The sequence below is a fragment of the Anguilla rostrata genome, chromosome 18 (assembly GCF_018555375.3).
Source record: "Anguilla rostrata isolate EN2019 chromosome 18, ASM1855537v3, whole genome shotgun sequence".
Classification (NCBI taxonomy): domain Eukaryota; kingdom Metazoa; phylum Chordata; class Actinopteri; order Anguilliformes; family Anguillidae; genus Anguilla; species Anguilla rostrata.
In genome coordinates, this window is record NC_057950.1 from 27,808,671 (window position 1) to 27,935,426 (window position 126,756).

At 53.6% G+C, this 126,756-nt stretch overlaps 15 non-coding genes and 7 pseudogenes across 15 annotated transcripts; 1 reads left to right on the top strand and 21 right to left on the bottom strand.

Annotated features, from left to right (window-relative positions):
- The first annotated feature begins 6,840 nt into the window (after positions 1-6,840).
- On the top strand, positions 6,841-7,045 carry LOC135245402 (U2 spliceosomal RNA; annotated as a pseudogene).
- A 7,512-nt stretch (positions 7,046-14,557) lies between these two features.
- Positions 14,558-14,726, bottom strand: LOC135245405 (U2 spliceosomal RNA; annotated as a pseudogene).
- A 5,342-nt stretch (positions 14,727-20,068) lies between these two features.
- Positions 20,069-20,185, bottom strand: LOC135245413 (U5 spliceosomal RNA). Its single transcript, XR_010327230.1, has one exon. It is a non-coding gene; the product is annotated as a U5 spliceosomal RNA (small nuclear RNA).
- A 6,266-nt stretch (positions 20,186-26,451) lies between these two features.
- On the bottom strand, positions 26,452-26,568 carry LOC135245414 (U5 spliceosomal RNA). Its single transcript, XR_010327231.1, has one exon. It is a non-coding gene; the product is annotated as a U5 spliceosomal RNA (small nuclear RNA).
- A 376-nt stretch (positions 26,569-26,944) lies between these two features.
- LOC135245409 (U2 spliceosomal RNA) lies at positions 26,945-27,139 on the bottom strand. Its single transcript, XR_010327228.1, has one exon. It is a non-coding gene; the product is annotated as a U2 spliceosomal RNA (small nuclear RNA).
- A 17,362-nt stretch (positions 27,140-44,501) lies between these two features.
- Positions 44,502-44,618, bottom strand: LOC135245415 (U5 spliceosomal RNA). Its single transcript, XR_010327232.1, has one exon. It is a non-coding gene; the product is annotated as a U5 spliceosomal RNA (small nuclear RNA).
- A 375-nt stretch (positions 44,619-44,993) lies between these two features.
- On the bottom strand, positions 44,994-45,165 carry LOC135245408 (U2 spliceosomal RNA; annotated as a pseudogene).
- Positions 45,166-51,032: 5,867 nt separating this feature from the next.
- Positions 51,033-51,149, bottom strand: LOC135245376 (U5 spliceosomal RNA). The gene has a single exon (XR_010327208.1). It is a non-coding gene; the product is annotated as a U5 spliceosomal RNA (small nuclear RNA).
- A 378-nt stretch (positions 51,150-51,527) lies between these two features.
- On the bottom strand, positions 51,528-51,708 carry LOC135245399 (U2 spliceosomal RNA; annotated as a pseudogene).
- An 18,526-nt stretch (positions 51,709-70,234) lies between these two features.
- LOC135245379 (U5 spliceosomal RNA) lies at positions 70,235-70,351 on the bottom strand. The gene has a single exon (XR_010327211.1). It is a non-coding gene; the product is annotated as a U5 spliceosomal RNA (small nuclear RNA).
- Positions 70,352-70,735: 384 nt separating this feature from the next.
- Positions 70,736-70,924, bottom strand: LOC135245391 (U2 spliceosomal RNA). The gene has a single exon (XR_010327219.1). It is a non-coding gene; the product is annotated as a U2 spliceosomal RNA (small nuclear RNA).
- Positions 70,925-76,857: 5,933 nt separating this feature from the next.
- On the bottom strand, positions 76,858-76,974 carry LOC135245416 (U5 spliceosomal RNA). The gene has a single exon (XR_010327233.1). It is a non-coding gene; the product is annotated as a U5 spliceosomal RNA (small nuclear RNA).
- Positions 76,975-77,381: 407 nt separating this feature from the next.
- On the bottom strand, positions 77,382-77,560 carry LOC135245392 (U2 spliceosomal RNA; annotated as a pseudogene).
- A 5,794-nt stretch (positions 77,561-83,354) lies between these two features.
- LOC135245417 (U5 spliceosomal RNA) lies at positions 83,355-83,471 on the bottom strand. The gene has a single exon (XR_010327234.1). It is a non-coding gene; the product is annotated as a U5 spliceosomal RNA (small nuclear RNA).
- Positions 83,472-83,894: 423 nt separating this feature from the next.
- LOC135245390 (U2 spliceosomal RNA) lies at positions 83,895-84,078 on the bottom strand. The gene has a single exon (XR_010327218.1). It is a non-coding gene; the product is annotated as a U2 spliceosomal RNA (small nuclear RNA).
- A 5,833-nt stretch (positions 84,079-89,911) lies between these two features.
- Positions 89,912-90,028, bottom strand: LOC135245418 (U5 spliceosomal RNA). Its single transcript, XR_010327235.1, has one exon. It is a non-coding gene; the product is annotated as a U5 spliceosomal RNA (small nuclear RNA).
- Positions 90,029-90,408: 380 nt separating this feature from the next.
- LOC135245400 (U2 spliceosomal RNA) lies at positions 90,409-90,591 on the bottom strand. The gene has a single exon (XR_010327223.1). It is a non-coding gene; the product is annotated as a U2 spliceosomal RNA (small nuclear RNA).
- A 5,601-nt stretch (positions 90,592-96,192) lies between these two features.
- Positions 96,193-96,309, bottom strand: LOC135245419 (U5 spliceosomal RNA). Its single transcript, XR_010327236.1, has one exon. It is a non-coding gene; the product is annotated as a U5 spliceosomal RNA (small nuclear RNA).
- A 386-nt stretch (positions 96,310-96,695) lies between these two features.
- LOC135245395 (U2 spliceosomal RNA) lies at positions 96,696-96,892 on the bottom strand. The gene has a single exon (XR_010327221.1). It is a non-coding gene; the product is annotated as a U2 spliceosomal RNA (small nuclear RNA).
- A 15,571-nt stretch (positions 96,893-112,463) lies between these two features.
- LOC135245420 (U5 spliceosomal RNA) lies at positions 112,464-112,580 on the bottom strand. The gene has a single exon (XR_010327237.1). It is a non-coding gene; the product is annotated as a U5 spliceosomal RNA (small nuclear RNA).
- A 385-nt stretch (positions 112,581-112,965) lies between these two features.
- On the bottom strand, positions 112,966-113,144 carry LOC135245393 (U2 spliceosomal RNA; annotated as a pseudogene).
- A 5,665-nt stretch (positions 113,145-118,809) lies between these two features.
- LOC135245382 (U5 spliceosomal RNA) lies at positions 118,810-118,881 on the bottom strand (annotated as a pseudogene).
- Between the last annotated feature and the right edge of the window lie 7,875 nt (positions 118,882-126,756).

Here is a 126,756-nt window from a genome sequence, read left to right on the forward strand (position 1 = left end):
CGCCATTGGTCCGGGGCCCCCTCAACGCTTCCCCCGGGACCTCTGGCCGTCACCTCAGCTCCACCCACAAAGCCCCACGTCCCCTGCCACGGTAGCTACCTACATGCTAAAGGCTCTTATCGCTGTTTAATTGCACGAGCACTCGCAGAACAGCTATGTAATTGCCTAGCTAAGCAAGCAAGGAGACAGTCCATACTCTATAATACATGTACCTGACAGGTTGCTGGCGAGGTCCTCCCTGATGGCTGAGAGCGTCCTCTACGGTCCCCGAGAGGGACTTTTCTATTCTCAAGAGAGCTTGTTGATGACTTGTTGCCACGTGTCCCTGGTTTGTGACTTGTCAGGTACATGTGTTATAGAGTATGGACTGTCTCCTTGCTTGCTTAGCTAGGCAATTACATAGCTGTTCTGCGAGTGCTCGTGCAATTAAACAGCGATAAGAGCCTTTAGCATGTAGGTAGCTACCGTGGCAGGGGACGTGGGGCTTTGTGAGTGGAGCTGAGGTGACGGCCAGAGGTCCCGGGGGAAGCGTTGAGGGGGCCCCGGACCAATGGCGAGCGGGGACTGGGTCCGGCCGGACCCCGCGATCGGATTCCCGGCCCCCTGGGTGGCGGCGGCCAGCTGTGGCCAATTTTCAGGCCATTGCTTCTCGGCCTTTCGGCTAAGATCAAGTTTGGAGAAGGCGATGACGACGCAGGAGGGTGGATTGCCGGCCTATCGGGTGCGGCTGAGGATTACAATACGGTTTGAAGCAGAGGAAGGATCAGAAAGACGTAAGTGCATTCATTTGCAATTTTTTGTTACGATTGTTTTGAAAGATTTGTTGCACGTAGACCCAGGCACTGTTTTTTGTTTACAAAACTTTGGGAATAGGGGATTCTATGATGTGACCTTGTATTCAGCAGTAAGCCGGGCATGCAGATTTTTCCTGTACAACATCCGCAGAATCCGCCCCTTTCTCACCACCTACTCAACCCAGCTCCTGGTCCAAGCAATGGTTCTATCCCGCCTGGATTACTGCAACTCTCTTCTGGCTGGACTACCGACATCTGCCACCAGACCCCTGCAACTCATTCAGAATGCTGCGGCTCGTCTGGTCTTCAACCTCCCCAGACACTCCCACGTAACTCCCCTGCTCACTACCCTCCACTGGCTGCCTGTTATAGCTCGCATCAAATTTAAAACATTGGTCCTAGCATACCAGGCAGTCAAGGGATCAGCCCCAGCATACCTCCACAAGATATTCAAACCCTACATGCCAGCCAGATCCCTCCGTTCTGCTACCTCAGGACGCCTAGCACCTCCCCCTCTTCGCACCTGCACTTCCAGAACACGTCTCCTGTCTGTTCTGGCCCCACGATGGTGGAATGACCTCCCTGTGGAGGTCAGAACAGCTGAGACACTGACCCATTTCAAACGACGACTGAAGACTCACCTCTTCAGGCTGCACCTCTCCCCATCCCTCCCTACCTCCCTGTAAATGACTGTAAGCTTAGGGTTGTAACTAGGCAGCTGTTTCGTAGGTGACTTAGGTGCATTAACTGTCTTAACTACTGCTTGTATTTTTTCCATAGACTGCGTTGTTGCCGTTCTCGTTGTTTAGTGTTAATCAGTTTAACCTTCAGGGTCCAAGTTGAACTATGCGGTTGTTCCCTGCACTTGGACCGGTACTTCTCTCTAGGGGTTTCGTCATACTTGTTCCTGGTTATGGTTATACACTTTGTTGTACGTTGCTCTGGATAAGAGCGTCTGCCAAATGCCTGTAATGTAATGTAATGTATTCGGAGGCTGCCTGTTACAATTTACATGCCAATTACATGGCAATTAAAAGTGCACCTGAGATGGAAGGGATAAGGGTGGAGTTGCTTTTTGCTAAGGCATTAAGACCGGTAACCGTGCACATGTATAACCCTTTTGTTCCTGAAGAAGATGTGGTTTGTTTTTTGAGGAAATACTGCTCTGAGGTGCGGGATGGGACGAAAATAAAAGTTTGGTTTTTGGAATGGCAAACGCCGCTTTATGGTGCGGTTCAAGCAGGATTCCCAGAGCGTGGGAGGTTTCTCTCACCCTCCTGGTTCCTTCTCTATTGGCCCCAACGGGATATCTCGTTTACCCGGGACAGCCCCTGTACTGCCGCAGGTGCGGCTCATTTGGACACATTAAGGAGGTGTGTTCAACAAACAGGTGTAGGCACTGTTTGTCTCCGGAGCACGAGACAAAGGACTGCGTGGCGCCAAAGTCATGCAATCTTTGTGGAAGTGGGGAGCACCTTTTTAGAAACTGCCCGGAGAGGAAGACGTCATACGCCGAGATGTTGAAGGCAGGGCCTGCAGGATTGGGCAGAGCAGGAAGACCGACTAAGCCAGCAGCGGCCCCTAGTGCGGCGGAGGAGGCATCGACCGGGGCAGCAGCTGCCACAGATGCCCCAGCCCAGAGGAGGGAGGAGGAACCTGTGCGGGATGTAGCTCCAGCTGAGGACCTACAGCAGGGCACGGTGGATGCGGCAGAGCGGGCGGCTGAGCGGGCGGCTGAGCGGGCGGGGAGTCCTGACAACCAGGCCGATGGAGTGGAGGCAGGGGCGACAGGTCAGGCGTCTGGAGGGACGGAGATGCGGGACACAGCGCTGGAGGGTGGCCCTGAGGCGGTTCCTGTTCTGGCCCTGTACCCTGGGTTGGAAGAGTGCCCAGCGGAGGCCCCTGCAGGGAGACCAGGTGCAGTCCCGGGCGACGGCATGAAGTCGGACCCTGTCGGGGCTGAGGACACGGTGCGGGAGGGAGGAGCAGAGGCCACTGTTGAGAGTCCAGGGAGGGTGGCTAGGGCAGGGTTTTTCCAGGTGTTCGGGCCGGTGACCACGCCACCCCAGGTGACAGATTCCACCGAGCCAGGAGACATGGAGGCGGGGAAGGTGATGGAAGGAGATGACGGGGCGACCGCAGGTGGAGAGGCGGGGGCGATGCAGGGAGGATCTTTCGACCTTTTTGCCCGGGAGGCAGCAGGGGGTAAGGAGGTGGGCCTGTCTCCTATGGCAGAGGAGGTCGGGCTGCTTACGACCGTGGACCTGGAAACACCTGCACTGTGGGGCGACAGCCCCTTCACAGATGAAGAGGAGATGGAGTGGGTCCGACCAGCTGGGAGGAAGAGGAACAGGTCAGGGGCAAAGGAAGGTTCGCAGGTCCAAAAGGCAGCGTGCCAACTGGCGTTGGCAAACAGGTATGCAATGCTGGGGGGGGAGGGCGAGCAGTCAGGCTCAGACCTCGATATGGAGGTGGGCTCGGCGTCGGGACTCATAGAGGGGTGGGATGTAGAGGGGCTAAAGAAGGCTATGGGGAAGTCCCCAGAACAAAAAATGGGCGTGGAGGAGGGGGAAGAGAAGAACTCTGCTCGCTAGTGACCCACCATTACTGATGGAGATCTCCGTCATGACTTTGAATGTGCGAGGACTGAGAGGCCCTGTAAAGCGAAGGACTGTATATGACTTTATAGCCCCAGTCAGATGTGATATATGTATTATACAGGAGGCACATATGAGGGACGAGGGGGATATAAGAGTGTTCACGAGGGAGTGGGGGAGGGGGGGCGCGGTGTGGAGTGTGGGGGGTGTTCACTCCACGGGGTGGGAATATTATTTGGGGACAGGCAGGTAAGGGTAGAGAGGGTATTTACTGTAGTGCAGGGGAGGGTAATGGGGGTTGATGCCACAGCGGGGAATACGAAGTTGAGGGTGGTGGGAGTGTATGGGCCACAAACCTCAGCAGAGAGAAAGGACACAGTGGAGAGAATGGTGCCTCATCTAGCCACTAACAGGCAACTAATTGTGGGGGGGGATTTTAACGTTGAATTGGGCAGAGCGGGAGATGCTAGTGCCAAGAGCCTCAGAAGTCTCCTGGCTAAACTGGACCTGGTGGACGGGGGGAAGGTTGTGTCACCCCGTCTAGAAGGACCCACGTGGCTGGACTATGTGTTCTTTTCCAGGCCCCTGTGTGTGCTGGCAGGGAGGGTCATCCCCGCATTTTTCTCCGACCATGACGGGCTGCTCTTCCGGGTGAAATCCAACGCGCCCGTCTTTGGACCAGGCTACTGGAGGTTGAATGTGAGCGTGCTGCAGGAGGAGGAGTATAGGGGCAGCTTCGACACATTCTTCAGGGGGCTGGTAAGCCTGAAACTGCTGTATGGAGGGCTGACGGAGTGGTGGGAGGCAGCAAAGGTGAGAATACGTGTGTTCAGTGTGCGGTACTGCAGGAGGAGGGCGAGGGAGGCGGAGAAAGGCGTGAAGGACCTGCAGCGCCAGCTAGAGCGGGAACATGGAGTGGGCAACCAGGGGGGTGCCATAGACCAGGTGGGCTGCGACACGCTCAAGGGCAAGCTCAGGGAGATTTATGAAGGTAGGGCGCGCGCTTACATCAGGCGTTCAAGGCATGAGTTTGTAGAGGAAAACGAAAAGTACTCTGCAAGCTTTTTTAGCTCTGCAAGAGCCAGAAAGGCAAGACAAGTTTTTACGGGAATTAGGGACAGGGCTGGGAAAATAGCAACGGAACCAGGGGAGATGACCAGGGTGGCAACTGAATTTTTTAAGGACGTGTTTAAGGAAAGACAGGTAAGTGAGGAGAAAGGAAGGAAGTTTGTAGAAATGTTAAAACAGAGTTGGTGGAGGGCCTGGAGGCCCCACTCACTTTTGGTGAGCTAGAGGGGGGCACTTAGGAGGATGGGAAAGAGAAAGGCCCCAGGAATAGATGGGTTGCCAGCAGAATTTTACTGCACCTTTTGGCACATACTAGGACCAGTTGTCCTGGGAGTGTTACAAGATGTGCTGGTCACTGGTAGATTGGGGGAGACAATGGCCAAAGGGGTCATCTCCCTAATACATAAAAAGGGTGAGCAAAGTGAGCTGGCCAACTGGCGCCCGCTCACAATGCTCACTGTTGAGTACAAGCTGCTGGCGAAGGTGTTAGCGGACCGCATGCGGGTGGTACTCCCGCATGTGGTCAACGCCGACCAAACGTGTGGCGTGGCAGGGAGGTCTACTAGGTTGTCAGGGACGCCATAGCCTGGGCAACAGAGAGGGACTTGCCCCTGATGGTGGTGGCACTGGATCAGGCCAAGGCCTTTGATAGAGTAAGCTGGGGGTTTTTGTTCAAAGTGCTAGAGAGGCTGGGGTTCGGGGAAGTATTTATAGGGTGGCTGCGCACGCTGAATAGGGGAGTAGGGAGTGTGGTGGCGGTGAATGGGAATCTGGGTGATTTGTTTAAATTAAGTTCGGGGGTGAGACAGGGGTGTCCACTTTCACCTTTGTTGTATATAGAGCCACTGGCAGCGGCCATTAGGGTGGACGTAGGGGTGAGGGGTTTTTTGGTTCCGGGCAGCGGGGTGCACGGGTGAAATTATCGCAATACGCAGATGACACGACACTTTTGCTAGAAAGAGATGAATGTTTAGTGAGAGCACTGGAGGTGTTTAGGCATTTTGGTGAAGGATCAGGGGCAGAGATTAACGTAAGGAAATCGGCAGTTAAATACTTTGGTAGATGGAGGGAGAGGAGAGACGTACCGGGGGGGCTAGCCTTATGTGAATGGCCCCTGAAAATCCTGGGAGTAAAGTTTCAGGAAGTGGGCAGCGCCACTGTCAATTGGGCTGAGCGCGTTAAAAAAGTAAAGCAGAAGCTCACACTGTGGAAGGGCAGGACGCTCACCTGCACTGGTAAGGTCCTGGTGGTGAAGGTAGACCTGATGCCAGCCCTCAACTACCTGGCATACATATACCCGCTGCCAGCTGTGATGAGAAGGCCCCTCACGCGGATGGTGTTCAATTTTGTATGGGGCGGTATATACGAGTACGTCGCTAGAACGCGCATGGTAGCTGGCATTGGAGAAGGGGGAAGGGATGTGCCACACGTGCCATTAAAGCTAGACTGCATTTTCACATCGCACATACTGAGTCAGCTGGCAGGGCCAGTAGCACACGTGTCATGGCACTTCTTGAAGCTGTTCTTTTCCTACCAGGCAAGACATTTAATGGCATGGTCTAATGTAGGGCCCAGGGTGGAGCAGCAGCCGTGGCACTGCAAACATGCAAAGACATGGCTGAGAGCCCACCCTGAGGCATTGTCATGGAGGGCAGAGCAGGGGGTGAAAGCGCCCTACGAGGAGACCAGGAAGAGAGTGATAGGGGGTGCGGTGCCAGGGGATGCCCCAAATGTGTGGGTCGAGATACAGGCAAAGGGCCTCGACAACGGTCTGAGGGACCTTAATTGGTTGTGCCTTCACAAAAGGCTACCGGTACGGGAGGTACTGTACCGGCATGGGCTGACCAGGTCCCCGGCATGCCCGAGAGCTTCGTGCACGGAAGAGGAAACAATCAGGCACGTTTTTTGGGGGTGCCCGTTTGCTGGGGTAGTGTGGGCAAGAGCGGCGGGCACAATAGGCAAGGTGGAGCGAGGTTTTAACCTCACATGGGCCAGAATAGAGAGAGGTATCGGGAGGGTGGTGGGAGACAGGAGGACCAGAAACCTGATTTGGCTGGTAGTCAGTTTATTTAAAAGAGGGTTGTGGGAGGCTAGGCAGGGGCTGGTGAAGGCCCGGGAAAGACTGGGGAGTGGAAGGGGTGGTAAGAAGGGTGGAGGGAGACTTGAGGGAAAGAATCAGGTGGGATGCAAAGAAATGGGGACAGCATGCTGCTAGAGAGCGGTGGAAGGGGGGTATAGGCCTGCTCTGATCAACGGTAAGGAATTAGTAAAGTTAGAATTGTATGGTGAAGGCCAGTTTTCGTTTGGTTTTTGGTTTGTTTTGGCTGTTAGTGCCGCAAAATAAAAGGCATGTATGCCCCGGGTGTTTGTGATGTGGAGATATGTCTTGTGTAAGCATGTAAATAAAAACGTCTAAAAATCAAAAAAAAAAAATCTGTTCTTAGCAGTTTAATATCTGATACGTCCCCTAAATGGGGACTACCTATTAAACGGATTTTTGAGACTGGGAGTCAGAGAAGGAGCTTGCTCCGTCCGCTCCACGCATCGACCCGGTATTGCAGTACGTCCGGGAACGGTGCGCCTCTATTTTTGGGTGCAAAGGAAGGGCGAATGCTGCTGTTGCTGCTGCTTTTTTCTTCTTCTTTTTCATGGAGTAGACAAGCAACTGAGTCCTTGTGGGTTTTTTTTTTTTTTTAAATAAAAGAAATAGTTTTATCGTGTGTCTTTCTTTCTATCTTTCTTTCTATCATTCTTTGTCAGCTAGCTGGGTGAGTGAAGTTGGTTAAGTAAGTCAGCTAGCAAGCCGGTTTGCAGCGGTCCGTGGCTCGCTTGCACTCTGCCAGTCGGGCGGTTATTGCGTCTCCTCTCCCTCTTCCGCGGATAACGCGCGGTGGCGCCGGCCGGCGGACAGCTCCGGGCCTGCGGCTCCGGGCCGGGAGGGCCTACGGCGGCTGGTGACGGCGAGAGGCCACGTGTGCTCGGGTTTCTCTTCATTGTTCACGAGTCTACTGCCCTCTACTGGCTATCTAGTTGAGGACAGTGGGCTCGTGGATTTTGGGTGTAATTTGTGCGGACGTGCCTCTCTCTTTCTCTCTCTCTCTCTCTCTCCTTCCACCTTCTTCTCTCTCGGAACGTCTGGTGTAGTGGCGCAGTACCAGTGGCTTTTACCACGGCTGTGTCCATTGCATCAGACCAGTGGACCAGGCCGGACCTTACAGCGTTGGGGCTAGGCAGGTACCAGTGGCTTGACCGCGGCCTGCTGAATCCCCAACGCCGAAGCCAGGACAGCGCCAGGAGGCCCCCCTGCCAGAAGACTCCCGCCATCCGGGGACCACACCACTGCTGCAGAACACTCATCGCCGGAGACCAGAGGGGAGTGCAGCGCTGCCCGGAGAGAAGGCCCGTAGCGGCTCGCTCTCCGGGCCATTCCAGCTTGGCCGAGTCTTCGCTCTTGCTTCTTGGCTACCCTCTCTTGCTCTCCAGGCCGCAGCAGGACAACCAGGTGGACCCGGAGGACGAGGCCGAGGAGCAGGCAGATAGGGGGACCAGAAGACCTCCCCCCAACGACAGCGGCGGCGCCCGGATCCAGCCAGACCATCCACCAGGATCCAAGCTTGGCGCCAACTGCCGGAAGGGAGGTCCCACTGCACTTTGAGGAGCTGACTTTCGATCAGCTCCCTCATTGCTGGCGACATAGCTCAGGAGGTAAGACCGATTGTCTGGCAGTCGGAGGGTTGCCGGTTCAAACCCCGCCCTGGGCATGTCGAAGTGTCCTTGAGCAAGACACCTAACCCCTAACTGCTCTGGCGAATGAGAGGCATCAATTGTAAAGCACTTTGGATAAAAGCGCTATATAAATGCAGTCCATTTACCATTTACCATTGCTGCAAGTCTTGGTCCCCCTGGGACGGACCAGCAACCGCTTAGCGCTGTACCTGTGCTTCTTTCCTTCCACCTACTTAGGTCCGGCCTGAGAGAGAGGGAGGATGGCTACGGGAGTCCGACGCCACAACGCCGTCCGGATGATCTTCCAGAACAGCGGAGAAGGGGGCAGCGGTGCTAGTGGCCCCCCCAGGTGGCACAAGGGGCGAAGGGCGCAGCCGTAGGGGGCGCCGCTGAGCCAGCAGCTACTGGGGGGGCAAGCAAGGCCGCTGACCCAAACATCAACAGGAGAGTGACAGGTTTGACCCGCCTAGAATTTAGCCGGGCAGTGCTCCAGCGAGCCATGGGCTTTGTGCCTGGCGACCTGAACTGCCTGGTAATGCATTTTTGAGAAGTTTTAGGACCTCCCCCCAGAGGCTCCACTTATAGCGCGTACAGGAGGGGTGACAGTGGGCACCCCTGCCTGACCCCCCCCTCCTGCCTCAAAAAACCCCCCAAGTACTCGTTTATAATCACCCTGCTTCCCACACCGCTGTACATTAACCCTAACCACTTTAAAAAACCCCCACCAAACCCGCACCGAGCCAAAACACTAAACAAGAACCCGTGATTCACCCTATCAAAAGCTTTCTCCATATCCAGGCTAGCCACCACCAGAGACAAGCTCCGATCCCCCACCCAAAACAAAACATCCCGTACCAGCTGTAAATTAAAAATCGTTGACCTCCCCTCCACTCCGCACATCTGGTCCTCCCTCACTAGGTGAGGCATGGCCAGACCCAGCCGTGCTGCCAAAGCTCTTGCCAGCAGCTTATAATCAACACACAGGAGGGTGATGGGACGCCAGTTGCGGAGATCCCCCGGATCTCCCTTTTTATGCAACCGGGTCACCACCCCCTCCTTCATTGACGGCGCTAGCTCCCCCTGCCAAAACACCTCCTGCACAACCTCTAGAAGGTCATCCTCCAGCACGTCCCAGATCTCAGAATAGAACTCCTTAGGGAGACCATCCAACCCTGGCACCTTGCCTTCCTTCATGCCCCCAAGCGCACCTCGGAGCTCCTCCTTACTAATGGGGAGTTCCAGGGCTGTCTGCACCCCCTCCGGCACCCCCTCTGCCACCATACCTAGGAAACGCGCGCTCGCCTCACCATCCACAGGCCATTCTTTAAAGAGTTCTGCATAAAAGTCAGAAGCTACGGCCACCATCTCCTCTGCCTTCGTCCGTACCCTCCCGTCCCTTCCCCTCACCCCGCTCACCAACTTTTTCACCTGTGCCACCCTCACCATCTGAAAGAAATATGATGAACATTTCTCATCCACCTCATGCTTTTGTGCCCTACACTTCAACACCCGTGTCCGCTCCTCAAACCACCCCTTCAGGTACGCCCACCGCTGTTCATCAAAAACCCCCCCTAGTTCCAATGTACATAGACCGCTTCCAACTGCCCCTGTAGCTGCCTATATCTCCTCACCTCCCTCCTCCTCTTCCCCCTGCAATATTCCCTTGCCAAATCCTTCACCCTTACCTTGAACCCCTCCCACCACTCTACAACTGTAGAAAAGAAGAGCTTCATTACATATTACATTACATTATAGATTCTTAGCAGACGCTCTTATCCAGAGCGACTTACAACAAGTGCATTACAAAACTCAGAGACAAGCGCTTTACAACATTCCTGCAAGAGAGCTACAATAGGTATAACTTTGCAAAAAGTGTGAATTGTACCCCTTTTTTTTTTATTTTTATTTTTTTAAATATATATAAATTCCCACCCCCTACCCACCTAGTTGTAGATGAACCTAGTTACATGAAAATAACATGACGCGTGGTTACTCAGTTGAGGTTTAATGAATGTTAGGGGGTAGTGGGGGTGATGAGGTGAGATGTAGCTTGAAGAGGTGAGTCTTCAGTCTACGTTTGAAGACGGCCAGGGTCTCTGCTGTTCTGACTTGCACAGGAAGGTCATTCCACCACCGTGGGGCTAGAACAGACAGGAGGCGTGACCGGGTGCTGGTGCGAGCCGGGGCAGGGACCAGGCGACATGTGGCAGCAGAACGGAGAGGTCTAGCTGGGGTGTAGGGTCTGATGAGTTGACGTAGATAGGGAGGGGCTGACCCCCTGGCTGCTTTGAAGGCAAGCACTAATGTTTTAAATTTGATGCGAGCCATCACGGGGAGCCAGTGGAGGGTGGTGAGCAGGGGGGTAACGTGGGAATGTCTGGGGAGGTTGAAGACCAGACGCGCTGCTGCGTTCTGGATGAGTTGCAGGGGTCTGATAGATGATGCTGGGAGGCCAGCAAGCAGGGAGTTACAGTAGTCCAGGCGGGACAGGACCACTGCCTGGACGAGGAGTTGGGTCGAGTAAGTTGTGAGGAAGGGAAGGATCCTCCGGATGTTATACAGGAAGAACCTGCATGAACGTGTCACTGCTGAAATGTGCTCGGTGAGGGACAGTCTGTTGTCCATCACCACGCCAAGGTTTCTAGTTGAGGGTGATGGTGTGAGGATGGTATTACCTAGGGAGATAGAGAGATCAGAGAGAGGGGAGTTAAGAGCCGGAATATAAATGAGCTCTGTCTTACCTGGATTGAGCTTGAGATGGTGGCGGACCATCCAGCTCTGAATATCACTCAGGCAGGCAGTGATGCGGGCTGAGACCTGTGTGTCAGAGGGTGGGAAGGAGAGAAACAGTTGTGTGTCATCAGCATAGCAATGGTAAGACATACCATGAGCTGTGATGACAGGGCCAAGGGACTGGGTGTAGAGAGAGAAGAGGAGAGGACCAAGGACCGAGCCCTGTGGGACTCCGGTGGTGAGGGGGTGTGGCGCAGATACTTTACCAGCCCAGGCTACCTGGAAGGAGCGATCTGAGAGGTAAGACTCAATCCAATTGAGGACTGTGCCACAGATCCCCATTGCAGATAGGGAGGACAGGAGGGTGGGGTGGTCGACTGTGTCGAAGGCTGCCGATAGGTCCAGAAGTAATAAGACGGAGGAGAGGGAGGCTGCTCGGGCTGTGTGGAGAGCTTCGTTGACAGAGAGGAGTGCGGTCTCTGTCGAGTGGCCTGGTCTGAATCCAGACTGATGGGGATCGAGGAGCTCATTCTGTGAAAGAAACACAGAGAGTTGATTTGATGCAGCACGTTCAATGGTTTTTGACAGAAATGGAAGGAGAGATACCGGTCTGTAGTTCCCAATGATGGAGGGGTCTAGTGTAGTCTTTTTCAGGAGGGGGGAGATGAGGGCCTTCTTGAAGGTTGACGGGAAGCAGCCGGATGTCAGGGAGGAGTTAACCAGGGAGGTGATGAATGGGAGAATCTCGGGTGAGATTGCCTGGAGGAGTGGTGAGGGAATGGGGTCAAGGGCACAGGTTGTGGGGCGATGGGAAAGTAGGAGTTGTGAAACCTCAGAATCGGTGAGGGGAGAGAAGTCGGAGAAACAAGGGGAAATGGTGAGGGAGGGGGAGAGTACAGGTTGAGGGGTGGGGAGTTGGGAGCCAGTGACCGTAAGCAGAGGAGTGGAGAGACAAGGGGAGGGGAGCATAGGGTGAGGTGGAGTGCAGAAGGAGTTGCGGATGACTGCAAAGTCGTCAGCAGTGAGCGAGGACTGAGGGCGTGCAGATGGCTGGCTGAGGAGAGAGGAAAAAACAGAAAACAGTTGCCGAGGGTTAGAACGGTAGTTATGGATTTTGGTTTGATAGTAGTTTACCTTGGCAGCAGTCACCGTGGAGGAGAACGCTGCAAGGAGGGATTGGTAGGCAGAGAGGTCTGAAGCATCTCTGGATGTCCTCCACTTCCTCTCTGCTGCACGGAGTCCAACCCTGGAGGTGCGTATGGCATTGGACATCCACGGGCGGGGAGGAGATGGACGTGTTGGCCTAGAGACAGTGGGGCAGAGGGAGTCAAGAGCAGATGTAAGGGAGGAAAGTAGGGAGGTGGATGCAGAATCAGTGGGGAGGGTAGTGAAGGATTCGAGAGGAGGGAGGGCAGCAGTGACAGATGAAGCAAGAGAGGAGGTTGAGAGGGAGCAGAGATTGCGGCGGACAGATACAGTGGGTGTGGGGGAGAAGGTGGGTGAGAGGGAGCAAGGGGGAGGGAGAAGGAAACGAAGTGGTGGTCAGAGGTGTGCAGAGGGGTTACAGTGATATCGGTGCAAGGGCTATTCCTCAGAAAAACCAGGTCGAGGAGGTTGCCCGCCTTGTGGGTAGGGGGAGATGACTGTAGGGAGAGGTCAAAGGAGTGGAGGAGATGTAGGACAGCTGAAGACTGAGATGTTTCCAGGTGGAGGTTGAAATCTCCAAGCAGGATCAGTGGGGTGCCGTCCTCAGGGAAAGAGCTGAGTAGGATATCCAGCTCATCGATGAAGTTTCCCAGTGGACCTGGGGGGCGATAAATGACAACAATGTATAGATTAGTTGGACAGGTGATTGAAACAGAATGGTATTCAAAACTGAATCGGGGTAGGTCAAAGAGAGGTAGGGCTGAGTATTTCCAGGAGGGAGAGATTAGAAGACCAGTGCCACCACCACGGCCTGATGGTCGGTGAGTGTGGGAGAATGAAAAGAAAGAGGAGAGGGCAGCAGGGGTTGCAGTGTTCTCTGGGGTGATCCATGTCTCAGTGAGGGCAAGGAAATCAAGGGAGAGCAGGGAGGTATAGGCTGAGATGAAATCAGCCTTCTTTGAAGCAGACTGGCAGTTCCAAAGTCCTCCAGCAACTGTGCAGTTATTGCAGGGAGACAGCTGGGGGTAGGAGAGGTTAGCTGGGTTCCGCCGCTTAGGGGGGCCACGTCTTTGGAACCGGGTGCTGTAGGGCAGAGAGCAGACAGAGATGGGAAGAGCTTGCATAAAACTGACGAGGAGCGACGCTAGCGTCGCTCAGAAACACTATTTGAAGTGCCGCGTAATTTACTCAATAATGTAGCGATAAGCGGCTCTAAACGGATCAAATACAAGCAATTTACAATACCTTGAACCAAAACAGCTGCGCAGATAAAACGGGGATGAAACAAAGTTACCGATCAAAGACTTACGCGATACTAATTACTACCAATATTGCACAGCTGACAATCAATCAAGACTAGGAGTTTAACCGGTAAAAACAGCTGGCTACAAATCACTAATATGACGACGCAACAAGCAAAGACGACTAATTTAAAGAAACTAAGGCAAATTAAGGCCACAAGACACAACTAACAAGCAAAACAATACTTAGACTAGCTACTCAGAGGGACGGAAGTGAAGCTCTAGTCACGCCGAGGAGAATGCACTTTCTGAAGAAGTTCTAGAAAGCAGCAGTTTTAAACTAGCGTCGCTCAGAAACACTATTTGAAGTGCCGCGTAATTTACTCAATAATGTAGCGATAAGCGGCTCTAAACGGATCAAATACAAGCAATTTACAATACCTTGAACCAAAACAGCTGCGCAGATAAAACGGGGATGAAACAAAGTTACCGATCAAAGACTTAGGCAGGCCTTCAGGCAGCTTCAGGCAGGCCCACCCTCTATACAGGGCCCGGAAGCGTTCTTGAAATGCGCTTTCCTTCACGATCTGTACATTCAACCTCCAAAACCCCCTCCCAAACCTGGGCACATCCACATCCAACCCCACAACCACCCGACACTGATCAGAAAAAAATAAAGGTACAGTATCTACCGATTTCACCTTCTGTCCCCCCCTAATGAAAACCATATCCAACCTGCTCCGGGCTCCCCTTGAGTTTCCCCAGGTGAAGCCTGGCTCCACCGGGCACAACACCCTAAACGCATCCACCAACGCAAACCTTTTCACACAAAGATTTGTGTGTGATGAAGAGAAACCCGAGCACACGTGGCCTCTCGCCATCACCAGCCGCCGTAGGCCCTCCCGGCCCGGAGCCGCAGGCCCGGAGTTGTCCGCCGGCGCCCCCGCGCGTTATCCGCGGAAGAGGGAGAGGAGACGCAATAACCGCCAGACTGGGCGCAAGCGAGCCACGGACCGCTGCAAACCGGCTCGCTAGCTGACTTACTTAACCAACTTCACTTACCCAGCTAGCTGACGAAGAATGATAGAAAGAAAGAACGAAAGAAAGACACGATAAAACTATTTCTTTCATTTAAAAAAAAAAAAAAAAAAACCCCACAAGGACTCAGTTGCTTGTCTACTCCATGAAGAAGAAGAAGAAAAAGAAGCAGAAGCAGCAGCAGCAGCATTCGCCCTTCCTTTGCACCCAAAAATAGAGGCGCACCGTTCCCGGACGTACTGCAATACCGGGTCGATGCCTGGAGCGGACGGAGCAAGCTCCTTCTCTGATTCCCAGTCTCAAAAATCCGTTTAATATGTAGTCCTCAGATAGGGGACGTATCAGATATTAAACTGATAAGAGCAGATTTAAAAAAAATTTTTTTTTTATTGAAGCACTTCACATAAATACATACATTCCACATTACATCGACATACTCATGATACATACACATAGCATCCATACCCCATCCACATTGCCCACTTACTACTTTCACCTTACATACATGTTGCGAATCCTACACATTCAAAACTACGCCTCTCATACTGTACACTATTATACCATACCAATTACCCAGTACACTCAAAACGTATCCTTACACCCCAAACAAAATTACATTCAACACTTGCATTAATGCAAGCATATTATGCACTTAACGGGCATATAACTATGTCTACACATACAACAACACATGCAACAAGAAATCCTCACGTACACAACTAAGATGCTAATACCACCACTACACTCAAACGTAACAAAATGCACATCCACACAAATCAAATTTATATACTTAAGGAACATTCACTACCTAGAAGTGCTCTGCAACAAAAGCCCAAAAAGCAACCCCAAAAAAAAAAACAAGGGGGGGGATAAATAAATAAATAACCACGGCGACGTAACATTCGAGGTGGCTAGGATGCTACCTAACCTTAATTGTGCAACCAGTGCGAAACATTTAGAGTGGAAAAACCCTTTCCAAACCTCCCCAGCGTCCCTTTACTCAATCCCACCCGCGCACCGCCCCGTCCACCCTTATCAGTTCTGCTACCCTCCCACAGAACCTGTGGAAGAGCTGGCTGGGACTTAACGCCCTTACCCTCGTCCCCACTACCGCCATCCTGTCCTCCCACAGGACCCACTTGGCATAGCCCATGACGTCCCACACCGCCCCCTGGGCCACAGCCCCCAAAACTCCCACTCCCTTCTTAAACAGGACCCCAGCCCTGCTCAAACTAAAAGTGGGCCCGATCCTCCTGAGGAGGCCCTGAACCAGCCCCCAATACTGGACCGAAAACCGGCACTCCCAGAAAGCATGTGGGACGGACTCCGAAACCCCACAGTCCCTCGGACAGAGTGGACTGGCACTGCACCCGTGCCTATGCAACACCTCCCGCACCGATAACCTGTTCAAAGCGCAGAGCCAGTGAAGTTCCCGCACCACCCCTTATCTCGCGGCGCACATATTCGTACCTGGCCTCCCAGAGGAAATGGAACATGGCCCTGGTCAAAGCCACCTTCGTCCTCGCTGGAACCGGGAACACGTAGGCCAAATGCAGGAGGAGCGGAAGCAGGACGGCCTTCACCACTACCACCCTCCCAGTCAGTGACAGCCGCCTACGTGCCCATATCCCCAGCCGCGATCTCACCAGGGCCAAGCGCGCTTCCCAGTTCCACTCTGCGCTCCCTTGGGGAAAGAATCGGACACCCAACAATTTCAGCCCTCCCTCGCTCCTATCAAAACCCCCAGTCTCCCAGCTCCTCTCTCCACTGCCCGCAGAACAAAACTGTGGACTTTGCCAGGTTCACCTTTGAACCCATCCCTGCTGCAAAATTGTCCATCAGAACACGCACCCTCGCCAGCGACCGGGAGGAAGCCACGAATATTGTGTCGTCCGCGTACTGCTGGATTTTTAAAATATCCCCAGCCGCCCCTGGGATCCTCACCCCGTCGATGCCTGGATCCCTATGCACCAGCTCTGCAAAGGGCTCCATGAACAGTGCGTAGAGCAGCGGGGAGAGCGGGCACCCCTGCCGCACTCCCCCAGCCTGCTCCACGGCCCCGCTCAGGAACCCGTTGATCCTCACACAGCTATACACCCCCCTATATAGCGTGCGCAGCCAAGCCATAAAACGGGGACCGAAGCCCATGCGCTCCAAAACCCGGAACAAGAAAGCGTGCTGGACGCGATCGAAGGCCTTCTCCTGGCCAATGCTGACCAAGGCTAAGGGAAGGCCTCGATCGCGCGCCCAATCTATGACGTCCCGCAGCAGAACCAAGTTCCAGCTGCAGGAACGCCCGGGCACACCACAGGTCTGATTGGGGCTAACTAGGCCGCTCATCACCTGCTTCAGCCAACACCTTATAGTCCACCGTCAGCAAGGTGAGAGGGTGCCAATTTTTAAGTTCCGCCCTATCTCCCCCTTTAAACAATAGCGCCAGCACCCCCTTCCTCATGGAGGCCGACAGGCTCCCCCCCCTCCTCCAGAACAGCCTGAAACACCTCCAAGAGGTCAGGCCCTATGAGGTCCCAGAAGGCACCATAGAACTCCTTCGGGAGCCAGTCGTGCCCCGGGGCCCGCCCGTCCCTCAATGAGCGCAGTGCTATTGTTACCTCGTCCAGGCTGAGTCCTGCCTCCAAGGTCTGCACCTCCTCATCTCCTAACCGGGCTGCCACGCAGTCAAGGAGCGATTCCTGCACCTCCGGGTCGCACTCTCTCCTGCTGAAAAGAGCTCCCGGATGTGCAGCCCAGTAGGCATCGACCAGAGAGAAATCCCTGACCAGCTCAGCCAGAGCCCTCGCTGAGTAGTCCATCCCAGCAGAGCCTGCATCCGCCCCATCCAGAGACACATTGAAATCCCCCCCCAGGACAATCAGTCTGGAGGTGGTCAGGCAGGCCGTGAGCTCCCTGAACACCTCCAGCCTCTGCCCACTTTGCATGGGCCCATACACATTCAAGACACGGAGCCTGACCGAGTGATAATTTATGTCTGCGTACAGCGATGACCGACACAGCCTCCTGTACCTCAAAACTGTGACCCCTGAACAAAATTCCCACCCCATCTGCGTGGACGTTCCCTACTGACCATAAAGATGGCCCCCACACCCATTCCCGTGAAAACAGTAACACATCCTTTTCATCCCTCAAGTGCACCTCCTGCAACAGAAAAATCTCCCCTCGTGTCGCTGCTAATGAAGAATACAATGCATTCCTTTTCACGGGGTTTCTCAGACCGCGTGCATTTAAGGAAATAATATTTAACTCCATAGTATATGGGAGAAATCAAAAACATACCAAAACCATACTACAAAACCTGAATGGCAATGAGAATTATGCTCATCACTTGGTATCCTTTGCGGAGGCGTTCCCCCCTTCTTCCAGTCCCTTCTCCATACCCATGACCTCTGCCATTCTACCCACCTCCCAGCCTGCAAACTGGGGGTCAGATACAGGTCTGGCTGGGGGCCCGTCTGAAGGCTCAGGTAGGGCCCCAAAGTCCACCTCCATGTCCGACTCAGACTTCTCCCCCTCTGAACCGCCCGATAGGGCCATGAACGTATTCTGAAGAGGGATTCCAGGTCCAGCCTTAGTCTCCCTCCCATTCTGCTTTTCCCCCAATCTGGCACGCTTGCGCACCACCGCCTGCGCCCATTCAGCCACCTCCCCCTCAGGAAGGGGCCCATCCTCCCACGCCATCGGCGTCTCCAGGTCCCAAGAGGTGAGCAGGGCTGCCCCCTCCACTGAAGATGTCATGTCCTCCTCCCCAGAGCTGGCCACCGGCAAGGGAGTAAAGAGCTCAGGTGAGCCCCCACCCACAGCGCGCAGGGCCCAGTGACCGGAGCCACTGACGGCAACACTATTGCTGTCAGCCCCAAGCCCAACCCGGGCCGTGAAAAAGGGCCGAGCACCTGGCCGATCCTGGGCGCTTGAACTGAGCTAGATGCGATTTCCGGAGCCAGACCAGGAACAGGGGCTGAACCGCAGACTGCAGCCGAAGTGACTCCTGGAGCTGGATCAGGACACGGTTGCGAGTCTGTAACCGGAACCGGGACCTGAGTCCCCTCAAGATCCGGATCCGATCCGGAAACCGGACCCGGACGCGGACCCAGAACCGGAACAGAAACAGGACCGGAAACCAGATCCGGACCGGAACCCGGACCCAGAACCGGACCGGAAATAGGACCTGGGCCCGCGACCACAACCGAAGCAGAAAACTGGGGAGCAGCATGGCCTGGAGCCGGATCCAGAGCAAGACCCAGATCAGGAACAGGCGCCAGACCGGAAATCGAATCTGGAACAGGAGCCGAAGCCAGATCCGGACTTGTAGTCGGAGCCGGAGCCAGAGCCGGATCCGAACCTGGAGCCAGAGCCGAGCCAGAAGATAAAACCAACCCCGGAGCCGGGGCCGGAAGCCAGGCCAGGAGCCGGAGGCGGATCCGGCACAAGAGCCAGACCCGGGTCCGGAGGCGGATCCGAAACAGGAGCCAGGGCCGGTCCAGGAGTTCCAGCCGACCCAGCACTCTGCGCCACAGGAGCAACAGCGCCTCCTCTCACCTGACTCCGCACACCTGTGAAGCCTTCCCAATCAGTCTGGAACTTAGCTGCATACGAGGCCTTTCTCTCCGGGCAGGCCCGGAACAAATGCTCTGTACTACCGCAGAGTGTGCAAGACTTGGGTGCAGTACAATCCTTGGTCTCGTGTTCCCCTGAAAGGCAGTGTCTGCACCTCACTGTAGTGCAGACTACTTTCAGGTGTCCATACGACCCACACCTGCGACAGTAAATTGGCTGGCCAGGATACCAGAGGTACCCTCTGTCAGGCCCGATAGCAAAGGCCCCTGGAGGGTGAGCATAGCCTCCAGCGCTCAGAGGATCCCGTTTAAAACGCACCATATAGCGTCTCTTACCTGTCCAAAAGCCGTAGCGGTCCTTAACTTTCAACCCATCTCTCACATCCGCTCAGTATTTCTGCAAAAAACTCAAAATATCCTCTTCCCTCACAAAGGGGTTGTAGAGATGGATTGTGAGAGGTCTTAGCGCTTTTGCTCCACCCGGATTCCTTCCAACTGCTTGGCATTCTTGACGCTGACAAGGTGATTATATAAATTGAGACATGCTGCTTTGGAATAAAAAGTTAAATCATAAAAGCCCCATGAAGAAAAATCCTGCAAACAAAAAACCATGCTAACATCAATTTTCAAAAGCCCTTTCAGTACATCTTTGACCAAAAAATCCAAACCATAATCCTTCTTCCGTTCGGATCCGTCCTCCGCAACAAAGCGAACCGTATTCTTGAGCCGCACCCTCTGGTGTCATCATCTTCTTCCTTTTCGATTAAAGTCAAAAGGCCGAGAAGCGATGGCCTGAAAATTGGCCACAGCTGGCGGCCGCCGCCCAGGGGGCTGGGAATCCGATCGCGGGGTCCGGCCGGACCCAGTCCCCGCTCGCCATTGGTCCGGGGCCCCCTCGATGCTTCCCCCGGGACCTCTGGCCGTCACCTCAGCTCCACCCACAAAGCCCCACGTCCTCTGCCACGGTAGCTACCTACGTGCTGAAGGCTCTTATCGCCGTTTAATTGCACGAGCACTCGCAGAACAGCTATGTAATTGCCTAGCTAAGCAAGCAAGGAGACAGTCCACACTCTATAACACATGTACCTGACAAGTCACAAACCAGGGACACATGGCAACAAGTCATCAACAAGCTCTCTTAAGAACAGAAAAGTCGCCCCGTCCGGCGGACGGAGCATCCAAAAATAGCACAAACTCAGGAGTGTTCCTCTCCACGGAAATCTTTAGTAAAAGGCGAAAGATTTGTGCGTGATGAAGAGAAACCCGAGCACACGTGGCCTCTCGCCGTCACCAGCCGCCGTAGGCCCTCCCGGCCCGGAGCCGCAGGCCCGGAGTTGTCCGCCGGCGCCCCCGCGCGTTATCCGCGGAAGAGGGAGAGGAGACGCTATAACCGCCCGACTGGCAGAGGGCGCAAGCGAGCCACGGACCGCTGCAAACCGGCTCGCTAGCTGACTTACTTAACCAACTTCACTCACCCAGCTAGCTGATGGAGAATGATAGATAGATAGATAGATAGATAGAAAGAAAGAACGACACACACACGATAAAACTATTTCTTTTATTTCATTTAAAAAAAAAAAAAAAAAAACCCCACAAGGACTTAGTTGCTTGTCCACGCAGAAGCAGAAGCAGAAGCAGAAGCATTTCCTTTGCACCCATTACATGGTACATGGTAACCTTTCCTAGAAGCGCCCTCTAAACAAACTCCAACTAAAACAGAGCCATACACGGCTTGCATTTATCAGCCCTCTGTAAAACCAAAACAACAACAAACAAAACAAAAAAATAATAAAGTAAATAAATAAAAACTAAATAATAAAACACATTGAGTGCACTTTATTTCAGGAAGTCTAGCCCCCCCTTCCACCGCTCCCTAGCAGCATGTTGCCCCCATCTCGTCACATCCCTCCCAATCCTCTCTCTTAGATCCCCCTCCACCCTCCTTACCACCCCTCCACCCCCAGTCCTTCCCCGTCTTAACCAGGCCCTGCCTTGCCTCCCACAGACCCTTTTTAAACAGGCTCACAATCAGCCACAGTAGTGCCCGTGTCCTCCCATCACTCACCACCCTCCCAATCCCCCTTTCCACCCGTGCCCATGTGAGGCTACACCCTCCTTGCATCCGTCCTATGATGCCCGCCGCTCTCGCCCACACCACCCCAGCAAAAGGGCATCCCCAAAACAGGTGCCTAATGGTCTCCTCCTCCACACAGGATGCTCTCGCGCATGTCGCCGACCTTGCCAGCCCATGTCTGTGGAGGATCTCCCTCACTGGCAGTTTCCTATGTAGGCACAGCCAGTTCAGGTCCTTCAAGCCGTTGTCCAGCCCTTTGGGCTGCACCCCCAACCAGACACATGCGGGGATGCCTACCACCGCTTCCCCTGTCATTCTTCTCCTTACCTCCCCGTACAACCCCTTTACACCCTGCTCCGCCTTCCATCCCTGCGCCTCTGGGTGGGCCCGCAGCCACTTGGTCGCATGCTGATAATGCCAAGGCTGCTGCTCCGCCCTAGGCCCTAGGTTGGACCAGGTTATCAGATGTCTGGCCTGGTACGAAAAAAACAGTTTTAAAAAGTGCCCGGACACATGCTCCACTGGCCTAGCAAGCTGACTCAAAATGTGCGCTATGAAAATACAGTCCAGCTTTAGGGGTAGGTGCGGCACGTCCCTCCCCCCCTCCCCAATCCCAGCCACCATCCTCGCTCTTGCCACATACTCATACGCCCCCCCCCATATAAATCTGAACGCAAGCCTTGTCAGGGTCCTTCTCATGCTAGCCGGGAGCGGGTAAATATACGCCAGATAATTTAGGCTGGGCAAAACGTCACCTTTCAAGACCAGCACTTTTCCTGTGAAGGTCAGGGCTCTGGCCTTCCACAAGTCCAATTTCCTCCGGACTTTGGCAATGCGCCCTGTCCAGTTGACCGTGGCGCTGTTATTCGTGTCAAAGTAGACCCCAAGTATCTTCAATGGGCCTTCGCGCAACGTCAGCCCCCCTGGTACATCTGTCCTCCCCCTCCATGTACCAAAGTATTTCACCGCGGTCTTCTCCAGATTTACTTTGGCCCCTGACCCCTTCCCAAAACTCTGGAAAATTTCCAACGCTCTCACCAAGCACTTGTCCCTGTCTAATAAAAGTGTGGTGTCATCTGCATATTGTGACAGCTTAACGCGGACTCCACCGCTTCCTGGGACTAAAAAACCCCTCACCCCAGTGTCTGCCCTCATTGCTGCTGCCATCGGCTCCATATAGGCCACATACAACAACGGTGACAGGGGGCACCCCTGGCGCACCCCTGACCTTAACTGTAAGTGCTCACCCAAGTGCCCATTAATACTTACCACACTACCCACCCCCCTATATAAAGTGCGCACCCATCCCACAAACCTTTCACCAAACCCCAGCTTCCCTAATACTTTGAATAGAAACTCCCAATTTACCCGGTCAAATGCCTTGGCTTTATCCAGGGCCACAACTATAAGAGGCAAATTTCTGTCATTAGCCCATGCTATTGCATCTCTTATCAGTTGCAGGTTCCATCTTGTGGAACGGCCAGCCACACCACAGGTTTGATCAGTGCTCACCACCTGTGGGAGCACCACCTTCATGCGTTCTGCCAACACCTTTGCCAGCAGTTTGTACTCTACTGTGAGCATGGTGAGCGGTCGCCAGTTTGTCAGCTCACTCTCCTCCCCGTTCTTATAGACTAGGGAGATGACCCCTGTCGCCATAGTTCCTCCCTGCTGTCCAGTTTGTAGCACCCCAGTTAACACCTCCAGAACCGCCGGCCCCAGAACCTCCCAAAACTGTACATATAACTCTACCGGCAACCCATCTATGCCCGGCGCCTTCCTCTTCCCCATCCTCCTGAGAGCCCCCCCCAGCTCACCGAGGGTAAGAGGCGCTTCCAAGCCCGCCACCAGCTCTGCTGGCACCTGTACCTTTAAAAAGTCTAAAAAAACCTCCCCTTGCTCTGCACTTACCTGCCTCTCCTTAAAAACTTTTTTAAAATGCTCGGTGGCCACCCCCGTCATCAGTCCGGGGTCAGTAACAACTGTTCCCGCCCCATCCCTGATCCCCTTAAAAACCTGTTTGGCCTTGCCGTCTTTCGCGGAGCTAAAGAACCCCGCAGTGCACTTTTCATCCTGCTCGAGGAAGTCATGCCTCGAGCACCGTATATACGCCCGGGCCCTGCTCTCATAGACTTCCCTAAGCCTTCCTTTCAGCGTCTCACACGTTGTATGGTCAAAAGCACCCCCCTGATTTGCCTCCGTATAAACCCTCTCCAGCTGCCTCTGCAGGGCCCTCACCCCCTTCTTTCCCTCCCTCGCCCTCCTCCTGCAGTATCTACTGGCGAAGACCCGTATCCGGGCCTTCACCGCCTCCCACCACTCAATCACCCGCCGCGGAAAGCAAAACTGGCTTTAGTTAGTACCCAGGCCACCTGCACAACCCACACGAAACACCCATCACTGAAGCGGCTTCCAGACTCCATAAAATGAAAAATATAATCATTCAGCTCGCCATGTACCGCATGTCCCCACACAAAAACAGGTTGAGCTCTCAGCAACCCACCTGACCCATTAAATCACCCCCATACATGGTCTAGAAATGGCGACAGCATGACTTTCTCTCACGCGAGGCCAACAAAACACCAACTAAGAGCACTAGTTACCAAAAAAAATATACCCTACCCATAACCCCATCCAGACGCCATCGTTCCCATCTCAGCCGGCTCCACCCCTCTCCCCCCTCCACAACAACACTTTGGTAAAGGTCCTGATCTCCTCCGCGCTCTAGCAATCTCCATCCGTCATCACAATTCCCATGAAAAATACCCCCACTTGCTTGTCTATTGGTACAAATGGCCTGCTCCTACTACATCTCCTCCTCTCTGCTGGTCTGAGGCCCGCCCCCAGCCTCTAACTTTTACACCCCCGTAATGTCCGCCCCACCTTCCCTGCACCACGTGACCCTTCCACCTCACCCCCACCCAAATAAATCCTGCCACCGTGCGAGTGCAACTCCCCCCACACTCCACCCCCCCCTCCCACTCCCTTATACCTCCCTCCCTCATCCCTCAGTCGCTCCTGGATAACAATTGGCACTTTACAGAGGAATAAAGTCAAAACTGACACCCTTGGCATGGTCTCAGGCCACGCACATTTAAGTCATTATGACATTCCATGGAAAAAAGGAATTAATACTAGCCACGCTTCTTTCTATTGTCCATCCATGTCCCTCACCTCTCCACCCCTTTGCCTGAGGCATTCCCATGGCCTTTGCCAGCCTTCTACGTCCCACCTCAATAAGTCCGGATGGCGACCGCCTCCTCTCAAGTCCCCCAACACCACTACCTGTTGGCCAGAATGACCTGGCATGCAGCCTTCTTGCTGCGGCCCTCCTTCCCCTGACCTGTTCCTCTTCCTTCCTGCCGCTCTGGCCCAGTCCGCCATTTCTTCCCCTTCGCTGTACGGGCTGTCCCCCCACAGCGCGGGGGTCTCCAGGTCCGCTGTGGTCAGCAGTCCCACTGCCTCCTTCCCCCACTCTTTGGTGAACTTCTTGACATCCAGTGCATCCCTCAAGTGCACCTCCACCTCTTCAGTAGCAGCTCGTTTCCCCAATGCCACCTTCGCCCATTCTGCAACCGGGCCCCCCTCAGGAGCCTCGACATCTCCCCAGGACCTAGGAGATGCCAAGTCCATGGATGTCAGCAGTGCCGCCCCCTCAGCTGAGGGAGACAGATCCGGAGCAGGGGCCGACTCTACCACCTGGGAGAAAAGCTCCTGGGACTCCCCTGTCGTGGACGGTGTAGGGATAGGCACCCCCACCTCAGCAGATGCCTCCCCGACAGGTGCAGCTGAGCCCTTGGGCCCAAAAATCTGGATGAAACCAGCACTTTCTGCCGGCATCTCCCTGGCGTCCGGACCAGAAACAGCAGCCGCCACGCTCTCCGCAGGAACTGGACCACCCTTAGCCCCAGGACTAGGGAGCCCTGCAGCTGCAACGGCTGCAGAAGAACCAGGCCCATTGGCTGCATCTGGAGGTGAAACTGGAGCAGGTTCAGGATCCAAAACCGTAGAGTCCTGCGCTGGGGCTCCAGAAACCCCCGGAACAGGCACCAACAATGCAGCAGGACCAGCGACCTTTGCCGAACCAGGAGAGGGCACTGAGGCAGATCCCTGCATCCCAAGAACTGCTAACTCCTTGACCGCCTTCTCAGGACTCTGAGCAAAAACGGCATCCTCCGCAGCCCTTAAAACCCGAACCACTTCTCCTGCCGCAACCACTCCCACCGCACCAGGGGGCGCCCTTTGCTCCTTCGCTCCCCCGTTTGAAACACCACCTGCCCCTTCAGATCGCGCCATGTCAGCGTAGGTGCGTGCTCTTCCTGGACACACCCGAAACAAATGCTCTGTGCTGCCACACAAACTGCACTTTTTCGGGGCATCACAGTCTTTTGTCTGGTGGCTCTCCGAAGCGCAATGCCTACACTTTTCATTATTGCAGTGCTCCTTGAAATGGCCAAAGCTCCCGCACTTCCTGCAGTACACAGGCTGGCCCGGATAAAACAAATATCCCTTGTCAGGGCCCAAAGAAAAGTTTCCAGGCGGGTGTGCAAAACCCCCCACACCTAAGGGATCCTGCCGAAAGCGCACCATATACCGCCGCCTGCCATTCCAAAAGCCATACTTATTTTTTAGCTTCAGCCCTTCCCGCACATCAGCGCAATACCGCTTCAAAAAACACAAGATGTCTTCCTCTTTAACAAAGGGGTTATACATGTGCACAGTCAGTGGCCTGAGAGGCTTAGAATAAAGTAAGAAAACCAAAACTCCTTCCAGAAAGGCAGAATCCTTCATTTCCATGTAACGTGCGAAAAAATTAAAGCAATCAGGCTCAGAACAAAAAGTGAGATCAAAAAAACCACGGTTGGAAAAATCTTGCAAACAAAAAACAGATTCTGGCTTGACAGAAAATAAACCTTTAAGTACTTTCTCTACAAAAAAATCCAAGTTAAAAACTTTGCGTCGCCTTTCTTCCATCTCAAATCTTACCGTGTTCCGAAGCCGCACCCGGTGGGCCGGCACGCTGTTGTCTTGCAAGTCCATCGCCTTCTCTAATCGTTCAAGAACGCACTTGATCTTAGCCAAAAGGCCGAGAAGCGATGGCCTGAAAATTGGCCACAGCTGGCCGCCGCCGCCCAGGGGGCCGGGAATCCGATCGCGGGGTCCGGCCGGACCCAGTCCCCGCTCGCCATTGGTCCGGGGCCCCCTCGATGCTTCCCCCGGGACCTCTGGCCGTCACCTCAGCTCCACCCACAAAGCCCCACGTCCTCTGCCACGGTAGCTACCTACGTGCTGAAGGCTCTTATCGCCGTTTAATTGCACGAGCACTCGCAGAACAGCTATGTAATTGCCTAGCTAAGCAAGCAAGGAGACAGTCCACACTCTATAACACATGTACCCGACAAGTCACAAACCAGGGACACATGGCAACAAGTCATCAACAAGCTCTCTTAAGAACAGAAAAGTCGCCCCGTCCGGCGGACGGAGCATCCAAAAATAGCACAAACTCAGGAGTGTTCCTCTCCACGGAAATCTTTAGTAAAAGGCGAAAGATTTGTGCGTGATGAAGAGAAACCCGAGCACACGTGGCCTCTCGCCGTCACCAGCCGCCGTAGGCCCTCCCGGCCCGGAGCCGCAGGCCCGGAGTTGACCGCCGGCGCCCCCGCGCGTTATCCGCAGAAGAGGGAGAGGAGACGCTATAACCGCCCGACTGGCAGAGGGCGCAAGCGAGCCACGGACCGCTGCAAACTGGCTCGCTAGCTGACTTACTTAACCAACTTCACTCACCCAGCTAGCTGACGGAGAATGATAGATAGATAGATAGATAGATAGAAAGAACGACACACACACGATAAAACTATTTCTTTTATTTCATTTAAAAAAAAAAAAAACCCCACAAGGACTCAGTTGCTTGTCCACGCAGAAGCAGAAGCAGAAGCATTTCCTTTGCACCCAAAAATAGAGGCGCACCGTTCCCGGACGTACTGCAATACCGGGTCGATGCGTGGAGCGGACGGAGCAAGCTCCTTCTCCGACTCCCAGTCTCAAAAATCCGTTTAATATGTAGTCCCCAGATAGGGGACGTATCAGATATTAAACTTTTTTTTTTTTTTTACAAAACACTCTGTTCATGTTACCTTTTCATTTAAGCGATCATCAAAGCCAAGATCCAAAATCTTGCCCACCTTCACGCTTCAAAAGGAGAACACGTATGCTCTTCATCGTGCTTATCTACAAAAGAAAACAGATACAGTACATTTTCTTTTATTCCAAACCCATTTTTTTCCCAATTGTATTCCATAAACATAAACAAAAACCAAATACAAAAAGGAAAGCAAAAGATACATTTTCCACCAAGTACTCCCAATGTGCATACAGAATAAACTTGGCTCACAGTGTCTGTTGAGCCATCCTCCCCAACCCCCTCCATTCCTCCCGAACCCAATCCTCCCCCCTTACCTCCCTATCCACCCTCACCTGCTCTGCCACCCTCCCCTGGAACCTGAAATACACCTGTGATGGTGTCAGAATCCTAACCCTCTTCCCCACCACCGCCATCCTATCCTCCCATAGGACCACCTTCGCATACCCCAGCACCTTCCAGAGCAGCGCTGATCTCTTCTCCCCGGGGCCCCACACTCCTTCCCCCTGCACAATTTTCCTTTCGGATAGGACCACTTCCAGCCCCACCCCTTGCAGTATGTCCTGCACTTTCCTCCAGTACCTCCAGGCGAAGGGGCACGCCCAAAAAGCGTGCCTCACCGTTTCCGACGCCCCGCACCCCCTCGGGCACGCTTCACTGTGCGCACACCCGTGCCGATAGAGCACCTCCCTCACTGGTAGTCTGCCCCAGGCACATCGCCAGTGCATATCTTTCACCTCTCCTGAGACTTTCCCCCCACTTATTTTGTCCCACTCCACCCCCCTCGGAAGCCCCACAGAGGCCGAGGCCTGCCCTGTATCCAGCTCTTTATACAAGGCCCGGTGGTCTATGATCTCCTCCCTCGTTCTTGCTGCCGTGCTCCTCCTCAGGCAGCGCACCGCCTCCCGATAGGGGAGGGGCAAATCCTCCACCCTTGGTACCGTGTGGCTGAGTGGTTCCACATGTCTGAGTGCGTTTGCCAGGTACATTCTCGCCAAATAAAAACATTTGTGCACTGCTCTCTTTAAAACTATGCTACATACAAAGCTGGTGTACATCACCTCTAATTTTAAGGGGATCCTGGGCACACCCCGCCCCCCCTTGTCTACCGGCAAGTACATCGCCTCTCTGCTGACGTATTCGTATTTCCCGCTCCACATGAACTGAAAAACCGCCCTGTTCAGGGCCAGCTTCACCCGGCCTGGCATGGGAAATACATACGCCAAATGTAATAGCATTGGCAACACCACTGCCTTCAGCACCACCACCCGCCCAGTAATTGTGAGCCTGCGCTGTGCCCAGAGCCCCAAGCACGCACGCACCACTCCCAGTCTGTACCTCCAATTACGTGCGGCGCTGTCTCTTTGATAAAACCAGATACCGAGGATTTTTAAGCCCTCCTCACCCCGCCGGAAACCCCCGCAATCGCTGGTGTCCTCCACCCATCTCCCGCAGAACATAACCGATGATTTTTGCAGATTCACTTTGGAGCCCGTGCCCTCCGCAAACTTCTCCGTTAGTGCTCTGACCCTCTTTAGGGCCTTCACCATTACATTACATTACATTATAGATTCTTAGCAGACGCTCTTATCCAGAGCGACTTACAACAAGTGCATTACAAAACTCAGAGACAAGCGCTTTACAACATTCCTGCAAGAGAGCTACAATAGGTATAACTTTGCAAAAAGTGTGAATTGTACCCTTTTTTTTTTTTTTTTTTTTTTTTAAATATATATAAATTCCCACCCCCCACCCACCTAGTTGTAGATGAACCTAGTTACATGAAAATAACATGACGCGTGGTTACTCATTTGAGGTTTAATGGATGTTAGAGGGTAGTGGGGGGTGATGAGGTGAGATGTAGCTTGAAGAGGTGAGTCTTCAGTCTACGTTTGAAGACGGCCAGGGTCTCTGCTGTTCTGACTTGCACAGGAAGGTCATTCCACCACCGTGGGGCTAGAACAGACAGGAGGCGTGACCGGGTGCTGGTGCGAGCCGGGGCAGGGACCAGGCGACATGTGGCAGCAGAACGGAGAGGTCTAGCTGGGGTGTAGGGTCTGATGAGTTGACGTAGATAGGGAGGGGCTGACCCCCTGGCTGCTTTGAAGGCAAGCACTAATGTTTTAAATTTGATGCGAGCCATCACGGGGAGCCAGTGGAGGGTGGTGAGCAGGGGGGTAACGTGGGAATGTCTGGGGAGGTTGAAGACCAGACGCGCTGCTGCGTTCTGGATGAGTTGCAGGGGTCTGATAGATGGTGCTGGGAGGCCAGCAAGCAGGGAGTTACAGTAGTCCAGGCGGGACAGGACCACTGCCTGGACGAGGAGTTGGGTCGAGTAAGTTGTGAGGAAGGGGCGGATCCTCCGGATGTTATACAGGAAGAACCTGCATGAACGTGTCACTGCTGAAATGTGCTCGGTGAGGGACAGTCTGTTGTCCATCACCACGCCAAGGTTTCTAGTTGAGGGTGATGGTGTGAGGATGGTATTACCTAGGGAGATAGAGAGATCAGAGAGAGGGGAGTTAAAAACAATCAAGATGGCGCCGCGGATGGCTGCCTCGGTGTGTTGGTGCGCATTGTTTTGCCTTGTTTTGTTTGTAAATTCAGTGTTTTGCGATAGCATCCGGAACTCTTTCACCAGGGAAGAGCTCATGAATATCAGGGTAACAACTCCTGTGGATTTATTTCCGAACATTCTCATCACATCTGCGGAATTACTGGTCACTTTTGTCAAAGGTACGCTCACCCTTGTTCACGCAGTGAAACGCCGGAGGAGAGGGAAACGTGCCGGTGCGCTCGTGCGTCTCCGCAGACGCGGTCTACGCACTCCGTTACCGGGAATATTTCTATCTAACGTGCGATCGCTGTGCAATAAACTGGACGAACTCCAGCTACTGGTGGAGAAAAACAGAGACTTTTCAACATCTTCCGTTTTGTGCTTCACGGAAACTTGGCTGTGTGGATCGATACCGGACTCTGCGCTGCAGCTGGCAGGCTTTCAGCTATTCAGAGCGGATCGCGACACAGAGGGCTCCGGCAAAATGAAAGGTGGAGGTATTTGTTTTTATACAAACAGTGGCTGGTGTAAAGATGTTACAGTGATTATGCAGCACTGTTCTCCTGTTCTGGAAACTTTTTCATCAACTGCAAACCCTTCTACTCCCCCCGCGAGTTCGCTTCATTCATTCTGGTCGGTGTTTACATTCCACCGCAAGCCCTCGTGCAGGAGGCACAGCGTACGCTCGCCGACCAGATAATGTGTGTGGAGCGGACAAACCCGGACTCTTTCGTTATCGTCCTCGGCGACTTTAACAAAGGGAATCTCAGCCACGAACTGCCTAAATACCACCAGTTGATTAAATGCCCGACCAGAGAGGAGAACACTTTAGATCACTGCTACAGTACAATCAACCGTGCCTATCACGCCGTCCCCGCGCTGCACTGGGACACTCTGACCACATCATAGTCCACCTGATTCCTGCATACAGGCAGAAATTAAAACTCTGCAAACCTGTTGTGAGGACATCTAAGAAGTGGACCAGTGAAGCTATGGAGGATCTTCGCACGTGCTTGGACTGCACTGACTGGGATGTTTTCAGGACTGCTACCATCAGTCTGGATGAGTACACAGAGGCTGTGACATCATACATCAGCTTCTGTGAGGACAGCTGTGTACCATCACGCACCAGGGTTATCTACAACAACGACAAACCCTGGTTTACAGCTAAACTCAGACAGCTAAGGCTGGCAAAGGAGGAAGCATTTAGGAGTGGGGACAAGGACCGGTTTAAAGAGTCTAAATACAGGTTTAGCAAGGCGGTGAGAGATGCTAAACGACTGTACTCTGAGAAACTCCAACAGCAGTTCTCAGAAAACAACTCGGCCTCTGTCTGGAAGGGCCTCAGACAGATCACCAACTACAAACCGAAAGCCCCCACTCCACTAATGACTTGCGCCTGGCCAACGACCTGAATGAGTTTTACTGCCGATTTGAAAGACAATGGGACAGTCCTGACACCATCCCCCGTGAACCCATTCACCAGCTCCAGACCACCAGCTCCTCCTCCCCCATCTCAGCAGGAGCCCGGGCCTCTCTACAATCACCCACCTCAGAGGCCCCCTCCCCTCCCCTATCACAATGACGACTCTCTCCCTCCTGGAGAGGGACGTTAACAGATTATTCAAGAGACAGAACCCCCGCAAAGCAGCTGGACCAGACTCTGTCTCTCCCTCCACCCTGAAGCACTGTGCCGATCAGCTGTCTCCGGTGTTCACAGACATTTTTAACACCTCACTGGAGACATGCCACGTACCAGCCTGCTTCAAGACCTCTACCATTATCCCCGTCCCCAAAAAACAAGGACCGCAGGACTCAATGACTACAGACCGTCGCCCTGACCTCTGTGGTAATGAAGTCTTTTGAGCGCCTTGTACTGTCCCACCTCAAAACCATCACGGACCCACTCCTGGACCCCCTGCAGTTCGCATACAGAGCCAACAGGTCTGTGGACGATGCTGTAAACATGGCCCTCCACTTCATCCTCCAGCACCTGGACACTGCAGGAACCTATGTCAGGATCCTGTTTGTGGACTTCAGCTCCGCCTTCAATACCATCATCCCGGCTCTACTACAGGACAAGCTTTCCCAGCTGCACGTGCCTGACTGCACCTGCAGGTGGATCACCGACTTCCTGTCTGACAGGAAGCAGCACGTGAAGCTGGGGAAACACGTCTCCGACTCCCGGACCATCAGCACCGGCTCCCCTCAAGGCTGCGTCCTTTCTCCTCTACTCTTCTCCCTGTATACCAATAGCTGCACCTCCAGTCATCAGTCAGTCAAGCTCCTGAAGTTTGCAGACGACACCACTCTCATTGGACTCATCTCTGGTGGGGATGAGTCTGCCTACAGGAGAGAGATTGAACATCTGGTGTCCTGGTGCAGCCATAACAACCTGGAGCTCAACGCCCTAAAGACAGTAGAGATGGTAGTGGACTTCAGAAGGAACGCAGCCCCACCCGCCCCCATCACCCTGCATGACTCCCCAGTCGACACTGTGGAGTCCTTCTGCTTCCTGGGCACCATCATCACCCAGGACCTCAAGTGGGAGCTGAACATCACCTCCCTCACCAAGAAGGCTCAGCAGAGGATGTACTTCCTGCGGCAGCTGAAGAAGTTCAACCTGCCAATGACAATGATGGTGCACTTCTACACTGCCATCATTGAGTCCATCCTCACCTCCTCCATCACCATCTGGTACGCTGCTGCCACTGCCAAGGACAAGGGCAGACTGCAGCGTATCATTTGCGCTGCTGAGAGGGTGATTGGCTGCAATCTGCCATCCCTCCAGGACCTGCACACCTCCAGGGCCCTGAGGCGGGCAGGAAAGATTGTGGCCGACCCCTCCCACCCTGGACACAAACTCTTTCAAACACTCCCTCCGGCAGGAGGCTGCGGTCCATCAGGACCAAAACCTCACGACACAAGAACAGTTTTTTCCCGACTGCAGCTGGCCTCATCAACAAGGCCCGGGACCCCCACTGATACTGTACTGTTATCCTGACCCCCACGGACACCAAACAGACAGCACCTGTACTTATAACACTTTATCCCCTTGCACTATTGTTTATTGTTTACTGTTTACCGTTTGCACTATGTTTATGTTATTTTATGTCTGTTATGTTTTTATTGCACTATGTTTATTTCATTTTATTTATCTTATTTTATGTTCACTGTTATGCACCACCTGACCAAAACAAATTCCTCGTATGTGTAAACCTACTTGGCAATAAAACCTGATTCTGATTCTGATTCTGATTCTGAAGAGCCGGAATATAAATGAGCTCTGTCTTACCTGGATTGAGCTTGAGATGGTGGCGGACCATCCAGCTCTGAATATCACTCAGGCAGGCAGTGATGCGGGCTGAGACCTGTGTGTCAGAGGGTGGGAAGGAGAGAAACAGTTGTGTGTCATCAGCATAGCAATGGTAAGACATACCATGAGCTGTGATGACAGGGCCAAGGGACTGGGTGTAGAGAGAGAAGAGGAGAGGACCAAGGACCGAGCCCTGTGGGACTCCGGTGGTGAGGGGGTGTGGCGCAGATACTTTACCAGCCCAGGCTACCTGGAAGGAGCGATCTGAGAGGTAAGACTCTATCCAATTGAGGACTGTGCCACAGATCCCCATTGCAGGTAGGGAGGACAGGAGGGTGGGGTGGTCGACTGTGTCGAAGGCTGCCGATAGGTCCAGAAGTAATAAGACGGAGGAGAGGGAGGCTGCTCGGGCTGCGTGGAGAGTTTCGTTGACAGAGAGGAGTGCGGTCTCTGTCGAGTGGCCTGGTCTGAATCCAGACTGATGGGGATCGAGGAGCTCATTCTGTGAAAGAAACACAGAGAGTTGATTTGATGCAGCACGTTCAATGGTTTTTGACAGAAATGGAAGGAGAGATACCGGTCTGTAGTTCCCAATGATGGAGGGGTCTAGTGTAGTCTTTTTCAGGAGGGGGGAGATGAGGGTCTTCTTGAAGGTTGACGGGAAGCAGCCGGATGTCAGGGAGGAGTTAACCAGGGAGGTGATGAATGGGAGAATCTCGGGTGAGATTGCCTGGAGGAGTGGTGAGGGAATGGGGTCAAGGGCACAGGTTGTGGGGCGATGGGAAAGTAGGAGTTGTGAAACCTCAGAATCGGTGAGGGGAGAGAAGTCGGAGAAACAAGGGGAAATGGTGAGGAGGGGGAGAGTACAGGTTGAGGGGTGGGGAGTTGGGAGCCAGTGACCGTAAGCAGAGGAGTGGAGAGACAAGGGGAGGGGAGCATAGGGTGAGGTGGAGTGCAGAAGGAGTTGCGGATGACTGCAATCTTCTCATCAAAGAAGGTTGCAAAGTCGTCAGCAGTGAGCGAGGACTGAGGGCGTGCAGATGGCTGGCTGAGGAGAGAGGAAAAAACAGAAAACAGTTGCCGAGGGTTAGAACGGTAGTTATGGATTTTGGTTTGATAGTTTACCTTGGCAGCAGTCACCGTGGAGGAGAACGCTGCAAGGAGGGATTGGTAGGCAGAGAGGTCTGAAGCATCTCTGGATGTCCTCCACTTCCTCTCTGCTGCACGGAGTCCAACCCTGGAGGTGCGTATGGCATTGGACATCCACGGGCGGGGAGGAGATGGACGTGTTGGCCTAGAGACAGTGGGGCAGAGGGAGTCAAGAGCAGATGTAAGGGAGGAAAGTAGGGAGGTGGATGCAGAATCAGTGGGGAGGGTAGTGAAGGATTCGAGAGGAGGGAGGGCAGCAGTGACAGATGAAGCAAGAGAGGAGGTTGAGAGGGAGCAGAGATTGCGGCGGACAGATACAGTGGGTGTGGGTGGAGAAGGTGGGTGAGAGGGAGCAAGGGGGAGGGAGAAGGAAACGAAGTGGTGGTCAGAGGTGTGCAGAGGGGTTACAGTGATATCGGTGCAAGGGCTATTCCTCAGAAAAACCAGGTCGAGGAGGTTGCCCGCCTTGTGGGTAGGGGGAGATGACTGTAGGGAGAGGTCAAAGGAGTGGAGGAGATGTAGGACAGCTGAAGACTGAGATGTTTCCAGGTGGAGGTTGAAATCTCCAAGCAGGATCAGTGGGGTGCCGTCCTCAGGGAAAGAGCTGAGTAGGATATCCAGCTCATCGATGAAGTTTCCCAGTGGACCTGGGGGGCGATAAATGACAACAATGTATAGATTAGTTGGACAGGTGATTGAAACAGAATGGCATTCAAAACTGAATCGGGGTAGGTCAGAGAGAGGTAGGGCTGAGTATTTCCAGGAGGGAGAGATTAGAAGACCAGTGCCACCACCACGGCCTGATGGTCGGGGAGTGTGGGAGAATGAAAAGAAAGAGGAGAGGGCAGCAGGGGTTGCAGTGTTCTCTGGGGTGATCCATGTCTCAGTGAGGGCAAGGAAATCAAGGGAGAGCAGGGAGGCATAGGCTGAGATGAAATCAGCCTTCTTTGAAGCAGACTGGCAGTTCCAAAGTCCTCCAGCAACTGTGCAGTTATTGCAGGGAGACAGCTGGGGGTAGGAGAGGTTAGCTGGGTTCCGTCGCTTAGGGGGCCACGTCTTTGGAACCGGGTGCTGTAGGGCAGAGAGCAGACAGAGATGGGAAGAGCTTGCATAAAACTGACGAGGAGCGACGCTAGCGTCGCTCAGAAACACTATTTGAAGTGCCGCGTAATTACTCAATAATGTAGCGATAAGCGGCTCTAAACGGATCAAATACAAGCAATTTACAATACTTTGAACCAAAACAGCTGCGCAGATAAAACGGGGATGAAACAAAGTTACCGATCAAAGACTTACGCGATACTAATTACTACCAATATTGCACAGCTGACAATCAATCAAGACTAGGAGTTTAACCGGTAAAAACAGCTGGCTACAAATCACTAATATGACGACGCAACAAGCAAAGACGACTAATTTAAAGAAACTAAGGCAAATTAAGGCCACAACTAACAAGCAAAACAATACTTAGACTAGCTACTCAGAGGGACGGAAGTGAAGCTCTAGTCACGCCGAGGAGAATGCACTTTCTGCACTTTCACCGACGACACGAAACAGGTTGTGTCATCAGCATATTGCTGAATCCTCACCCTGTTCCCCGCTGCCCCCGGAATCGCAAAACCATCTATTTCTGGGTCCCGCCTCACCAGCTCTGCAAAGGGTTCCATGGTCAGCACATACAGCAGGGGGGAGAGTGGGCACCCCTGCCTCACCCCACCCGCCTGCTGCACTGCCTCACTCAGGTGCCCGTTCACCCTGATGCAGCTGTACACCCGGTTGTACAGCATACTCACCCAGCTCCTAAAGCCTGGCCCAAACAGAAATTGGTGCTGGACCCGATCGAATGCTTTCTCCTGGTCTAGGCTCACCAGGGCTAAAGGAACTTTCCTCTCCTCTGCCCAGTCGAGAACATCTCTAGTCAGTAGCAAGTTCCACGCAGCGGACCGGCCTGGCACCCCACACGTTTGATCTTGATTTACTAGACCGCCCATCACCTGCTTCAGCCTCTCTGTTGCTACTTTTGTCAGTAGCTTATAGTCTGCTGTCAACAGCGTTAAAGGACGCCAGTTCCCCAAGTTCGTTCTGCTCCCTGCCTTGAACACCAGTGTTGTAATCCCCTTCCTCATTGAACCTGCCAGGATCCCCTCCTCCAACAGGATCCTGTACACTTCCAGGAGGTCAGGCCTGATCAGTCCCCAAAAGGCAGTATAAAACTCTTTTGGGAACCCGTCATGCCCTGGCGACTTCCCGTCCTTCATAGCGTGCAGCGCTGCTGTCACCTCCTCCAAAGACAACGGCGCCTCCAAGGCCAGCGCCTCCTCCTCCCCTAAGCTAGCCCCCACACACCTTAGCAGTGCCTCTTGCACTCCCAGATTACACTCCCGCCGGCTAAAGAGGTTGGCGTAATATGCTTTGGCGACGTCCAGCATCCTCTCGGTCTCCGTCACCACCCCCTGCTCTGACTCCAGACCCGCCATCACCGCAGCGTTCCGTTTGGCCTTTACCGCCTGCAAAAAATAGGCTGAAGGCCTCTCTCCCTCCTCCAGCTCCCGCACTCTTGCCTGAAAGGCTAGGGAGCGAGCTCTCCCCTCCAAAATCCCCCTAATCCTCCTCTTCACCCCTTCATACACTGGCCACTCCACCGCTACTCCCTTGTTTAACTGCCCGTGCAGATACTCTAGGCAAGAAACCCATTTCCTGAGCTCCCCCCTTTCCCTTCTCTGCACAGCGCTGCTGTACCTTCTGCAAAATTCTCGGAACCGCCCCTTTGAGTCTTCCCACCACTCCACTACTGAGGGGTACAGCGGTCTCAGAGTCCGGACAGTCCGATAAAAATTGTTGAAACTCGCCTTAAAGTCCTCTGACTTCAAACATCTCGTGTTAAAATGCCAAAAACCCGGGCCCCACTCTGGACCATTTCCCCCCAAGGAGACCTCTAGCGCGTCGTGGTCTGAGCACCAGACCGGTATTAGAGCACAGCCCAGAACCTTCTGCTCCCTCCCTATAAAAAAGTAGTCTAAGCGCCCTGCCCCTCCTGGATGCACCACCCGATACCCATCCACCAATGAGTGCCTGCTAAGCAGCCTAGCCAGCGCCTTAGCAGAGAAATCCCCCTCCACCGGGTTCCGCCCTACATCCACGCCCGCACCTAAACCGTCTAATGCCACGTTAAAATCTCCTCCAAGGATCACAGCCCTGGATGTTGTCAAACACCCTCCTAGCTCTGCAAGTACCTCAAGCCTGTTCCCCCCTTGTGCCGGTGCATATACATTTATTATTCTAAACCTCCCCGCCCCAACCCTAAAATCAACAAAAACCACCCTCCCAGCCACTACCCCCACCACCTCCTCCATCACGAAGGAGTGACCCCTAAATAAAACCCCCACACCATCTGCGTGGACATTCCCCACCGACCAACCCGATGGTCCGCACCCCCATTCCCGAGTAAACCCGACCACATCTCCCTCATCCTTCAAATGAACCTCCTGTAGGAGGAAGATGTCCCCCCGCATTGCCCGCAGGGATGCGAACACTGCCGCCCTCTTAGTCGGGTCCCTCATCCCCCGCACATTCACTGTGACCAGTGTTAAATTCATTGTGACAATTATACAAATACAGTGCACACCCATCACCTTTATGCCTTTCCATCCTCCCCTCCACCTTTCTCCTCCCCCTCCTGAGACATCCCCATAGCCTCCACCAACCCCTCGACATCCCATCCTTCCAGAAGGGCTGAGGGGGGGAGCTCACCTCCATATCTATCTCCCCCTCCCTGCCTTCTCCCACAACAGACCCTTCCAGCGCCACATAGAGTTTTGTCCGGTCTCCCGTCATCGACCTCTTCCTTGTCGGGACCTCCGTCCAGCCTGTCTCCGATCCTTCCCCCGGAAAGGGGCTGTCCCCCCACGATGCTGGAGTTTGCAGGTCCGCCGAGGTCATCAGCGCCGCTTCCTCTCCCGTTGGGAATGAGTCCCCCTCCTGCACACTCTCCTCTCCAGGGGAGAAGAGAGCCGGGGAAGACGCCCCCCCCACCACTGTCCGCCGCCTCAAGCACGCCTCCAAACCAGTGGCCACGGGTGCTCCGGGCCCAAACAACCCCACCATCCCCAAACCCCTGCCAAAACCCCCCACACCGCTAGGCCCAGACTCCGACGCCCCTTCACCTCCCGCTGAAGGGACTCCCGCTCCTCCTGTGCCCCCTGCTCCAGAGACCTCCTCCACTCCAGAATCTGCTTGTCCGGCAGGATCTGGTGGCGCCACCCCATCCCCACCCGGCCCTGGCCTTTGCTCTAAAGCTCCTATTTCGGAGTCCTCCAAAACCAGGTCCGGCACTAGCTCCGCCTCCAGTACAGGCTCCGCCCCCTGAGCCGGCCCCGCCCGGCCCTCCACCAGACCTGCGCATGAAGCGGGCCCAGCAATTTCCTTTCCAGCCTCAGGCTTCCTCCCCCTCGTTACCTTATCTGCCTGCACTGAAGCAGCATAGGACGCCCTCCTTTCCGGGCATGCCCGGAACAAATGTTCAGTGCTTCCACACAAAGTGCATGATTTTGGCGCCACGCAGTCCTTTGTCTCGTGCTCCGGAGACAAACAGTGCCTACACCTGTTTGTTGAACACACCTCCTTAATGTGCCCAAATGAGCCGCACCTGCGGCAAAACAGGGGCTGTCCTGGGTAGACGAGATATCCCCTGTCGGGGCCAATGGCGAAGGAACCAGGAGGGTGCGAGAAGCCTCCCACACTCTTGGGATCTTGTTTGAAATGCACCATAAAGCGGCGTTTGCCGTTCCAGAACCCAAACTTGTCCTTAACTTTGGTGCCATCCCGCACCTCAGAGCAGTACTTTTTCAAAAAACAGAGCACATCTTCTTCCGGCACAAACGGATTGTACATGTGCACTGTTAAAGGTCTCAGTGCCTTCGCAAACAATAACTCCACCCTTATCCCTTTCATATCAGGTGCGTCTTTAATTGCTTTGTAATTGTTGTGCAGATTGTAGCAGGCAGCCTCAGAATACAGGGTCACATCATAAAAACCCCTATTCCCGAAGTCTTGCAGACAAAAAACAGTTCCTGGCTCCACATGTAACAATTCTTTTAACACCTTTTTAACAAAAAATTCCAAATTAAAGCACTTACGTTTTTCCGATCCCTCCTCTGCTTCGAACCGTATAGTGTTCTTCAGCCGCACCCGGTAGGCCGGCAATCCACCCTCCTGCGTCGTCATCGCCTTCTTCGAAATAGATCGTAGCCAAAAGGCCGAGAAGGCCATCGCGCTAAGGTGCCCGTTGATGTTCACCCTGCTCCCCACCCCCGCATACATTACCTTTACCCACCCCCTAAATCGCGGCGCGAAACCCATCCTCTCCATTACTTTTAACAAAAAATCATGTGACACCCTGTCAAAAGCCTTCTCCTGGTCCAGACCCACCAGCACCAGAGGCAAACTCCTGTCGCGTGCCCAGCTGATGGCGTCCCGGACCAGGCGAAGGCTCCAGTGCAGTTGACGGCCCTCCACGCCGCAGGTCTGGTCCCAATCAACTACATGCGTCAACGCCGCCTTCATGCGCCTGGTTAAGACCTTTGCTATCGCCTTGTAATCTACGCATAAAAGCGTGACAGGCCTCCAGTTCCTAAGGTCCTCCATGTCCCCCTTCTTAAATAGGAGAGAGATTACCCCTTCCCGCATAGAGTCCCCTAGCCTCCCCTCTTCAAACATCTCCCTAGCCACCTCTAACAGGTCCCCACCCACCAACTCCCAGAACACTCTGTAAAAATCAGCTGGGAGCCCGTCCACCCCTGGCACCTTACCTGTCTTCAGGCTGAACATAGCCTCCCTAAACTCCTCTAGTGAGATGTCCTTCTCTAAATTCTCTCTCACCCCCCCTGGCACCCCCCCCTCCAAATTCCCCAAGAAAAAATCCCCCTCTCTAAGATCTACCTCCCTTCTCCCAAACAAATCCTTATAGAAACTCACCGCCATCTCTACCATCTCCCCTGGCCCTGTCTTTAATACCCCATCTGCCCCCTTTAGTCCCCTCACCACCTTCCTCCTCCTGCGTTCCTTAATGGAGCCAAAAAAATATGCACTACATGTTTCATTCTTCTCCATATACTCTCCCCTTGATAACCACAAAAATCTCTTTGCCCTCCCCTCAAACACCCTCCTCAGACGTTCTTGTATGTCCGAGTAGCCCTGCCAGGATCTATCCCCTTTTAAATTCCCACACACAAAAAACTCCTCCAACTCTTTTTGTAGTGAATAAAACTCACCTCTTTCCCTCCTGGCCTTGGCCTTACAATAATTCACTGCGAACCTCTTGGTGTTCCCCTTCACCCATTCCCACCACTCCCGCCCAGACCCAAACATCTGCCTCATATCCCTCCATCCCCCATAGGCCTCCCTATATCCCTCCACAAAATCCTTCTCCCTCAACACACTCACATTCAGCTTCCAGAAACCCCTTCCAAAAGCCGGCACTCCCATCCCCAGCTTACTTCTCACCCAGTGATGGTCAGAAAACCACACTGGGGAGATCTCTGAAGCTGCCACCACTACGTTCTGTGGAGCGAATATAAAATCCCTTGAGTTCCCCCAGGTTGCCCCTCCCCCCCCGGATTGGCTTTTTTAAAAGTGTCCTGTAACGAAAAATTGTTCACCATCTTACACAGGTGCCCCAAACTAAAGTCCCCCGTGCCCTCAAAGGAAACGTTGAAATCCCCACCAACTACCAGTACCCTATTTGTGAGGCAGACGGCCTCCATGTCCCCAAACACCTCCCTCCTCCCCCCCGGCTCTGCCGGTGCGTACACGCATAGCAGCCTGAGCTGCAGCCCTTTCCAATCTGCATCCACTGCTAATACCCTCCCCTGCACTACTGAAAACACCTCTCCAATACAAAAATCCCACCCTTTAAACAAAATCCCTACCCCTGAGGAATGCACCCCCCCCACTCCCCATCTTGAATCCCCTTTTGTCCACTCCCCAGAAAACCTTTCACAGTCATCCCTGTCCCTTAAATGGACCTCTTGAACAAAACACACATCAAAATGAACTGTGGCTAGATAAATAAATACGGCTCTTCTTTTGTTACTGTCCTGTAACCCCCTCACATTTACAGTAAGCACCGTTAGGTAATTATCAGCCATTGTCATTTAATGAAACAAAAAAAGAAAACCCACTCAATTAAAACCACGGTCTAATTTCTGAAGGCACAAGCCCAGCCTCCTCCTCTCCTACCCCCGCACCAGCCTCTGCCTCGTCCAAAGACACATAGGCAGAGGCGTTCGGGGACATAGGAGGGCTATATCTATGCTCGTCGCTGACCGGAGAAAGTAGCAACGCTGCCTCTCCCCCGTCGCATGCTCCACTCACTCCCTCCTCCCCCCTAGCTAAGCCCCCCCCTTCCTCACCAACCGCAGTCCTGGAAGTTCCCGCCTCCTCACTGTCCCCCCACCTCAGTGGGGAGAAACGGTTCTTCAGGGCCACAGTCCCTGAAGGTGGAAGTCCTGAAAAAGGCCCCGACACCGCCGGTGACGCCTGCGGTTCCTCCGCCTTCCTCAGGGCCTTCCGCCGCCGCTTCCCCTTCGCCACCTTGCCGTCCGCCTCGCCCTCAGCGGAGCTCTCTTCAGACCCCGTGCTTTTCTGCACCCGTTGCCTCCTGGCTGACTGGCACATGACACCCTCCATCTCCTCCTCGCTCACCACCACTCCCTCGGCGCCGCCAGCCTGTTCCGCCTTGCCGCCACCTTTCTCCCCCCCGACTGGTGCCTCCTCTGTCACTGGAGGAACCACTTCCACCGCCGCACCCGCCTCCTCTTCGTCCCCCTGCTCCACTCTCTGCTGCCCAGGGACCACTTCCTGACGGTCCGGATGTCTGTAAGCATCGCCAGGAACGCCCCTCCCCGCAGCCGCACTCGCATACGTCCTCGTCGACGTCGTCCCTGGGCAGCCGTTGAAAAGATGCCCCTCCGCTCCACAGCCATGACATCTCTTTGGGTCTGGGCAGGCCATGACAGTGTGCCCGCTCTTCCCACAGTTCCTGCATTCCATCTGTGAGCAATTCTCTGCCACATGCCCAAATCGCCTGCACTGCCTGCAGAAAAGAGGCTGACCTGAGTAATAAAGATACCCACGGTCAGCCCCTATGGTGAAGTAAGCCGGCGGATGCAGAAGCCCGTCATGACCCCCTGGATCCTCCTTCAAGAAGACCCGGAACTGGCGCTTTCCGTTCCAGATCCCGAAACCATCCCTCAGCCATCTCGCTCCCGTCAAAACTTGCCCGTACCGTGAGAGGAAGAAGCCGAGCTTCTCATCCCCAACGTAGGGATTGTAAGTGTGGATTGTTATTATTTTGTAGTTCTTCCTTTCCAGCGAAGACACAGCGAACAGCACCAGTGGCTCTTCCCTCTGTTTCTCCAAGCACCTCCTGTAGGTTTCCTCAAAGGCTGCTGCCGAAATGAAGGTGAGATCGAAAGCCCTGGCCGCCATATTCTGTTGCAAGCAGAAAACAGCTCCAGGATCCACCTTCAAAACGTCAATCAGCACCGCCTTAGTAAACTCTCCTCGTTCCATCATCTTGCTTCTTTCAGCAGACCAGGTAAATCGGATAGAATTCCGCAGCCCAGCTCCAGCTGGCTGAAACGGCGTCCCCTTCTGAGCCATTGTAGTTCGTCAGGTAATGCACCATCCAAATCTTAGCCAAAAGGCCGAGAAGCGATGGCCTGAAAATTGGCCACAGTGGCCTCTGCTCCTTCCTCCCGCACCGTGTCCTCAGCCCCGGCAGGGTCCGACTTCGTGCCATCGCCCGGGGCTGCACCTGGTCTCCCCGCGGGGGCCTCCGCTGGGCCCTCTTCCAGCCCAGGGTCCATGGCCAGCACAGGAACTGCCTCATGGCCACCTTCCGGTGCTGTGTCCCGCATCTCCGTCCCTCCAGTTGCCTGACCTGTCTCCCCTGCCTCCACTCCATCAGCCTGGTTATCGGGACTCCCTGCCCGCTCAGCCGCCTCCACCGTGCCCTGCTGTAGGTCCCCAGACGGAGCCACATCCCGGACAAGCTCCTCCTCCCTCCTTTGGGCTGGGGCACCCGTGGCAGCTGCCGCCCTGGCCAATGTCTCCTCCACCGCACCAGGGGCCACTGCTGGCCTAGTCGGTCTTCCTCCCCCGCCCAATCCTGCAGGTCCCGCCTTCAGCATCTCAGCGTATGAGGTCTTCCTCTCCGGGCAGTTTCTGAATAGGTGCTCCCCACTTCCGCAAAGGTTGCATGTCTTTGGAGCCACACAGTCCCTAGCCTCGTGATCTCCCGACAAACAGTGTCTACACGTCTTCACGTTACACTTGTCCTTAATGTGCCCATACGCCCCACACTTTCTACAATACATTGGCTGCCCTGGATACCATAAGTACCCGCGGTTAGGGCCGATTGCAAAGGCCCCCGGTGGATGAGAGTAGCCACCTACCCCCAGCGGGTCTTGCCTGAACCGCACGTTAAACCGCCTTTTCCCCGTCCAGTATCCATACCTGTCCTTGATCTTGGTGCCTTCCCTCACGTCAGCGCAGTACTTGTGCAGAAAACACAAAATATCTTCTTCCCTTACATAGGGGTTGTACATGTGGATAACCAGAGGGCGCAAGGGCTTTGTGTAGAGCAGTTGCACCACGATGTCCTCCATTGCCGCTTCATTCCGCTTCTCAAGGTAGGCCCGATGAAAATTGAAACACGCCGCTTCCGAATAAAACGTTAAATCAAAGAAATCCCGATTAGAAAAGTCTTGCAAACAAAAAACTGTGACTGGATCAATCCCGAAAACACCTTGTAGCACCTCCTTTACAAAGAAATCCAGCTTGAAGTCCTTGCGCTTTCTTGAATTCTCCATCTGGAACCGAATGGTGTTCTGCAACCGCGCCCTGTGGGCCGGTACTCCTTCATCTCCTTCTGCCATCGCCTTCTTCGTCTTCGTCTTGGTCGTAGCCAAAAGGCCGAGAAGCGATGGCCTGAAAATTGGCCACAGCTGGCCGCCGCCGCCCAGGGGGCCGGGAATCCGATCGCGGGGTCCGGCCGGACCCAGTCCCCGCTCGCCATTGGTCCGGGGCCCCCTCGACGCTTCCCCCGGGACCTCTGGCCGTCACCTCAGCTCCACCCACAAAGCCCCACGTCCCCTGCCACGGTAGCTACCTACGTGCTGAAGGCTCTTATCGCCGTTTAATTGCACGAGCACTCGCAGAACAGCTATGTAATTGCCTAGCTAAGCAAGCAAGGAGACAGTCCACACTCTATAACACATGTACCTGACAAGTCACAAACCAGGGACACATGGCAACAAGTCATCAACAAGCTCTCTTAAGAACAGAAAAGTCGCCCCGTCCGGCGGACGGAGCATCCAAAAATAGCACAAACTCAGGAGTGTTCCTCTCCACGGAAATCTTTAGTAAAAGGCGAAAGATTTGTGCGTGATGAAGAGAAACCCGAGCACACGTGGCCTCTCGCCGTCACCAGCCGCCGTAGGCCCTCCCGGCCCGGAGCCGCAGGCCCGGAGTTGTCCGCCGGCGCCCCCGCGCGTTATCCGCGGAAGAGGGAGAGGAGACGCTATAACCGCCCGACTGGCAGAGGGCGCAAGCGAGCCACGGACCGCTGCAAACCGGCTCGCTAGCTGACTTACTTAACCAACTTCACTCACCCAGCTAGCTGACGAAGAATGATAGATAGATAGATAGATAGATAGAAAGAACGACACACACACGATAAAACTATTTCTTTTATTTCATTTAAAAAAATAAAAAAAAAAACCCCACAAGGACTCAGTTGCTTGTCCACGCAGAAGCAGAAGCATTTCCTTTGCACCCAAAAATAGAGGCGCACCGTTCCCGGACGTACTGCAATACCGGGTCGATGCGTGGAGCAGACAGAGCATGCTCCTTCTCCGACTCCCAGTCTCAAAAATCCCCCAGATAGGGGACATATCAGATATTAAACTGATAAGAACAGATTTTTTTTTTTTTTTTTTTTTTTTTGAATTTTATTCACTCACCATCACAACACATTACACGCACATTTTCAATTCCATGAAATCCAAAACACAAACCCCCAAAAACCCACCCAACACAAACACAAATCAGTACCTCTATACAAACTCCAAACACATTCCCCACAAAACACCCCTTCCAAAGACACCTTGCCCAAAAATCCTCACTATTAGAGGCCCCCCCCACCATTCTCACTCGCCCCCCACTCCATTTTACACCCGCTAAGCCATCCCTCCCTCTCCCCTTCCTCCTGAAACAAAAGCATTTCCTAAACACGTCCCCCCAACCATGAAACACCCCCTCTATATTGACCTCAAATTAAATCTTTCCACCGCTCTCTTGCGGCGTTAAACCCCCACCGCAGCACCCCCTGGAAATGCCGCTCCACCTCCGCCTTCACCATCTCCACCACCCCTCTCCCTGTCCAACCTTGCCTCACTGCTCCCCTCTCTCCTCTAGCCACCCACAATTTGTGCTTCACCACACTAAGGAGCAACAGTGTTAAGAAGCCTTCCCTTCCTTTTATCCTCTCCAGGCCGTCGCCGTAGAGCACCATCTCCTGGCGCAGCTCCCTCAAAACCCCATACCTACCCTTCACCCCAGCCCACACCTCCTGTGCGAACCCGCACCCCCAAAACACATGCCTCACCGTTTCCTCCTCCCCACACCCCCCTCTTGGACAGTACCTGTTCCTTGTTAACTTGTGCCGGTACAGGGTATCCCGCACCGGCAACCGTCCATGCGCCACCAGCCAGTTCAGGTCCTTTAACCTGTTTTCCAGGCCTTTTTTTTGCACGGCCACCCATCCTTCCCTTCCCATTCCCCCCCGCAAACTCCCCCCCGGCCGCCTCTTGTCCCTCAGCACCTTATATAGGCGCCGATGGTCCATTGCCAGCTCCCTGTTCCCCCACACCTCCTTCCTCTTTGCCCACCTCACTATGTACAAAAAATGCGCTGGAGCCACCTCCGCCCTTGGGACCTTATTGTCCCACTCTACCAGGGAACGGAAGTACCCCGACACCCAAAACCGAACAAAAAGTTGAAACTTGTGCACCCTCTCCCCCACAAGTGCCACACACATATTACAAAAGAACATACCGTCAAACTTCACCGGGAAGCATGGGACATCCCTACCCCCCTCCTCCACCGCCTGATACATACCCGCCCGTTGGATATATTCATATCCCCCCCATAGGAACCGGAACACCTTCCTGGTCAACTCCCTGCGCATGCACAGGGGCATGATAAATACCCTAGCCAGATAGGTCAGGGACGGCAAGATGTCCGCCTTCAGGGCCATAACCTTACCACTTAAGGTAAGGCGCCTCCCCGACCACAGACCTAGTCTCTTCTCCACCCCCCCCAACCTCCTCCTCCAATTTCTCTTCGCGTCCTCGGCCGTATCCCCCCCGAAATCCACTCCTAGTATCCTGAGCGGACCCTCTGAAACCCCCAGCCCACCCAAGGCATCCACCCTGGCCCTCCATGTACCATATAATTTGATCTGGGACTTTGCCCGATTTAGTCGAGCCCCCGAGCCCCTCCCAAACTCCTCTACCAACCCCAACGCCACCTCCAGACCCCTCTCTGTCCCTAAAAACAGGGTCATATCGTCAGCATACATGGACACTTTGAGAGCTTCCCTTCCTCCCCCTGGGATTGAGATCCCCCTGATCTTCCCCTCCCGTCTAATCGCCTCCCCAGTGGCTCCACATATAGGGCGTACAGGAGGGGTGACAGTGGGCACCCCTGCCTGACCCCCCCCTCCTGCCTCAAAAAACCCCCCAAGTTCCCGTTTATGCTCACCCTGCTTCCCACACCGCTGTACATTATCCCTAGCCACTTTAAAAAACCCCCACCAAACCCGCACCGAGCCAAAACGCTAAACAAAAACCCGTGATTTACCCTATCAAACGCTTTCTCCATATCGAGGCTAGCCACCACCAGAGGCAAGCCCCGATCCCCCACCCAAAACAAAACATCCCGTACCAACTGTAAATTTAAAACTGTGGACCTCCCCTCCACTCCGCATGTCTGGTCCTCCCTCACAAGGTGAGGCATGGCCAGACCCAGCCGTGCTGCCAGAGCTCTTGCCAGCAGCTTATAGTCCACGCACAGGAGGGTGATGGGACGCCAGTTGCGGAGATCCCCCGGATCTCCCTTTTTATGTAACAGGGTCACCACCCCCTCCTCATTGACGGTGCCAGCTCCCCCTGCGGAACACCTCCTGCACCACCTCTAACAGGTCATCCCCCAGCACGTCCCAGAACCTAGAGTAGAACTCCTTCGGGAGACCATCCAACCCCGGCACCTTGCCTTCTTTCATGCCCCCTAGTGCCCCTCGGAGCTCCTCCTTACTAATGGGGAGCTCCAGGGCTGCCCGCACCCCCTCTGGCACCCCCTCTGCCACCCTACTCAGAAAGAATGTGCTTGCCTCACCATCCACAGGCTGCTCCTTAAACAGCTCTGCATAAAATTCAGTGGCTATGCTCACCATCTCCTCCGCCCCTGTGCATATCTGCCCACCTGCTTCCCTCAAACCCTCCACCACCCTTCTTTTCCGTGCCGCCCGCACCGACTGAAAGAAAAGGAGGTGGGCTTCTCCCCTCCTCCATCTCTCTCAGCCGTGCCTGGAAAGCCAGAGCCTTAGCCCTGTCCTCCAGAAGGCTCCTAACCCGCTCCTTCACCCCCTCATAGGTCTCCCACCTCACCACCCTACCGTTGTTTAGCTGCGCGTGCAGGTACGCCAACGTCTCGAGCCACCTTCTTATTTCCGCGCGTTCTCTTCGCCGCTGCCTGACGCTGAAGCTGCGGCAGAACTGCCCGAGGCGCACCTTGGCTGCCTCCCACCACTCAATTATTGAAGTGTAGAACGGCCGTAGGTTCTGCACCGATTTATAAAAGTTTTTGAAGGCGGTTTTAAAAGCCATTGAGTCGAGCAGGGACACATTCAGCTTCCAAAAACCTGGGCCCCACCTGGTCCCGTCCACCCGGAAAGCCATCCGCAGCATGTCATGATCTGATGCCCAGGACGGGAGAAGTGCGCACGAAATGCCCGCCAGCTCTTTCCCTACAAACACATAATCAAGGCGGCTTGCCGCCCCTCTGGAGTTCCGCCAAGTGACTCCGGACCCCCCAGGATGTACCAGCCGGTAGGCATCGACCAGGACGAAGTCCCGCACTTGCTCTGCCAGGGCCCTTGCGGAGTAATCTCCCCCACTCGAGCTGTCCCCCACCCCATCCAAAGAGACATTAAAATCCCCGCCGAGCAGGATCTGCCTTGTTGTGGACAGGCACCCTGTCAGCCCTTTAAAAATGCTCAGGCGTTGTCCACATTGCGTGGGGCCATACACATTTATAACTCGAAACTTTATAAAATTATGATTAACGTCTCTATACATCACCCTGCCCGCGTGCACCCACACCACTTCCTCTATGACGAAATTGTGCCCCTTAAATAAAATTCCTACCCCATCCGAATGGACATTGCCCACTGACCACCCCGATGGCCCCCACACCCACTCCTTTGAGAAGGCTGCCACATCCTTCTCGTCCTTCAAATGGACCTCCTGCAGCAAGAAAATTTCCCCCCGCATTGCAGCCAGTGAGGAAAATAAAGCAGCCCTCTTCATGGGGTTCCTCAAACCCCGTACATTTAAGGTGGTTATGCTCACCTCCATATCGAATAACCAAAAGTACACTCACCAAAATAATTGGGACCCAGAACCCACCACCCCTGTGCTCAATCCAGTCCCCGTTCCAAGGGGCCCTCTCCCCCCTCTGCCCCCGCTCCCATCCCCATTGCCTCCACCAATCCCTCCACGTCCCAGCCCTCCAGCAGACTGGACGGAGACCCAATGTCCATTTCATAGTTCAAAACGGACTTTTCCCCCTCCGCTGCTCCCCCAAGTACCTCAAACCGGTTCTTCAGCGGGATGACAGGACCGTCCTTTGGCTCTCTCACCCCCTCTGGGTCTCCTGAATGGGCGCGCTTCCGCACAGCCACCTTTGCCCATTCTGCTACATCCCCCCCCTCTGGGGCGGGACTGTCCTCCCATAGCATCGGTGACTGCACGTCCACAGAAGACGAGGCCTGAGACAACCCAGGTAATGCTTGGCTTGGGACTGCAGGTGGAAGCAAACCCTGTCCCGGAGCCGGAGCCCGAACCGGATCAGGAACCGGAACCAATGCCGGAGCAGGGACCGAACCCGGATCCGGGACCGGAGTCAGCACTGGGGCCGGAGCCGGATCCGGAGCGGGGATCGGAGCCGGAACCAAGACCAGGTACTGAACCGGAGCCGGATCCGGATCCGTATCCGGGGCCAGAGTCAGACCCGGAACAGGAATCAGAACAGGAGCTGGATCCGAGGCAGGAGCAGGGGCCGGAGCAGAAGCCGGAGCCGGGACTGGATCCGGAGCAGAAGCAGGAGCTGAAGCAGGAGCTGGAGCAGGAGCTGGAGCTGGACCCAGAGCAGAAGCTGGAGCTGGAACTGGAGCCTGAACCAGAACCGGAGTAGGCGCGGGGGCCTGTGCCGGAGCAGGAGCGGGAATCTGAGCAAAACCCTAAGCCGGGCCCGGGGCCGGAGCTGGATCCAAAGGCACAGCCGGTCCGAAGGCCTGCCTCGTTACTGCGGAGGTTCCCTCCCCCGCATTCCTCCGCACACCTGCCCGATCACTGCCTCCATGCTGGAACATGGCCGCATATGAGGCCTTCCTGTCGGGGCACCCTCGAAACAGGTGCCCTGAGCTCCCACACAGCGTGCAGGATTTTGGGGCTGCACAATCTTTAGTTTGGTGTTCCTCCGACATGCAGTGCCTGCACCGCACCGTGATGCAGGCTTCTTTCAAATGCCTGAAGGACCCGCATTTCCGGCAGTAAACCGGCTGCCCAGGATACCACAGGTAACCTCGGTCAGGCCCGATGGCAAAAGCTCCAGGGGGGTGCGCGTGCCCTCCCACACTCTGTGGGTCTTCCTTAATGCGCACCATGTATCGCCTTTTGCCGTTCCAAAAACCGTACCGGTCTTTGAGCTTGACACCCTCCTTGACATCTGAACAATACTTTAACAAAAAAACTTTAAATGTCCTCCTCCCTAACAAACGGATTATACAAATGAACCGTCAGAGGCCGCAGCGCTTTGGCATAAAGCAGCTCCACGCGAATTCCCTGCAGCAGCTTCGCGTCCTTGCAATTCACAAAATGGTTGTATAACTTAAAACACGCTGCTTCCGAATACAGAGTTACATCAAAAAATCCTCTGTTTGAAAAATCCTGTAAACAAAAAACATCACTTGCCTCCACTTTCAGCAGATCCTTCAGCACGTCCTGAACAAAGAAATCCAAACCAAACCCTTTTCTTCGATCCGATCCATCCTCTGCAACAAAACGAACGGTGTTCCGCAGCCGCACCCTATGGGCCGGCACTCCTCCCTCAAAGGTCGACATCGCCTTCTCTATCTCCAATCCCTGGATCTTAGCCAAAAGGCCGAGAAGCGATGGCCTGAAAATTGGCCACAGCTGGCCGCCGCCGCCCAGGGGGCCGGGAATCCGATCGCGGGGTCCGGCCGGACCCGGTCCCCGCTCGCCATTGGTCTGGGGCCCCCTCAACGCTTCCCCCGGGACCTCTGGCCGTCACCTCAGCTCCACCCACAAAGCCCCACGTCCCCTGCCACGGTAGCTACCTACGTGCTGAAGGCTCTTATCGCTGTTTAATTGCACGAGCACTCGCAGAACAGCTGTGTAATTGCCTAGCTAAGCAAGCAAGGAGACAGTCCATACTCTATAACACATGTACCTGACAAGTGACAAACCAGGGACACGTGGCAACAAGTCATCAACAAGCTCTCTTAAGAACAGAAAAGTCGCCCCGTCCGGCGGACGGAGCATCCAAAAATAGCACAAACTCAGGAGTGTTCCTCTCCACGGAAATCTTTAGTAAAAGGCGAAAGATTTGTGCATGATGAAGAGAAACCCGAGCACACGTGGCCTCTCGCCGTCACCAGCTGCCGTAGGCCCTCCCGGCCCGGAGCCGCAGGCCCGGAGTTGTCCGCCGGCGCCCCCGCGCGTTATCCGCGGAAGAGGGAGAGGAGACGCAATAACCGCCTGACTGGCAGAGGGCGCAAGCAAGCCACGAACCGCTGCAAACCGGCTCGCTAGCTGACTTACTTAACCAACTTCACTCACCCAGCTAGCTGACAAAGAATGATAGAAAGAAAGATAGAAAGAACGAAAGAAAGACACACGATAATACTATTTCTTTTATTAAACCCCCCCCCCACAAGGACTCAGTTGCTTGTCTACTCCATGAAGAAGAAGAAAAAGCAGCAGCAGCATTCGCCCTTCCTTTGCACCCAAAAATAGAGGCGCACCGTTCCCGGACGTACTTCAATACCGGGTCGATGCGTGGAGCGAACGGAGCAAGCTCCTTCTCCGACTCCCAGTCTCAAAAATCCGTTTAATATGTAGTCCCCAGATAGGGGACGTATCAGATATTAAACTGATAAGAACAGATTTTTTTTTTTTTTTTTGGAAAATTTTTTTTTATTCACACACCAATACAACACTCTTTTACTCAAAAAACCCCCTTTTCCCCCATTGTTTAGATTATATGTATGTGCACAAACTCACCTTTTCCTCTTTCCCTTCCAAACAAACCCCATAGTGCCAAAACCCTCCATTTCCGCCCCTTCCCGCTCACAAGTCCCAATGTCCCAAAGTCCATCTCTTCTATTTTGAAACAGAACAGGGCACAACCATGACAACACAAAATCTACACAATCACATCACTGGTTTCCACCGTTCCCATGCTGCATGAAAACCCCACTGCAGCACCTCCTACTGAAAATGGCACTATATCCGCTTTCACCATCTCCCCCACCCCCCTCACCGTCCACCCTTGCTTCACCTCCCCCTTCTCTCCCCGCGCCCCCCACAACTTCTGCTTCACCAAACTGATCAATAGAAGAACCAAAAGTTTCTCTCTTCCCTTCTTCCTCCACAGTCCCTCCCCATAACACACCCTTTCCCAACTTAAATCCCCCAAAACACTATACATCCTCCCCATTAAACCCCAGACTTCCTGTGCAAACTTACAATTCCAGAACACATGCTGCACAGTTTCCTCTTCCTCCCCACAACCCACCCTCGAACAACACCGGTTTCTTGTTAGTCCGTGTCTGTATAGCACATCTTTGACTGGCAGTCCTTTAACCTGTTGCCTATCATTTTTGGCTGCACAGCAGCCCAGACTTCTCCCCCCACCCGACCCCTGTTCCTCCAACCGGCTGCAGCTTTCCTCTTAAAGCCTTGTATAGCCTTCTATGCTGCAGTACCATTTCCTTATCCCTGCATTCTACATATCTCCTTTCCCATCGTCCCACCTGCACATAATGGGCAGGGGCCACCTCCCCCCTCAGCACCCTATTATCCCACCCCACCAGAAATCGCACGTACCCCGAAAACCAAAACCGAATGAAATACTGAAATTTGTGAGCCCTTTGCCTTGTTAAAGCCACACACAGGTTGCAGAAAAACAACACATCTAACTTTAATGGGAGATTAGGCACATCCCCCCCCCCCCCATCCTCTATCATCATGTACCTAATATCCCTCCTCACATATTCGTAGCCCCTCCATATAAACTGCCCTTGTCAGCTCTCTCCTGAGCCGTGCCGGCAATGGAAACTGTTACGTGCCAGGTTTGTTTTTTTCTTTCGGTCTCATTATTCCGTGAAGTCTGCTACGGGTCACTCCGCAATTGGTGAAGAAGAGGGAAGAGTGCATTGTTTCCCCCCCAATCCTCTTCTGCGGACCTGCCTGGCGGCCAATGAGGAACAGACCCACACCTATATATATATAGCGAGTATTGTCAGTTACACCCCAGTGACTTGGATTTGAATGTTAGTTGCCTCCTGTATTACTACTGTGATTTTGTGCTCTTTTGACTTCTGTGTATCGATCGTAATTTCTGAAAAGACTTTGAGTTTGGGTTTGCGTCTCTGGTTTGGTTGCTGGTTTTGTGTTGGGTTAGGAGTGGGATTTAAGTAGGTGTTTGTTTTCTTAACTGTCACTGTTAAAGGAGTGGGATTTAGGTAGGTGTTTTTTTTCTTAACTCTCACTGTTAGTTTCACTTGTGTATATGTATATATAGATACGGGCGTGTACCACCCTTGTATGTTTTTGTTCAGTTTAGAATAGCCAGTGTAGTTAGTTAGGTTCGGAAGATTTTCGGGTTTCAGTTAGTTAGTTTCTTTCATTTCTAGAATTGTTAATAGCTTATATATTTCTGTTTTGGTTATCTTCTTTTGTTTGGTACCGCCCAGTGTTTCCCCTCCTGTTTGTTCATTGTATAGATAATTAATTGTGTAAATAAAATTTAATCTTTAATGATCATTCATTTTTTTACTCCCCTGTACCCCTAGACCACAATGGGGACGTAACAAAATTGGGGGCTCGTCCGGGATCATTAATTACTCATTATTAATTATTTCCCTATGCTTAATTGTCTGATTATTGTAGGTTAATATTTATTTGCGTCTTGGTTTTGGACGTTGCTTTCAGGTCCACAGTTGCGGTTTGTGTTGTCTTGTCGCCCTCTTGTGGCGATAGGGACCGCTGGAAATGGCTCTTTTTGATTTGGTTTTAGGTTTCCACAGAATCCTACTTTAGAGCAGTTTGATAAGTGTCGCAAAGACGACCTTTTGTTATTGGCTGAACACTTTGGTATTGCGGTTTCTCGACAGGCGCTTAAGAAACACATTAAGGCCGTTGTATTAGAGGGGTTGGTTGAGCTGCGGGTCTTTGTGTTACTGGGTCTGCCTGATGCTGCTGCGTTTGAGGAGGATCCAGATGCATCTGTAGCTCCGCCAGCTAAATGTGATTTGGAGGCTGAACCTGAAGCGGAGGCTGAGGGCAAGCCTACATTGCCTGCATTTTCTCCCGTGTCAGCTGGGAGTGGGCGGTTCAGTGATGCTGATCCCCGTTTGAAGGTGCGCCTCGTTCGTCTCCAACTAGTGGCTCAATAAAAGGCGGCGGCGAGGCAGGCAGAACTCAATTTGAAATTGGAGATCCGCAGATTGGAGATTGAGGCTGAGATGGCGGTTAAGCTGTGGCAGCTTGAACTGGCGACAAAGCAAGTTGCACCAGGTCCTGTCACACAGTCTACCCCCTCAGTTTTCTCAAATGTTTCTCCTTTGTCCGATCCCCTGCAAACCACATTAGATGTTAGTAAGCACATTAGATTGGTATCGCAATTCCGAGAGACTGAAGTAGATTCATACTTCAGAGCATTTGAACGGATTGCAGCTTCGCTAAGATGGCCAAAGGATGTCTGGCCTCTCTTATTGCAATGCAAATTTATTGGCAAGGCCCAGGAGGTATGTTTTGCACTGTCGCTGGAAGACAGTTTACAGTATGACATGGTTAAAACTGCTGTTTTGCGCGCCTATGAGCTTGTTCCTGAGGCTTACAGACAGAAGTTCAGGAATCACAAGAAATCCCTGAATCAGACATTTGTTGAGTTCGCTAGAGAGAAAGGGGTTCTCTTTGATAAATGGTGCTCAGCTACTAAAGTCACTGACCTTACCTCTCTTCGTGAGTTGGTTCTTATCGAGGACTTTAAGAACTCCCTGCCGGAGCGTGTTGTTGTGTACTTGAATGAGCAAAAGGTTACTTTGCTGTCACAGGCAGCTATCCAAGCGGACGAGTTTGTGTTAACTCACAAAACTGTGTTCATGTCTTCTCCTCGTGCTGCGTCTCAAGGAGCCGAGAAAAGCTCTATTATTATGTCTTCTGTAAGACCTGACAATCGTCCTCGACTAGTTTCCCCATGGGCAACGGAGTGGAAATGTTTTTACTGCCATAAGCCTGGTCACATAATTGCCGATTGTTTGGTTTTAAATCGAAAGCAGCAGCGGCAGAGTTCTGAACAGCCCAAGAGTGTTGGTTTGATTAAAACAGTCCCTAGTATTTCTGAACCTGTACCTAGCGCTGAGAATGTTCCTGACTCTGGTTATGAACCTTTTATTCTTAAGGGGTTTGTTTCGTTGTCCGGAGATCAGAAAGATCCGGTACCTGTAACTATGCTAAGGGATACTGGAGCGGCTCAGTCCTTCATTCTCTCTGATATACTGCCTTTGTCCAGGGAGACTTTTAATGGTTCTCATGTTTTAGTGCAGGCATTAACATGGGCTTTATGACGGTGCCGTTGCATACTATTCATTTGCAGTCAGAACTAGTAAATGGCATTGTGATAGTGGGAGTAAGAGCCTCTTTACCCGTAAAAGGTGTTACTTTTATTTTGGGTAACGATCTTGCTGGTGGGAAGGTACTGCCGGTATTGGAAGTGTTGGACACACCAGACGCTAAGACTCACCCTGACGAATTAACTCGTACATTCCCAACTGTGTTTCCCACATGTGCTGTCACCCGTGCCCAGTCTCGTAAAGCTGGAGATGTTGACTTGTCCTTCCTAGCCTCTCCAGTTTTGGGGGAACAGTCCTCCTCACTCTCGCTGAAAACGGAGGTCCCTGTGAGTATGAATGACGCAGAGACTGACGCATTGCATTTGCCCTTTACTCGAGAGCACCTTATAGCTACCCAGCAGGCTGATTCTTCTCTGGCAAAGTATTTGTCCTCGGCAAACAAAGAAAAACAATCTGCTTATTTCATGGAGAATGGGTTGTTAATGCACAAGTGGTTTCCCACTGTCTCTACAGGATTAGAGTGGAGTGCTGTATATCAAATTGTTGTGCCTTCTGAATTTCGGCAGCACGTGTTATATTTGGCTCATGATCACGTGTTGTCAGGACATCTAGGCGTTACGAAAACGTACAATCGGATATTGAGACATTTCTTCTGGCCTGGTCTAAAATCTGCTGTGGTCCAATATTGCCGTACTTGCTCCACTTGTCAGTATACGGGAAAACCGAGTCAGGTTATTCCGCCCGCACCCCTTCATCCAATACCAACTATGGGTGTACCATTTGAGCGCGTGTTGGTTGATTGTGTTGGCCCATTACCCAAAACCAAGTCTGGACATCAGTATTTGCTAACCGTAATGTGCACAGCTACTAGGTATCCTGAGGCGATACCTCTTCGTAAAATTACGGCTCCTGTTATAGTGAAGGCATTGGTTCAGTTCTTTTCTACCTTTGGGTTGCCTAAGATTATCCAGACGGACCAAGGTTCAAACTTTATGTCGAAGCTGTTTGCCCAAGTAATGAAGACTCTGTCCGTTACCCACAAAATTTCCAGCGCTTATCACCCTGAATCGCAAGGTGCGCTTGAGCGATTTCACCAGACCCTGAAATCTATGTTACGCGCGTATTGGCGCCTAGATACTGGGAATGACTGAGACGTAGGTATCCCTTTGGTGTTATTTGCTGTTCGTGAAACTGTGCAGGAATCACTGGGGTTTAGCCCTGCTGAACTTGTTTTCGGGCATACTGTTAGAGGACCATTGAAGTTACTTAAAGAGAAGTTATTGTGTGATGATTCCTGCTCTAATACAAATATTCTGGATTATGTTAGTGAGTTTCGTGAGCGATTACACACTGCTTGTGCTGTTTCTAACAAGGCTTTGTCTTCCTCTCAAGAGAAAATGAAGGTTCGCTATGACGGGAAAGCTGTGCCTCGTTCTTTCCAGCCAGGGGACAAGGTTCTTGTATTGTTGCCCAATCCTGGTTCTGTTCTGCATGCACGATTTTCTGGTCCTTACATCATTGACCGTAAACTGAGCGAGACGGATTACGTTGTCCGAACTCCCGATCGCAAACGCCAATCACGCGTCTGCCACCTTAATATGCTAAAGGCTTATCACAACCGAGGAAACTCTCAGGAAGAGTCCCAGAGAGTGACGGTAGGGCCCACTGTCTCCTCTGTAGCCACTGCCTTTGCGCTGCATTCTGGTGATGACATAGATGGGCTTGTTTTACGTAACGCCCTTGATCAATGTGCTCGGTTAAGGAATTCTGAGATGTTGCAGAGTCTATCATCTGTTTTAACTCATTTAGATGAAAAACAACGAACAGACATTGTGCAATTAATAAAAGGGTATCTTGTTTTATTTTGTGATGTCCCGTCCCAAACCTCAGTGCTACAGCATGACGTCAATGTAGATAACGCCAGACCAATAAAGCAACATGCATATCGTGTGAATCCCACCAAACGGTCCATTATGCGGGAGGAAGTAGCCTATTTGTTGGAGAACGGTTTAGCCAAACCCAGCTCCAGTCCGTGGAGTTCTCCGTGTTTGCTGGTTCCCAAGCCTGATGGGACGTCTCGTTTTTGCACGGACTACCGTAAAGTTAATTCTTTGACTGTGCCAGATTCTTTCCCGTTGCCTCGTATGGAGGACTGTATAGATAATGTTGGCTCTGCTAAATATGTCACCAAGTTAGATTTGTTAAAGGGTTACTGGCAGGTGCCGCTAACCCCTCGTGCAGCTGACATATCTGCCTTCGTTACACCTGACAATTTCATGCAGTATACTGTCATGGCTTTCGGAATGCGAAACGACCTTTCAAAGGTTGATGAATTTTGTTTTGGAGGGGGTTTCACACTGCAAAGCTTATTTAGACGATCTAGTTGTCTATTCGTCTGATTGGACGGAACATGTAACAACCCTCCGAACTGTGTTCGATCGTCTGAGTACAGCTTCTTTAACCCTTAATTTGGCAAAATGTGAATTCGGAAATGCTCACATATCTAGGGAAACAAGTTGGTCAAGGAGAGGTGTGTCCTGTCGATGCGAAGATCACTGCCATCAATGCGTTTCCCGTGCCCACCACTAAGCGTGAACTTCGTCGTTTTCTGGGCATGGCGGGTTATTACCGCAGTTTTTGTAAGAATTTTTCTACTGTGGTTTCTCCCCTTACAAGCTTGCTCAGTCCTTGTGCCTTTGTCTGGTCCCCCGCGTGTCAACTGGCTTTCGAGAGCGTAAAGGCGCTCTTGTGTAGCGCTCCTGTGCTTGCTGCCCCAGACTTCTCATTACCATTTAAGCTGGAGGTGGATGCGAGTGCCTCCGGTGCTGGAGCAGTGCTTCTGCAGGAGGATATGAATGGAATCGACCATCCCATATGCTACTTGTCCCGAAAGTTTAACAAGCATCAGGTAAACTATTCCACCATTGAACAGGAGACACTAGCATTGCTACTGGCACTTCAATATTTTGAAGTATACGTCGGGTCTAGCTCTCTACCTGTTACGGTGTTCACCGACCATAATCCGTTGGTATTTTTGGCCTGCATGTTCAACAATAACCAACGATTGATGAGGTGGTCCTTGTTGGTTCAAAATTACCATCTGAATATTAAGCACAAAAAGGGGTCAGAGAACGTATTGGCGGATACCCTGTCACGCACTTAATTTTAAATTGTATATATTGTAACTAGCCTTACTAGGTGTTTTGATTTTATGGGTGGGAGTGTTACGTGCCAGGTTTGTTTTTTTCTTTCGGTCTCATTATTCCGTGAAGTCTGCTACGGGTCATTCCGCAATTGGTGAAGAAGAGGGAAGAGTGCGTTGTTTCCCCCCCAATCCTCTTCTGCGGACCTGCCTGGCGGCCAATGAGGAACAGACCCACACCTATATATATAGCGAATATTGTCAGTTACACCCCAGTGACTTGGATTTGAATGTTAGTTCACTCCTGTATTACTATTGTGACTTCGTGCTATTTTGACTTCTCTGTATCGATCGTAATTTCTGAAAAGACTTCGAGTTTGGGTTTGCGTCTCTGGTTTGGTTGCTGGTTTTGTGTTGGGTTAGGAGTGGGATTTAAGTAGGTGTTTGTTTTCTTAACTGTCACTGTTAGTTTCACTTGTGTATATATATAAGGAGTGGGATTTAAGTAGGTGTTTGTTTTCTTAATTGTCACTGTTAGTTTCACTTGTGTATATGTATATATAGATACGGGCGTGTACCACCCTTGTATGTTTTTGTTCAGTTTAGAATAGCCAGTGTAGTTAGTTAGGTTCGGAAGATTTTCGGGTTTCAGTTAGTTAGTTTCTTTCATTTCTAGAATTGTTAATAGCTTATATATTTCTGTTTTGGTTATCTTCTTTTGTTTGGTACCGCCCAGTGTTTCCCCTCCTGTTTGTTCATTGTATAGATAATTAATTGTGTAAATAATATTTAATCTTTAATAATCATTCATTTTTTTACTGCCCTGTACCCCTAGACCACAATGGGGACGTAACAAAACACATAACCCAAGTACACCAGTATCGGCAAAATGTCTGCTTTTACCACCAGCACCTTTCCGCTGATGGTCAAGCGCCTAACCGCCCACAAGCCCAATTTGGTCTTCACCCGAGCTAGGCGCTTCTCCCAATTCCTCTCTGCGTCCTCTCTCACTGCCCCTCCACAGACCTGTAAACCGCTCAATCCCTCCACCCTACCTTTCAACGCCACAAAATACTTCAACCATGACTTACCTACATTCACAGAAGCTCCTGCCCCCCTTGCAAACTCCCCTATCACCTCCATCGCCCGACTAACACTCTGGTCATTTTCCATAAACAGGGTTGCATCGTCAGCGTACTGCGCGATCTTAAGCACAGCCCCTCCTGCCCCAGGAATCGGCACACCCCTGATCTCCCTGCTCCTTCTAATCGCCTCTGCCATTGGTTCCACATACAAAACAAAAAGGAGAGGCGACCAAGGACACCCCTGCCTTACCCCTCCCCTCTGCCACACCATCTCCCCAAAATGTCCGTTAACCCCCACCCGACTGCCCATCCCCCTGTACATGAGCTCTAACCACCGTAAAAACCCTGCACCAAAACAAAACCGTGCTAACACACGAAACAAAAAATTATGCTGTACCCTATCAAAGGCTTTCTCCATATCCACGACTAAAATTAGAGGAAGACCCCGCTCCTCCACCCAACACAGCACATCCCTCATCAATTGCAAATTCCATGTTGCAGAGCGTCCCTCCACCCCACGTTTGGTCATCCCCCACCAAAAACGGCATAGCCAGCCTCAACCTCCCTGCCAGCGCTCTCGCGATTATCTTGTAGTCCACCCCTAGCAGTGTTATTGGCCTCCAGTTTTTCAGGTCCAACTCATCCCCCTTCTTGTGTAAAAGAGAAACCACTCCCTCCCGCATTGAAGGTGTTAGCTCCCCCTTAGCAAAAATTTCCCCCACCACATCTAAAAAATCAGGCCCCACTAGCTCCCAGAACTTAGCATAAAACTCCTTCGGAAGGCCATCTTTGCCTGGTACCTTCCCATTCTTCATTCCCCCCAGTGCCCGTTTAAGTTCCTCTAAACTAAAAGGCATCTCTAATGTTGCTTTCACCCCCTCTGGCACCTTTTCCTCTACCAAACCTATAAACCTCTCCCCTGCCCTCCCATCCACCCTCCTCTCCTCAAACAGGTCCCTATAAAATTCCGTAGCAACCCCCACCATTTCTGCTGTCCCTGTACATACCCTCCCATCCCCATTCCTTAACCCTTCCATCACTCTTTTTGCCCTAGCCGCCCTCACATTTTGAAAAAAATATGCCGAAACTGTCTCGTCCTTCTCATGCCTCTCCCGCTGGTGTTTGAACGCAAAGACCCGCGCCCTCTCTTCGAAGAAGGCCCTCATCTCCGCCTTCAACCTCTCTAACTTCTCCATATTAAACTCCCCCCCCGTGTTCCAGGCTACATACGTCTCCTCCAACTCTCCTTGCAACCTCATAAAACGCCCCCATTCTCTCTGTCTCCTTCCCCGGCAATAACTTCTTACCAGCCTTTGTGCCCGTGCCTTCATTTCCTCCCACCAGTCCACTGCAGAAGGAAAAAAAGGCTTTAATTTTACCCACCCTTTGTATGCCCAAATAAACATGTTCTGAAATGACTTCTCCTCTAACACCTGCACGTTCATTTTCCAGAACCCCTTCCCAAACACAGGTACATCCCATCCCAAGCCTACCACAATCCCGCTATGATCCGAGAAGAACAGTGGCACCACCTCCGTTGAGACCACCCTCTGCCCTCCCGACACGAAAACAAAGTCTATCCTGCTCCTAGCCCCCCTCGAATTCCCCCATGTAAACCCTGGATCCCCTGGGCAGAAATACCGAAAGGAATCCACCAGCCCATACCGACTCACTAACTTCTTTAAAGGCCCCAGACTAGAGTCTGGTGCTTCAAAAGACACATTGAAGTCCCCCCCCATCACTACTAACCTATTAACCCCCAAAAGTACTTCCATTTCTAAAAATAATTCTTTCCTCCTTGTCACCTCTGTTGGAGCATACACATTAATAAGCCTCAATTTTATTCCCCTCCAGTCCCCATCTACCACCAACACCCTCCCCTGCACAAAGGAAAAACTATTTGTCACTAAGAACTGCCCCGACCCCACCAAAATCCCAACCCCCGATGAATGAACCCCCCCCACACTCCAAAAAGAAGCACCTTTCACCCATTCTCCCGAAAAGCGACGGCAGTCCTCCCCAGACCTCAGGTGAACTTCCTGCAAGAAGCACACTGTAAAGCCTCGCAGAGAAAGGAAGTGGAAAACTCCCCCCCTTTTCACTGCATTTCTCAGCCCCCGCACATTACAGGACATCACCGTAAAATTTCCCATTACCATGAGGGATGCAAAAAGAATACCTGCCCCCCCTGCTCATGCACCCTTTCATTCTCCCACTCTCCCCACCTCATCCATAAACAGAAAAGGAACCTCATTTTGAGACCCCGGAGCCCCCATGCCTTCATCGTATGCGGATGTAGACATTGGTGAAAGAAGGTCCCACCCCAGACTATCCGCGCTCCCGATCCCCACTGACCCCTCTGAGTCTGAGACAAAGTCTGATGCCAGCACGGCCAGCCTCACCTTTTTTGCCTTACCCTCTTCCCTGTTCCCCTCCATAGCAACCAACGAATGTGCCTCCTCCACCTCCTCTGCCCAGTCCACCACCAGGCCCCGCTTGAGACCTGCTTCCTTATCCAGCTCCATTGATTCAGAGCAGACAAGTTTTCCTCTATCTGCCACCGCTTCTTCCTCCCCCACAGCTTCTGCAGTAGGGGGCGTCACGACCACCGCCACCTCCACCTTCTCACCCATCTCCTCCGTCTCCTCTTCCACCACCAAGGAGGAAAGACCCTCCGCCACCGCCTCCTGGATTCCGTCCCCCTGCTTCTCCACCTCTGCTGCTGTAGAAGGCGCCTCAGGTGCTGATTGTGCTCCCTTCTGCCCCTGGTCCAGCTCCGTGCCTTGCGTTCCTTGCAAAAATTGTCTCTTCCCACTCCAAACCCCAAAACTATTTTTGATTTTCACTTCTGGCCTCAGCACAGTACAACAGCCCAAAAAAAGCTCAATATCCCTCGCTGGAACAAATGGGTTGTACATGAGGAGAGTCACCATTCTAACATCGTTGGAAAACAAAGGCTCCAAAGTAATCCCTTGCAAAGCCTGATGAGATCTCATTGTTTTAAAACGTTCAAAAACTTCTAAACATAAATTCTCACTATCCAAAGTGACATCAAAAAGGCCTCTTTTCTGGAAATCTTGAATGCAAAACATTCTTCCTACCTCCACCTTGAACAACTCGCGAAACAACCGAATGATGACAAAACGCAGATCCACTTTCTCCCTATAGGGGATATCCACGCAAATCCGGAGTGTATTTCTTCGTCGCACTCCACTTCCCAAAGTTGCCGGCACGGGATCCGCCATGGTTTCCGGTTTTCTCCTTCTTAAATGCTTCTTAAATGATCGCTTTCTAAAGTGAAATTCTCTTGATAAGAACAGATTTTTTTTTTCTTTTATTCACTCAGCTCAGATATACTCCCTCCATGTTTGAACGATCCCCAAAACCAAAGTTCAAGATGTAACTCTGATTCTCAGCCTGCTTCACGCTCATAGGGAAAAGCTAGAACTCTTCATAGTGAATCATCAACATTTAACATTGACCATTGCACAGAGTAGCCAAAACCCATTCATATGCCCTGTTTACCAATCTTATTTATACCCAACTCCAGGGAATGAAGTCCTAATGAAATACTTCATATTAGCCTTTACCGAACCAATGGAAAACAAACAAACTTAACATTTTATTGCAATGAGGAAAAGGCTAGGTTCCCCCATTTGCTCTGCACCCAATCCCACCCCCTGACTTCCCCTTCCATCCTCACCCTATCAGCTACCTTCCCCCGAAACCTATAAAATAGCTGAGAGGATGTCAGAATTCTGACTCTCTTGCCCACCACCGCCATCCTATCCTCCCAAAGTACCACTTTACCATACCCTAATATGTCCCACAATAAAGCAGATCTCTCCAAGGCCCAAACCCCCTTTCCCCACCATAACCATCTGCTTTGACAAGGCGATTGTCAGCCCTGCCCCATATATCATGTCCTGTACAAGTTCCCAATACTCAGCAGCAAAAGTACATTCCCACAGCGCGTGCAGAACTGTTTCTATCTCCCCACACCCCCTGGACACAGGGGGCTCTGCGAACAGCCATGCCTATGAAGCACTTCACGCACCGGCAGCCGTCCCCAGGCACAGCGCCAGTGGAGATCTTTAACTGGTCCCGGAGCAGTACCATCACACAGCCTCCCCCAATCCACTCCTAGGGGAACGCCAACCACATGAGTACCTTGTCCAGCTGCCAAGATGGCATACCAGACCCGATGTTGCATCAGAGTTTCCTTTGTCAAAGCTGACGCATCTCTCCGCAAGGTACTCACCACTGCCTTGTAACCCGGAGACAGTTCCTCTGCACGTGGAGCCGTATGGGTCAAAGGCACTAATTTACGCAAAATGTTTGCCAGGTACAGTCTAACAAAATAAAAACATTTATGCGGTGCGTTCCCTAACAAAATCCTACAAGCAAAACTTGCATACAAGGGGGATTCTTGGGACATCCCGTCCTCCGTTCCTCAGCGGCAAATACATGATCTCCCTACTGACGTATTCGTACTTGCCAGCCCACAGGAATTGAAAAACTGCCCTTGTTATCGCAAGCTTCACCCTAGCCGGGACCGGGAACACATATGCAAGGTGGAGCAGGAGCGGTAACACCACCGACTTCACTACTACCACTCTCCCTGATAGCGATAACTGTCGCTGAGACCACAATCCCAGACACGTCTGCAGCACTCCCAATCTAGCCTCCCAATTCTGCTTCAGACGCTTCAGTACCCTAAATAGAAACCTGTGCTGAACTCGGTCAAAAGCTTTTTCTTGGTTGATACTAACCACTGCTAGAGGTAAACTCCTGTCCTCCACCCACTCCAGGACGTCCCTCATTAGCAACAGGTTCCACGTACATGAACGCCCCGGGACCCCGCACGTCTGATCTTGGCTCACTAACCTGCTCATTACTCCCTTTAGCCGGAGGGTTGCAACCTTTGCCAAGATCTTATAATCTGTCGTGAGCAAGGTTAGTGGCCATCAGTTCTTTAGCTCCGCCCGATTCCCTGATTTAAATAGAAGTGCTACTATCCCTTTCCTCACAGAGTCAGCTAATAACCTCTCTCCAAGATGGTCTTATAGACTTCTAATAAGTCAGGCCCCAGTAATTCCCAAAAAGTGACGTAAAATTCTTTGGGAAGCCCATCATGGCCTGGTGTCCGTCCGTCCCTCATTGATCTCACAGCCTCCGTTACTTCCCCCATCATCAAGGGTACTTCCAAAGACTGAAACCCCTCCTCCCCCAGTCTATTCCCTACGCAGTCCAGAAGGGCTGCCTCAACCTCCGGATCGCACTCACGCCGACAGAAAAGGTCTGAAAAGAAGTCTTTCGCTGTGTCCAACATTGCCCGTGTCTCTGTGACAAGGCCTCCAGTGCCCACCAGACCATACATGAAGGAGGCATTACGCCTCGCCTTAACAGCCCGAAAGAAAAAGGCTGTAGGCTTTTCTCCCTCCTCCACCTCCCTGACCCTTGCCTGAAAGGCCAGGAACCGAGCTCTCCCCTCCAAAAGCCTTCTTATCCTACTCTTTACCCCCTCATACATGGCCCACTCCACTGTCACCCCCGCATTTAACTGCGCATGCAGACATTTAGTCCACTTGCCCACCTCCTCCCGTTCCCTCCTCCGCACAGAAATGCTGTGCCTCCTAAAGAACTCTCGGAAGCGGACCTTTGCTGCCTCCCACCACTCCACCACAGAGGGGTAAAGAGACCGCAAGGCCCGAACCGATTGATAAAAGGCAGAAAACTTTGTCTTAATATTACCGGAATGTAACAGAGAAACAGTCAATTGCCAAAACCCTGGCCCCCAACTGTGATCTTTCATCCTAAAGGACATCTGAACCGCATCGTGGTCAGACATCCACAGGGGAGGAAGCCCACACTTTAACCCTTTCTGCTCCCTACCAACAAAAAAGTAGTCCAAGCGAATGACTACCCCTCGTGAATTTCTCCACGTATGCCCTACACTATTTGGGTAAACCGCACGATACACATCTATGAGGGAAAAATCTCCCACTAAATTTGCCAGTGCTTTCCCCGAATAGTCTGTTTCCCTTGCCCCTGAGGCACCTACATCGTCAAGCGAGACATTAAAATCTCTTGGATGACAGTCCGGGCAGTGGACAGGCTACCTGACAGTTCGCGAAATAATTCTAGCCGTCTCCCGCTGTACGCATGAGCATAGACATTGATGATTCTGAATTTATCAGAACCAATACTGTAATCAACAAAAATCACTCTGCCTGCTACCACCTCTACCACTTCCTCAATAACAAAAGAATGACCTTTGAACAATATTCCCACCCCATCAGCATGTACATTGCCTTGCTAAAGATGCAAACGCTGCTGCCCTTTTCATGGGGTCCCTCAGCCCCCGTATATTAACTGTAATAAAAAAAAAAAAAAAAAATCCATTTAATCTAAAAGGAAAATTACCACGTCAAAAGTGAAACTCACTACAATACCAAAATTCAAACTCCCCCATCCTGCGTGCTCCCCACCTCTGGAGACATCCCCATTGCCTCCACCAAGCCCTCTACATCCCACCCTTCTAACAAGCCTGAGGGGGAACCAACCTCCATTTCCATTTCTCCCCCCACCCCAAGCTCATCCCGCTCTGAAGCCCTGGCCAAAGCCGCATAGCGATTTCCCACCACAATTTGTGGCTGCGCCTTCGCCCCCCTTTGACAAACGTCACCCCCTGATGCTGCCCGCTTCCGAACCCCAACCATAGCCCATTCTGCCCCAGCCCCCTCCTCCGAAAAGGGGCTATCTCCCCATGAAACTGGCCTCTGCAGATCCGCTGTGGTCAGTAGTGGCGCTCCCTCTTCTGATGCAGTCACTTTCCCCTGTGGGACTTGCTCAGTCACTGAAGACAACAGCTCTGGAGAAGCAACCTCACTTGAGGCTGAAAGCCTGGATCCCTAGATGCCCCAGGTCCAAACATCCGGACATACCCCCTCGCACCAGTCCTGTTATGACTTGGCACTGAAGCAGGGCTAACCCCAGCATCAGCAGCCACCACAGAACCCAGAACAGAAGCCGGATCAGAGACAGCCCCCACAGCAACAGCTGCAGACTCTTCAGCAACCGGGGCCAGAGAAGAAGCTGGAGCTGGAACCTGGGATGAAGGCGAGGCCTCTGTCAAAGTCAGTACCGTGCCCACCTCCTTGACTGGACCCACCGCTAAACCAGCAGCACTGTCCTCTACCGGAGTAATGCCCGCCCCTTGGACCGAACCTGATCCAGAAGTGGGCTTGTGCACTGCCTCCTGCCCCGGCGCATCAGCAGGTCCTGGATCAGCTCCAAGCTCTGCACCTGCCTGTAGCTGACCAGCAGGAGGCACTCCATCCGAAGTGGATGCCACCTTAGCCTGACCAGCCAGCACTGCTCCCCCTGGAGGCCCCAAATGACCTCCCAAATCTGCTAAGGCTGATTGCACGAGGCCCGCATAGGATTTTTGTCTCACAGGGCATCCGCGAAACAAATGTTCTGTGCTTCCGCACAACGTACAAGTCTTTGGTGCAGCACAATCCTTTGTTTCATGGTCCCCGGACAAACAATGTCGGCACCTTATTCCCACGCAAACAGCCTTCACGTGGCCAAACGAGCCACACCTGCGGCAATACATTGGCTGCCCTGGATACACTAAATATCCTCTATCTGGGCCAATAGAAAATGTTGCAGGTGGGTGGTAGTATCCGCCCACACTCAACGGATCTGATTTAAACCGCACCATATACCGGCGTTTGCCATTCCAATGTCCAAATCGATCTTTAACCTTCACCTCATCCCGTATATCCTGACAGTATTTCTTCAAAAATAAAACTACATCGTGATCTCTAACAAAAGGATTGTACATGTGAATGGTTACAGGTCTTAAAGCTTTAGAGTATAGCAGTTCCACTCTAATACCGTGCAACAACTCTGAACCCTTACACTCCACATATCGCTTATACAAATTAAAACAGGCAGCCTCCGAGTAAAAGGTAAGATCAAAAAATCCCCTACCTGAAAAATCTTGCAAACAATAAATTGAATCAGATTCTACCTTAAGTAGACCTTTCAGAATCTCCGTAACAAAAAACTCTAGATTGAAATTCTTCCTCCGATCCGCTCCATCTTCCACTTAAAAACGTACCGTATTCTTCAGCCGCGCCCGATAGGCCGGCAATCCACTCTCCTTCGCAGCCATCGCAATCTTGATCTTAGCCAAAAGGCAGAGAAGCGATGGCCTGAAAATTGGCCACAGCTGGCCGCCGCCGCTGCCCAGAGGGCCGGGAATCCGATCGCGGGGTCGGGCCGGACCCAGTCCCCGCTCGCCATTGGTCCGGGGCCGCCTCAACGCTTCCCCCGGGACCTCTGGCCGTCACCTCAGCTCCACCCACAAAGCCCCACGTCCTCTGCTATTCTACCCACCTCCCAGCCTGCAAACTGGGGGTCAGATACAGGTCTGGCTGGGGGCCCGTCTGAAGGCTCAGGTAGGGCCCCAAAGTCCACCTCCATGTCCGACTCAGACTTCTCCCCCTCTGAACCGCCCGATAGGGCCATGAACCTATTCTGAAGAGGGATTCCAGGTCCAGCCTTAGTCTCCCTCCCATTCTGCTTTTCCCCCAATCTGGCACGCTTGCGCACCACCGCCTGCGCCCATTCAGCCACCTCCCCCTCAGGAAGGGGCCCGTCCTCCCACGACATCAGCGTCTCCAGGTCCCAAGAGGTGAGCAGGGCTGCCCCATCCACTGAAGATGTCATGTCCTCCTCCCCAGAGCTGGCCACCAGCGAAGGAGTAAAGAGCTCAGGTGAGCCCCCACCCACAGCGCAGGGCCCAGTGACCGGAACCACTGACGGCAACACTACTGCTCTCAGTCCCAAGCCCAACCCGGGCTGTGAAAAAGGGCCGAACACCTGGCCGATCCTGGGCGCTTGAGCTGAGCTAGATGCGATTTCCAGAGCCGGACCAGGAACAGGGGCTGAACCGCAGACCGGAGCCGAAGTGACTCCTGGAGCTGGATCAGGACACGGTTGCGAATCGGTAACCGGATCCGGACCGAAACCCGGACCCAGAACCGGACCGGAAACCAGAACTGATGCAGAAAACTGGGGAGCAGCATGGCCCGGAGCCGGATCCAAAGCAAGATCCGGATCAGGAACAGGAGCCAGACCCGAAATTGAATCTGGAACAGGAGCCGAAGCCAGATCCGGACATGGAGCCGGAGCTCCAGTTGTAGTCGGAGCTGGAGCCAGAGCCGAGCCAGAAGATGGAGCCGGGCAAGGAGCCGGGGCCAGAGCCGGACCAGAAGCCGAAGCCGCAGCCGGATCCGGAGCGGAAGCCAGGCCAGGAGCCAGAGGCTGATCCGAAACAGGAGCCCGGGCCGGTCCAGGAGTTCCAGCTGACCCAGCACTCTGCGCCACAGGAGCAACAGCGCCTCCTCTCACCTGACTCCGCACACCTGTGAAGCCTTCCAAATCAGTGTGGAACTTAGCTGCATACGAGGCCTTTCTCTCCGGGCAGGCCCAGAACAAATGCTCTGTACTGCCGCAGAGTGCAAGACTTGGGTGCAGTACAATCCTTGGTCTCGTGTTCCCCTGAAAGGCAGTGTCTGCACCTCACTGTAGTGCAGACTTCTTTCAGGTGTCCATACGACCCACACCTGCGACAGTAAATTGGCTGGCCAGGATACCAGAGGTACCCTCTGTCAGGCCCGATAGCAAAGGCCCCTGGAGGGTGAGCATAGCCTCCAGCGCTCAGAGGATCCTGCTTAAAATGCACCATGTAGCGTCTCTTACCTGTCCAAAAGCCGTAGCGGTCCTTAACTTTCAACCCGTCTCACATCCGCAGAGTATTTCTGCAAAAAACTCAAAATATCCTCTTCCCTCACAAAGGGGTTGTAGAGATGGATTGTGAGAGGTCTTAATGCTTTTGCGTAGAGGAGCTCCACCCGGATTCCTTCCAACTGCTTGGCATTCTTGACGCTGACAAGGTGATTATATAAATTGAGACATGCTGCTTCGGAATAAAAAATTAAATCATAAAAGCCCCGTGAAGAAAAATCCTGCAAACAAAAAACCGTGCTAACATCAATTTTCAAAAGCCCTTTCATTACATCTTTGACAAAAAAATCCAAACCATAATCCTTCTTCCGATCTGATCCATCCTCCGCAACAAAGCGAACCGTATTCTTGAGCTGCACCCGGTGGGTCGGCACAGCACCCTCTGGTGTCATCATCTTCTTCCTCTTCGATTAAAGTCAAAAGGCCGAGAAGCGATGGCCTGAAAATTGGCCACAGCTGGCCGCCGCCGCCCAGGGGGCCGGGAATCAGATCGCGGGGTCCGGCTAGACCCAGTCCCCACTCGCCATTAGTCCGGGGCCCCCTCAACGCTTCCCCCGGGACCTCTGGCCATCACCTGAGCCCCACCAACCCACCCACAAAGCCCCACGTCCCCTGCCACGGTAGCTACCTACATGCTGAAGGCTATTATCACCGTTTAATTGCACAAGCACTCGCAGAACAGCTATGTAATTGCCTAGCTAAGCAAGCAAGGAAGGAGACAGTCCATACTCTATAACACATGTACCTGACAAGTCACAAACCAGGTACACATGGCAACAAGTCATCAACAAGCTCTCTTAAGAACAGAAAAGTCGCCCCGTCCGGCGGACGGAGCATCCAAAAATAGCACAAACTCAGGAGTGTTCCTCTCCACGGAAATCTTTAATAAAAGGCGAAAGATTTGTGCGTGATGAAGAGAAACCCGAGCACACGTGGCCTCTCGCCGTCACCAGCCGCCGTAGGCCCTCCCGGCCCGGAGCCGCAGGCCCAGAGTCGTCCGCCGGCGCCCCCACGCGTTATCCGCGGAAGAGGGAGAGGAGACGCTATAACCGCCCGACTGGCAGAGGGCACAAGCGAGCCACGGACCGCTGAAAACCGGCTCGCTAGCTGACTTACTTAACCAACTTCACTCACCCAGCTAGCTGACGGAGAATGATAGATAGATAGATAGATAGATAGAAAGAACGACACACACACACGATAAAACTATTTCTTTTATTTCATTTAAAAAAAAAAAAAAAACCCCACAAGGACTCGTTGCTTGTCTACTCCACGCAGAAGCAGAAGCAGAAGCATTTCCTTTGCACCCAAAAATAGAGGCGCACCGTTCCCGGACGTACTGCAATACCGGGTCGATGCGTGGAGCGGACGGAGCAAGCTCCTTCTCCGACTCCCAGTCTCAAAAATCCGTTTAATATGTAGTCCCCAGATAGGGGACGTATCAGATATTAAACTGATAAGAACAGATTTTTTTTTTTTTTTTTTTTTTTTTTGAAAAAATTTTATTCACTCACCATCACAACACATTACATACACATTTTCCCTTCCAACCCACAAGTCCAAGTCCAGATCTCCCATAGCAGCCCCCCCCCCATTTGAAATCCAAAACACAAACCCCCAAAAACCCACCCAACACAAACACAAATCAGTACCTCTATACAAACTCCAAACACATTCCCCACAAAACACCCCTTCCAAAGACACCTTGCCCAAAATCCTCACTATTAGAGGCCCCCCCCACCATTCTTACTCGCCCCCCACTCCATTTTACACCTGCTAAGCCATCCCTCCCCCTCCCCTTCCTCCTGAAACAAAAGCATTTCCTAAACACGTCCCCCAAACCATGAAACACCCCCTCTATATTAACCTCAAATTAAACCTTTCCACCGTTCTCTTGCGGCGTTAAACCCCCACCGCAGCACTTCCCCCTGGAAACGCCGCTCCACCTCCACCTTCACCATCTCCACCACCCCTCTCCCTGTCCAACCTTGCCTCACTGCTCCCCTCTCTCCTCTAGCCACCCACAATTTGCGCTTCACAACACTAAGGAGCAACAGAATCAAGAAGCCCTCCCTTCCCCTCTTCCTCTCCAGGCCGTCTCCATAGAGCACCATCTCCTGGCGCAGCTCCCTCAAAACCCCATACCTACCCTTCACCCCAGCCCACACCTCCTGTGCGAACCCGCACCCCCAAAACACGTGCCTCACCGTTTCCTCCTCCCCACACCCCCGCCTTGGACAGTACCTGTTCCTTGTTAACTTGTGCCGGTACAGGGTATCCCGCACCGGCAACCGTCCATGCGCCACTAGCCAGTTCAGGTCCTTTAACCTGTTTTCCAGGCCTTTTTTTTGCACGGCCACCCATCCTTCCCTTCCCACTCCCGCCCGCAAACCCCCCCTCGGCCGCATCTTGTCCCTCAGCACTTTATATAGGCGCCGATGGTCCATTGCCAGCTCCCTGTTCCCCCACACCTCCTTCCTCTTTGCCCACCTCACTATGTACAAAAAATGCGCCGGAGCCACCTCCGCCCTTGGGACCTTATTGTCCCACTCTACCAGGGAACGGAAGTACCCCGACACCCAAAACCGAACAAAAAGTTGAAATTTGTGCACCCTCTCCCCCACAAGTGCCACACATATATTGCAAAAGAACATACCGTCAAACTTCACCGGGAAGCATGGGACATCCCTACCCCCCTCCTCCACCGCCTGATACATTCCCGCCCGTTGGATATATTCATATCCCCCCCATAGGAACCGGAACACCTTCCTGGTCCACTCCCTGCGCATGCACAGGGGCATGAGAAATACCCTAGCCAGATAGGTCAGGGACGGCAAGATGTCCGCCTTCAGGGCCATAACCTTACCACTTAAGGTAAGGCGCCTCCCTGACCACAGGCCTAGTCTCTTCTCCACCCCCCCCAACCTCCTCCTCCAATTTCTCTTCGCGTCCTCGGCCGTATCCCCCCCGAAATCTACTCCTAGTATCCTGAGTGGACCCTCCGAAACCCCCAGCCCACCCAAGGCATCCACCCTGGCCCTCCACGTGCCATAAAATTTGATCTGGGACTTTGCCCGATTTAGTCGAGCCCCCGAGCCCCTCCCAAACTCCTCTACCAACCCCAACGCCACCTCCAGACCCCTCTCTGTCCCTAAAAACAGGGTCATATTGTCAGCATACATGGACACTTTGAGAGCTTCCCTTCCTCCCCCGGGATTGAGATCCCCCTGATCTTCCCCTCCCGTCTAATCGCCTCCCCAGTGGCTCCACATATAGGGCGTACAGGAGGGGTGACAGTGGCACCCCTGCCTGACCCCCCTCCTGCCTCAAAAACCCCCAAGTGCCCGTTTATGCTCACCCTGCTTCCCCCACCGCTGTACATTATCCCTAGCCACTTTAAAAAACCCCCACCAAACCCGCACCGAGCCAAACGCTAAACAAAAACCCGTGATTCACCCTATCAAACGCTTTCTCCATATCGAGGCTAGCCACCACCAGAGGCAAGCCCCGATCCCCCACCCAAAACAAAACATCCCGTACCAACTGTAAATTTAAAATTGTGGACCTCCCCTCCACTCCGCATGTCTGGTCCTCCCTCACAAGGTGAGGCATGGCCAGACCCAGCCGTGCTGCCAGAGCTCTTGCCAGCAGCTTATAGTCCACGCACAGGAGGGTGATGGGACGCCAGTTACGGAGATCCCCCGGATCTCCCTTTTTATGTAACAGGGTCACCACCCCCTCCCTCATTGACGGTGCCAGCTCCCCCTGCCGAAACACCTCCTGCACCACCTCTAACAGGTCATCCCCCAGCACGTCCCAGAACCCAGAGTAGAACTCCTTAGGGAGACCATCCAACCCCGGCACCTTGCCTTCTTTCATGCCCCCTAGCGCCCCTCGGAGCTCCTCCTTACTAATGGGGAGCTCCAGGGCTGCCCGCACCCCCTCTGCCACCCTACTCAGAAAAAACGTGCTTGCCTCACCATCCACAGGCTGCTCCTTAAACAGTTCTGCATATAATTCAGAGGCTATGCTCACCATCTCCTCCGCCCCTGTGCGTATCTGCCCACCTGCTTCCCTCAAACCCTCCACCACCCTTCTTTTCCGTGCCGCCCGCACCGACTGAAAGAAAAAGGAGGTGGGCTTCTCCCCCTCCTCCATCTCTCTCAGCCGTGCCTGGAAAGCCAGAGCCTTAGCCCTGTCCTCCAGAAGGCTCCTAACCCGCTCCTTCACCCCCTCATAGGTCTCCCACCTCACCACCCTACCGTTGTTTAGCTGCGCGTGCAGGTACGCCAGCGTCTCGAGCCACCTTCTTATTTCCGCGCGTTCTCTTCGCCACTGCCTGACGCTGAAGCTGCGGCAGAACTGCCCAAGGCGCACCTTGGCTGCCTCCCACCACTCAATTATTGAAGTGTAGAACGGCCGTAGGTTCTGCACCGATTTATAAAAGTTTTTAAAGGCAGTTTTAAAAGCCATTGAGTCGAGCAGGGACACATTCGGCTTCCAAAAACCTGGGCCCCACCTGGTCCCGTCCACCCGGAAAGCCACCCGCAGCATGTCATGATCTGATGCCCAGGACGGGAGAAGTGCGCACGAAATGCCCGCCAGCTCTTTCCCTACAAACACATAATCAAGGCGGCTTGCCGCCCCTCTGGAGTTCCGCCAAGTGACTCCGGACCCCCCAGGATGTACCAGCCGGTAGGCATCGACCAGGGCGAAGTCCCGCACTTGCTCTGCCCTGGCCCTTGCGGAGTAATCTCCCCCACTCGAGCTGTCCCCCACCCCATCCAAAGAAACATTAAAATCCCCGCCGAGCAGGATCTGCCTTGTTGTGGACAGGCACCCTGTCAGCCCTTTAAAAATGCTCAGGCGTTGTCCACATTGCGTGGGGCCATACACATTTATAACACGAAACTTTATAAAATTATAATTAACGTCTATATACATCACCCTGCCCGCGTGCACCCACACCACTTCCTCTATGATGAAATTGTGCCCCTTAAATAAAATTCCTACCCCATCCGAGTGGACATTGCACACTGACCACCCCGATGGCCCCCACACCCACTCCTTTGAGAAGGCTGCCACATCCTTCTCGTCCTTCAAATGGACCTCCTGCAGCAAGAAAATTTCCCCCCGCATTGCAGCCAGTGAGGAAAATAAAGCAGCCCTCTTCATGGGGTTCCTCAAACCCCGTACATTTAAGGTGGTTATGCTCACCTCCATATCGAATAACCAAAAGTACACTCACCAAAAAATTTGGACCCAGAACCCACCACCCCTGTGCTCAATCCGGTCCCCGTTCCAAGGGGCCCTCTCCCCCCTCTGCCCCCGCTCCCATCCCCATTGCCTCCACCAATCCCTCCACGTCCCAGCCCTCCAGCAGACTGGACGGAGACCCAATGTCCATTTCATAGTTCAAAACGGACTTCTCCCCCTCCGCTGCTCCCCCAAGTACCTCAAACCGGTTCTTCAGCGGGATGCCAGGACCGTCCTTTGGCTCTCTCACCCCCTCTGGGTCTCCTGAATGGGCGCGCTTCCGCACAGCCACCTTTGCCCATTCTGCTACATCCCCCCCCCTCTGGGGCGGGACTGTCCTCCCATAGCATCGGTGACTGCACGTCCACAGAAGACGAGGCCAGAGACAACCCAGGTAATGCTTGGCTTGGGACTGCAGGTGGAAGCAAACCCTGTCCCGGAGCCGGAGCCCGAACTGGATCAGGAACCGGAACCAATGCCGGAGCAGGGACCGAACCCGGATCCGGGACCGGAGTCACCACTGGGGCCGGAGCCGGATCCGGAGCGGGGATCGGAGCCGGATCCGGAGCGGGGATCGGAGCCGGAACCAAGACCAGATACTGAACCGGAGCCGGATCCGTATCCGGGGCCAGAGTCAGACCCGGAACAGGAATCAGAACAGGAGCCAGATCCGAGGCAGGAGCAGGGGCCGGAGCAGAAGCTGGAGCCGGGACTGGAACCGGAGCCTGAGCTGGATCCGGAGCAGAAGCAGGAGCTGGAGCAGGAGCTGGAGCTGGACCCAGAGCAGAAGCCGGAGCTGGAACTGGAGCCTGAACCAGAACCGGAGTAGGCGCGGGGGCCTGTGCCGGACCCGGAGCAGGAGCGGGAATCTGAGCAAAACCCTGAGCCGGGCCCGGGGCCGGAGCTGGATCCAAAGGCACAGCCGGTCCGAAGGCCTGCCTCGTTACTGCGGAGGTTCCCTCCCCCGCATTCCTCCGCACACCTGCCCGATCACTGCCTCCATGCTGGAACATGGCCGCATATGAGGCCTTCCTGTCGGGGCACCCTCGAAACAGGTGCCCTGAGCTCCCACACAGCGTGCAGGATTTTGGGGCTGCGCAATCTTTAGTTTGGTGTTCCCCCGACATGCAGTGCCTGCACCGCACCGTGGTGCAGGCTTCTTTCAAATGCCCAAAGGACCCACATTTCCGGCAGTAAACCGGCTGCCCAGGATACCACAGGTAACCTCGATCCGGCCCGATGGCAAAAGCTCCAGGGGGGTGCGCGTGCCCTCCCACACTCTGTGGGTCTTCCTTGATGCGCACCATGTATCGCCTTTTGCCGTTCCAAAAACAGTACCGGTCTTTGAGCTTGACCCCCTCCTTGACATCTGAACAATACTTTAACAAAAAACTTAAAATGTCCTCCTCCCTAACAAACGGATTATACAAATGAACCGTCAGAGGCCGCAGCGCTTTGGCATAAAGCAGCTCCACGCGAATTCCCTGCAGCAGCTTCGCGTCCTTGCAATTCACAAAATGATTGTATAACTTAAAACAAGCTGCTTCCGAATAAAGAGTTACATCAAAAAATCCTCTATTTGAAAAATCTTGTAAACAAAAAACATCACTTGCCTCCACTTTCAGCAGATCCTTCAGCACGTCCTGAACAAAGAAATCCAAACCAAACCCTTTTCTTCGATCCGATCCATCCTCTGCAACAAAACGAACGGTGTTCCGCAGCCGCACCCTATGGGCCGGCACTCCTCCCTCAAAAGTCGACATCGCCTTCTCTATCTCCAATCCCTGGATCTTAGCCAAAAGGCCGAGAAGCGATGGCCTAAAAATTGGCCACAGCTGGCCGCCGCCGCCCAGGGGGCTGGGAATCCGATCGCGGGGTCTGGCCGGACCCAGTCCCCGCTCGCCATTGGTCCGGGGCCCCCTCGACGCTTCCCCCGGGACCTCTGGCCGTCACCTCAGCTCCACCCACAAAGCCCCACGTCCTCTGCCACGGTAGCTACCTACGTGCTGAAGGCTCTTATCGCCGTTTAATTGCACGAGCACTCGCAGAACAGCTATGTAATTGCCTAGCTAAGCAAGCAAGGAGACAGTCCACACTCTATAACACATGTACCCGACAAGTCACAAACCAGGGACACATGGCAACAAGTCATCAACAAGCTCTCTTAAGAACAGAAAAGTCGCCCCGTCCGGCGGACGGAGCATCCAAAAATAGCACAAACTCAGGAGTGTTCCTCTCCACGGAAATCTTTAGTAAAAGGCGAAAGATTTGTGCGTGATGAAGAGAAACCCGAGCACACGTGGCCTCTCGCCGTCACCAGCCGCCGTAGGCCCTCCCGGCCCGGAGCCGCAGGCCCGGAGTTGTCCCCCCCGCGCGTTATCCGCGGAAGAGGGAGAGGAGACGCTATAACCGCCCGACTGGCAGAGGGCGCAAGCGAGCCACGGACCGCTGCAAACCGGCTCGCTAGCTGACTTACTTAACCAACTTCACTCACCCAGCTAGCTGACGGATGAAGATAGATAGATAGATAGATAGATAGATAGAAAAATAGAAAGAAGAAGAACGACACACACACGATAAAACTATTTCTTTTATTTCATTAAAAAAAAAAAAAAAAACCCCACAAGGACTCAGTTGCTTGTCCACAGCAGAACAGAGCAGAAGCAGAAGCAGAAGCAGAAGCCCATTCCTTTGCACCCGAAAATAGAGGCGCACCGTTCCCGGACGTACTGCAATACCGGGTCGATGCGTGGAGCGGACGGAGCAAGCTCCTTCTCCGACTCCCAGTCTCAAAAATCCGTTTAATATGTAGTCCCCAGATAGGGGACGTATCAGATATTAAACTGATAAGAACAGATTTTTTTTTTTTTTTATTAGAAATGTCTTGCACATTTACCATTCAGTGTACAGTACACAGCATACAATCACAAACATTCCCAAACGTACATTCCCATACCCAAATAACTAATACATTCCATAAAACCCAAACCCAAAGGCTGCAAGACTAACTAAAAAACCTATATTTCACCCACCCACAAACTCAGATCTAACCCACCCACCCACCCACACACACATCCCCCCCCAATTATTTTAAGGAAACCAACCTCCACCAAAACATGACCCACACACAAAACACAAAATCCCAAAAACCTTGATCCTCTACCCACCCTACCAAACAAAAGTTCGATCCCACCCTCCCCAATTTGCCCTCACCCACTCCCAGCCCCTTACCACGCCATCCACCCTCACCCTCTCCCCCACCCTCCCCTTGAATTTATGAAATACCTGTGCGGGTGTCATCACCCTTACTCTCCGCCCTACTACTGCCACCCTGTCTTCCCACAAGGCCCATTTGGCGTAGCCCAGTACATCCCATAGCAACCTAGTGTCCGCAACACCCACCGCCCCCATACCCCTCCGATAAAGCACCAACTCCCTGGTCAGTTTTACTGCCCTGCCTCTTCCCAACAGGTCCTGTACCAGGCCCCAGAAAGCTGCTGAGAACGGGCACTCCCAAAAGCAATGCCCCACAGTCTCCTCTGCCCCACAACCCCTTGGGCACAAGGAGCAACCTGAGCACCCATGCCTATGCAGGACCTCCCGCACCGGCAATCGCCCCAACGCGCAGCGCCAGTGTAGGTCCCGCACGATCCCTGGAGCCCTCCCGCCGCTCACCAAGTCCCACTCCACCCCCCGTGGGACCACAGGAACTGGGAGACCAAGCCTCTCAGCCAGAGCACTATACCAGGCTTTGTGGTTCATGAGGACGTCCCTGACGACCAGTGAAATGTCCCTCCTCATTACCCGTACCACGGCCTGGTACGCCGGTGTGAGCACTTCCGCCCGAGGCACCAGGTTTGAAATTGGTACCAGGTGCCTTAACGCAAAGGACAGGTACATGCGTGCGAAATAAAACCATTTGTGCGGGAATCGCTGAAGCAGACACCTACACGCAAAACTGCTATACAGGATTTCTAGCTTCAGCGGCACCCGCAACACGCCCCTTCCGCCCTCTGCCACCGGCCTGTACATGACCTCTCGGCTCACGTACTCGTACAGCCCGCCCCACACAAACCGGAAAATGGCCCGCGTGAGGGCCAGCCTTACACACGCTGGAACCGGGAAGACGTATGCCAGATGCAACAACAGCGGCAGTAGCACCACCTTCACTGCCATTACCCTCCCTGACAGGGAGAGCTTCCGGCAGCCCCACCTCCCCAACACCGCTCGGACCACCGCCAACCGGGCCTCCCAGTTCCTCCTGGCACTGTCCTTTGGGAAGAACCATACCCCGAGCACTTTAAGCCCTCCCTCACATCTAGTGAAGTCCCCACACTCGCCTGTCCCTTCCCTCCATCCACCACAAAACAAGACTGAGGACTTCTCTAAATTGATTTTTGATCCCGTTCCCGCCGCAAAACGCCCAGCTAGTTCACCAGTACGTTTCAAGGAGGCGACGGACGAAACAAACAGTGTGGTGTCATCTGCATATTGCTGTATTTTCAGCCGTTCGCCCGCCGCCCCCGGAATCAACACTCCATCCACCCCTGGGTCCCGGCGCACCAACTCGGCAAACGGCTCCATATACAGGACATAGAGCAGTGGCGAGAGCGGGCACCCCTGCCTCACCCCACCAGCTTGCTCCACTGCCCCGCTCAGGAACCCATTCACCCGGACCACACTGTACACCTGATTGTACAGGGTCCGCAGCCAACTAATGAATTGGGGACCCACCCCCAAGCGCTCTAGTACCCGGAACAGGAACCTGTGCTGGACCCGGTCGAAAGCCTTCTCCTGGTCTATGCTTATTAGAGCAAGAGGCAGCTTGCGCTCCTCCACCCAGTCCAGCACGTCCCGGATCAGCAGCAAGTTCCAGCTGCACGACCTCCCGGGGACGCCGCACGTCTGGTCCTGCCTCACCAACCTGCCCATTACTTGCTTTAGGCGAAGAGTCGCCACCTTTGCCAGTATTTTGTAATCGGCTGTGAGCAGAGTTAGCGGGCGCCAGTTCTTGAGCTCCGTGCGGCTCCCGGACTTAAACACGAGCGCCAGAACACCCTTCCTCATGGAGTCCAACAAGGTCCCCTTCTCCAAGAGGACCTTATAGACCTCCAGGAGGTCAGGGCCCAGCAGCTCCCAAAAGGTGCTGTAAAACTCCCTGGGGAGACCATCGCTCCCCGAGGCTCTCCCACTCCTCATGGAGCGCACTGCCGCCGTGAGCTCCCCCAATGATAGGGGTGCCTCCAGCACCTGTGCTTCCTCCTCCCCCATTCTCTTTTCAATGGCCCCCAACAGGGCCTCCTGCTCAGCAGGGTCACAATCCCGCTCGGAGAACAGGCCTTTGTAGAAGGTCTGTGCCACCTCCAGCATCTGCTGCGGCCTGGTGACAAGCCCGCCATCCCCCTCCAGGCTATGCATAGCTGCGGACTCCCGCCTTGCCTTCGCTGCCTGAAAGAAATAAGCAGAGGGCCTCTCCCCTTCCTCCAACTCTCGGACCCGGCCTTGGAAAGCCAGGGACCGCACCCTCCTCTCTAGGAGCTCTCTAATGCGGTCCTTTACCCCCTGGACTACTTCCCACCTGACGCTCACCCCAGCATTGAGCAGTCCGTGCAAATATGTCAGGGAGCTTGTCCATCTACTTACCTGAGCCCGGGCCCGCCTTCGCTCCGCTGCAGCAAACCCAATACAAAAGGCCCTGATGCGGACCTTTGCGTCCTCCCACCACTCCGCCACCGAGTGGTAAAATGGCCGCAAGGCCCGCACGGATGGAAAGAAAGCCTCAAAGCTACGTCTAAAACTCTCTAACTCTAACAGCGAAACATTAAGGCGCCAGAAGCCTGGCCCCCAAGCCTGCTCATTACTCGCTACGGACACCGAGATCGCATCATGGTCCGACATCCACATTGGCAGCAGGGCTGCATCCAGCCCGGATTGCCCCTTCCCCACGAAAACATAATCCAAGCGGCTGGCAGCCCCCCTAGAGTTGCGCCAGGTGTTACCCGCCACTCCCGGATGTACTTCCTTCCATACATCCACCAGGCCAAATTGTTTTACCAGGGCTGCCAGGGCCTTAGCCGAGTAATCCACCTCGGCCTCCATCCCCCCAGCACCTCCCTGCCCGTCAGCCCTATCCAGAGAGACATTAAAATCCCCCCCCAATATTATGCTCCGGGCAGTACATAAAACGCTGGGCAAGTCTCTAAATACCTCCAACCTTCTCCCTCTCTGCGCTGGTGCATAAACATTTATGACCCTAAATTTCGAGCCCCCTATACAAAAATCCACCCACAAAACCCTCCCAGCTATCTCCCCCACCACCTCCTCAACCCTGAAACTATTCCCCTTAAATAAAATCCCCACCCCATCGGAATGCACGTTGCCCACAGTCCAAGCAGAGGGCCCCCAACCCCACTCCCGAGAGAAGGCCTCCACATCCCCCTGATCTTTTAAATGGGCCTCTTGTATTAGAAACACATCACCCCTCATTGCAGCTAGTGACATAAACACTGCCGTCCTCTTTACAGGGTCTCTCAGGCCCCGTACATTCACAGTAATGACAGTAAACCCCATCATAACTTTTTTAAAGATTTTAAACCATCCCCTGTGAACATAACACACACCACAACTTAAATCAAACCTCCCCTCCAGCCCCACCCCCCCCCCTCCCATCCTTTCCCCCTAACCCAGGTTCCATCCCCATGGCCTCTACAAGGCCCTCCACATCCCATCCCTCCAATAACCCAGAAGGGGACCCCACCTCCATCTCCATTTCCCTCTCCGTACCCAAAGTATCCCCCTCCGATGCTCCCGCCAACACCTCAAACCTGTTGGCCAGGAGTATCTGCGGTCCCGCTTTCACCTTTCTCGGGCAGTCCTCTCCACCTGAGGGGGGTCGCTTCCTCACCGACGCCACGGCCCAGTCCGCCACTGCCCCCTCCTCCATCGACGGACTGTCTCCCCACTCTGCCGGCGTAGCCAGGTCCGCAGTGGTCAGAAGCGCGACCCCCTCCTCCGAATGGGTCAGTCCCTCTCCTGTAACGCTCTGCCCCGACGACAGGAACAGCTCCTGTGACCCATCCCCTGCAAATCCGGCCTTAGCTCTTCTCACCGCAAAGACCCCCACTCCGCCGGGGGCCTGCTCCCCCGCTGCTCCAGCCGTGCCCCCCTGGTGCTGCACTGGCCCCGGTCCAAAGACCTGCACGAACCCCGCGCTGTTGGCCAGGCCAGGCCCGCGTGCCGAAGCCGTCGCCTCACGAGGAGCAAACCCTGGTATCATGCCCCGCTTATCCTGAACCGGAACGGGATCCTGCGCATAATCTGGATCCACCACCCCATCACCACCTCTCTCAGGCTCCGGCGCGCCGCCCGGCACTGTGTCTGCTTCTCCCACTGGGCCCGACGCAGGACCCGCAGCAGGCACAGCTCCCGACACGGGCCCCGGATCCGAACCAGCCCCCACTGCCGGCGCAGGTGCAGGCGCAGGTGTTGTAGTCACTGCCGTCTCCTCCACTGGACCAAGCACAGGAACTGGAACTGGAACTGTAGCGGGAGCGGGAGCGGACCCCGGCCCCCCCTCCGCCCCAGCGGCCTGCCGTCCCTCTGAGGCCTCTCTTCCTGAACTCCCTGCTACCGCCGGCCCTCCAAGGCTAGCTGAGCCCCCTAGTGGCCCCACATAGTGATCCAGTCCTTCTTGGTCCATACGCAGCGTATCTGCATAGGACCTGCTCCGTTCTGGGCATGCCCGGAAAAGATGCTCGGTACTGCCACACAGACTGCATGCTTTTGGAGCCGTGCAATCTTTGGTGGCGTGCTCCCCAGACAGACAGTATCTGCACCTGTCTGAGTTGCACACCCCCTTCACGTGCCCAAAGGAGCCACAACGCCGACAGTAAATTGGCTGGCCCGGATAGTTCAGGTATCCCCTGTCGGGGCTGATGGAGAAGGCCCCAGGCGGGTGGGCATATCCTCCCACCCCCAGAGGATCCTGCCTAAACCGGACCATGAAGCGCCGCTTCCCGTTCCAAAACCCATACCTGTCCTTCAATTTCACTCCCTCTCGCACATCAATGCAGTAGCGCCTCAAAAAACAGATGATGTCTTCCTCATAAGGACATAAGGGTTATAAATATGGATCGTCAAGGGCCGAATCGCTTTAGAATACAAAAACTCCACCCGCAGTCCTTGTAAAGCTGGTGCTTCTTTCCTCTCCACAAAACGGGAGTGCAAATTAAAACACGCTGCCTCTGAAAAAAACGTAACGTCGAAGAAACCTCGGCTAGAAAAGTCCTGCAGACAGTAAACTGTACTTGCTTCCACCGCCAAGGTCTTCTTCAGTACTTCTGCGACAAAAAAATCCAACGTAAAACTTTTCCTCTTCTCCAGATCGTCCATCTCGAACCGTACAGTGTTCCTTAACCGCACCCGATAGGCCGGTACTCCTTCCTCCCGAACTGCCATCGCCTTCCCGCAGTCTTGATCTTAGCCAAAAGGCCGAGAAGCGATGGTGAAGGCTCTTGTCGCCGTTTAATTACACGAGCACTCGCAGAACAGCTATGTAATTGCCTAGCTAAGCAAGCAAGGAGACAGTCCATACTCTAGAACACATGTACCTGACAAGTCACAAACCAGGGACACATGGCAACAAGTCATCAACAAGCTCTCTTAAGAACAGAAAAGTCGCCCCGTCCGGCGGACGGAGCATCCAAAAATAGCACAAACTCAGGAGTGTTCCTCTCCACGGAAATCTTTAGTAAAAGGCGAAAGATTTGTGCGTGATGAAGAGAAACCCGAGCACACGTGGCCTCTCGCCGTCACCAGCCGCCGTAGGCCCTCCCGGCCCGGAGCCGCAGGCCCGGAGTTGACCGCCGGCGCCCCCGCGCGTTATCCGCAGAAGAGGGAGAGGAGACGCTATAACCGCCCGACTGGCAGAGGGCGCAAGCGAGCCACGGACCGCTGCAAACTGGCTCGCTAGCTGACTTACTTAACCAACTTCACTCACCCAGCTAGCTGACGGAGAATGATAGATAGATAGATAGATAGATAGAAAGAACGACACACACACGATAAAACTATTTCTTTTATTTCATTTAAAAAAAAAAAAAACCCCACAAGGACTCAGTTGCTTGTCTACTCCACGCAGAAGCAGAAGCAGAAGCAGAAGCAGAAGCAGAAGCAGAAGCAGAAGCAGAAGCAGAAGCATTTCCTTTGCACCCGAAAATAGAGGCGCACCGTTCCCGGACGTACTGCAATACCGGGTCGATGCGTGGAGCGGACGGAGCAAGCTCCTTCTCCGACTCCCAGTCTCAAAAATCCGTTTAATATGTAGTCCCCAGATAGGGGACGTATCAGATATTAAACTGATAAGAACAGATTTTTTTTTTTTTTTTTTTTTGAAAAAATTTTATTCACTCACCATCACAACACATTACATGCACATTTTCCCTTCCAACCCACAAGTCCAAGTCCAGATCTCCCATAGCAGCCCCCCCCCCATTTGAAATCCAAAACACAAACCCCCAAAAACCCACCCAACACAAACACAAATCAGTACCTCTATACACCATCCAAACACATTCCCCACAAAACACCCCTTCCAAAGACACCTTGCCCAAAAATCCTCACTATTAGAGGCCCCCCCACCATTCTTACTCGCCCCCACTCCATTTTACACCGCTAAGCCATCCCTCCCCTCCCCTTCCTCCTGAAACAAAAGCATTTCCTAAACACGTCCCCCAAACCATGAAACACCCCCTCTATAGTAACCTCAAATTAACCCTTTCCACCGCTCTCTTGCGGCGTTAAACCCCCACCGCAGCACTTCCCCCTGGAAACGCCGCTCCACCTCCACCTTCACCATCTCCACCACCCCTCTCCCTGTCCAACCTTGCCTCACTGCTCCCCTCTCTCCTCTAGCCACCCACAATTTGTGCTTCACAACACTAAGGAGCAACAGAGTCAAGAAGCCCTCCCTTCCCCCTTTCCTCTCCAGGCCGTCGCCATAGAGCACCATCTCCTGGCGCAGCTCCCTCAAAACCCCATACCTACCCTTCACCCCAGCCCACACCTCCTGTGCGAACCCGCACCCCCAAAACACGTGCCTCACCGTTTCCTCCTCCCCACACCCCCGCCTTGGACAGTACCTGTTCCTTGTTAACTTGTGCCGGTACAGGGTATCCCGCACCGGCAACCGTCCATGCGCCACCAGCCAGTTCAGGTCCTTTAACCTGTTTTCCAGGCCTTTTTTTTGCACGGCCACCCATCCTTCCCTTCCCACTCCCCCCTGCAAACCCTCCCCCGGCCGCATCTTGTCCCTCAGCACCTTATATAGGCGCCGATGGTCCATTGCCAGCTCCCTGTTCCCCCACACCTCCTTCCTCTTTGCCCACCTCACTATATACAAAAAATGCGCCGGAGCCACCTCCGCCCTTGGGACCTTATTGTCCCACTCTACCAGGGAACGGAAGTACCCCGACACCCAAAACCGAACAAAAAGTTGAAATTTGTGCACCCTCTCCCCCACAAGTGCCGCACACATATTACAAAAGAACATACCGTCAAACTTCACCGGGAAGCATGGGACATCCCTACCCCCCTCCTCCACCGCCTGATACATTCCCGCCCGTTGTATATATTCATATCCCCCCCATAGGAACCGGAACACCTTCCTGGTCAACTCCCTGCGCATGCACAGGGGCATGATAAATACCCTAGCCAGGTCAGGGACGGCAAGATGTCCGCCTTCAGGGCCATAACCTTACCACTTAAGGTAAGGCGCCTCCCGACCACAGACCTAGTCTCTTCTCCACCCCCCCAACCTCCTCCTCCAATTTCTCTTCGCGTCCTCGGCCGTGTCTCCCCCGAAATCCACTCCTAGTATCCTGAGCGGACCCTCTGAAACCCCCAGCCCACCCAAGGCATCCACCCTGGCCCTCTACGTACCATAAAATTTGATCTGGGACTTTGCCCGATTTAGTCGAGCCCCCGAGCCCCTCCCAAACTCCTCTACCAACCCCAACGCCACCTCCAGACCCCTCTCTGTCCCTAAAAACAGGGTCATATCGTCAGCATACATGGACACTTTGAGAGCTTCCCTTCCTTCCCCTGGGATTGAGATCCCCCTGATCTTCCCCTCCCGTCTAATCGCCTCCCCCAGTGGCTCCACATATAGGGCGTACAGGAGGGGTGACAGTGGGCACCCCTGCCTGACCCCCCCCTCCTGCCTCAAAAAACCCCCCAAGTGCCCGTTTATGCTCACCCTGCTTCCCACACCGCTGTACATTATCCCTAGCCACTTTAAAAAACCCCCACCAAACCCGCACCGAGTCAAAACGCTAAACAAAAACCCGTGATTCACCCTATCAAACGCTTTCTCCATATCGAGGCTAGCCACCACCAGAGGCAAGCCCCGATCCCCCACCCAAAACAAAACATCCCGTACCAACTGTAAATTTAAAATTGTGGACCTCCCCTCCACTCCGCATGTCTGGTCCTCCCTCACAAGGTGAGGCATGGCCAGACCCAGCCGTGCTGCCAGAGCTCTTGCCAGCAGCTTATAGTCCACGCACAGGAGGGTGATGGGACGCCAGTTGCGGAGATCCCCCGGATCTCCCTTTTTATGTAACAGGGTCACCACCCCCTCCCTCATTGACGGTGCCAGCTCCCCCTGCCGAAACACCACCTGCACCACCTCTAACAGGTCATCCCCCAGCACATCCCAGAACCCAGAGTAGAACTCCTTAGGGAGACCATCCAACCCCGGCACCTTGCCTTCTTTCATGCCCCCTAGCGCCCCTCGGAGCTCCTCCTTACTAATGGGGAGCTCCAGGGCTGCCCGCACCCCCTCTGGCACCCCCTCTGCCACCCTACTCAGAAAAAACGTGCTTGCCTCACCATCCACAGGCTGCTCCTTAAACAGTTCTGCATAAAATTTCGAGGCTATGCTCACCATCTCCTCCGCCCCTGTGCGTATCTGCCCACCTGCTTCCCTCAAACCCTCCACCACCCTTCTTTTCCGTGCCGCCCGCACCGACTGAAAGAAAAAGGAGGTGGGCTTCTCCCCCTCCTCCATCTCTCTCAGCCGTGCCTGGAAAGCCAGAGCCTTAGCCCTGTCCTCCAGAAGGCTCCTAACCCGCTCCTTCACCCCCTCATAGGTCTCCCACCTCACCACCCTACCGTTGTTTAGCTGCGCGTGCAGGTACGCCAGCGTCTCGAGCCACCTTCTTATTTCCGCACGTTCTCTTCGCCGCTGCCTGACGCTGAAGCTGCGGCAGAACTGCCCGAGGCGCACCTTGGCTGCCTCCTATCACTCAATTATTGAAGTGTAGAACGGCCGTAGGTTCTGCACCGATTTATAAAAGTTTTTGAAGGCGGTTTTAAAAGCCATTGAGTCGAGCAGGGACACGTTCAGCTTCCAAAACCCTGGGCCCCACCTGGTCCCGTCCACCCGGAAAGCAACCTGCAGCATGTCATGATCTGATGCCCAGGATGGGAGAAGTGCGCACGAAATGCCCGCCAGCTCTTTCCCCACAAACACATAATCAAGGCGGCTTGCCGCCCCTCTGGAGTTCCGCCAAGTGACTCCGGACCCCCCAGGATGTACCAGCCGGTAGGTATCGACCAGGGCGAAGTCCCGCACTTGCTCAGCCAGGGCCCTTGCGGAGTAATCTCCCCCACGAGCTGTCCCCCACCCCATCCAAAGAGACATTAAAATCCCCGCCGAGCAGGATCTGCCTTGTTGTGGACAGGCACCCTGTCAGCCCTTTAAAAATGCTCAGGCGTTGTCCACATTGCGTGGGGCCATACACATTTATAACACAAAACTTTATAAAATTATAATTAACGTCTATATACATCACCCTGCCCGCGTGCACCCACACCACTTCCTCTATGACGAAATTGTGCCCCTTGAATAAAATTCCTAGCCCATCCGAGTGGACATTGCCCACTGACCACCCCGATGGCCCCCACACCCACTCCTTTGAGAAGGCTGCCACATCCTTCTCGTCCTTCAAATGGACCTCCTGCAGCAAGAAAATTTCCCCCCGCATTGCAGCCAGTGAGGAAAATAAAGCAGCCCTCTTCATGGGGTTCCTCAAACCCTGTACATTTAAGGTGGTTATGCTCACCTCCATATTGAATAACCAAAAGTACACTCACCAAAAAATTTGGACCCAGAACCCACCACCCCTGTGCTCAATCCGGTCCCCGTTCCAAGGGGCCCTCTCCCCCCTCTGCCCCCGCTCCCATCCCCATTGCCTCCACCAATCCCTCCACGTCCCAGCCCTCCAGCAGACTGGACGGAGACCCAATGTCCATTTCATAGTTCAAAACGGACTTCTCCCCCTCCGCTGCTCCCCCAAGTACCTCAAACCGGTTCTTCAGCGGGATGCCAGGACCGTCCTTTGGCTCTCTCACCCCCTCTGGGTCTCCTGAATGGGCGCGCTTCCGCACAGCCACCTTTGCCCATTCTGCTACATCCCCCCCCTCTGGGGCGGGACTGTCCTCCCATAGCATCGGTGACTGCACGTCCACAGAAGACGAGGCCAGAGACAACCCAGGTAATGCTTGGCTTGGGATTGCAGGTGGAAGCAAACCCTGTGCCGGAGCAGGGACCGAACCCGGATCCGGGACCGGAGTCAACACTGGGGCCGGAGCCGGATCCGGAGCGGGGATCGGAGCCGGAACCAAGACCAAGTACTGAACCGGAGCCGGATCCGGATCCGTATCCGGGGCCAGTGTCAGACCCGGAACAGGAATCAGAACAGGAGCCGGATCCGAGGCAGGAGCAGGGGCCGGTGCAGAAGCCGGAGCCGGGACTGGAACCGGAGCTGGACCCGGAGCAGAAGCAGGAGCTGGAACTGGAGCCTGAACCAGAACCGGAGTAGGCGCGGGGGCCTGTGCCGGACCCGGAGCAGGAGCGGGAATCTGAGCAAAACCCTGAGCGGGGCCCGGGGCCGGAGCTAGATCCAAAGGCACAGCCGGTCCGAAGGCCTGCCTCGTTACTGCGGAGGTTCCCTCCCCCGCATTCCTCCGCACACCTGCCCGATCACTGCCTCCATGCTGGAACATGGCCGCATATGAGGCCTTCCTGTCGGGGCACCCTCGAAACAGGTGCCCTGAGCTCCCACACAGCGTGCAGGATTTTGGGGCTGCGCAATCTTTAGTTTGGTGTTCCCCCGACATGCGGTGCCTGCACCGCACCGTGGTGCAGGCTTCTTTCAAATGCCCGAAGGACCCGCATTTCCGGCAGTAAACCGGCTGCCCAGGATACCACAGGTAACCTCAGTCAGGCCCGATGGCAAAAGCTCCAGGGGGGTGCGCGTGCCCTCCCACACTCTGTGGGTCTTCCTTGATGCGCACCATGTATCGCCTTTTGCCGTTCCAAAAACCGTACCGGTCTTTGAGCTTGACCCCCTCCTTGACATCTGAACAATACTTTAACAAAAAACTTAAAATGTCCTCCTCCCTAACAAACGGATTATACAAATGAACCGTCAGAGGCCGCAGCGCTTTGGCATAAAGCAGCTCCACGCGAATTCCCTGCAGCAGCTTCGCGTCCTTGCAATTCACAAAATGATTGTATAACTTAAAACAAGCTGCTTCAGAATAAAGAGTTACATCAAAAAATCCTCTATTTGAAAAATCTTGTAAACAAAAAACATCACTTGCCTCCACTTTCAGCAGATCCTTCAGCACGTCCTGAACAAAGAAATCCAAACCAAACCCCTTTCTTCGATCCGATCCATCCTCTGCAACAAAACGAACGGTGTTCCGCAGCCGCACCCTATGGGCCGGCACTCCTCCCTCGAAGGTCGACATCGCCTTCTCTATCTCCAATCCCTGGATCTTAGCCAAAAGGCCGAGAAGCGATGGCCTGAAAATTGGCCACAGCTGGCCGCCGCCGCCCAGGGGGCCGGAAATCCGATCGCGGGGTCCGGCCGGACCCGGTCCCCGCTCGCCATTGGTCCGGGGCCCCCTCGACGCTTCCCCCGGGACCTCTGGCCGTCACCTCAGCTCCACCCACAAAGCCCCACGTCCTCTGCCACGGTAGCTACCTACGTGCTGAAGGCTCTTATCGCCGTTTAATTGCACGAGCACTCGCGGAACAGCTATGTAATTGCCTAGCTAAGCAAGCAAGGAGACAGTCCACACTCTATAACACATGTACCTGACAAGTCACAAACCAGGGACACATGGCAACAAGTCATCAACAAGCTCTCTTAAGAACAGAAAAGTCGCCCCGTCCGGCGGACGGAGCATCCAAAAATAGCACAAACTCAGGAGTGTTCCTCTCCACGGAAATCTTTAGTAAAAGGCGAAAGATTTGTGCGTGATGAAGAGAAACCCGAGCACACGTGGCCTCTCGCCGGCACCAGCCGCCGTAGGCCCTCCCGGCCCGGAGCCGCAGGCCCGGAGTTGTCCGCCGGCGCCCCCGCGCGTTATCCGCGGAAGAGGGAGAGGAGACGCTATAACCGCCCGACTGGCAGAGGGCGCAAGCGAGCCACGGACCGCTGCAAACCGGCTCGCTAGCTGACTTACTTAACCAACTTCACTCACCCAGCTAGCTGACGGAGAATGATAGATAGATAGATAGATAGATAGAAAGAAAGAACGACACACACACACGATAAAACTATTTCTTTTATTTCATTTAAAAAAAAAAAAAAACCCTCAGTTGCTTGTCCACGCAGAAGCAGAAGCAGAAGCAGAAGCATTTCCTTTGCACCCAAAAATAGAGGCGCACCGTTCCCGGACGTACTGCAATACCGGGTCGATGCGTGGAGCGGACGGAGCAAACTCCTTCTCCGACTCCCAGTCTCAAAAATCTGTTTAATATGTAGTCCCCAGATAGGGGACGTATCAGATATTAAACTGATAAGAACAGATTTTTTTTTTTTTTTTTTTACAAAAACTCAGCTCGTATCTCCATCCGTTAAGCTCACAACTGCAAGCCTACCCGATCATCAAGCTAAGTGACGAAATCAGATTTGATCTCAGAGCCACTTCACGTTGAACGGAGCTAAACCACATCATCGTCTACACAAAACACAAAAGTACACACAACCATTCCATCCCAAGTATATACATTGTACATTACATACATTTGTACTTTATTCTTTACCACCTTCCCTTTTAATTTCCATTTCACGTATTACCCGTTTTCCTTCCCTTTTACATTTCTTTTTCCCCATACATAGACGTTCCCGTGGTCTACACAAAAACCCGCTCTAACCCTCCCCATTTCTCCTGCACCCACTCCCAACCCCTCACTACCCCATCTGCCCTTATTCTTTCTGCAACCCTCCCCTGGAACTTGTAAAACAGCTGGAGAGGCGTCATCACCCTCACCAGCCTCCTCTCTACCTCCCTCCTGTCCTCCCACAACACCAACTTCCCGTACCCCACCACATCCCACACCAACTGTGCCTTGGCCGAGCCCAAACCCTCCATATTTTTCCTGTAGAGGAGCTCCTCTCCCCCTCCCTTCCAACCCAACCCAGCCCACTGCAATTGCCTCTGCACCAGTCCCCAAAAAGCCCTGGCGAAGGCACAAGCGCAAAAGGCGTGCCACACTGTCTCGATACCCCCGCACCCCCTGGGGCAGAGCGAGCTCTGGGAACACCCGTGCCTGTGGAGCACCTCTCTCACCGGCAGTCTCCCTAATGCACACCTCCAATGGATGTCCTTTACCCCACCCGGAGCCCTTCCGCTGCTCACCCTGCCCCAGTCTATCCCCAGAGGTACCTTGCTTGGGGCCACAGCCTGACGCGCCACCACAGCTTTATACCACTCCCGGTGGTTCAGCACCACCTCCTTCACCACCAAATCTGGATCCCTCCTCAGTGCTAGCACCACCGCCTTGTACGCCGGGGTCATCTGTTCTGCCCTGGGCACCACATGTGATAATGGAGTTAGCCGCCGCAGCCCAAACGCTAGGTACAGCCGCACAAAATAAAAGCACTTGTGCGGCACCTTCTCGAGCAGGCACTTGCAAGCCATGCTGCTGTACATCACTTCCAACTTCAACGGTAGTCTAATGACATCCCGCCCCCCTTTCGCCACCGGCATGTACATCAGCTCCCGGCTCACATATTCATATGTCCCTCCCCACAGGAACTTAAACACAGCCCTGGTGAGAGCCAGCCTTACCCTCGCCGGAGCCGGGAACACGTACCCCAAGTGCAAGACTAGCGGCAGCAGAGCTGCCTTGACTGCCATCACCCTAGCCGATAGCGACAATTTGCGCTGCGCCCACCTCCCCAGGCACATGCGCACCATGGCCAACTTCGCCTCCCAATTTCTCTCTGCACTGCGTTCAGCAAAGAATTTCACCCCCAGTATTTTCATGCCCTCCTCACATTGTGCAAACCCACCACCATCACCTGTGCCCTCTCTCCATTTACCGCCATAAAAAACCGATGACTTCTCCCAATTCACCTTTGCCCCCGTGCCCGATGTGTATACTTCAGTCAGGGCCCGTACCCGCCTCAACGATGCCTGTGAAGATACAAAGACCGTTGTGTCGTCAGCATACTGCTGTATCTTGAGCCTCTCCCCCGCAGCCCCGGGAATCAGCACCCCATCCACCCCTGCGTCCTGCCTTACTAGTTCCCCAAACGGCTCTATAACCAATACATAGAGCAGCGGTGACAAGGGGCACCCCTGCCGCACCCCCCCGGCCTGCATCACCGCCCTGCTGAGATGCCCATTTATCCGTATGCAACTGTACACACGATTATACAATGTGCGCAGCCACCCACAGAACACCCTGCCAAATCCCATCCTCTCTAACACCCGGAGGAGGAAGCGATGCTGGACCCGGTCAAAGGCCTTCTCCTGGTCCACACTAACCAAGGCTAACGGCAGGTTTCTCTCCTTGACCCAGTCCAGCACATCCCGCACCAGCACTAAATTCCAGGTGAGGGATCGCTCAGGAACTCCACAGGTCTGATCCCCACTTACTAAGGAGCTCATCACCTTTTTCACCCTCATAGACCGCGCTTTCGCAATTACTTTATAGTCACTGTTTAAAAGAGTTAGAGGCCGCCAATTTTTCAGGTCCGTTTTATCTCCCGCCTTATGCAAAAGCACAACCACGCCCTTCCTCATTGAATCTGACATTACCCCCATTTCCAATGAAGCTCTATAAACCTCTACCAGGTCTGCCCCCACCACGTCCCAGAAGGCCTTATAGAACTCCACTGGGAGCCCGTCTGACCCAGAGGCTCGCCCCTCTTTCATTGTCCGCACGGCCTCCCATACCTCCTCCACAGTCAACGGAGAGTCAAGCTCCCTAACCTCCTCCTCACCCAATCTTCTGGTTATGACCTTTAGACAGGCCTCCTGGGCCTCCAACTCACACGCCCTTACACTAAAAAGGTCTGCGTAATAGGCCTCCGCCGCCCTCAGCATCAGTTGTATATCAGTGACCACCCCCTTATCTCCCTTCAGTCCCTTGATTGCTGCGGCGTTGCGCCTAGCCTTCATGGCCTGGAAAAAGTACGACGAGGGTTTTTCCCCCTCCTCCATTTCTTTAACTCTGGCCTGAAAGGCAACCGTCCTGGCCCTCTTTTCTAGCAACTCCCTCAACCGGTATTTAATACCTTCATATGCCGCCAGCTCCACATCACCTCCAGCATTTAGCCGGCCATGAAGATAGGCCAGTGAGCATTCCCATTTGTGCACCTCTGCCCTCTCTCTCCTCCTCACTGTGCTGGCGAACCTCCTACAAAACACCCCAATCCTAATCTTTGCGGCATCCCACCACTCCCCCACAGTGTTGTAAAAAGGCCGCAGCGCCCTAACTGCCTTACAAAAAAGTAGTCTAAGCGACTAGCTGCCCCTCTGGAGTTTCGCCATGTTATGCCATCCCCTCCTGGGTTCATCTCCCAATATGCATCAGCCAGACCAAAATCAGCCACGACCTCAGCCAGCGCCCTGGTGGAATAGTCCACAGTCCCAGCACCCCCGCCCTGAGCACCAGCACCAGCCACCCGGTCCAAGGACGTGTTGAAATCCCCCCCAAAGATTGTGGATCTAGTTGTAGTCAGGAGCCCAGGCAGCATCCTGAATACCTCTAACCTCTCCCCTTTTTTTGCCGGCCCGTACATGTTAATGAGCCTAAATTTTGTTGATTGCAAGCTAAAATCCACCAAAATCACCCTCCCCGCCACTACACCCACCACCTCCTCCATCACGAAGGAGTGACCCCTAAATAAAACTCCCACACCATCTGCGTGGACGTTCCCCACCGACCAACCCGATGGTCCGCACCCCCATTCCCGAGTAAACCCGACCACATCTCCCTCATCCTTCAAATGAACCTCCTGAAGGAGGAAGATGTCCCCCCGCATTGCCCGCAGGGATGCGAACACTGCCGCTCTCTTAGTCGGGTCCCTCATCCCCCGCACATTCACTGTGACCAGTGTTAACTCCATTGTGACAATTATACAAAAACAGCGCACACCCATCACCTTTATGCCTTTTCATCCTCCCCTCCACCTTTCTCCTCCCCCCCCTCCTGAGACATCCCCATAGCCTCCACCAACCCCTCGACATCCCATCCTTCCAAAAGGGCTGAGGGGGAGCTCACCTCCATATCCATCTCCCCCTCCCTGCCTTCTCCCACACCAGACCCTTCCAGCGCCACATAGCGTTTTGACAGTTCCACCTGTGGCAGTACCTTTAGCCCCTTTGGGGGGGTCCGGTCTCCCGTCATGGACCTCTTCCTTGTCGGGACCTCCGTCCAGCCTGTCACCAATCCTTCCCCCGGAAAGGGGCTGTCCCCCCACGATGCTGGAGTTTGCAAGTCCGCCGAGGTCAGCAGCGCCGCTTCCTCCCCCGTCGGGAATGAGTCCCCCTCCTGCACACTCTCCTCTCCAGGGGAGAAGAGAGCCGGGGAAGACATCTCCCCCACAACTGTCCGCCGCCTCAGGCACGCCTCCAAACCAGTGGCCACGGGTGCTCCGGGCCCAAACAACCCCACCATCCCCAAACCCCTGCCAAAATCCCCCACTCCGCTAGGCCCAGACTCCGACGCCCCTCCACCTCCCGCTGAAGGGACTCCCGCTCCTCCTGTGCCCCCTGCTCCAGAGACCTCCTCTGCTACAGAATCTGCTTGTCCGGCAGGATCTGGCGACGCCACCCCGTCCCCACCAGGCCCTGGCCTTTGCTTTAAAGCTCCTATTTCGGAGTCCTTCAAAACCAGGTCCGGCACTAGCTCCGCCCCCAGTACAGGCTCCGCCCCCTGAGCCGGCCCCGCCCGGCCCTCCACCAGACCTGCGCATGAAGCCGGCCCAGCTATTTCCTTTCCCGCCTCAGGCTTCCTCCCCCTCGTTGCCTTATCTGCCTGCACTGAAGCAGCATAGGACGCCCTCCTTTCCGGACATGCCCGGAACAAATGTTCAGTGCTTCCACACAACGTGCATGATTTTGGCGCCACGCAGTCCTTTGTCTCGTGCTCCGGAGACAAACAGTGCCTACACCTGTTTGTTGAGCACACCTCCTTTATGTGCCCAAATGAGCCGCACCTGCGGCAAAACAGGGGCTGTCCTGGGTAGACGAGGTACCCCCTGTCGGGGCCAATGGCGAAGGAACCAGGAGGGTGCGAGAACCCTCCCACACTCTTGGGATCTTGTTTGAACCGCACCATAAAGCGGCGTTTGCCGTTCCAGAACCCAAACTTATCCTTAACTTTGGTGCCATCCCGCACCTCAGAGCAGTATTTCTTCAAAAAACAGAGCACATCTTCTTTCGGCACAAACGGATTGTACATGTGCACAGTTAACGGTCTCAGTGCCTTCGCAAACAATAACTCCACCCTTATCCCTTCCATATCAGGTGCGTCTTTAATTGCCTTGTAATTGTTGTGCAAATTGTAGCAGGCAGCCTCAGAATACAGGGTCACATCATAAAAACCCCTATTCCCAAAGTCTTGCAGACAAAAAACAGTTCCTGCCTCCACATGTAACAATTCTTTTAACACCTTTTTAACAAAAAATTCCAAATTAAAGCACTTACGTTTTTCCGATCCCTCCTCTGCTTCGAACCGTATAGTGTTCTTCAGCCGCACCCAGTAGGCCGGCAATCCACCCTCCTGCGTCGTCATCGCCTTCTTCGAAATAAATCGTAGCCAAAAGGCCGAGAAGCGATGGCCTGAAAATTGGCCACAGCTGGCCGCCGCCGCCCAGGGGGCCGGGAATCCGATCGCGGGGTCCGGCCGGACCCGGTCCCCGCTCGCCATTGGTCCGGGGCCCCCTCGACGCTTCCCCCGGGACCTCTGGCCGTCACCTCAGCTCCACCCACAAAGCCCCACGTCCTCTGCCACGGTAGCTACCTACGTGCTGAAGGCTCTTATCGCCGTTTAATTGCACGAGCACTCGCGGAACAGCTATGTAATTGCCTAGCTAAGCAAGCAAGGAGACAGTCCACACTCTATAACACATGTACCTGACAAGTCACAAACCAGGGACACATGGCAACAAGTCATCAACAAGCTCTCTTAAGAACAGAAAAGTCGCCCCGTCCGGCGGACGGAGCATCCAAAAATAGCACAAACTCAGGAGTGTTCCTCTCCACGGAAATCTTTAGTAAAAGGCGAAAGATTTGTGCGTGATGAAGAGAAACCCGAGCACACGTGGCCTCTCGCCGGCACCAGCCGCCGTAGGCCCTCCCGGCCCGGAGCCGCAGGCCCGGAGTTGTCCCCCCGCGCGTTATCCGCGGAAGAGGGAGAGGAGACGCTATAACCGCCCGACTGGCAGAGGGCGCAAGCGAGCCATGGACCGCTGCAAACCGGCTCGCTAGCTGACTTACTTAACCAACTTCACTCACCCAGCTAGCTGACGGAGAATGATAGATAGATAGATAGATAGAAAGAAAGAACGACACACACACACACGATAAAACTATTTCTTTTATTTCATTTAAAAAAATTAAAAAAACCCCCACAAGGACTCAGTTGCTTGTCTACTCCATGCAGAAGCAGAAGCAGAAGCAGAAGCATTTCCTTTGCACCCGAAAATAGAGGCGCACCGTTCCCGGACGTACTGCAATACCGGGTCGATGCGTGGAGCGGACGGAGCAAGCTCCTTCTCCGACTCCCAGTCTCAAAAATCCGTTTAATATGTAGTCCCCAGATAGGGGACGTATCAGATATTAAACTGATAAGAACAGATTTTTTTAATTTTTTTTTATTTTTTTATTTTTTATTAAAACACTTCACATAATTACATACATTCCACATTACATCAACATACTCATGACACATACACATAGCCTCCATACCCCATCCACATTGCCCACTCACTACTTCCGCCTTACATACATGTTGCACACCCTACGCATACAACACATACCTCTCATACTGTACACTATTAAACCGTACCAGTTACCCAGTACACTCAGAACGTATCGTAACACCCCAAACCAAATTACACACAAAACAAATTAATATACTTAAGGAACTATTCACCAGTGCACACCATTTAGAGTGGAAACACCCCTTCTAACCCTCCCCAGTATCCCTGTACCCAGTCCCACTCGCGCACCGCCCCATCCACCCTTATCCGTTCTGCCACCCTCCCACAGAACCTGTGGAAGAGCTGGCTGGGACTTAGCGCCCTTACCCTTGTCCCCACTACCGCCATTCTGTCCTCCCACAGGACCCACTTGGCATAGCCCATGACGTCCCACACCGCCCCCTGGGCCACAGCCCCCAAAACTCCCACTCCCTTCTTGAACAGGACCCCAGCCCTGCTCAAACTGAAAGTGGGGCCAATCCTCCTGAGGAGGCCCTGAACCAGCCCCCAATAGAGCACCGCAAACCGGCACTCCCAGAACGCGTGAGGGACGGATTCCGAAAAACCACAGCCCCTAGGACAGAGTGGACTGGCACTGCACCCGTGTCTATGCAGCACCTCCCGCACCGCTAACCTGTTCAGGGCGCAGAGCCAGTGAAGGTCCCGCACCACTCCTGGTGTCCTCCCCCCACTCACCCCAGCCCAGTCCATATTGGGCGGCACCCCCTGTGGGGCAATTACTTGCATATGAGCCAGGCTGTTGTATATCTGCCTGTGCTGTAATAGCCTGTCCCCCCCTATGTGCGCCGAGGCCTGCCTCAGAAAGCGCACCACGGCCTGATAGGCGGGGGACAGGATGTCTGCGCGCGGAGCCACGTGAGTTAGCGGCACCAGATGTCGCAAGGCATTGGCCAGAAACAGCCGTGCAAAATAAAAGCATTTGTGCGGGACTTTGGTTAAAAAGATGTTGCATGCAAAGCAGGCATATAAAGTGTCAAGCTTCAGGGGGACCCTTGGCACACCCCGCCCCCCTTTAGCTACCGGCAGGTACATTATTTCGCGGCGCACATATTCATACCTAGTTCCCCAGAGAAAATGGAACATGGCCCTGGTCAGTGCCAACTTCGTCCTCGCTGGAACCGGGAACACATAGGCTAAATGCAGGAGGAGTGGGAGCAGGACAGCCTTCACTACTACCACCCTCCCAGTCAGTGACAGCCGCCTGCGTGCCCACATCCGCAGCCGCGATCTCACCAGGGCCAAGCGCGCTTCCCAGTTCTGCTCTGCGCTCCCCTGGGGAAAGAATCTGACACCCAACACTTTCAGCCCCCCCTCGCTCCTATCAAAACCCCCACAGTCCCCCGGCTCCTCTCTCCACTGCCCGCAGAACAAAACGGAGGACTTTGCCAGGTTCACTTTTGAACCCGTCCCCGCTGCAAATTTGTCCACCAGCACCCGCACCCTTGCCAGCGACCGAGAGGAAGCCACGAATATTGTTGTATCGTCGGCGTACTGCTGGATTTTTAAATTCTCCCCAGCTGCCCCTGGGATCCTCACCCCGTCGATACCTGGGTCCCTACGCACTAGCTCTGCAAAGGGCTCCATGAACAGTGCGTAGAGCAGCGGGGAGAGCGGGCACCCCTGCCGCACTCCCCCAGCCTGCTCCACGGCCCCGCTCAGGAACCCGTTGATCCTCACGCAGCTATAGACCCCCCTATATAGCGTGCGCAGCCAGGCCATAAACCGGGGACCGAAGCCCATGCGCTCTAAGACCCGGAACAAGAAAGCATGCTGGACGCGATCGAAAGCCTTCTCCTGGTCAATGCTGACCAGGGCTAAGGGAAGGCCTCGGTCGCGCACCCAATCTATGACGTCCCGCAGCAGAACCAAGTTCCAGCTGCAGGAACGCCCGGGCACGCCACAGGTCTGATCGGGGCTAACCAGGCTGCTCATCACCTGCTTCAGGCGGCAGGTGGCTACTTTAGCTAACACCTTGTAGTCTACCGTCAGCAAGGTGAGAGGGCGCCAGTTTTTAAGCTCCGCCCTATCTCCCCCTTTGAACAATAGCGCCAGCACCCCCTTCCTCATGGAGGCCGACAGGCCCCCCCCCTCCAGAAGAGCCTGAAACACCTCCAAGAGGTCAGGCCCTATTAGGTCCCAGAAGGCAACATAGAACTCCTTTGGGAGCCCATCGTGCCCCGGGGCCTGCCCGTCCCTCAATGAGCGCAGTGCTGTTGTTACCTCGTCAAGGCTGAGTTCTGCCTCCAAGGTCTGCACCTCCTCCTCTCTTAACCGGGCTGCCACGCAGTCAAGGAGCGATTCCTGCACCTCCGGGTCACACTCTCTCCTGCTGAAAAGGTCAGAGTAGAACTCCTCAGCAGTATCCAGCATCTCCGGGATGCCTGTTACCAGCCCCCCTTCCCCCTTCAGACCAGAAATGGTAGCGGCGTTTTTCCGCGCCCTTGCGGCCTGAAAGAAAAAGGAGGTGGGCTTCTCCCCCTCCTCCATCTCTCTCAGCCGTGCCTGGAACGCCAAAGCCTTAGCCCTGTCCTCCAGAAGGCTCCTGACCCGCTCCTTCACCCCCTCATAGGCCTCCCACCTCACCGCCCTTCCGTTGTTGATCTGTGCGTGCAGGTACGCCAGCGTCTCGAGCCACCTTTTGATCTCTGCACGCTCTCTCCGCCGCTGCTTGATGCTGAAATTGCGGCAGAACTGCCCAAAACGCACTTTGGCTGCCTCCCACCACTCTACCACCGTGGGGTAGAGGAGCCGCAGTGCCTGCACAGCCCTGTAAAACTCCACAAAAGCAGCTCTAAAGGGCTTAGAGCTTAGTAGTGTTACATTGAGCTTCCAAAACCCCGGCCCCCGCTTTGTACCCTCCACCTGTACTGATACGCGCAGCATGTCATGGTCCGAAGCCCATGACGGCAGCAGCGTGCATGTTATGCCCCCCAGTTCTTCCCCCACAAAAATGTAATCCAGGCGGCTCGCAGCTCCCCTGGAATTCCGCCAGGTGAAGCCAGGAGCTCCCGGATGTGCCGCCCGGTAGGCATCTACTAGAGAGAAGTCCCTGACCAGCTCAGCCAGAGCCCTCGCTGAGTAGTCCGTCCCCGCAGAGCCCGCACCCGCCCCATCCAGAGACACATTGAAATCCCCTCCCAGGACAATCCGTCTGGAGGTGGCCAGGCAGGCCGTGAGCTCCTTGAACACCTCCAGCCTCTGCCCACTTTGCGTGGGCCCATACACATTCAAGACGCGTAGTCTGACCGAGTGGTAATTTATGTCTGCGTACATCACCCTGCCCGCGATGACCGACACAGCCTCCCGCACCTCAAAACTGTGACCCCTGAACAAAATTCCCACCCCATCTGCGTGGACATTCCCTATCGACCATAAAGATGGCCCCCACACCCATTCCCGTGAAAACAGTGCCACATCCTTTTCATCCCTTAAGTGCACCTCCTGCAACAGAAAAATCTCCCCCCGTGTTGCTGCTAATGAAGAAAACAATGCCTTCCTTTTCACAGGGTTTCTCATCCCACGTGCATTTAGGGAAATAATATTTAACTCCATTTTATATGGGAGAAATCAAAAACATACCAAAACCAACATACAAACTCTGAATGGTCATGAGCATTATGCTCATCACTTGGTATCCTTTGCGGGGGGCTTTCCCCCCTTCTTTCAGTCCCTTCTCCATACCCCTCCCACCATTCCACCATTGTGCCAAAATAAGGCTGCATCCCTGCCCACCCTTTGTACAGTTCATAAAATTGTGCCTTAAACCCCAAGTCTAGCAAAAATCCTGTGTTGAACTTCCAATACCCCCTCCCGAAACCCAAAACAGAAATATTTGCACTAACTGATAATAACAAGTGGTCTGTAAACCATACCGGGACCACATTCGCCCCAGTGATTCTCTGCCCCTTGGGCAAAAAAATAAAGTCAATACGACTCTTGCTTCCCCTAGTGTTCCCCCAAGTGAAACCAGCACAAGAGGCCCCTTCCCGAACAAAATCCACCAACAAAACCCTCCCTTGCACAACAGAAAGGCATTGCTCTATTTTAAAATCCCTCCCACCAAACAAAATACCCACCCCTGTGGAATGCACACCCCCAACCCCCCATCTGGACTCACCCTTCCCCCACTCTTTGGTGAACTTCTTGACATCCAGTGCATCCCTCAAGTGCACCTCCCGCACCAAACACAAATCAAACCTCAAAGTAGACAGATAAGCAAAAACCCCTCCCCTTTTAACTGTGTCCCGCAATCCACGAACATTGACAGTGATAATATTAAAAAGTACCATGATAATGATGATTAGCCAGTCCGAACAAACCATGAAAATAAAAAATTCACAACCCCAAAGGAGGGAAAAAACTATTCATCCTTTTTACCCTCCTCCCCTAAAGCCTTAGACCCGGTCAGTCCCGGAGGCATCCCCATGGCCTCCACAAGCCCTTCAACATCCCATTCCAGAAACCCAGAGGGAGACCCCTCCTCCATATCCACTTCCTCCCCTTCCTCTGCCAACACTGCAAAGCGGTTAGCCAGGGCAACCTGGTGTTCCACTTTTAACACTTTATGCCTTACCACCTCTTCAGTAGCAGCTCGCTTCCCCAATGCCACCTTCGCCCATTCTGCGACCGGGCCCCCCTCAGGAGCCTCGACATCTCCCCAGGACATAGGAGATGCCAAGTCCATGGATGTCAGCAGTGCCGCCCCCTCAGCTGAGGGAGACAGATCCAGAGCCGGGGCCGACTCTATCACCTGGGAGAAGAGCTCCTGGGACTCCCCTGTCGTGGACGGTGTAGGGATAGGCACCCCCACCTCAGCAGATGCCTCCCCGACAGGTGCAGCTGTGCCCTTGGGCCCAAAAATCTGGATGAAACCAGCACTTTCTGCCGGCATCTCCCTGGCGTCCGGACCAGAAACAGCAGCCGCCACGCTCTCCGCAGGAACTGGACCACCCTTAGCCCCACTAGGGAGCCCTGCAGCTGCAACAGCTGCAGAAGAAACAGGCCCATTGGCTGCATCTGGAGGTGAAACTGGAGCAGGAGCAGGATCCAAACCCGTAGAGTCCTGCGCTGGGACACCAGAAACCCCCGGAACAGGCACCAACAATGCAGCAGGACCAGGGACCCTTGCCGAACCAGGAGAGGGCACTGAGGCAGATCCCTGCATCCCAAGAACTGCTACCTCCTTGACCGCCTTCTCTGGACTCTGAGCAGAAACAGCATCCTTCGCAGCCCTTGAAACCCGAACCACTTCTCCTGCCGCAACCACTCCCACCGCACCAGGGGGCGCCCTTTGCTCCTTCGCTCCCCCGTTTGAAACACCACCTGCCCCTTCAGATCGCGCCATGTCAGCGTAGGTGCGTGCTCTTCCTGGACACACCCGAAACAAATGCTCTGTGCTGCCACACAAACTGCACTTTTTCGGGGCATCACAGTCTTTTGTCTGGTGGCTCTCCGATGCGCAATGCCTGCACTTTTCATTATTGCAGTGCTCCTTGTAATGGCCAAAGCTCCCGCACTTCCTGCAGTACACAGGCTGGCCCGGATAAAACAAATATCCCTTGTCAGGGCCCAAAGAAAAGTTTCCAGGCGGGTGTGCAAAACCCCCCACACCTAAGGGATCCTGCCGGAAGCGCACCATGTACCGCCGCCTGCCATTCCAAAAGCCATGCTTATTTTTTAGCTTCAGCCCTTCCCGCACATCAGCGCAATACCGCTTCAAAAAACACAAAATGTCTTCCTCTTTAACAAAGGGGTTATACATGTGCACAGTCAGTGGCCTGAGAGGCTTAGAATAAAGTAAGAAAACCAAAACTCCTTCCAGCAAGGCAGAATCCTTCATTTCCATGTAACGCGCGAAAAAATTAAAGCAATCAGGCTCAGAACAAAAAGTGAGATCAAAAAAACCACGGTTGGAAAAATCTTGCAAACAAAAAACAGATTCTGGTTTGACAGAAAATAAAGCAGTGCCCTGCTCATGCTCCTCTCGCCGTCCAAGAACAGTGTGACATCGTCGGCATATAGGGAGATCTTTAAAAACTCCCCACCTGCCCCTGGCATTGGAATGCCTCCTATCGCCCCATCCCTCCGCACTGCCTCTGCCACTGGCTCCATGTATAAAGCAAAAAGGAGGGGTGACAAGGGGCAGCCCTGCCTTACCCCCCCCTTCTGCCATACCATCTCTCCCAGATGGCCATTCACCCCCACCCTGCTTCCTACACCCTTATACAACAAACCCAGCCACCTCAGAAACCCTGCACCAAAGCCAAAACGTGACAACACCTCAAACAAAAAACCGTGACTCACCCTATCAAACGCCTTCTCCATATCCAAATTAACCAAAACGAGCGGAATATTCCGCTCCTCCACCCAACATAGAACGTCCCTCGTGAGCTGCAGGTTCCATGCCGCCGACCTCCCCTCCACCCCACAAGTCTGGTCCTCCCCTACCAAAAACGGCATGGCCAACCTCAGCCTGCCTGCCAAAACCCGGGCGATGAGCTTGTAATCGACGCCCAAAAGCGTTATCGGGCGCCAATTTTTTAGGTCAAGCTCATCGCCCTTCTTGAACAACATGGCCACCACCCCCTCCCTCATTGAGGGAGCAAGTTCCCCCCTCCCAAAAATCTCCCCCACCACCTCCAGAAAGTCAGGCCCCACCAACTCCCAAAACTTCAAATAAAACTCTTTGGGAAGGCCGTCCTTCCCCGGGACCTTCCCCCCCTTCATCCCCGCCAGCGCCCTCCTCAGCTCCTCCAAACTGAAGGGCATCTCCAAAGCCGCCCTCACCCCCTCTGGCACCTTCTCCTCCACCATGCCCAAGAAATGCTCCGCCGCGTTCCTGTCCACCTCCCTCTCCCCAAACAGGTCACGATAAAAGCTGGTAGCAATTTCCAGCATCTCCTCTGTTCCCTTTAACACCTTCCCATCCCCCCCCCTCAACCCCACCATCACCCTCTTTGCCCTGACCGCCCTCACCCTCTGGAAGAAGTAAGAGGAGATGGTCTCGTCTCTCTCATACTTCTCCCCCTGGCATTTAAAAGCGAGGGCGCGCGCCTTCGCTTCACAATGCACCCTCAGCTCTGCCTTCAGCTCCTCCCACCTTTCCTCGTCGAAAGCCCCCCCGCTGTTCCACACCTCATAGAGGCTCTCTAGTTCCCTCTGCCTCTTCGCAAACTGCCTGTGCTCCCTCCTCCTTTTCCCCCGGCAGTACCCCATCACAAAACCCCTTATCCTACCCTTTGTTAATTCCCACCACTCCGCCACTGAACCAAAAAAGGGCTTTAACTTAGCCCACCCTTTGTACGCCTCAATAAAGCGCTTCTGGAAAGCCTCCTCCTCCAGAACCTCAATATTCATACGCCAGCTCCCCCTCCCAAACGCTGGCACATCCCACTCCACTGTCACACTCACGCCACTGTGGTCTGAAAAAAAAAGAGGAACCACCCCTGCTGCAATCACCCTCTGCCCCCCCGGAACAAAGATATAATCCAATCTGGATTTACCTCCCCTGCTATTCCCCCAGGTAAAGCCTGGATCCTTTGGCCACATCGCCCTGAATGCATCTTTTAACGCAAAACGCCCCACCATATTCTTTAATAAGGCCGAACTAAAATCCGGCGCTTCAAAAGAAACATTAAAATCCCCCCCCATAATAACCCACCTATTGGTGGCACACACCGTCTCCACACTCAAAAAAAACTCCTTCCTCCTTGAAATTAAAGCTGGGGCATAAACATTTACGAAACGCAACTTTACCCCCCTCCAATCCTCGTCCACCACCAAAACTCTCCCCTGAACCAAAGAAAAACATTCCACAATGTGTACATCCCTCCCTCCAAACAAAATTCCCACCCCAGAGGAATGAACTCCTCCCACACTCCAAAACGAAGGGCCCTTCCCCACTCACAGAAACCTGCCTGCCCCTAGACCTCAGGTGCACCTCTTGTAAAAAACAAACCAAAAACCCCTGGGGACCACTGCTTCACCGACCCCATGTCGTACCTCAAAAAACCCCTGTGATGGACCACTGCTTCACGCCCATGGTACGCAGTGATGGAGATTGGAGAGGGTGGGTCCCACTCCAAACTCTCCCCACTGTTGAGCTCCATGGACCCCTCCGACTCAGATGTAAAGTCCGAGGCTGTCACCCCGAGCCTCACTCTCCGTTTTGTCATCCTTCCTTCCTCGCTTTCCCCTATCACCGCATCTAGCGGGTGTCTCTCCTCCACTGCCTCCGCCCAGTCCGTGCGCAGGCCCCGCTTGATTCCCCCCTCTGGTATTTTCTCCTTGTTTCCAGAGGTCTCCTCCCTGGCCCTGGTCTTCTTGGACCCTTCTACTTCTACCCCTCCAGTAGGGACCGCCCTTGTTACCACCCTCACCTCTTCACCCGCACCTTGCGTGTGGGGGGCCACCCCTGACGAGGCGAGAGGACTCCGCTCCGCCTCTTTCTCCACCCCAGGGGTTGTCTCCCCCGGCTTCCCTGAGGCCACCTTCTCCACTGGAGCTGTGCGGACTCCCTTTGCCTTCTGTGCTCCCTCTGCCACCTGCTCTTCCTCCGCTGCTGCAGGGGGCGTTGCAGCCAAAGGAGAGACCCCTTCCCGGCCTGGCTCCATGCCTGACTTTCCAGGCTCCTGGCGCTTTTCCCCCTCCTCCCCACCAGAGGGCGCCGCTTCTCCCCTCGCCGCCTCGGCGTAGGTTCGCCTCCGGGCCGGGCAATTCCGGACCACATGCTCCTCACTCCCGCACAGGTGGCACTTCCTTCCCTTTGGGCAGTCCCTCGCCACATGGCCCTCTTCCTCACACGAGGAGCAAACAAAGGGCTCTGCACAATCCTTTGCCATATGGCCGTATTTTAGGCATCGCCTACAATATGTGGGCAACCCCACGTAAGACAAAAACCCCCGGTCCGCTCCAATGGTAAAAACAGCCGGTAGGTGCCTCAACCCTCCCACCGCGCTACTATCTTTTTGCAGCCGTACTAGAAACTGCCTCTTCCCCGACCACACACCAAAGCTATTTCGCAGCTTTACTTCCGGCTTTAGGACCACACAGTACCTGCTTAAAAACAGTTCCACGTCCCTCGCCGGCACGAAGGGGTTGTACATGAGTACATTCACCGATTTAACATCGTTAGAAAACAGTGGTTCTAACGATACTCCCCGCAACACTTCACTCGCTCTCATTTCCTTGAAACGCTCAAATACTTCCAAGCACAAATTCTCAGAATCCAGCGTAACATCAAAAAGTCCCCTCGCCTGAAAGTCCTGAACACAGTACATTCGGCTAACAGGAACATTAAATAGCTCACCAAAAATTTTCACAATCACGTACCGCAGGTCCACCGTTTCCCTCCTCTGCGCGCTTACCACCAACCGAAGCGTGTTCTTTCGGCGCACTCCGCTGCTCCCGAATTCCGGCCCAGGATCTGCCATGGCCTCCTGTCTCCTTCTCCTCCGCGTCGATCGCTTTTTCAAATGAAGTCTTCTCGATAAGAACAGATTTTTTGTTTTTATGAGACTTTATTTCAGACGTCAAAATCAAAATACCTTACATCGCATACATGTGTACACAGCCACCCAAAACCACCCCCTCCCATACAACTCAAGAAAACCCCACCCTTTACCAAAATTAAACCACACAATCAGAACCTACCCAACAAAACCCCTTATACACATGTAACAAAGTCCCCTTAAACCCATTCAACTTAGTCCCCAATACCTACCTATACAAAACTAAAATAACCATACACTCTATACAACAACAACAAAATAATACTTACTCCAAACCCTCCCAAAACCCCTTCCACTTTTCCTTTGCGGCATGAAAACCCCACCTCTCCATGTCCACCCGGAATCTCCACCCCAACTCTCCTCTAACCCACCCACCTACTCCCTTCGCCTTCCCCTCCACATTACATCTTACTGCCATGCAGCGTGCGTCCCACAAGGCCTTTTTGACCAGTGAGACTACCAACTGTGCCAAAAATACCTCCCTTCCCCTTTCCCCTTTCAGACCCTCCCCAAAGAGCACTCCCCTCAGCGTCAGGCCCTGCAGAGGTGGGAAATGCCGTTTAACTTCCCCCCACACCTCCTTCGCAAAACCGCAGCCCCATAGCGCATGGTCCACCATTTCTACCCCAAAACAATTATTTCTGGGACAGAATTGATTCCTCGAAATACCGTGCCGATACAGTGTGTCCCGAACCGGCAGCCTGTTGAGCGCTACTAACCAATTCAGGTCCCTCAGCCTATTCCCCAACGTCTTGGCCTGCACCCGATCCCACACCTCTTTAGCCACCCCACTGACCAACCCTGGCTTCAATTTTGCCCTCAGCACCGCGTACAATTTCCTGTGCGCGATAGCCAATGCCGGGTCCTGGCACTCCTTGTACCTCCGCGACCACATATGCGCATGTCTATAATGGCTGGGCATAGTTTCCGCCTTAGGTACCGCATTCCGCCATGTTCCCACATTCCTCATGCTGGCAATAAACCAAAAAGAAACAAACAACTGAAATTTATGCACTTTAGGGCCTGTGAGCGCCACACACAAATTACAAAAAAACAACACGTCAAATTTCAATCCAAAACATGGCACATCACGCCCCCCCTCCCCAACAGGCTGGTACATACGTGCTCTCTGCACGTATTCATATGACCCCCACATAAAACGAAAGACCGCCCTTGTCAATCCTTTGCGCAGCCGCGCTGGCAAAGGAAACACATAACCTATATAAATCAATGATGGCAGAATATCTGCCTTCAACACTATGACTTTACCACTTAAGGAAAGTGGCCTCTGCTGCCACCGTCCCAACTTCCGCTTTGCGACCGCTATTCTCCTCTCCCAGTTGATAAAACTACTGTCCCTACTCTGGAAGTCCACCCCAAGTATCCTTAACGGGCCTTCACACACCTCCATTCCACCAATCCTTTCCCTCCTTCCCGCCCAGGACCCAAAACACTTCATCCTGCTCTTCTCTATGTTTACTGCTGACCCTGATGCTCTGCCAAAGTTACTCACCTCCTCCAATGCTGCCTCTACACTTCTGTCATTTATAAGGAACAAAGTCATGTCGTCCGCGTACACTGCCGTCTTTACTACCTCTCCACCCCCGCCTGGCAACCACAATCCCTCCACCCTTCTGTTAGCCCGGATTGCAGCAGCCAAAGGCTCCAAATATAATACATAGAGGAGGGGGGACAGGGGACATCCCTGCCGCACCCCCCTCGTCTGTGACACTAAATCCCCAATGTGTCCGTTCACCTTTATTCTGCTGCCAACCCCAGAATATAAAATGTACAACCACCTTCTGAAGTTGACACCAAAACCCAAATGCTTTAAAACTTGAAATAAAAAATAGTGACTCACCCTATCGAAGGCCTTCTCCTGGTCCAGACTCACCAGAATCAGGGGAAGGCCTCTATCCTCCACCCAACTCAGTGTATCCCTTATCAATTGTAGGTTAAACAAAACTGACCTACCCTCCACCCCACATGTCTGGTCACTATGTACTACGTGCGGCATGGCCTTGCCCAGCCTTGCCGCAAGTACTCTGGCAATTAACTTGTAATCGACCCCTAACAAAGTCAAGGGCCGCCAGTTCCCCAGTAGCTCTGGGTCCCCCTTCTTAAATAAAAGTGAGACCACTCCCTCTCTCATGGAGGGACTTAGCTCCCCCGAGACAAAAATGTGGTTCACCACCTTCAGCAAATCTTTTCCTAAAACCTCCCAGAATTCCAAATAAAACTCCATTGGGATCCCATCCCTCCCTGGAACCTTCCCTCTTTTCATCCCTTTGAGCGCTTCTACTAATTCCTCCATTGTGAAAGGGAGCTCCAGCGCCTCCCTTACCTCCTCTGGTACCCTAGCCTCCAGCAACCCTAAATACTGTTCCACCCTCTGCCTGTCCACTTCCTGTTCCCCAAACATTTGCCTATAAAAAGCCGTAGCCACGCCGAGCATGCCCTTCACCCCCTTATGAACTCTCCCATCCTGTCCCCTCAGTCCATGAATCACTGCTCTCTCACCTGCAGCTTTCACAGACTGAAAGAAGAACGCACTACACTTTTCGTCCTTCTCATGAACCTCCTTTTGCGCTTTAAATCTAAACACCCCTGCCCTCTCCTCACACCACCTCCTCTGCCACTGTTTTAATTTGTCCACCTCCTCAGTGTCCAACTCCCCTCCCTTATTCCACTCCTCATACAGACATTGCAATCTCCTCCTTACTGCACGAAACTCCCCTAATTTCCTATTATTTTTCCACTTCACATATTTTCGTGCAAATATTCCCACTCGTGCTTTGACTCCCTCCCACCACTCCACCCAAGAACTGAAAAAATACCTCAAATTAACCCACCCCTTATAAACTTCAACAAATTGTGCTCTAAATTCCCCCTCTCTAATCAAATCAACGTTCAGCTTCCAATACCCCCTACCAAAAGTCATGACTGAAACAATAACACCCACCGACAAAAGTAAATGATCCGAAAACCAAACTGGTGCGACCCCTGCGTGCCTGATTCCCTGTCCCTTTGGTACAAAAATATAATCAATCCGGCTCTGGCTCCCCCTAGTGTTCCCCCATGTGAAACCTGCATCATTTTTCTTGACCACCCGATTAAGAATCCACCAAACTAAAACCATTGATCACCGCCACCAGACCCTTTAAACTCATATCCCTCCCTTTGTCCAAACACACATTAAAGTCCCCTCCCAAAACCAAAAACCTTGTTGAACACAAAACCACATCCAAACTCAAAAATAACTCTCTCCTGCCCACTTGGTCTGCAGGAGCATACACATTCACTACCCTAAAACTAAATCCCCTCCAAACAAAATCAACTAATAACACCCTCCCCGCCACCACCCTCACCACATCATCAATTCCAAAGGTGCTCCCCCTAAACATAATCCCAACGCCACTGGAGTGCACACTCCCCACTGACCACGCTGAAGGCCCCCAGACCCACTCCTCAGACAGCTTTTGGGCATCCCCCTCATCCTTCAGATGCACTTCCTGCAGTAGGAATATGTCTGCCCTCATTGCGACCAGAGAGGAAAATACAGCAGCTCTCTTAACCGGGTCTCTAAGCCCGCGAACGTTCGCAGTCACCACTGTAATCTGCATTGTTGTATTTTTTTATGAATATACCCATAACCATTTAGAGCCCAGCCCCAGCTCCACTTTCATCATCTACCACGCCCGGAGCATCATCTTTATTGCCCCCCTCCTCCCTTTTGCCCCCCTCCCCTTCTTCTCCCCCATCCCCCCCCAAAACCATCCCCATGGTCTCCACCAAAGCCTCTACCCCACCCCCCTCTAACCATGCGGATGGAGATCCCATCTCCATCTGCATCACCTCATCTAAGTATACCGAGTCCAGAGACTCCCCCTGAGGGCTCGCCAGCACCTCAAACCGGTTCCCCAGAGTCATCTGATTGCCCGTCTTCCCCTCGTCCCCTGTCTTCACCTTCCTGGGGCAGTCCCCCTCTCCCAATGTCCGGCGTTTCCGGGATACCGCCACCCAGGCGTCCATTGGCTCCTCCCCTGAGCATGGGCTGTCCCCCCATTTCGGCGCAGGCAGGTCCGCCGGAGCCAGGAGAGTGGCCCCCACCTCGGTCGAAACCGAGCCCGCTCCCAAACCTTTGCCTGAGGCAGAAAACATTTCCTGCGAAGCCCTAACGGCCGCCCATCCCCCCGCAGGAGACTCCACAACCTCGTCAGTAGGCGGCGTCCCTGCCCCCCCGTCCTTACACAAAAAAGCCCCCACCCCAAACACTTGCACATACCCTGCCCCAGGTATTTTTTCAGGCCCAGGCCCCTGAACTTTCTTTTCATCCTGGACCAAAGTAACTTCTGGCCCGGATCCAGTAGCCAGCTCCGGACATGGACCACCACCACCGTCCGCTGCCGAATCCTCCAGAGGGACAGGCCCCGCAGCTAGATCCAAGCCCTGGTCCGAATTCACCACCACCACCGGCCCCGGATCCGGAGCCTCCCTTTGGCCTATGTCCTGTGCCTGTGTCCCCACAAACCCTGGAACCGGAATGTGCTCCGAAGCAGCTCCCACTCCTGCCGCCTGGACAGTACCTTCCACCAGTCCAGCTCCCGTACCACCTTCTCCAGAGGCAGAAGCCCCAAGCCGCTCTAGAGCCACCCCCGGCTGCTGTCCCTCTCCAGGTTTTCCAAAACGCTTTGGGGCCTCTGCAGAAGCAGCAGGCGCGCTCTGCTGCATAGGCCCCCTAGTGGCACCTTTCCTCATGCCTGCCCCAAAATCTCTGTCCTCCAGCACATTCCTGAACCAGCTGGCGTAGGAGCGCGGCCGATCAGGACACGCCCGAAACAAATGTTCCCTGCTTCCACACAGGCTACACATTTTAGGAGCACTGCAATCCTTTGTTGTATGCTCCGCCGACTGACAATGCCTACACCTTTCTGTGCTGCAAATGTCCTTCAAATGCCCAAACAGACCACACCGCCTGCAGTACAGGGGCTGTCCTGGATAACTTAGATACCCTTTATCAGGGCCTATGGAGAAGGAACCCGGAGGGTGCACATAGCCTCCCACTCCCTGCTGATCCTGCTTGAAACGCACCATGTACCTTCTTTTGCCGTTCCAAATCCCGTACTTGTTCTTCAGTTTAACCCCTTCCCGCACATCCACACAATATCGCTTCAAGAAGCACACTAGGTCCTCTTCACGTGCATACGGATTAAACAAGTGCACCGTTAAAGGTCTAAGGGCCTGAGCATAGAGCAACAGCACTCTGATGCCCTGTAAAACCGCCGCCTCCCTGCACTCCACATAGCGCGCGTGTAAATTATGGCAATCCACCTCAGAATAAAATGTAACATCAAAGAACCCTCTGTTTGAAAAGTCCTGCAAACAATACACAGAACCAGCCTCAACCCCCAATCCACCCATTAGCACATCTTTCACAAACCCATCCAGGGCTACCTTTCTCTTGTCCATGTCCTCCATTTCGAACCGCACCGTATTTCGAAGCCGCACCCTATGGGTCGGCATGCTGTCGCCGTTTGTCGTCATCGCCTTCTCCGTCTTCAAACTCCAGATCTTAGCCAAAAGGCCGAGAAGCGATGGCCTGAAAATTGGCCACAGCTGGCCGCCGCCGCACAGGGGGCCGGGAATCCGATCGCGGGGTCCGGCCGGACCCAGTCCCCGCTCGCCATTGGTCCGGGGCCCCCTCGACGCTTCCCCCGGGACCTCTGGCTGTCACCTCAGCTCCACCCACAAAGCCCCACGTCCTCTGCCACGGTAGCTACCTACGTGCTGAAGGCTCTTGTCGCCGTTTAATTGCACGAGCACTCGCAGAACAGCTATGTAATTGCCTAGCTAAGCAAGCAAGGAGACAGTCCATACTCTATAACACATGTACCTGACAAGTCACAAACCAGGGACACGTGGCAACAAGTCATCAACAAGCTCTCTTAAGAACAGAAAAGTCGCCCCGTCCGGCGGACGGAGCATCCAAAAATAGCACAAACTCAGGAGTGTTCCTCTCCACGGAAATCTTTAGTAAAAGGCGAAAGATTTGTGCGTGATGAAGAGAAACCCGAGCACACCTGGCCTCTCGGCGTCACCAGCCGCCGTAGGCCCTCCCGGCCCGGAGCCGCAGGCCCGGAGTTGTCCGCCGGCGCCCCCGCGCGTTATCCGCGGAAGAGGGAGAGGAGACGCTATAACCGCCCGACTGGCAGAGGGCGCAAGCGAGCCACGGACCGCTGACCGGCTCGCTAGCTGACTTACTTAACCAACTTCACTCACCCAGCTAGCTGACGGAGAATGATAGATAGATAGAAAGAAAGAAAGAAAGAACGACACACACACGATAAAACTATTTCTTTTATTTAATTAAAAAAAAAAAAAAAAAAACCCCACAAGGACTCAGTTGCTTGTCTACTCCACGCAGAAGCAGAAGCAGAATTCGCCCTTCCTTTGCACCCAAAAATAGAGGCGCACCGTTCCCGGACGTACTGCAATACCGGGTCGATGCGTGGAGCGGACGGAGCAAGCTCCTTCTCCGACTCCCAGTCTCAAAAATCCGTTTAATATGTAGTCCCCAGATAGGGGACGTATCAGATATTAAACTGATAAGAACAGATTTTTTTTTTTTTTTATTAGAAATGTCTTGCACATTTACCATTCAATGTACAGTACACAGCATACAATCACAAACATTCCCAACACTACATTCCCATACCCAAATAACTAATACATTCCCTAAAACCCAAACCCAAAGGCTGCAAGACTAACCAAAAACCTATATTTCACCCACCCACAAACTCAGATCTAACCTACCCACCCACACACATCCCCCCCAATTATTTTAAGGAAACCAACCTCCACCAAAACATGACCCACACACAAAACACAAAATCCCAAAAACCTTGATCCTCTACCCACCCTACCAAACAAAAGTTTGATCCCACCCTCCCTAATTTGCCCTTACCCACTCCCAGCCCCTTACCACGCCATCCACCCTCACCCTCTCCCCCACCCTCCCCTTGAATTTATGAAATACCTGTATGGGTGTCATCACCCTTACTCTCCGCCCTACTACTGCCACCCTGTCTTCCCACAAGGCCCATTTGGCGTAGCCCAGTACATCCCATAGCAACCTAGTGTCCGCAACACCCACCACCCCTATACCTCTCCGATAAAGCACCAACTCCCTGGTCAGTTTTACTGCCCTGCCTCTCCCCAACAGGTCCTGTACCAGGCCCCAGAACGCTGCTGAGAACGGGCACTCCCAGAAGCAATGCCCCACAGTCTCCTCTGCCCCACAGCCCCTTGGGCACAAAGAGCAACCCATGTCTATGCAGGACCTCCCACACCGGCAATCGCCCCAACGCGCAGCGCCAGTGTAGGTCCCGCACGATCCCCGGAGCCCTCCCGCCGCTCACCAAGTCCCACTCCACCCCCCGTGGGACCACAGGAACTGGGGGACCAAGCTTCTCAGCCAGAGCACTATACCAGGCTTTGTGGTTCATGAGGACGTCCCTGACGACCAGCAAAATGTCCCTCCTCATTAACCGTACCACAGCCTGGTACGCCGGTGTGAGCACTTCCGCCCGAGGCACCAAGTTTGAAATTGGTACCAGGTGCCTTAACGAAAAGGACAGGTACATGCGTGCGAAATAAAACCATTTGTGCGGGAATCGCTGAAGCAGACACCTACACGCAAAACTGCTGTACAGGATTTCAAGCTTCAGCGGCACCCGCAACACGCCCCTTCCGCCCTCTGCCACCGGCCTGTACATGACCTCTCGGCTCACGTACTCGTACAGACAGCCCCACACAAACCGGAAAATGGCCCGCGTGAGGGCCAGCCTTACACACGCTGGAACCGGGAACACGTATGCCAGATGTAACAACAGCGGCAGTAGCACCACCTTCACTGCCATTACCCTCCCTGACAGGGAGAGCTTCCGGCAGCCCCACCTCCCCAACACCGCTCGGACCACCGCCAACCGGGCCTCCCAGTTCCTCCTGGCACTGTCCTTTGGGAAGAACCATACCCCGAGCACTTTAAGCCCTCCCTTCCCTCCATCCACCACAAAACAAGACTGAGGACTTCTCTAGATTGATTTTAGATCCTGTTCCCGCCGCAAAACGCCCAGCTAGTTCACCCGTACGTTTCAGGGAGGCGGCGGACGACACGAACAGTTTGGTGTCATCTGCATATTGCTGTATTTTCAGTCATTCGCCCGCCGCCCCCGGGATCAACACTCCATCCACCCCTGGGTCCCGGCGCACCAACTCGGCAAACGGCTCCATATACAGGACGTAGAGCAGTGGCGAGAGCGGGCACCCCTGCCTCACCCCACCAGCTTGCTCCACTGCCCCGCTCAGGAACCCATTCACCCAGACCACACTGTACACCTGACTGTACAGGGCCCGCAGCCAGCTAATGAATTGGGGACCCACCCCCAGGCGCTCTAGTACCCGGAACAGGAACCTGTGCTGGACCCGGTCGAAAGCCTTCTCCTGATCTATGCTTATTAGAGCAAGAGGCAGCTTACGCTCCTCCGCCCAGTCCAGCACGTCCCGGATCAGCAGCAAGTTCCAGCTGCACGACCTCCCGGGGACGCCGCACGTCTGGTCCTGCCTCACCAACCTGCCCATTACTTGCTTTAGGCGAAGAGTCGCCACCTTTGCCAGTATTTTGTAATCGGCTGTGAGCAGAGTTAGCGGGCGCCAGTTCTTGAGCTCCGTGCGGCTCCCGGACTTAAACACAAGCGCCAGAACACCCTTCCTCATGGAGTCCAACAAGGTCCCCTTCTCCAAGAGGACCTTATAGACCTCCAGGAGGTCAGGGCCCAGCAGCTCCCAAAAGGTGCAGTAAAACTCCTTGGGGAGACCATCGCTCCCCGAGGCTCTCCCACTCCTCATGGAGCGTACTGCCGCCGTGAGCTCCCCCAATGATTGGGGTGCCTCCAGCAACTGTGCTTCCTCCTCCCCCATTCTCTTTTCAATGACCCCTAACAAGGCCTCCTGCTCAGCAGGGTCACAGTCCCGCTCAGAGAACAGGCCTTTGTAGAAGGTCTGTGCCACCTCCAGCATCTGCTGCGGCCTGGTGACAAGCCCGCCGTCCCCCTCCAGGCTATGCATGGCTGCAGACTCCCGCCTTGCCTTCGCTGCCTGAAAGAAATAAGCAGAGGGCCTCTCCCCTTCCTCCAACTCTCGGACCCGGCCTTGGAAAGCCAGGGACCGCACCCTCCTCTCTAGGAGCTCTCTAATGCGGTCCTTTACCCCCTGGACTACTTCCCACCTGACGCTCACCCCAGCATTGAGCAGTCCGTGCAAATATGTCAGGGAGCTTGTCCATCTACTTACCTGAGCCCGGGCCCACCTTCGCTCTGCTGCAGCAAAACCAATACAAAAGGCCCTGATGCGGACCTTTGCGGCCTCCCACCACTCCGCCACCGAGTGGTAAAATGGCCGCAAGGCCCGCACGGATGGAAAGAAAGCCTCAAAGCTACCTCTGAAACTCTCTAACTTTAACAGTGAAACATTAAAGCGCCAGAAGCCTGGCCCCCAAGCCTGCTCATTACTTGCAACGGACACCGAGATCGCATGATCCGACATCCACACTAGCAGCAGGGCTGCATCCAGCCCGGATTGCCCCTTTCCTACGAAAACATAATCCAGGCGGCTGGCAGCCCCCCTAGAGTTGCGCCAGGTGTTACCCGCCACTCCCAGATGTACTTCCTTCCATACATCCACCAGGCCAAATTGTTTTACCAGGGCTGCCAGGGCCTCCACCTCGCCCTCCATCCCCCCAGCACCTCCCTTCCCGTCAGCCCTATCCAGAGAGACATTAAAATCCCCCCCCAATATTATGCTCCGGGCAGTACATAAAACGCTGGGCAAGTCTCTAAAAAACTCCAACCTTCTCCCTCTCTGTGCTGGTGCATAAACATTTATGACCCTAAATTTAGAGCCCCCTATACAGAAATCCACCCACAAAACCCTCCCAGCTATCTCCCCCACCACCTCCTCAACCCTGAAGCTATTCCCCTTAAATAAAATCCCCACCTCATCGGAATGCACGTTGCCCACAGTCCAAGCAGAGGGCCCCCAACCCCACTCCCGGGAGAAGGCCTCCACATCCCCCTGATCTTTTAAATGGGCCTCTTGTAGTAAAAAAACATCACCCCTCATTGCAGCTGGTGACGTAAACACTGCCGTCCTCTTTACAGGGTCTCTCAGGCCCCGTACATTCAAAGGTTTTAAACCATCCCCTGTGAACAAACCACACACAACTTAAATCAAACCTCCCCGCCAGCCCCACCCCCCCCCCCCCCTCCCATCCTTTCCCCCTAACCCGGGTCCATCCCCATGGCCTCTACAAGGCCCTCCACATCCCATCCCTCCAATAACCCAGAAGGGGACCCCACCTCCATCTCCATCTCCATTTCCCTCTCCGTACCCAAAGTATCCCCCTCCGATGCTCCCGCCAACACCTCAAACCTGTTGGCCAGGAGTATCTGCGGTCCCGCTTTCACCTTTCTCGGGCAGTCCTCTCCACCTGAGGGGGGTCGCTTCCTCACCGACGCCACGGCCCAGTCTGCCACTGCCCCATCCCCCATCGTCGGACTGTCTCCCCACTCTGCCGGCGTAGCCAGGTCCGCTGTGGTCAGGAGCGCGACCCCCTCCTCCGAATGGGTCAGTCCCTCTCCTGTAACGCTCTGCCCCGACGACAGGAACAGCTCCTGTGACACATCCCCTGCAAAACCGGCCTTAGATCTTCTCACCGCACAGACCCCCACTCCGCCGGGGGCCTGCTCCCCCGCTGCCCCAGCCCTGCCCCCCTGGTGCTGCACTGGCCCCAGCCCAAAGACCTGCACGAACCCCGCGCTGATGGCCAGGCCAGGGCCGCGTGCCGAAGCAGAGCCTGCCCCAGCATCGATTACTGGCCCAGAAGCCGCCGCCTCATGAGGAGCAAACCCTGGTACCATGCCCCGCTTATCCTGAACCGGAACGGGATCCTGTGCATAAGCTGGATCCACCACCCCATCACCACCACTCCCAGGCTCCAGTGCGCCGCCCGGCACTGTGTTTGCTTCTCCCACTGGGCCTGACGCAGGACCCGCAGCAGGCACAGCTCCCGACACGGACCCCGGATCCGAACCAGCCCCCACTGCCGGCGCAGGTGCAGGTGTTGTAGTCACTGCCGTCTCCTCCACTGGACCAAGCACAGGAACTGGAACTGGAACTGTAGCGGGAGCGGGAGCGGGAGTGGGAGCGGGAGCGGACCCCGGCCCCCCCTCCGCCCCAGCGGCCTGCCGTCCCTCTGAGGCCTCTCTTCCTGAACTCCCTGCTACCGCCGGCCCTCCAAGGCTAGCTGAGCCCCCTAGTGGCCCCACATAGTGATCCAGTCCTTCTTGGTCCATACGCAGCGTATCTGCATAGGACCTGCTCCGTTCTGGGCATGCCCGGAAAAGATGCTCGGTACTGCCACACAGACTGCATGCTTTTGGAGCCGTGCAATCTTTGGTGGCGTGCTCCCCAGACAGACAGTATCTGCACCTGTCTGAGTTGCACACCCCTTTCACGTGCCCAAAGGAGCCACATCGCCGACAGTAGATTGGCTGGCCCGGATAGTTCAGGTATCCCCTGTCGGGGCCGATGGAGAAGGCCCCGGGCGGGTGGGCATATCCTCCCACCCCCAGAGGATCCTGCCTAAACCGGACCATGAAACGCCGCTTCCCGTTCCAAAACCCATACCTGTCCTTTAGTTTCACTCCCTCTCGCACATCGACGCAGTAACGCCTCAAAAAACAGATGATGTCTTCCTCCTGGACATAAGGGTTGTACATATGGATCGTCAAGGGCCGGATCGCTTTCGAATACAAAAACTCCACCCGCAGTCCTTGTAAAGCCGGTACGTCTTTCCTTTCCACAAAACGGGAGTGCAAATTAAAACACGCTGCCTCTGAAAAAAACGTAACGTCAAAGAAACCTCGGCTAGAAAAGTCCTGCAGACAGTAAACTGTACTTGCTTCCACCGCCAAGGTCTTCTTTAGAACTTCCATGACAAAAAAATCCAATGTGAAGCTTTTCCTCTTCTCCAGGTCGTCCATCTCGAACCGTACCGTGTTTCTCAACCGCACCCGATGGGCCGGTACTCCTTCCTCCAGAACCGCCATCGCCTTCCCGCAGTCTTGATCCGTAGCCAAAAGGCAGAGGAGCGATGGCCTGAAAATTGGCCACAGCTGGCCGCCGCCGCCCAGGGGGCCGGGAATCCGATCGCGGGGTCCGGCCGGACCCAGTCCCCGCTCGCCATTGGTCCGGAGTGTTCCTCTCCATGGAAATCTTTAGTAAAAGGCGAAAGATTTGTGCGTGATGAAGAGAAACCCGAGCACACGTGGCCTCTCGCCATCACCAGCCGCCGTAGGCCCTCCCGGCCCGGAGCCGCAGGCCCGGAGTTGTCCGCCGGCGCCCCCGCGTGTTATCCACGGAAGAGGGAGAGGAGACGCAATAACCGCCCGACTGGCAGAGGGCGCAAGCGAGCCACGGACCGCTGCAAACCGGCTCGCCAGCTGACTTAACCAACTTCACTTACCCAGCTAGCTGACGAAGAATGATAGAAAGAACGAACGAAAGAAAGACACGATAAAACTATTTTATTTAAAAAAAATTAAAAAAAAACCTCACAAGGACTCAGTTGCTTGTCTACTCCATGAAGAAAAAGAAGAAGAAGAAAAAGAAGCAGAAGCAGCAGCAGCAGCATTCACCCTTTCCTTTAATATGTAGTCCCCAGATAGGGGACGTATCAGATATTAAACTGATAAGAACAGAAAATTTTTTTTTTTTTTTTTGAAAAATATTTATTCACTCACCACAACTTTGCATTACATATCAAATCCCCGACACACTGCTCCCCTCTGAATGCCAAACCAAATTCACACCCACCACCTCCACAACCCCATCACTCCTCCCCACCCAACACCTCCCCATTACCCCTTACCCACCTAAACCCCTTTTTCTTTACATTTCACACAGGTAAACAAAGCACTAAACTAGTACAGCAAAACCAAATTTCCAAATAAAACCTCCCTCCCTCCAACAACCCCACTTCTGCCGGTGTTATTATGACAAATATCCTTATTAACACAAGCCCCCCTAGCCCTGTAACAGAACTTTCCACCTTTCCCTTGCGGCGTTAAACCCCCACCGCCGCACCTCCCACTGAAAGTGCCGCTCCACCTCCACCCTCACCATCTCCACCACCCCTCTTACCGTCCAGCCTTGCTTTAGTACCCCTCACTCTCCTCGAGCCACCCATAATTTGTACTTAACAAGGCTGAGCAGCAACAATGTTAAAAATTTTTCCTTTCCTTTCTTCCTCCTCACACCTTCTCCAAAAAGCACCCCCTCTCGGTTCACACCCTCCAACACCCTATATCTTCCCTTCATCAAACCCCACACCTTCTGTGCGAATCCACATCCCCAAAACACATGTTGCACGGTTTCCTCCTACCCACAACCCACACGTGGACAAGATCTGTTCTTTGTTAATTTGTGGCGGTACAGGACGTCCCGTACGGGCAGGCGCCCATACGCCACCATCCAGTTGAGGTCTCTCAAATTGTTGTCCAACCCCTTTAGCTGGACTGCCGTCCACACTTCCCGCCCCAACCCTACGCCTAAGCCCCCACTCTGCCGAAGCTTGCCCCTTAATGCCCTATAGAGCTTTCTGTGGTCTAAAGCCAGCTCCCGATCCCCACACTCTGCATGCCTCTTAGCCCACCTCACCACCCACAAATACTGTGCCGAAGCCACCTCTGCCCTTGGGACCCTGTTGTCCCATTCCACCAAAAACCGAAAAAACCCTGATGCCCCAAATCGCACAAAAAACTAAAACTTATGAATTCTAGGCCCACTCAGGGCCACACAAATATTACAGAAAAACATTGTATCACATTTCAACGGAAAACACAAGACGTCCCTACCCCCCTCCTCCACTGCCTGATACATAACCACTCTCTGTATGTATTCATACCCACCCCACACAAACTTAAATACTGCCCTGGTCAAAGCCCTTCACAACCGAGCTGGCATAATGTACACTCTAGCCAAATAAACCAGGGACGGCATGATGTCCGCCTTCAAGGCTAACACCTTCCCGGTGATTGTTAGCCTTCTTGCCGCCCACAGACCCAACTGATCCTGCTTCCCACACCTCTGTACATTATCGACAACCATTTGAGAAACCCTCCACCAAAACCACACCGTGCCAAGGTGCTAGCCTCGATCCTCCACCCATTCTAATGTGTCTCGCACCTGCTGTAAATTAAATCCTGTGGACCTCCCCTCCACCCCGCACATCTGGTTCTCATTAATTAAAAATGGCATAGCTAGCCGCAGCCGCGCTGTCAACGCCCTAGCGATTATTTTGTAATCCGCACACAGGAGGGTGATGGGTCGCCAATTGCGGAGGTCCAAAGGATCTCCCTTTTTGTACAACAGGGTCACCACCCCCTCCCTCATTGATGGTGTCAGCTCCCCCTGTGCGAAAACCTCCTGTACCGCTTCCACAAAGTCCTCCCCCAGAATGTCCCAGAATTCTAGATAAAATTCTTTGGGCAGACCATCCAACCCAGGCACCTTGCCCCCCTTCATCCCCACTAGAGCACTGCGAAGCTCCTCCAAACTAATTGGGAGCTCTAGGGCTGCTCGCACCCCCTCTGGCACTCCCGCTGCCACCAAACCCGCAAACCATTTGCTAGCTGCCCCCTCAACCTCCCTCTGACCAAACAGCTCTGCATAAAATTCAGAGGCTATACTCACCATTTCCTCTGCCCCTGTGTGTATCTGCCCATCCACTTCCCTCAAACCCTCCACCACCCTTTTTTTCTGTGTCGCCCACACTGACTGAAAGAAGTACGCGGAACACTTCTCATCCTTCTCTCTCCTTTCTGCCCTGCTCCTAAAAGAGAAAGAATGTGCATGCTCCTCGAGAAGGCCCCGCATTTCCTCCTTTACTATGACCCACTGTTGTTCGTTAAAGGCCCCGCCCTTATTCCACTCCACATACAGGCGCTCTAGCTGTTTCTGGAGCTTCCAGAACCTGCGCAACTCCCTCCTCTTTTTCCCCCTACAGTACCCCTGTGCCAGCACCTTCGCCTGCACCTTCAGCCCCTCCCACCACTCTATCACTGTGGGGAAAAAGGGCTTTAGGCAGGCCCACCCTCTGTACAGGGCATGGAACTGCTCCTGGAAGGCCTTTTCCTGCAGCACCTGCACGTTCAGCCTCCAGAAACCCCTCCCCACCTTTGGCACGTCCAAACTTAAATCCACCGCCACTCCGCAGTGATCCGAGAAACATAGCGGTACCACCTCAGCCGACCTTACCCTCTGCCCACCCGGTACAAAAACAAGATCCAGCCGGCTCCGGGCTCCCCTCGAGTTCCCCCAAGTGAAACCCGGCCCTGCTGGGTGCACAACTCTGTATGCGTCCACTAAGGCAAACTTTGTAATTAAACCCCTCAGATGACCTAAACTAAAATCCCCCCCCTCAAATGGAACAATATACCGACTTGTCAAAAAAATTACATCCATCCCTGAAAACAATTCCTTCCTCCCTGATGGCAGTGTCGGCGCATACACATTTATCAAGCGCAGTTTCACTCCCCACCAGTCCACATCCGCCACCAGGACCCTCCCCTGCACGAAGGAAAAACTCCCAACCAAAACAAAATCCCTCGATCCCAACAAAATCCCAACCCCCGAAGAATGGGCCCCCCCCACACTCCAAAATGAGGGCCCCCTTGTCCACTCTGCCGCAAAGCCCTTACTATCTTCCTCTGACCGCAAATGTACCTCTTGTAAAAAGTACACAGAGGACCCCTTGACCGTCAAGAACTGGAACGCTATACCTCTCTTTGAACCCCCGCTCAAACCCCGTGCATTGCACGTCATCACAGAGAGAACCGGTATTACACAGCACTATAATAAAACACTCACAACACCACAACCCGGCTCAAACCCTCCTCCAACACCTCCCCCGGAACCTCTTCAGCCAGGTAGGGAAATTCATTCGGAGAACCCGGAGTGATGGAGCCCCCATCATACGCGGACTCCAGCATGGGAGATGGTGGGTCCCACTCCAGGCTCTCCCCACTCCCTATCCCCACAGACCCCTCAGAATCCTATACAAACCCACCACCCCCCCCCCAGTCACCTTTGGCTTCTTGCTGGGGAACACAGTCTCCACCAAGTTCTCCGGCCCCAGAGGGTTTTCCTCCTCCATGGCCAAAGCCCAATCCACCACAAGGCCCCTTTTGGTTGGTGCGCACCCCAACTGGGTCTCCATGGCCTCTGCTGGACTTGCAGCCCCCGCCCTCCTTCTCCCAGCAGGAGCCTCCTCGCCCCGCTCCACCTCGGGATTCTCACCCATGTCTAAATTCTTGCCCGCCATCCCCGCTGCAGCATCCCCCTCCACCGCCGCCCACTGCTCCTGTGCCTGCTCTGCCGCCACCGCAGGACCAGCCGACCTCTCCCCTGTGACAGGGACTGCAGTTTCTGCCCGATTGACCTGCTTCCCTTCCCTCGCCGCTGTAGAAGGAAGTGCCTCCACCACAGCCTCCGCTGTGCTCTCTGCTTCCGACACTCCAGGCTGCTCCTCTCCCTCGGGAGCCGAAGGTTCCCTGGCCACCGCTGGACCCCGAACTGGATCAGGGACTGGATTTGCCCCGCAAGCTTCTGGCTCCTTCTGTCTTGCTACTCCCACGCCGCTAGGGGGCTGTCTTCCTCCCTGGACAACCTCGGCAAACGACCGACGCCGATCTGGGCAACTCCGGTACAGGTGTTGCCTGCTACCGCACAAATGGCAGGCCTTGTCCTTTGTGCAATCCTTAGCTACATGACCTCCCTCTCCACAAAGACTACAAACAATATCTGCACTGCAGTCCTTCGCCATATGGCCATAGTGCAAGCACTTGCGGCAATACGTGGGCAAGCCTGCATATGTTAAATACCCTTTGTCCGGGCCGATGGAAAACACTGCCGGCAAATGCCTCACACCGCCGATTCCCCCTGGATCTTGGTGCAACCTAACCAGAAACTGCCTCTTCCCGTTTCAAATTCCAAATGCATTGTTCAGCCTCACTTCAGGCTTCAACACCGTGCAGCGCCAGCTCAAAAACAGTTCAACGTCCCGGGCGGGCACAAAAGGGTTATAAATCAAAACAGTCACCGTTTTAACGTCAAACGGAAAAAGTGGCACAAAAGAAATCCCAGAAAGCACCTAATGAGGCCCCAACGACTTGTATAATTGGAAAATTTCCAAACACAAACTCTCTCTGTCTAAAGTTACTTCGAAAAACCCCCATGCTTGAAAATCTTGGATACAAAAAATTCTAGCCACACCAACTGAAAAAATGCCTTGAAGAATCTCAACCACCACATACCGCAGATCGACTTCCTCCAAGCGTGGCGGCGCGACCACAATCCGCATAGTGTTTTGTCGTCTCACTCCAGCTGCCGATGACTCCAACGTGGGACCCTCCATGGTCACCAAATACGTTCTCCCGAACAATCGCTGTCTCAGATATTAAACTGATAAGAACAGATTTTTTTAATTTATTTTTTTTTATTGAAAAACCCCACAAAACATACATCACAAACATTACATACACCTACGATGTCTGCATCCAAGTACATTTACATTTACAAGCACCTATTTACATAAATTTTCAGCCTCACACTCCAATAACCGCATCGAAACAATAATACAATGGCCCCACCTAATGGCCCCATTTCGCCATGCCTCCACAAACATAAATATATTTTTATTATTTAAACCCTATACACCAAGACATCAAACCTTTCTCAGTACAATCACCCCACAATTCTACTACTTCCACAATACAAAATCATACACTGCCTACCCATACAGGTCCTTCCACCGTTCCTTTGCTTGGTGGTACCCCAAGGACACCTCCTCCCATTGCCTCCTTCCCAACTCTCCTCTTACCTTCCCAACCACCCTTTTAAACCCCCACTTAATGTTATGCCTCACTAGGAGTCCCCTTGCCTCCCACAAACCATACTTTAGCCGCGTTTCCACCGCAGGAACTTTACCCCGGAACTAGGAACCTTTTGAGGAACTCAGTGCGTTTCCACCGCAGGAACTAGGGTCTAAATTTAGTTCCGGGGGCTTTATTTTACCCCCCAAAAAGTTCCTGCTCGGGGGGTAGTACTTTCCGAAAGTACAGGAACCTTTTGGGTGGAGCTTGCAGCGCTGAACATTTCTGATTGGTCGAGTACTCGCAGCATTTTTTTGTGTTTTTTGTTTTCAGGCGCCATGTTTAAAAATATGCAGCCGCAAACCGATTTATTTTCATAATAACTTCAAATCAAACTTGTATGTTATGCGGCGCAGTAGCCTACTTTTGGTTATAGCCTGCCAACGTCTTGGAATTATAACGTGTGCTCTTCTGTTCTTTTCTTGCTTTAGTATTCTTTTAAAAAATGCTAAGCATTCGTGCTGGGACAGCATATTACGTACCAAAACATTCAAACGGATTAATTCGGTTGATGAATATTTTCTTCCGGATTTTCTTTGTTAGCCCGTTGTAATTGAGTCAAAACGTTTGATACAGTTATGTGAGGTATGCGGTAGTTCTGCGTAATTCACATTGGTGATACAGTAAAAGCAAACTGGAAATCACCTTCCGCACTTTTTGTCAGGGTAAAATAACAGGTAATTCTAGTAATCGTACCTTTAGCTTTTTCAGACTGCCGTAATTTTACTCTGCCATTCTTCAATTCCACAAAAAGACCAGGAAGACTATGGACTAATTTATGGTGCATGGTTCGCATCTGGAGGGCACACTTCGCTGCTCGGCTAGCAGTAACTTCGAAGGAAAGCAAACGGTGGCTGTACCACTACTAATTTAAATTTTCATGCAAGTCCGAGTTTTCGTTCTATTCTTGTCATTTTGCGATTAGCCTATATAGAATTGACGATGAGAAAGTAATCAAACAGCAAATTGTTTACAACGTGTGCATGTCTGCTGTTGTTGCCAGTTATATTGGAAATGTGAATGCATTCTGTCGCTTCGGATGTCAAGACATGAAAGCGAATGTTTGCATAAAAACATAATGAATGTGTTTGAGAGGATATATAAAACAGTTACAATCTGACTATTGGCCTGTTATATCCTATTTGACGCATAACAACGGTCCAAGTTCAACTACCAACGACAGTTTTGCTTGACAACGGTAAAATATGCCCAAACGGCTGCAGAAGAATATTTCAATTCCAGGTGATTAAATCGCTAAAAATCAATAAATACCCTGATGGTTAAACTGATTAACACTAACAACGAGAACGGCAACAACGCAATCTATGGAAAAATAAAAATAAAAATAAATAAAAATACAAGTAGTCGTTAAGACAGTTGATGCGCCTAAGTCACTTATGAAACAGCTGCCTAGTTACAACCCTAAGTTTAGTCATTTACAGGGGGGAAGGGAGGGATGGGGAGAGGTGCAGCCTGAAGAGGTGGGTCTTCAGTCGTCGTTTGAAATGGGTCACAGTCTCAGCTGTTCTGACCTCCACAGGGAGGTCATTCCACCATCGTGGGGCCAGAACAGACAGGTGACGTGTTCTGGAAGTGCAGGTGCGAAGAGGGGGAGGTTCTAGGCGTCCTGAGGTAGCAGAACGGAGGGATCTGGCTGGCATGTAGGGTTTGAATATCTTGTGGAGGTATGCTGAGGCTGATCCCTTGACTGCCTGGTATGCTAGGACCAATGTTTTAAATTTGATGCGAGCTGTAACAGGCAGCCAGTGGAGGGTAGTGAGCAGGGGAGTGTCTGGGGAGGTTGAAGACCAGACGAGCCGCAGCATTCTGAATGAGCTGCAGGGGTCTGGTGGCAGATGCCGGTAGTCCAGCCAGAAGAGAGTTGCAGTAGTCCAGGCGGGATAGAACCATTGCTTGGACCAGGAGCTGGGTTGAGTAGGTGGTGAGAAAGGGGCGGATTCTGCGGATGTTGTATAGGAAAAATCTGCATGCCCGGGTTACTGCTGCAATGTTGTTGGAGAGGGACAGCCTGTTGTCCATCATCACTCCGAGATTCTTGGCGCAGGGTGATGTCACTACGGTGTCCCCTAAGGAAATGGAAAAGTCGAGGAGGGGAGAGGATAGAGCAGGAATAAAGATTAGCTCCGTCTTTCCCGGGTTGAGCTTCAGGTGGTGATTGTCCATCCAGCTCTGTATGTCCCTCA